The following is a 130598-nucleotide window of genomic DNA, read 5'->3' as shown; positions in this document are numbered from 1 at the left end:
CTCTGTTTTAATGGCATTTTTACATTACAAATATTTCAATTTTGTTTCTCAAAGGGGGCGGGGGGCACGTGCCAGTTGTGCCTCCCCCCCGTTCCGCCAGTGGGGAAAGGTAATGAATGCTGACACAAATCATAAGCACACTTATTTCTTGGAGTGAGGTGGCTTCTTTAAGCCCAGAGCCTGGGTTAACATCTTAATCCTTTATCAGATAGTAGCATTGGATAGCAATATGTATGTGACAGAGGCATCCAATGAACACGTGACCACACATACAATAATAAAACTTTCTTCCACAAATTCAGATATGACAAGTTTCTGTACAAGAAAGTGTTTATTCAATATCAGGAAAAGTACATACAATGTTTTATCTTGTTTATTCTTCATTTTTTTTCTTGCCTATGTTACTTTATTCATATAATAAAGATTGAATAGAAATTATTGTACAACGCCTACTTAGCTAGTTGTACGCGATCAAATGGGAGGCTGAACGTCACACATTCGTACCGTTGCACACACAAGACGTACCATCCAAAATGTACCATTGCACGGCTTTAGGAGGTGACGTCACAATGCGATTTCATTGAATAAGGTGACAATGCGCGTACAGCCCGCTGGCTAAATGCGCAATGCTGTCCAAGATCATGTGCGCTTGTGGGCCCGGCTTGTGGGATTTTGCTTTTTGCTTTCAATATTTTTGCTCCCTTTTCATAGATTACTGGAGGGAAAAACTCTTGTTTTTTTTCATATTTTCGGTAGATTCCGAGGCGTTGTACAACACTAATAGCGAATATTCTTATTCGTGCAATGGTGCGAGATTTCGCATTCGGTGAAAGAAAGAAACGCTCTATTCAACTCGGCTAACGCCTCGTTGAATAGAGCATCTTTCTTTCACCTCATGCGAAATCTCGCACCATCGCACTCATGCCTATTCGCTATTTGTATAATGACAAAAACACAAACTTATATGTACTCTGGTACAAAATATGGATCCACGAATGTGATAACAATCCATTCTGGTTTGAAATACAGTTTTGTAACCTGTGAGAAAAGAGAAATAATGGTTCATGATCTTCCTTTGCCACTCACATTGGCCCGTATGCTGAAGTTGGGTTTATGTCAAACTCTAGTCTAAGGTTGGGTTTTGACTATGGAAAGCCATATGTGGCATAATTCTTTTTTAACAGCTAGAGGCTAAAATTTATCAGCATAATTTACTCCCAAATCAGTCTTTACTGTCTGGGAAGAATAAATAAGATAATCGTATTCACTGTCAAAAAGTTGGGAAAGAGAGCAATAATCATAAGAAACATACAATATACATTGACATTGTTGGCTTCCCATAATTTCAGTACAGAGTTAAACCATGGTTTAAGGTGAACCTGACTTCAGAGTATGAACAGCTGAGTTAAATATTTATTTAATCTACTTGTACATGTAGATAGTCTAATGCCAAATGTGCTAGACCTATTCGGTCTAGTCTCAACTAAGTCTAATTACCATTTGGTCTACACCAATACAGGGATGTGAGTGGTCATAAATGAACAGATCTGAAAAAAAGCTGAACAGTGTAAAAAAGTCTGAAATAGAAAGAGCTCCCAAACTGTGTATACAGTGGAATGCCAAAAAATAAGCTGATATTAAGCTGAAAAAAAAAAAAAAATCTGAACTCTCACACCCCTGACACTAGTAAGTCTTGGACTAATACCCATTTAGTCTAATTATCATTTACTCCGATGCCCAGTTAGTATTAGGGTATTCCAGCAATCATTTCACAGATGCTTTCTATAACACAGAATCTTCTGTCAAAAAGCCCTTCATAACAAAACAGACTTGGTCTATAATAAGTGAATCAAAACAGCAGTGTTGTCCTGGACTCTGGACAAACTGACATATTTGCAATATCGTCCAGTCCCAATCTTAAGACGATGCGCTTTCCTGGTCCACCGACTTTCGACAATTGATTCTAATGCATCCATTGTGATTTGACGGCCATTTTCAATAGATTCTGTATGTTGCAGAAAGTGTCTGCCAAGTGCATGCTAAAATACACTATCATTTCCTCTTTATCTAAAATGTATTTTTTTCACTTTGTCAAATGAAAACTTGGTTCAAATCGTTAGTCTAAGCAGTGTCATACCAATTGGACATCAGAGGAAATGGGTTTAGCCAAACTGAAAATAAAACAGAAGGGTAAATGGGCTAAATGGCAATTAGAGCAGTCGGTAAGAAGATGGCAACTCTTTATGAAATGGGCCCCTGGTTGTTGACGAACTAGGATTAGACTAAATGGAGAGTAGACAAAGTGGCCCGTATTCTGAAGTCAGGTTTAACTTAAACTCAAGTTTCAAGTTGTGGTTTAAGTATGGGAAGCCAAAAGTATCAAATTTTTAAAATAAGTTGAACGTTTCTTATGTTTACTGTGCCCTTTCCTGATTCATCGATGGTGAAGACAATCATCTATTTATACTTCCTAGACAATTATGAATGATTTGAGAGCCAAACTAGCTGAAATATAATATCTCTACCATTAGTGGTTTACGTAACAATTGGCTATCCATACTTAAACCACAACTGTAAACCTGAGTTTAAGTTAAACCTGCTATCAGAATATGGGCCTTGGTGTGTAGACCAAGTGGCAATCTATCATCAAACTGTTCACTACATACACCCAACCTATTTCTGAAAAGAATACTCAAGATAGTACAAGCAAATTATTGGTTGCAGCCATTTTCTCAGGTTCAATAAAATATATAGACTAATTTCTTTTCACATTTGGGGAATTACGACTAATGCGACTGTAATAATTCACATTGAGCACTAATACATTAGGAAAATATTCCCTAGCATAAAGAAATGAAATTGTACAAACATTTTCAAGATATTCATCAGCTGCAGTAGGCAATATCCTCTGCTATATGACAAAAGCAAACCAATTACAACTGGCATTTATTTTAAAGCTTGTGTATAGTTTTGGTAAATCCACCAAAATGCACCTATCACTATTCCAATTCATTGCTAGCTAATATGAATGGATATGCCCTATAACAGTTATGATGTGGAGGATATGAAATGAAAATTTGTTTTACAGGATAAATTTTGCGATTTTACATGGAAATTTAACTTGATCGGGTCACCCAATCAAATTAAAATATCTGTGTGTTTTTGTCCTTCAATTAAATCCTATTCCAAATCATGGAATGGGCTGAAACTTTCAAGATATGTTCTTTGTCTGTAACTTTTGGATATCTAATCACTAAATTTATAAGATAAGTGCTTGAATGCCCATTTTTTAAATTTAAAACAAGCATCGCCGAGAGAGGGCGCTATATATCCAAGATTTGAATATTTGAAATTTTCTCAGAGAAGTGCAGTTGGAAAAATATCTAACGTTCTCTACGCTTCAGTAAGACTGTCATATTAGATGATATTCGATTATCAATCACATTATTGACCCTTTACCAAAGCTATACACAGGCTTTAAAAGATGGCAAAAATTAGTGCAGAATCAAGGAAAGCTTTGGGTTCACTAGACCAAATGTATATGCCAACATGATTATTAATCACTTTAATCAATGCTGGGTGATTTGCGGGTGACGTGAGTTTCCTATTTTCAAGCTCAATGACCAACTCTTATACAGCAGATTTTCGATAGGGTAATTTAGGTTCCATGTAATACGATCATGAAATAAAGGATGCTAAAATGAAGTCAATTTAACCCCACATCTAAGGACAGTGATTTTTCTGTTTAAAAACCAGTAATTCCATTTCAAACTTTATCTAAAACACAAATTCTGTTTTGGCATAAAAAAATGTATGCAGCAAAAACATGAATTCTGTGAATTATCACGCAGTAGTAAAGAACCAAAGCAAATTTTCTGTTTTGGTTTATCAGTAAACAGAAAATCACTGTTCCTACATATTGGATTAAATGTACATCATGAACTCTCAAACAATATGTGATTGTAGTTGAGCATAGCTGAAGCAGTTTAACACATCTAAAGACACACTTTCCCATGAAGATATGTGACTACATCCCCTTTCTGAATTCTCAAATGGCTAAGAAAGCAGCTGCTCAAGGGGGAGAGGAGGGATGGGCATCACAACAAAACTTGTTCTCATTCTAAATATTATACAATCTATCACATGATTATGAATTCTCCTTGTCGAATTAGCCAATACTAGGCAATATCAACAAAATATGTCAACATTCAGGTTCATTTTGTTTGGACACGCACTTCTGATAGCAGTTAGTGCAGCAGCTCCGCTTCAGCGTTAAAATAATAACGTAGTTCTTGTATAGCGCATATCACATTATGTCATAACGTCCCTATGCCCTTCCAAAGGACTTGGATATTATTACCTCGGCTTTAGCCCCGCAGCCTTTTACAGCACAATGGCATTTCAAGGAATAAATTCCTGCCAGGTACCCATTCATCTCACCTGGGATGAGTGCAACACAATGTGGATGAATTTCTTGCTGAAGGAAATTACACCATGGATGGGATTTGAACCCACGACCCTGTTTCGAAGTCAGAATACTAATCCGCTGGGCCGCAATGCTCCACAGCTACCTAGCTCAAGTTGATTGTAAAAAAACAAATTTAATCATTGCTCTGGCTCTACTGAATGAAAATTCAACAACTAGAGGATTTTTAAACAATAAAGATATTCCCAATGCTGGCAAAAGACAATAATAAGTCGCACCAGAAGTACATTTCACAGCACATCTGGATACTTGGAAAGAAATGTTTGCAAATGATAGTTGATATCGCTGAATAGCTGCTATATGCGAAAAGGAGAATTGCAAATTTCTTTCATGTAATTCTTTAATGATTGCCTAAATCAAAAAATAATAGTAATAAAACTATTCTTGACATTGTAATAACATAGGGTTATTATAATAATCGCTGGATTTATAAAGTTCTTTTTGCCTGAGGATACAAAGCGCAATTATTACTCCAGCTGTAACTCCAGCTACCATAACAGGTACTTGGTGTATTCAAGGCTAGGTATAAAGTAGGACATGGAGCAAAGGGCATTTTGCCCTCAAACTGAAAAAAAAGGGAGTTTCTTCACCCTTCACAGGCTGAAAGAGCAACCAACAAGGAATACCACAAAGTCAATATGGAAATTTACATTCCAAGTAGAAATTATCACAAAAAAATAAACCTATTACTCAGTAAAAAAAAAGGAGTAACGTTTTTCAGAATTTAAGGGATGTCGCACCATCTATTATGACTTCATAATTACTTGATTTCAAGTGTCCCAACCTGCGGTAATACATCCAGTACAGATGAATCAATGTTTGTTATCCAGGCAACGTTTCAAGGTCATACCCAAGGATTAATTTGTTTCACGTTGGATAACAATATTCTTGTTATATCCTCTACCAATGAGTCCATGCTTGAATGTAATCATCATGTGCTTGGGAGTATTACAGGACCAGCAATCAGATGGGATGTTGGAATTGAAGCAAATTTATGTCAGACTGTGGATTAAAAAAACAAAAGATGAGGCCATAAATTCAGTGTCATGACATGAGATCATTTCTAATTTTCTGACCAAGTTATCACTGAGCTGCTCGCATGTGACATCACAACATCAAAATTTGATCTCCTTCTATTTTTCATCCATGAAAAATATAGCATGATTCAAAACTCATCACTGGAAGATTGGAACGAACATGGAATGGAGCCAAGGTAGGTATTCTTGGGGGGGGGGGGGGAGTGGCGAAAGATAATCAAAAGGTGACACATCACTTATTTTCCCTTAATTGTATATGGAGTAATACAGAGTTACACAACCCATATATATACAGTATCTCTTTCTCCCCTTTTACTTAATGTTATTCCCCTTCTTTGTTTAAAAATTAGAGAGATGGTAAATGCATCCCTGTCCTCTTCCGCGCTACCCCTGAAGAAGAACAAAATAGAAAAAAAACTCCCTGTTCACTTACCTATCTACAAGTGAATCTCTCATATCCGATGCTATGGTAGCCGTTTGTTCTCCACCAATCTTGAAGACCTTTTCGATGACGGAGAGCTCAGCAGTGGTAGTGTCTAATCCGCAGAACGCACACCAATCGTTGACTACCATACCTCCTCCAAGCACTTCACTACCGCGGTTCACTGTACCGGCCTGATCAATACCATCGAAGAAAATTGAAAAATAAAAATTTCTCTCCTTCATTGATTTTCTTCGTCTTTTTTGTTGTTCCTACCCCACAATAGCAATAGCAAACTTCACTACCGCGGTTCACTGTACCGGCCTGATCAAAACCATCGAAGAAAATGGAAAAATAAAGATTTCTCTCTTTCATTGATTTTCTTCGTCTTTTTTGTTGTTCCTACCCCACAATAGCAAGCCCCTCAAAAGTCAAAAACCTTTTTGAGTTGTACTGAAGCAATATTAATACACTCTCCCACATATGCCTTTTTGTGTTAGTGACCATCAGAATTATTGGTTTTCAGCTAAGATTTCTTGAAAGATAAGTTTATACGTTGATATGTTCAACAACTAGATCCATCATAATATGGTGACTATTAACCTTTATTCAAATGACTTTCTCTTGAAACAATTGTTTGCTGCAACTACTGTCTTTTACCTTTGTAACAAAAATAACTAAAACAGCAAAACAACAATAACATCTCTTTTACCTTTAACTTACAAATTATCTGTTGCTGGAGACCATATTCTCCCAACCCTCCCCTCTTGGTGAATAACAAGAAATACATGAATAATAATAATAAAAAAGATAAGTATTTAGAGGTTTGCGTGATTTGGGGGTAACATAGGGGAAATTTATGATTCATCAAGAAAGCAATTCCTATAGGACTGCTTTATATCTATGATAAGAATGATTGAAATGAAGTAGAGAAAGAAATAGAAAGAGAGATGGAGATAGGAGTATTGGTTTGACATCACACGAGTCGTGGAAGAAGAGTACAGACTGGATACAAGAAAAAGCACGGAGAAGAAAAAATAAAAAGGGCAATGTTCAGTCCAACATCATGATTTGGAAAGCTTCCTAATGATCAATTCATCCCACAACAGCCTCCCTGAGATGACTCAAATAATTCTAATCATGTAGAAAAAACATGAAATCTTACCACTAGGGGAACTTGTAATAAGGATGACAGCTCATTTTGGTCTTGAATTGTGGTCTTTGGATGTACCTATGGAGACAGAGAATATAATTGAAAAAAGATTAATTCATTATTAATGGGTCAATGGTAAAGCATGTACTTGCACGCATCAATTGTTTGCTAACACTGTTCTAAACTCTTCTTCTTCCGTTGTAGTAAGTCCCTCTTGTAGAGTATTGTTGTATTAGAAGGAGAGCAAACAATACTACTTTTATAGGCTGACAGATGAATCACACAAGTGCCTGAATTCATATGTGGAGCGTTGTGGCCAAGTGGATTAGTCTTCTGACTTTGAAACAGAGGGTCGTGGGTTCGAATCCCAGCCATGGCCTAATTTCCTTCAGCAAGAAATTCATCCACATTGTGCTGCACTCGACCCAGGTGAGGTGAATGGGTACCCGGCAGGATTAATTCCTGGAATACATGAGTGCTGAAAGGAAGCTTGAGCTAAAGCCGGGGTAACAATAATAACAACGTGCCTTGGAATAGAATATTTCTAGATAGTGGCGCTATATAGATGCCTATTAATATTATTATTATAAAAGCAGTTATACCCGTCAGGGGTCTTAACTCCCACCAAAGCATTTCAAACAACACGCACACTGAATATGACTGCTGTAATAAGCTTGAGCAATGCGCACTTATATGTGTCTGTGCTTTGAAACTAGGACAAGGAATTTGAATTCCTTCCTAGTTTAAACCTTTTGGGTATGAATTTTCAGGCCAATGGATTTATCTATTTGAAGTAAATTTGAATAAAATACCAAGAAAATGAGATCAGCATCATGTAGTCGCAAAATAAGAATTATATATGGAGCAGTTTCTATTGCCACCTACATGAGGCATAATATTTTACCTATTTTACAGACAAGCAGGCTTCAGAATACGGTTCAAATTCAAATTAACCTTACCTACATGTAAAGCTCAACGGCAATGACTGGACCACTATACCAATATGTGTTAAGGATAATATTTTACTTTCAAATTCTTCTAACTTTGTTAATTCTTACGTAAAATTTTGCAGCCTTACAACTTCATGTGTTTACCTCTTTCATAATGTTTGTACCTTCTTTTCTTCTGACTTTCTGCTCCACTCCTTCCCTTCACTCCCCCTCTCTCTCTCTCTATCTGCCTCTCCTCCTTCCCATCTCTCTCTCTCTCACAACACAAGTAATTTTCAATACCATACTTTATCCATATTATTTATTTTGTAATTATCTGTGTTATTATTTGAATACTTTTTGTGTCTTTTTAATTACCTTGTGAATACATCGCAATTCGGCCTTAGCCGCGATGATGTCTTGATTTTTATCAATAAACTATCTATCTATCAACCGTAACCCTACATCTTTGCCAAAATTAAATCCATAGCAACTGTCAGAGGAGCAAATGTTTTGTCTTCCAGAATACCCACTTACCAATCCTCCCTGATTACTGATGACACTATAGGTACCGACCAATGGATTACCAGCTACTGTTTGCTTAAACACCTCCACTTTGAGAACATCTGCTATGATTTCTTCCGTTTCCTGTGATGGAGAAAAAAAAACGATGATCACAACAAAATGACAATAATTTCACAAAGAAATGTTCTTGTGGTAAGCTCTAAGATGAGCACAATACATGGACAGAAATAATGACAACCAATGATAATGGTGATGAAATTATGACATAAAATAATAGTGAAAATGGAAGAATGACCATACTAACAGTAGTTTGGATTGTTTTGTGAAGCTTATCTAGTAATAAAATTTACACATGAATTGACATGTTTAGCCTATTCATAATGCAGATCAGCATATTTCATTGAAGGGGTTACTTTTATAAATAAAATGATTACTAATATCCCTAATTGGCAATGATACTGAAGCCTCAAATTGCAAAAATTATTTTTAACTAATTAAGTACCCTTAATTAGTTATAAGATATTTACATCTACAATATGTTTATTCATTCGTAGTAAATAAAATTAAGAAGGAAGAATGTAGTGGAATTTACAAAAAATATAAATGCTGCCAATTTGAAGAATAAAACATGATCAGACAAGATTACAAATATCTAATTGTTCTGAAAGGGATAATAGTATTGCTCCATGACTCACCTTATCAAGATCTGGGTGTACCAAGGCTACATAATCATTGCAAGCGATGACATTACCAAGGGCAGACAGCTTTTCCTCTATTCTTTGGATGGCTACACTGTCTGGAAGGGCATTACGAATGTGCTGCAATTCCTGATCTGTTGTGGAGTTGGGTACAAGCAGACCGTGTCTGTTGCCTGTACAATAAAAAAGCAAGCACAAAATCAATATTCAAATAAGATACATTAGTGAAGATATTAGCAAGTACTTCATGGAGGTGGTATCTATGGACTTTTAATATGCCCTGGCATAGCTGAGGAAATTCACAGACAGCAAGTGTGTGTAAGTATACTAAACAATGCACATTTTCTGTGTTAGAAGAGCGCAATGTCGACTTCTGTAAACCACCATCGGTCGTTACACTGAACAGATGGTGACTCATCACAAATAATAAATGATTTCATGCATATGATATTCTAATTGCAGTCCCAATCATCCAGATCCAGGGCCCGGTTTCATAAAGGACATAATGGCAACTACCATGGTAACAGGACTCAGCAGCCAATCATAATCAAGTTTACCATGGTAGCTGCCATAATGGCAAAGCTGCAACAGTTGCAAGACCTTTATGAAAAAGGCCCCAGATATGGCAACAGATCTAACAGACTCAACTTTGGTCAAATGAATTGTACAGGGAGACTATGGAACAGATTATAGATTTTTTTTTAATTACCCCTGTAGAGGGTTTGGACTTGGAGAAACTAATTTTAACTCTTTTTAGAAAAAGAGAGGAAAAAAAACAACAAAAAGGGTCCCATAATAAGAAGGTTAGCAATCATAGTCAATGGAATCAATTGTAGAAAGATGTTTTACGATTATTGCTAAGCTTTTTGTTACGGGGCCCCAGGAGTGAGAGCATACATAAAGCAAAATGATCCTTGAATTAATAATCCATCCTACCTGCAGTAAGCCTTCCAATTATCCTACATCCATCTATTGAAGAATGAACAACAGGAACAGCATCTCCAAGCTCTGCTTCAAATAAACTGCAGAAAGAAAGTGAAACATTATTGGAATATTAGAATTTATAATTACGAGACCAAGCAAAAAAAATTATTTTGGGGGCTACTTTCACAACTTAATTGCCTAAATCTGCAACATTGAATAAGCCTTAACATTGCAATGAATGGGATATCCAAGGCTCCTTTTTTTTATTTCCAGGGATCTTTCAAGAATTTTTGGGCTAAATTACCCCCCAGGCCCAGCCCCCTCACCCCCAAGTAATTTTTTACTACGGATTAGATGATTTAGATCAATGACGTCAAGATCAAAGCCGAATTGACATCGAAAAGTGACTGAGAGACTTGTCATGACATTTGGGAACAAGTTAGTGATGATATGCTAGAGATAAGAGAGTCGTAGAGAGCCGGAGCAAAACTGCACGCCCTGTTTTGATGTGTCTCTTAATATACGGGAGGCAGTTAAAGGCTCCACAATGAAGAAGTATATGTCAAAATATTGAAAATATCACCATGGAGTCCTCAAGGCTAGGCTAGCCGAGGGAACGTACATCTCGTCATTAAAGGGGAAGTTTACCCTGACAAAAAGTTTATTGTAAAAATAGCAGAAAAAATTATGAAAAATATTGCCGAAGGTTTGAGAAAAATTCATCAAATAATTAAAAAGTTATTAGAATTTCAATTATTTGATTTGTGACGTCATATGCGAGCAGCATTCCTACATAGCGAATGGTAAAAAATCAATGAAATGTCATTTTCTCAGAAAATTGAAAATGGTTTTCACTGTAACTTTTGTATATCAATAGACAAATCGCTTCGCACGCGATCATGAAAAGAAAACAAAATTAAGTCATCAGGAACCATACAAAATTTGAAATTTATGCATTTTATATTACATAACACATGGGACAGCTGCTCGTTTATGACGTCACAAATCCAAACCTTTGAACTCTAATAACTTTCTTACTCTTTAACGGATTTTCCTCAAACCTTCACCAATATATTTTATTATTTTTTCTGCTATTTTTACAAGAAAGTTTTCTTCAGGGTGAACTTCCCCTTTAAAGTTTAAACACGTTCCATATTACAGGTACAACACATAAAAGCGAGTACTTTTTTTATGCCTGGGACTACACATTATTTCCTGGTCGTACTTGCCTGTAAAAATTTTCTGAACCACCAACTGCTACGAGACAGTATGCATTTGTAAGTTTGCAATATACACCAATTTCATTATTACTTTCAAACTGCGTTCGAAGAGCCATATTTGACGATTAATAACAGCTTTTCTTCCCAAGATCAATCTGAATTGTGTCCTGTACAGTTCTCAATCAATCGAGCCAAAGCATGCACACCGCGGGTACCGTACCGTTACGTTACACATGAGCGAAACTATTCTTCACAATTCAGTCGTCTTTCGTAATAGTTGCGCAATGGAGTACGGTACTGAAGTGATGACGTCACAAAAAAACTTATTTTTTATTTCTATTTTTTAGCATTTCAGCGTTTCTTATACCATATTTTGGTAAAGCATTATGATGAAAAAAAATGTTAGGAACAATAAGGCAATGATACATTGACTTCAATGGGGCTCATGTTGTATTCATGACGAGGTCATTTATTGAAGCCCCATAATATGGACCGATTCCCACAAATTTGGGTGGGGGGGGGGGGGGGGGTCATCATGCTCTACCAAAAACTGGTATAAAAATGATGACATTTAGTGCACAAAGTGATAAAAAATGAAAATTTATTACGTCACACTTCAGTACTTGACATAGCCTAAGGCCTATAGCCGGGGGGGGGGGATATATAATAATACTCGATCTCCTATATTTCCCTCCGTTAATGATCGACTGCAGTGAAATGCACTTAAATGTGACTCATCTATATGATAGTACTATCAACTATAATATAAATTAAATCATGTTTTTAAAAATCTAGCATTCAATAACATTCTCTAAAATTGTTTTTGCCGATTTAAACATGTTTGATATTGAAAACTGGAACACGTATGTAGCAGAGTAGGCCTACATTTTATATTATTTTGTTTATCCGATGAAAAAAAAATGGAAAAACATTTTTTTTTCATATTTTCTAAGGGTGATAACTTGTCGATGTCTTATTCCAAAAATATTCATAAAAATAGTAATTATTCGGTTATTTTCATCAAAATTTGCACTGATGGTGTTAACTTGTGTTCACAGCATGTCAACGTGTACATTTTTTTGAATGCATGACTTTATGTAAAGTAGTAAAATGTATCGATTTGAATTATCATGGTGGATTTAGCCCCTTGTGGAATAAAACTGTTTATATTACAATTAAGCTCATTTTGGAATAAAACTCAAATTTGCAATCAGTTTTTACCAACCTTCACATTTTTCAAATTTTGATTCCCATGTCAAAGATATTACATTTTAAAGAGAAATCCGATTTTGATCAAAAGTGGACTTACCCCCAAGCTCTTCTATGGGTAAAAATGTATCAGCCAATTAACCTATTCATGACGAAGTCGGCTGTAACTGCTTTCACAAAATAAAACTCTAAAATTCAATATTTTCAGCAAAATTTTGATGAAATTTATTTACTTTAAGAATTTTTCTCCATTTTTTTCTGGTATGTGTTTAGATTAATACCGTCAGCCAGCTGCGGAGTACCCCTTTAATGTATTTATTTTTTTAATCATACATCAGGTGCCGCGGAACGGTTTTCAAAGTGGGGGGGGGGGGCTGACCATGGAAAAAATCACAATCATAAGGTCATTTTTACATTTTCCGGTTTTGGAAAAAAAAGTGGGGGGGGGGCTGAATTAAGTCCCCCAGCTCCCCTCCGCCCCCAGTTGGGAACTATTATATACTGTTGATGCCGTGCTGTTGTTGAATGAGTATTGGCTATCAAGCCTATAAAAATATATCATTATCATTTAAGTAATTTAATTCCATGTCTAAAATAAAATTTTAAGAAAAAAAAATTGAAACTAGAAAATGAAAAATGCTTGGAAAATGCCTTGGAATTTCATGGTTCCAAATCCTCAAGGCATGCTCAAGGCAAAGGCTTGAAATTAAAAATTAAAAAAGTGGGCAGGCGCGGCCGAGCAAGCCCCCCCCCCCCTTTCCTCCAACTCTCCTCCCCAAGTTGTAAGGCATGCAGCAGAGGCGAGAAATGAATTATGCGCGCTTGCGCTTGTACTGGCCGAATTGTCACGAAACTTCCCAATTAAATTTTGCGCGAAATTTGATTCATTCATCAAATTCATAATTTACAGGACCGACCAATCAATCAAGCGAATGAAGCTTGCACCACTATGAATAATGCTGAGAAGAAGGAGTTCAAGAGTAAGTTTCATATGATATCGAATGTACTCTGTACCGTAATTGAATGATATTTGAAAATTGAAAATGAAATCAAACTTGCACTCGTCGGCCGAAGTCGGAGACGCCTGCGGGAGCCATGGGATAGACAGCCCGACCCGCGACCCGCGCGGGCCGGTCGTGCTTCGAGATCTCGTTGAGAGGCCGAGCCCGAGTGCAATGGCGGGGCACTGGCACTTCCGGGGGCAATGAAATTCAATAGATTGTCTAGTTTAGGCTTTGTCTCAATGTATGTGTTTGACTGAGTTTAGTCACTCATTCATTGAACAAGGTTATGATATAATAGTGGGTTATGACTTATGAATTTAGTGTTACATTATGCAGGGCTCCACACTAACCCATTTTTTCTACTGGTCCAACCTATTCATGTCGGACCAGTAGATACCCAGTTTTTCAAATTTTTACTGGTCCGAACCTAAAATCTACTGGTCCCAAAAAGTAAAGAAAACATTTAAAAAAAGGCGCAAGTTTATTTTTCTAGCCTTTCGTGACCCCCCCCCCCCCCGTAAAACGAAGGAATGAAGGACAAAAAGAAAGCAAGACAGAAACGAAGAGAGTAAGACAGAAAGAAAGAAGGAAGGAAGGAAAGTCAGAAAGAAAGAAAGGATGGAAGGAAGGAAAGTAAGAAAGAAAGGATGGAAGGAAGGAAGGAAGGAGGGAGGAAGGAAGGGAGGAAAGAAGGGAGGAAAGAAGGAAGGAAAGAAAGTAAGAAAGGATGGAAGGAAAGAAGGAAGGAAAGGAGGAAGGAAAGGAGGAAGGAAGGAAGGAAAGAAGGAAGGAAAGTAAGAAAGAAAGAAAGGATGGAAGGAAGGAAAGTAAGAAAGAAAGGAAGGAAGGAGGGAGGAAGGAAGGGAGGAAAGAAGGGAGGAAAGAAGGAAGGAAGGAAAGTAAGAAAGGATGGAAGGAAAGAAGGAAGGAAAGGAGGAAGGAAGGAAAGAAGGAAGGAAGGAAGGAAAGAAAGAAAGAAAGAAGGAAGGAAAGTCAGAAAGAAAGGATGGATGGAAGGAAGGAAGGAAGAAAAGAAGGAAGGAAGAAAGGATGGAAGGAAGGAAAGAAGTAAGGAAAGAAGGAAGGAAAGTAAGAAAGAAAGAAAGGATGGAAGGAAGGAAGGAAGGAGGGAGGAAGGGAGGAAAGAAGGAAGGAAAGTAAGAAAGAAAGAAAGGATGGAAGGAAGGAAAGAAGGAAGGAAAGGAGGAAGGAAGGAAGGAAGGAAGGAAGGAAGGAAAGAAGGAAGGAAGGAAAGAAGGAAGGAAGGAAAGAAGGAAGGAAGGAAAGAAGGAAGGAAAGAAGGAAGGAAAGAAGGAAAGAAGGAAGGAAGGAAAGAAGGAAGGAAAGAAGGAAGGAAGGAAAGAAGGAAGGAAAGAAGGAAGGGAAGTAAGAAAGAAAGAAAGGATGGAAGGAAGGAAGGAGGAAGGAAAGAAGGGAGGAAAGAAGGAAGGAAAGTAAGAAAGAAAGAAAGGATGTAAGGAAAGAAGGAATGAAAGAAGGAAGGAAAGAAGGGAGGAAAGGAGGAAGGAAAGAAGGAAGGAAAGAAGGAAGGAAGGAAGGAAGGAAAGAAAGAAAGAAGGAAGGAAGGAAGGAAGGAAAGAAGGAAGGAAAGAAGGAAGGAAAGAAGGAAGGAAGGAAGGAAAGAAATAGAGAAAAAAAAATTAAAAGAAAGATTGAAAAGTAAGAAGGAAAGAAATAATTTATGTTTCTTTTTTGGCTCAATTAAAATAGCTACGAAAGAAAGTCAGAAACCAAGTGTATCAACACACACATAAATGCATATGTGGGGCTAATATGTATTCAGACGATACCACCCGAGACCCGATCTGTTTGAACCAAACAGAAGTGAAAATTTACCCTTTTACTGCTTAATACAGATGACAGAGTTACTCCAATTTTTAGGAAATATGGACATTATAAGAGCCTTTCATGAGTATGAACCGTGAATTTTGACAGTTCTGTGAGAGATTTCTGCCAGAGTTTAGCCAGGCTTCGTTCGTGCGGCCAGTGGAGAATTCACCATGTGGATTGTGTGGCTGACTACATGTACACTGTATGCATGCTGTATAGTACTCTAGTAACACGTGCGATTCATTCTGTGTGTATTCTGTGTGTGAATTGCAGAATTTAACGGGGGGAAATGGTTTGCTGTGAATTTGACCATTTCTGGAAAAGTTATTGGCCCAACAATGGTTTTTATTACTGGTCATGTCGGACCCTTAAATCTTGCTATTTTTGGAAAAATTACTGGCCCGACAATGATATTTTTACTGGTCATGTCGGACCAGTAAATCTTCCAATTTCTGAAAATCTACTGGCCCAACAGCGATTTTTACCGGTCTGGGACCGTCGGACCGCCGCTAGTGTCGAGCCCTGCATTATGTCAAAGTGGTGAAAGTGAAACAATGAAGGCAGTGCATACAGCCACACGCGTGTGTCTTTACCATCCAGCCACACGCGTGTGGTTATATCCAGAACACATATCTGTGGATACCGCCACACGCCGCCAGTAATAACAGTAAAACACGTATGTCTGACCGTCTATATCACGATCAAAATAACCTCATTTCTTCATTAAATTCTTACATTCTAAACCCCTTTGATATCCTTAGATCGTTTCAATTTCATTCTCACCGTCTTCTCTCCTTGCTTTTCTTGTCTTGTTACAAACGGTCGTCTGTTTAACAGCAAATTCTCTTTTTCTACTTGTGTCGATTCTGGCTTCCTTCGCGGTGGCAGACCCATACAGCGTTAGCGCAGCGCAGTAGTTCTAGTAGACATACACAGTTTGGGTTTCGTACGTACGCGCACATAGCCTAGATTCAGTAGAGAATCGACACAAGTAGAAAAAGTGTGGAAATTTGCTATTTAACAGGCGGCCTTTTGTAACAAGACAAGAAAAGCAAGGAAAGAAGACGGTGAGAATGAAATTGAAACGATTTAAAAAAATTAAAGAAATCAAAGGGGTTTAGAATGTAAGAATTTAATGAAGAAATGAGGTTATTTTGATCGTGATATAGACGGTCAGACCTACATACCGCGGTACGTATTTTACTGTTATTACTGGCGGCGTGTGGCGGTATCCACAGATAGGTGTTCTGGATATAACCACACGCGTGTGGCTGGATGGTAAAGACACACGCGTGTGGCTGTATACACTGCCAACAATGAATAACCTTGTAAATTGATGTGAGATGTTATCTTGGCCTGGTAACTCGCATTACATTATCATGAATATTTCCAAACAAATTTGACATTTTCTTACCCTTCCTGCAGCATATTTTTGCATAATTTCTTTTAATTTGATGTAAAATGATGGCCTTCAAATTTATCCAACTGGAATTTTTAAGAAACACGCAACAGTTTGCTGTCAAATTGAGAACAAGTTAAAAGTAGTCCCATAATTTTTTTGTATGGTTCGGATTACATGTATCTAGTAATAGTATAAGGAGATGTAGAAAACATATTCTTGAGGCTATTTATACATGTAGGAACCCCTTCTGTATTCATGAAATTCCATAGAGTTTTAATCCAAAATTTTGATTTAGATTTGAAATGGAGCCGAACAAGATTTTGGAAAATGTCCACTTTTGTGTGGAATGGCCCTAGGGCCTATACTACAGAGCCTGTTGGGAGCATTTGGCTGAATTTCATTCGAAATTTATTTGATTATTACTCATAAACCGATTCATAAATTCTATGAAATTTGGTAGATCAAATTCTATTTTCCACTAATTTCATCAAGATCTGAAAAAGTCAGACAGTTTAATGAAGTGGTTGATGAGATAGAAACATCTTGCGGTCTCCCTAGCCTTAGGTCTAGGTTTAACATTAGATCTCATTTACGATTGATCTCAAATGGAAATCATTCATCACGTCGGTACAGTGACCACAGCACATACATGTTAGTTACCTCAAGTGATGTTCATGCAGGCTCCATTCCACTTCCCTACGTACGTGTACCTCTACTACACCTACTCGAACATATAAAGCCTTTAGTTAAATCTCGCTCTGAATACTCCGAGTGACAGAGTTACTTTTTGTCTTTAACATAGAATTCATGCAACAACATGTCCATCCTCCGATGATTCTCAAAATAAAAAAAAAAATTGTGATATTTCACGATTTAGAGCCAATGACAGTTTGCTCACACATATTCCAAAACATCGCAAAATTGCGCATGCATGCATGGGGATCACAGCTCAAGACCATGAATACTCCCATAGATCAAGATCTGATGAATGAATATAAATGAATACATATACTCATAAATATTCATGATCTTGAGCTGCGATCCCCGCGCGATTTGCGTTTGCGATGTTTTGGAAGCGGAAGTGAATTGATACGCGAAAGGAAACTCGCTGGCTCTAAATCACCAATTTTGAGACGCATTGGAGGATGAACATGGAGTGAAATTAGAATGAAATGTAAGAAGATTAGTTTTTAAATGTTTTTATGCTCATGTTGTTGCATGAGTTTTATGTTTATTACACATAAAGTGACACCTTTGTCACTTTGAGTATCAGAGCGAGTTTTCTACTGAATATATGTCACTATACTTTGTATGTCAGTAATGTGTATGTACTCCTGAAGCCAAAGGCTGAATTGATGTGTGACGTTAGATCAACAAGATATTTTTAACAAATTTAGGCAAGTTAATGGGATTGGAAAGATGTTAACCTCAATTTGCACACATGATGATCACAAGCTCAGTTTAACTGGAATCACTTGGAGACGGAAGAAGAAAATCTACAATACAGTTATCTCTGATTCGTAATTGGGTCATTCTATGTTGGCTGTCATCCCTGCCAAGTCATTTTGCCATTCTACATTAAGAGCAATATGCCTTTTGGTTCTCATTCTACAATGTATGGCACACAAACCTTTTTTCTTCTTGATTTACAGGATTACAGAAATGCAAGTTAAAAGCACAGACAGGAGGAAACTTGAAGGAAGAATCAGAACTGAGTAATCTGATTGGTGAACTGCTTGCAAGATCTGGTTAGTCTCCATTTCTTCCATTCCTCTTTACCTCTATTCAAGTAGATTTGAATTGACTCGTGTGGAATCAATTTCTAGATACTGGAAACTTTTAGTCTTTGTTCAAACACTGGGACCTACAGGTACAACATTCAATAATCATTCAATGGGTCGAGAGGGAAGTAAAGTTCATTAATCTTTCTAATATATTATGCGAATATAATATAAAAATAGCTTTTATTAATTGATATCAGTGATGAAATTAGTGATGAAATTACATGTAGTGATGAAATTACATGTAGGTATTTTTTGTATCAAGCATTGACTAAAATGTGCTGTAACAATGCATCAATTTGTAAGGATATCCGTTTTTAGTATTGGGTTGGATTCCCCTTTAAGAACTATACCTTGCGTGTTCTTATAAAAAAATATTAGAAGATAATATTTATTACTCATAAATTCACTTGTTTCTTTAAAAGGAGATTATCATGAGGCCATCAAAGAGCATCGTAATGAGCTTCAGCTTTCAGAATCTCTTCATGATGTCATCGGAGCAGCGGTGGCTAACAGAAAAATTGGAGAATGCTTCAATGAGCTTTGTGAGTATGAAAAGGCTCTCAAACATCAACGCAAACATCTACAGCTGGCTGAATTGGATGACAATATTCTTGAACAACAGAGGGCACTTGCTACTGTAGGAAGGACATATCTTTGTTGGGCAGACAATCCTGGAACAGAAGCTGCCAAAAAGACAGAGGTCTTACAAGAAGCTCAGAAAGCTTTCTTGAGGTATACTTTGTTTATTGATTTTGTAGCGATATAGCCAATACAGTACTGCGTGAGGTTTGAATAGCAATGGAGAGTACCTATTCATAGTAATAAAGTACTTACTTTGACTGAGCCTTTTGCAGAAATGTATGACTAGATTAAAAAATCAAATAGACCTGTATATGACATGGAATCAAAAATCTATTTCATGTATATTGTTAGAAAGTAAATAATGATTTACTGCTGGATCTTGGATACATTACAACAAGGCTGAATGAAAGACAAATGCTAGTTGTAATGATATCAAAATGTGTGCGTACGAAATCCAATAAAATGACCACCCAAGTGTCTGTTTATATGAATATAAAATATGTGCCAACGTATTCTGGAAGAAATAGCATAGTTGCTGAAAAATAAGCAAAATAAGCATGACATTTCAACAAATTGTTGGGAATTTTTCCCATCAATAATAATAATAATACACTGTCCCTCATATGCTCATCTGTTTTGGTGATCTTCCATGTGATTATTTGTCAGCTACTTATATGTTTCATTATTTCTTCAAGTTCCGTTTATGTAAAAGTAACAGATCCAGATCTACTGTTGGATGCTATGCTGAAAATTCACCTTGATTTTACATACTTTTTCATGAAATCATTGTTTACAGCACCTACTTCATAAATTTAGTTTTAATCATGTTTCTGATTTTCTGTTTTTCATTCACTTATTACATAATAATTCTTACATGTAGAATAGTCCTCGCAACATCTGCCACTTCTAAGAAAGAAGACCGAAGTGTTGTAATCCAAAAATTGATCAACCCACCAACATTGATTGTCAAAAGATAAACATTTTACAGATTTGCTTGTTAAACAATTGCAACACTGGGTATTTCTCATCCAAACTTGAAAAATTCTGTGAGAAAATCATGAGGGTAAAATTTTAAAGAAAACACACGAGGACGTACTAAGAAAGGTTTGGCTACATGATCACTAAAAAGTGTAAACCTGCAAGTGAGTGTGACAAATAACAAGAACAACTCTCCCATGTGTCATGCTACTTATCAGTAATTTGTTGTTTTTTCTCAGGTACCATTTCACTTGGGGCAGTGATTTTGTACATATTGTTATCTATTCTCATTATATGAAATATGCTGAGTAAAACTTTTAAATAAAACATATTTTCGAGCAAAATGTAGGACTTTTCCTTACTGTACATTCAATGTGACATCACTTGCATGTTGTATGTGACAAATTAAAAATACAAATAAAAAAAAAAGTGGTATTGTTTGTCCAAACCTATTCACTCTTAAACATATCAACTTTGTTTTCTTGCAAATAACTTTTCCATTTGGATTGTTTCCCATTGAATATTTGACAAATACAGGAGTCTATCTCTGTGTGATGATGTCGCATTGCGATCAAAAACCACTGAGCGAGAGCTGATGGAAATGAAAGCTCGTCTTCTTCTTAACCTTGGACTAGTCCATGAAAGTCTAGGAAGTGGAAAGAATGCAGCACACTTTATACAGAAAGCCATTTTCATTGCAGAGTGAGTTCAATGGGAAAGATTTGAATCGTATCCAAATTTACCACAGAATATTTTTATCTGTTTATTTGTATAGTGCAACATATAGGGCATTAGATATACATGTGTAGTCTATCATAGGAATTATGATTTAATATGTATGGGTAAGACAACTATTCTACAGGGCACATTTTCATATAACGGCACAAATGGAAAAACTCCCACCAAAAGTTGTTAAGGCAGATGAATGGGACATTGAGGCCAGTCAAATGGGCAGTCATGGCCTGTTATTATCAGCTGATTATCTTGCATTTTTCATTATTTTCTAAAGATGACATTTTCATCAGTTCTTGCAAATTCAAAATACAGTACACTCACTACACGGAAATAGGCAATGTAGAATATAAGCTTCAATGACATTCATTTCCAGCTTTTTAAATGAGTTAAATGTATAGGGCTAGGATAATTACAAAAGCTGTATTGGTGTGTATTGGTGTGTCAGGAGTGTTTGGAATAGTACTGATTGTACATGAATATTGCAACTACCAGTACCTGTCTATTTAAAGGTTACATTCTGGGGAGCGTTTCATCAATATTTACATCCGACAAGTTGTCAGATCTGACAACTTTTCATGATTTTGATTGGCTGAGAGGCACTGTTCCTATGGTAACTGTCGGATAATATGGGACTTGTGGGATAAAACGTCCGACAAGTCCTTTCATGAAACGCCCCTAGATCTTGTTCTTTGACCATAATTGATGTGAATAAGTGATGTGAAACTCGGTTCCTTGATTTGTACACCTATGGTCAGACAAAAACAAATGTAGATTAATGCACATAAATGTTTTTGTTTGTTTTTGTTTTGAATTAAGAAAGCACAAACTACTAGAGGACCTCTTCAGATGCCATCTATCATTAGGTGATGTCTTCCAACGGTCAGGGGTGTACACTAAGGCTGGTCGTTCAATGGAAAATGCTCTAATGGTTGCTAAGAAGATGAAAAGCAAGGAGCTGGAGAGCCAGTGCTTATGTGCATCTGCAAATGTAAGTTGTATAGAACATGGCATGAGATTCCTTCAAAATATAAGAAGTAATTGTTTTTGCTGCTGCCAGTATTTCTTTTATCAAAATATTATTGATTGCAGGAAACTTACATGTATTGGATCTGAGGTGGTAAGACCTTGTATCACAAATTTTGTGGGTAATATAACTTCACTTTTAACCTTAAATTACAGTTTTGGTAATAATCTCAAAATGAGTTTCATAGAATCCAGTGACTAACCAAATGATTGTATACTAAATAAAAATATGTGCCGCATGATTATGGTAAAAACATAATTGCTGAGAAATGGATAAAGTAAGCATTGCATTCCACCTGCATAATGAGTCCAAGCAATGGTGATCTATGTTCCAATACATGCTTATTTGTGTTTGTGATCTTCAGTGTGCTTTATTTTTGGCATTGCTATGATTTCACAAAAATGTATTTACATAAATGTATAAAGATCTAGATATACAATAATATGTGGTGACGATTGGCCTTGATTAGAAAGATTTTCTCATTGTTTGCTTCAATTACTTGGGTTATGCATTTGAAAATAAGGTAAATTATCAGGTGTTTTCTTATCCAAATCCCAACAGCAACTCTTCATTTGAACAAAAATGGAATCTAATGTTTCATGTCAGAAGGAAGGCGTATATGGGTGAACATATTGATTATTTGTTAAAATGATATTCAGCTTTCTTTTTAGTTCTAAATTTACATGATTAAGTTGGTTTTGCATTTTTTAAAGGCACAGTGATCATCTAGAAGTGGAAAAAATTGATTGTTTTAACATGTTGGGAACTGGCTGATACATGTAACAGCCCAATCTCCAATACTCTATTTGGATATTGAACTACTAAAAATATTAACTTAACAAATTTTGCACAATCTTTTTTTTTTTAGTGTAAATTTTGATAATGAAAGAGTCAAGAGTTGGCATTTAAAAATGTTTCTTTTGGAGTTCATTAACACTCCTAGCTATAGAAAAAGTGCCAAAACCTTGATTTGTAAGGCATAGATTTGCTACCCCATTTTTATCCGAAACTTGATCATGTTTTATAAACTTATTTTTGAAACTCATTTTCCAGGTATTTTTTCAGCTCGGTGACTTCACTGCTGCTAAGCGTAGTCTGAAGAAAGCCTACAAGCTAGGTGGTCAACAATCAGACGAGAGGGAGAATATTATTAGAATACTACAAATTGGTAATAAACATAAAATTGTTTAACTAGACATTTATTTCTTCTTCTGTGTTTACCCAGAGACTGCAAAAACTGATTGATGTTTTAATCAAATGAAAATTTGAACCGTGGATCCTTCTACTGCAAAGATACTCGGCAGGATCCATAAGCCAGGATGTAGTGCTAAGGAAATATCTTGGGTGCTCATCTGCAGTGCATACTTGTTGGTGCTATAAAAACATTGCGCTGTTTGTGCAAGTAAAAATCTGGTTCCTTGGTTTAGATGTTGATTGGAAGCGCCCCCCTGAAGGCCTCCAATGAAGGGGCATCAAGGATGGTTTTGGGAAGCGCATTCCACACAGTCACTGTCCTGGGAAAATAGGAGTTCTATCCTACGAGAATTAGAGGATGCAGAAGTAGTTCCTGAGTTGAGATATCATGGATTAAATGACAACCGGTCAAATGAATACTTTGCATGAACATCTTTTTTTTAATAATCCTTTTACTTTACAATCTTGGTCTTGTATTTGTTTCATAGTATTTGGATACAATAATTTGAAAACAAGCAGTTGATTGTAAACAAAAAGATTTCAAAATATTGAATAAAAATGTTCATATTACATGATTTATAGAGATATTGATATGTTTTTTTCAAAAGTTTTAGTAAACCTTATGTTGCAGAATGAACATGAATCAAACATTCTGAAATATGCCTGCATTGCTTGTAACATAATGAAATCATCATTATATAGTTTAGGTAATGGATATTGTTGCCTTCTTAGTTTTCAATATTAGAATATGTGATTTATTTGTATACTGAACTTTTCTTTTTCATCCTGTAGCTATTCGATGTGTGAATTTACAAGTAAAGCTGGAAGGCCTGTCATCCAACGATCAAGAGTCTCAATTTCCAATCCTAGAAGCTCTTGGTGATCTGTGCTGTAAAGTGGATAGCTTTAAAAGAGCTATTGAATTCTATAAGAAACAGGTAAGTTGGATGCCCTTTGTTTGTTATAGGTTTGATAGAGTAGCATCTTTTAAGGATGCACAATATGGTATTTTGAATATTTATGCAATTTAACTGATCAATTCTTACATGAAATATGTTTGATGCATAACTTTTTGTGTATTGGCTGTTATACCTAAAGTTTCTCAAATTTCTAATTTTCAACTCTTTTAGCTACATTGTGCAAAAGAACTGGGAAAGTCATTAAAGGAACAAGCCTCAATCTATGTGTCGCTGGCTGCTACCTATGCAGATAATAGCCAATTTAGAGAAGCAATTGAGATGTACAACGAAGAGCTGAAACTGAGAAGAGGAAATCTGAAAGAGGTGATTCACCATTGTCCATTTCATAAAGCTGTTTGTAAGTTAAGAGTGACTTTAAGAACGACTGGTGATCCTTTCTTATGTGTTAAATCATCGCCAATGAATATACCTTTTTTTACCACAAGAAAGGATAACCGGTCGTCCTTAAAGTCGCTCTTAACTTACGAACAGCGTTATGAAATACCTACCGGTCACTCTTGGTATACAGGGGTCTTTCTACTCATCACAGCCCAGTAAATGGGGCCCTCACATACTGCTGAGTTGTCAGTTTATACCATATAGGGATTAACATATTCTTCTAAAACAAGTAAAAGCACTGTCCAAACTGTAGGATGAGCTTTTTCATCCAGGCATTTTGCTTATATTTTGTAGAATTAAAGATAAATACCAGTTGTGGTAATAATCTCAAAATGAGTTCGAACAGAATCCAATTAAAGTGTTTGTATGTATAAATACAAAAAAATAGGTGCCAAATAGCTCTGGAAGAAAATGCGTAACTGCTGAGAAATGAGCAAAAGAAGCACGGAATTACATCAAACGTCAGGGTTTGTTTTTTAAGCAATATTGATTCACTGTACCACATATGTCCCACTTTTCTGTGTTGGTGATCATGAGAATTATCGATTTTGAGCACTTTTTTAATTTTGTATTTCAAGGAAACTAAGACATGGTTGAATGTAGCTGATATGCAAGAGAAGGCAGGGGAAAGCCTGGAGGTCATACAAGAATCATATAGTAAAGCTTTGGAGCTGGCTAAAAAGGCTGATCATCCTCAATTACAGGTATGTTGAAAATCTATTTTGTCTGATATTGGGTATTATAGATTGTTGAAAGTCGCTATTTTGAGGTTCAGGAAAATTTGTGTAGTGTGAAAAGTATACAAGTGTACATGTATCAATCAATCTCATGGATATGATCTCCTAGATTCAAGCATTGAGGTCTCAGCTGGGTGTTTTACAGAAACACAACATTGAGCATCTTCTGAGACCGACCCAGAAGATGCTAAAAAACCTAAGGGAAGAACACGACATTGCTTCTGATGATGATCAGGAGGTCAGTGATGATGATCAGGGAGATAGTCAAAAGGAAGACTCTGAGCAACTTGGTCAATCGTTGGATATTGTCCTTGATGATCTGTCGGAATCAGGTAGAATACATTTTCAGATATTTTGTATTAAAAGTTTGTCTTCTCGTAAATTATAAACTTAAGCATGCTGTCAAATCAATATTTTCCCTGATTTTGCTCTTTCTTTATGATAATGAATTCAAATTCAAATTTATTTCCACAGTTAAAAATATACATATATGTACAAATCATTGACATTAAAAGAGATATTACACGTGGAGGGGTCAAAGAAAGCACAACTGCTTCTATAAATTGACCCCTAAGTAAGAATAAATCATTGAATATTGAATCATATGAATGAAGTACTATTTAGAATACCAACATGTTACATGTACACAAAGTATTTTTCAGTTCAGCATTATTATTATTGTTATCATTATTATTATCATCATTATTATTGTATTTGTAACTACTACTGCTGCGCCTTCAACTACTAGTAGTACAACTATTATGTGATGCTATTTTAAATCTTTGGAGGTTCCTGGTATTGTATAGTATTGTATTTTAATCCTAGATTCTGGTTCCGATGAGGAATATGATCGTCCTTCTGCCTCAGAGCGGGTCAGGAGAAACAAGGTGAGAAAAATAATCAGTTGTTATTGTTCTCAGGTCTATTTTAGTTCACACATTTGTACACCTTATATTCATCTTGCAACGGAAATGTGTCTTGAAAAAAAAATCAATTAGATTAGAGGAAAAAAGACGATACGAGTATGAACTGAATTTCAGTAAAGATCTTTGTTCATTGTCTTTACCTTAGATATTGAAATTGAAAGATGAGGTGCAGAATTCCATTGAATAATATAGACTGAAATATTTGTTTAGTTTGGAATCAATTCCAGCTAGATTATATCATCCAATGCGGGGTTATTTAATTTTGTTTCAATTTCCATAATGCTGTCATCATAGTTAAAGGATTTAATACTGCATTTGACACACTGAGTCACTGCCACTGGGTTTGAAAATAAAATATGTTTCAAGTGCTTTGTTTCTTTTAGATTCAGTTATGAGCATTTCTGTTCATACTAATATGTAATATTGTACCTTGGATATTGAATGTAAGATGATAGACAGTGATTTGATACGATAAATGCTTGGTCTACATATCGTGTTGGTGCAGGCACGCCCTTAGCATCAAATTTACACGCACCCCATTAGTGCAGAAATACCTTTACGCAATGCCCAATGCGTGCAACTAAGGGCGTTTCTGCGCACAAGGAATGCACGCAAGTGTGGCGCTACAGGCGTTCCTGCATCGACATGACGATATATGTTACCAACTTCCTACATTGCTCTGTTTATCTTGTCTAGTTTTCAAAGTTGAATGAAAAGGGTGAGTCGTTGCTACATAGGGCATGTATTGCAGGAAACTTGAAACAAGTCAAGAAGCTCATTGAACAGGTGAGAGCAAGAGTATATGTTGTGTTGTATACGATATATACTGTTGGGAGATATGTTTCGCTTTCAACAATGATACAAGACATCTTGCATAGATAGTAGGCATTCGAATTGTTCATATACACAACATGATTATAATACATGTATAATAATTGTACTTGCATCTTCCACATTTTACCTCTAACATCACTGTCGCCCATTGGCTGCACTTAATACCTATCACAGCTTAGCTTCCAATATGAGCTGCAAAAGGGATTGATTATTCAAGGTTCATGTGTAATCATTCTGTAGAATATGAGTGTGCGTTAGATTGACTTGAAAATGATGATTGTATTCTAGGTATATTAATGTTTTTTTGTGTAAATACTAAAATACTAAAATTCTTCTAGGCATTAAACCCATCTTGGTTGGGAAGAAAATTTATTTTTCTCTTGTTTCTTTCTAGGGACACCCTCTGAATCCCAGAGATTACTGTGGCTGGACCCCGTTACATGAAGCTTGTAACTATGGTTACTCTGACATTGTTGACATTCTCTTGACGAGTGGTGCTGATATCAATGATCGGGGCGGAGACAGGTGTGAAGGTGTGACTCCACTTCATGATGCAGTGAATTGTGGGAACTGGCCAGTTGCTAGGTTACTCATTGAGAGAGGGGCTAATACTGATGCTAGAGATGATTCTGTGAGTCTATGATATTCTTTATGATCTCTGTATTGAAAAAAAAATTGCCCACACATCCAAGCAAAAAATGGAACCACATCTTGCAGTTGTGTTTTGCTCTTTCAAACAATTTGGCCTTCTAAAAAATGATTACCATATTTGAAATTGTGTGCATCTTCATTCTGAATATTGAATGAATGAAATTATTACCATAGATATAAACTGCTGCATTTATTTTTTTGTTCAGATATGCTAATTTTATTTCACTTTTTATCATAACACTTTTTATCATAACATGATCATAAAGGTTTGCCATTGATTGTGGTCTTGAAGCAATATTCACAAATCCATAACTAGTCATACCTCCCTAATCAACCTTTGCAATATTATCCTAATTATTATCCAATAGATTTGCAATCGGTAATACTACTCAATACTATCGAATGTTATATTTGAGTTGTAACTTGGGCATTGTATTTGAATGTTGATCTTACTGCTATGTAGGGCAAGACACCTCTAGATGCTTTAAAGATATGGCTGGAGACCTACACCAATGAGATTGATACGGATACAAGAGAAGAGTGCTTCCTGGTTGCGAGGATGCTCAGAGAGGGCATCAAAACAGGTAAGTGGAAATGTTATTTGATATCACATTTACTCTGTCTAGATAACTTGATGCAATGGTTGTGTTTCTTTATTGGCAAGACAAGTTACAAGTCGTTATTATAGGCTACTGAAATGATGTCATTCATTAGTTTATGGCATATTTGCACAAGAACTCTCTTTCAGTTTAATCAAACAAGACCCAGATGCAAAATTATCAAGGTGAGTTCAAGTCCTGTTCCATCTTGGTGTAAATAGATAAGGACATCTTTTACACCTGTGCTGTGGTAGGTTCAAATTTCATCAAGAATCCAACTTGAGGTTGCATGGATGTTTGGAGACAAGCCATTGCTTTGATAATTTCCTCCACTTTCAATGTCCTTCAATGTGGCTGATTCAATTTGTTGCAAGCATTATTGCATGGTATCTAATAGTTTTGAAAAATAAATATTTGTGAATGATCAATTTTGACTTTGTATTTAGCATGTCTTCTTATCCATGATTATTTTTGCAGGTAACCGTTCAAACAATGTTCAAACATCAAAGAAAGCATCAGCAGAGTCACTTTTCTTGAATAGCGACGTCTTTGACAGGGAAGAGGGATCAAGCCAGGCATCTCAACAAAAGATGTTTGAAACATCTCGGAAAGTCTCTCCATCTCAGAGGCATGGACGTGACAGTCAGTACATGCTAGGAAAGAAACGGAAGCATGTGCCACATAAGGAAAGAGAGGAAGGGAAGAGGCTTGAAGGTCGATCTGTAGGTGTGGCTTCCAGGAGAAATGCAGCAATGTCTCTGGGTAGTGATAGTGAAGATGGAAGTGATACAACTGATGATGTAGAGTTGATGAGTGAAGGTGAGGATGAGGATATGACGGACAGGAAAGGTCATAGAGACAAATCAGTTAGGCAAAGGAGATATGATGATGAAGATTCCTTGCCAGAGATAGATCTAGGAGCTAACATGGGCAACGTAGGCAGAGTTTCACCATTAACCAAGGAGAATAATGATAAACATGGTAGTTCTGAGAAAGTATCAGTGAAAGACACACGTTTAAGGACAAATACAGTCAGTGATGTCTATGAAAGTGATGAAGATGATATACCAGCTTCCTATTTACATATCGACCGCTCGGTTAACATAGATAGTGCTTCAACTGCTAGAAAGACATACAAGGATGTAATGCAAGGGGTTGGAAGTGCAGCTACAAGAATGACTGAAACACCATTTGAGGTCAGTAAGGGAAGGAGAAGTGATATCAATAGTGCTTTAGTTCCTGAAGAGAGTTACACTGGTGGTGATGATTGGTTGGTAGAAGACGTGCCACCTCAGTCTCGCAAACGCCAACGGGTAGATATCGATGGAACCTTCAGGAACATGTCCTCAGACCGAAGTGAAAGACTGAGCCTGGATTTAACAGTGCCAACCAGTGAGCAGAGACCTTCCAGTTCACAGGCTTCTTCCAAGTCCTCTAGATCACTGAGCAGGAAGTCTAAACCTAAACAAGCTAAATTAACAAATCTAGGGGTATCTGTAGAGAGAACTGCTTCTGCAAGAAGTCTATCGGAAAGCTCCTTGCTTCAGACTGCTTTTGACTCAACTGATGATGACTTTGTAATAGAGGATATTCCAACACAAACACAGAGCAGTAGAACTGTGACACCTACTGGGAGTTACCAGCCATCAAGTACGTCACCTAATATGGCAAATGAACAGCGCCCTCTTTTACCTGGACCCTCATCAATGATGCGTGTACAGGTCAAGATCCAAGACAAACTTCTCCTTATTCCTGTAAATTTGAGGTAAGAGCACGATGCATGTGAACAAAACTCTTTCTAAAAAAAAAGCGGATTAGGAGTAGATGGTTATGATGTATTTTTCTTACAGAATTTAGAAGCTTGATGTACTTTGCATGAAGTTGTGGCTTTTTTTTGGGGGGGGGGGGGTTGTTTGTGTTGATGATTTATAAACTTTCAAGGAGCTCACTTTAAGCATTGATAAGAAGGGCAAAAAACTATGTTGGGGGCTCTTCAAATAAAAGCTCTTTTATGAGTACAATGAAAAATTATAAGCAAGTGAGTTATGTGATTTATTTCTAGTAATCGTAGTCCTCATCAGGCACTGCCTACTGCAAGTTATTGGTTAAGCTCTTAATTTTCCAGTGCTCTTTTGACCATTTTGTTGTATGAGTAAGCCCTTACTCAATGCACTTAAATACGCTAATAAGGGCAATTTGATGTATGAAAGTGTGGTGTTAAGGGCGTTCATGCACTGACACAACATATTGTACTCTGCAGTATAAAGGGCTTTGTGTAGATGTTGGTCTCTTCTGAATCTCTAGGCATATCATTTTGAAATGAACTAGACACTGTGGCCCTTATTCTAAAGTCAGGTTTAAACTAGACCACGGTCTAACTCTATCCTAAAATTATGGGGAGCCAAAATATCAGATATTTTGTTTATATTGTATATTTCTTATGTTTACGATCTTGTTTCCTCTTGCTTTCATATTGAGAAAAAATACTTCAATATCATTCCCAGACAATTATGAACAATTTGGGTGTCATATGAGTTAATAAACTGGATTTATACTGTTAGGGATTTGCACCCCAATTGGCTTTCCATATTTAAACCACAACTTTAAACTAGGGTTTAATTCAAATCCGAGTTCAGAATATGGGCCTGTGTGTGTGCCATAGGTACATGTTAGTTTCATACCTAATCGCTTTCAGATGTTCTGATCATTCTTTAAAATATATTACAATAGTTGCATAAAAAACGTAGTAAAAAAGTAACCTTTCATTTAATAGAAAACCTTGTTTCTATGGTAGTGATCATTGATGACAAAGTTATTTTATTTGAATAATAGTAACTTTTATGCAATGATGTTCAATCGCCCAGAGTAATTAATGCTGTAATAATGTCTTGTATGATAATTAGGGATCGTCCAAGTATGCAATGGTTATCAGAGCAAGCAGCTTCGCGCTACTACTCTCAGTGTGGATTGAGACCAAAGCTATCTCTTTGCACTCCAGAGGGAGCCCTATTTTCTCCTGAAGACTCAGTTGTAGATTTACTCAACAACAATGAAATGGTAAGTTTTCTCTTTAGTGCCACTTTTTATTTCAATTGATGCTTTCCTATTAGCAGTTGTGCAATGTAAGATGTATATGTAGATTTACTGAAATGATATGAAAAGTCATGCTATCATTTTACTTCACTTATTTGCCAATGATATCTATTAACAATTTCAGAGCTACTTACCATTACTTTTTTGCAGTAATCATTACGTTTTTTCATCAAAGTTACCGCATCATGGTTTTCTTGTCAAATTATGTTTTTTCTTGGCAATTTTAGTAATGTATGTACATAATGTGTGGTGTAAATGTATGTCAGCGCGCGACACTAGCGCTGGTACGTTTGACGGTACTAGACCAGTAACAATCTCTGTCGGGCCAGTACTGGTAATTTTTCATGAATAACCAGATTTACAGTTCGACATGATCAGTAAAATCATTGTTAGGCGATCACTTGCCGATCTTCGAACATGCCCCTTAAAGAAAACAATCTGGCTTTGTTTACGATGACAGTCATCTCCTCTACAAGATTGTGGTGATTGCAAAGGACTCTTTTCTTATTTCGTCTCAAAAATGTGTGTTTTCTTCATGTTGCATTCAGTGACTAATCACTGCATACATTTTACATTGGATGTAGTTGACACATTCCTTTTTTGTTGGAATTTTCTTTTTTGCCATTATGATTCCTTTTTTTTTGGGGGGGGGGGGCTTGCACAAGGTTGGCATTTCTGCAATTGAGCAATGCAAAGAACAGCTAACTTGGTGAATTTTCATTTATTTTATGGTAGCTTTATTGGTTACTATTTTTTAGGGATCATATTTGATGGTTTTTAAAATTTCTTTTTGATATTTTAGGTTGTAGGAAGAGTAGATTCATGGGATCTTCCTCCACTGACTGAGCGCTACAGAAAGTCCTGTGAGAGGACAAAAACTGGTATGTTGCATTTTAAATGAATAAATAATCTTAATAATGTAAATTCATCTATTAAAGAACCAAGATATGATAACACCATCATTGATGTTTATTGTCAGAAATACTTGTCAAAATAGGACAAATTTATTTGATGTTCGCTTGTTCCTAAGCAGAAATATATAGTGGAATAGTAAGGAGGTACACAGATTTAACTATTTCGCTGACAGCGTGGTCCTGTTGTATTGCTATCATTTTGGGCCAATCTGATGTGGGTTCGATTCCAAGCCATAGCATGTTTTCCTTCAGCAAGAAATTTAATCACATTGTGCTGCACTCAACCCAGGTGAGGTAAATGGGTACCAGCAGGAAGTAATCCCTCAAAAAGCTGTGAGCACCGGTATTGGTTTCATCAACCAATTTCGCCAAAAATTTACAGTGTTATGCTTTTTGGATTTTTCTCCTTTACCGTAAGTCAAATCAACCTTTTGTTTGGGTGGTCTTATCCTTTAACAGAAGGGACAGATATTGTATGAATGTTACCTCATATTATTATACATTTTCATTTTATTCACATACACATAGAAGAGAACACTACTCTTGTGCAAAGACTTCAGTCCTACCAAAGCCAGCAGTCTCAACACAATGCGACCCTTGATCTGTCCAACCTCTACATCCATCCTACACCCTTACTACCTCTCATGTCCGCTCTCCAATGCCAGTACTCCCTCCGTGTTCTTCTACTCCCTGGGAATCGCCTTGATGATGACTGCTCGTCTCAGCTGGCCGCTGCTCTCAAGACTCTTCCTAATTTGACCCGAGTTGACCTCTCCTGCTGTGGACTGACCTACGAAGGGTTAAGATCCATTGCAGATGTCTTGGATGGGCCAAGGGGCCCTGCAGGGGATGGCTTTGGGGCTATGATGGGAGGAAGTAAACCTCTTCAGGTCAGTGAACAAACCTCTTATGAAATGAAGAAAGAGCGCATATTTTTTCACAATGTACATACCACTTGTCAGCTTTGTTTTTTTTCTTACAATGTTGTCTGCTGTACCTTTAAATTATATGTACATGTTCTTTATATATCTTTTGCAGGAAGTTGTAAAACCCCTGTTTTTAGGTTGAATCCCTGCTTCAATAAACAGGGTTATCTAAGCTATATATATGAAACCCCGTGTATAATGTGCATGGTTTCCAATTGTGGCACGTGACCAACAGCTATTCTTGTTTCTTGTTAAACTTGGTATAAGTGAGCGATTGATGAAATAAAGTATCTCCTAAAGAAAATATCAAGCTTTACAATAAATTTTCATGAATTTGTTTTGTAGGCAAGTGTTGAATATAATTATGTATTTGTAAATTTCATTTCACAGCTATTGGAAGAGCTAGATTTGAGCTACAACTACCTCACAGACTCCAGTGCCTTATCCTTAGCAATGATAGTTAAGCACTGTCCACTGTTGACAACCATGTCCTTGAGGTCTTGTGATCTGACAGCAAAGTTCTTTCAACTCCATCGTCATAAACTTGTTGAGGCTTTCCAAGGTATTGTTCACAGTCTCTTTGTTTATATGAGATCTAAGGCCTGCTTCATGAAGATTAATCATTATGGCAACTTGGTCATTTAATGTTAGTGGTATTTGTACAATAGAATGACAATCCAAAAAACCAGCCTCGAGATTTTGACCATAGCCATCAGTTTCGTAACATTCATGAAGGAGAAACCGTCTAAGTTTCCATTCACAAGACACATTAGTTTTGAATTCAGATATCAATTACACAAATGTCCACACATAACAGGATTTTCAAACCAGAGTTTTATATATTAGATTTTTTTGTACACCACAGTTTGAAACCCTTACACTTAGTAGTATACATGTATACTGGACCTTAATTGTATGGAGGAAAAAACTGAAGAATATTTTTTTCAAGTTGAATATACATGAACAAATGAATATTTGTACTTCTCTTCAAAACTAATTACTTGTTTGTGCGGGGTTATTAATGAAAAGACTTAAAAAAAAACTGTTTGCATATCAGAGTATTGGCATGAACAACTTTTAGACTGTCTTTAACATCTGTAAATGATGCTTGATACTGAAACTTATTTGAATAATGTACGATATTCCAAGTTATTTGATGCTATGGAAGTATTAGTACGGAATGCATGTTGATTATGCTTCAAGAGACCATCTCTGTGGTATTAATATCATTCATCCTTTCTCTTTTCAGGAGCATTATCTTTACACACCCTTCTCATCTCTCATAACATGTTGGGTTCCACCGGGGTTGAGCTACTACTAGGATGTCTCTCAACAAAGGTGCTTCAACATCTAGATCTTTCCAATGTCATCTCGTCTCGGAGCGATGGAATACACATCGCTAGACATCTTGTCAAATACTTCTCAGAGGTATTTTGTCAACAATTAATGATTTTACTCACATATTTGCTATCTGCCATTCATATGCAAATGGTATCTGTATTGCATGCCAGTTGTTAATGAAAAATCTTCAGAAAAAAACCCCAGAGAATACTTCTCAGGAGAGACGTAAATACTTGGGACTTTGTGTATAAAATCATTCATACAGACGTCATTGAATGGCAAATACAGTATCTTAGAACTATTTAACTATGTTTATATCCTTGTGCGTGTGATGCATGAACTATTCTGAAGGCTTGGATTTGTAATTCTCGATAAATAATTGGCGTGTTTCTACAGTGGATCTTTAAGAATGGTTTATCTTTTCTGGAATCGAAAAACTATATCACCCTTAAAGGGTGATATAACGCTGTGGAGCGTTGTGCCCCGTGGATTAGTCTTCGGACTTTGAAACAGAGGGTCGTGGGTTCTAATCCCTGCCATGGCGTAATTTCCTTTAGCAAGAAACAAATCCACAGTGTGCTGCACTCAACCCAGGTGAGGTAAATGGGTACCATTAGGAAGTAATTCCTTAAAAAGCTGTGTGCGCTATGAACGCCTAGCTTTATAGCCGGGTAATATAGGAGCACCTTGAGCACCTAACAAGGTGGATATGTGCGCAATGTAAATACCCTATATTTATTATTATTATTAAACCAATCTGCTTCTACAGAGCAAATAATCCGATTACCGTAAGTAACGGTGTATTAACCACACCTTTTTCTCGAGCGAGAGTTGAGTGAGCTTAGAGATTGAGTTGTAATATGGTTATAGTGCGACTTAAGCTGGCGCTATTCAAAGTTCCGTTTCGCGCCAGCTTGTTTTTTTCCTTCCTGTTTGCTTTTCATAAGATACCATGTAAACCACGCACGAGAGAGACGGCACGAAGCCGTAAAAAACAACTGGAAAAAATGTCAATTTCTTTGTTTCTTGAACCTTCCTGTAATCCTGTATCAAAAATTCACGCTAAGACATCAAATTTCTGAAAGTGATTGTGAGGTTGTGATGCAAGAAATGTGAATGTTTCTTTCTCCTACGCTGGGAAAGACACAGATCATAATTTGATAAGATGTACTGGCATGACTGATACTGTATCGTAGTTTGCAATGTAATGGCAGTGCTGTGTGTGTGTACACTGTGACTGTGAGGTGAGTGAGTGTGTAAGTGGCCAATATTGTCGGGACCGTTCTTTCTTTCTAACATTTGTAGATGAATTGATCAAGAACAGCAGATTTCCTCATACCGGTAATCTCTTTGGATACTTTTAAATCTTAAACTTAGTTTTTGTTTCTTCATACCTCAAATATGCATGTAAATGTGAGATTTTTTTATTTTTTTTTTTTAGTCCAAAGTGGGGGGTGCGGTTAATACACCGTTCCTTACGGGAACTCACATTCCGTATCACAAATATATGGATTAACACGACAATAACCACCTCCCAGGGGTGGTTATGAGAAACAGTATTTTGGGTCTGTTTCTACAGGGAATTTTTTGTTTTGTTTAACCATTCTGTGTAGAAACACGCCGTATGACTTTGACCTTTATTTGCCTCTTTATGTTTCAGGAGCCAGTGCTTGACAACCTTCATCTATCAGGTTGCTATCTTTCAGATGTAGATGTTGATTGCTTAAAACGGTACGTAGGGAACAAACTTTCAATGAATGAATTAAATAAAAGCAGTGTGTTGTACACTGCATCATTACTTTCAGTATACAAGCAAAATCTGCACTTTGGCCACACAAGCGATGGACCTTGTACACATGTGACAGTCAAAGTAATTTACTTACATTATTATATTTTAATAATTGAAATTCTTTGTACTCTATAGACCTTGTAATTACTTTTCGTGTATATTAGTTTTCTTGAAAGAAAGAAATTATATTAACATTTATAAACAGCAATGTAGGAAAAATATATAATTTGTTGCATGAATGCATGTTTGAGAATAGTGAATTTCATGTATTTTAAGATTTTTATTAGATTTATCCGAAGTATCATCTCTCTTATTCCCTTCTCCCTCCTCTACATAGACTCCAGCCCAGCACCAAGCACTGGAAGAATTTAAACCTATCAGCCAACCCTCGACTATCATCCATCGCTGTAAGTGATCTCCTCCTCTCCATGGTCAACGACTCCATCTCAATCTCTAGACTTGACCTCTCTGGTTGCCTCATCCAGTCTCCATTAGATACCCTCCTCCTGGATGCATTCACCAAGCTTCTACCCGACCCCTCCCATGTCAAAGGTCATGAGATGGATGACCCCAGAGCAGGGTTAGCAGAGCTGAGGCTGTGTGGGACAGAACTGAATAAAGTGGATAAAGAGATTTTGATGAACGTATGGAACGTTGCTCATGGGATGCAAGCTGGCCATCATATTGATGCAAAAAGATGCATTTTCTTTCGTACGATATCATGATGAACGAAACAATTTGTGATGCTTAATGAATAATTATCACTTGCACCTATGTCGAATTGCAAGTATGGTGTAAATATCACACACTGAGGATGGTCTTCCAGGTGCTTTAGAGCAAGCTGACACACTATATTTGTCATTATTTCATTTGGCATAGCAAAGAACACCAATACAATATAAAACATTCTTGAATCAATTGAAATCAGTATAAATGTATATCTGAGTGCATTAGATTGAATTTGTCTCATCCACAGAGTTGAATATATACAAAACATGTAAATTTATCAGCTCTATCATTCAAGCCTGGAGTATTACCTTATTCATGGACTTTTTTTTGTCATTGGATATTGCATTGATGGTCAATTGAATTTCCTTACATGTGTTACGGTTATTAAGACTGGTCTATTACTATTTTAACACCTGAGAAGATGTGATCGTAGCTGTCCACTGAGTGATTGCGATGAAACTTGGCATGCTTTCTTATTTGGGTTTATAATGATATTAAAGTGGTCAATTTCTCTATTAGGTATTTTATCATAAGTTTGAAGGTTTGCATGGTGGTATGAACAATCGCAGAAGTGGTTTACGGTACACCATGTGTAACGTCCTGGAAGGACTGAGATAAGAAAAGTGGATAGGAATGGAGATGAAATAGACAGGCAAGAAAGTAAAGTATTCTTTTCAAAATGAGTGTAGTTCTTAAAAGGACTGTAAACCAGGAGTGAAAAGCTGAGGAGGATTGAGTAGGTAAGAGAAGGCTGGCTGTCGGCGAATTGAGTAGTAGCAGGAGCTACATTCAGATCTCCACTTTCACGCCTTTCCATTGGTTCTATCCACTTTTCTCAGTCCCTCTAGGACTTTACATATAGTGTATTGTCAACCTCTTCCGCGAAGGATATTTTATGTTAACCTTATCTTCTTTATTCATAGCATTATACTTCCATACATTGAACTGGTTTACTAAGGTGATTAATAATAGAGGTTTCTTTTCTGAGGATCTTGTGATGAGGAGTCATAAATTGAACCTATTATTATTATATTATTATTATTATTATTACAAATGGACAATACTTTGAATCAATTGATTTGCATACAGTGCCTTCTTCGGCAACCTGAGTCCTGAAGGCAAATCTAGTGTAAGATTTTTTCTTCTAAAGTATACTTTTCAATGTAGCTCTATGAGGCATAGATTCATTAATGTTGCAACGTATTCATTTTCCTTCAGTTAAGTTGTTGAATGATTGTTTATACTTTTGAACTAAACAATAACAATAAGGCACTTAATACTTAGTAAGGAAGCTCTTATATTTCATTAAAGGAAAATTCCACCTGCCCAAAAAAATTGACTTGACTAAACAAAGAAAAATAAAACAAGTATGATAATGTTATCAAAAGTCAGATATAACATGTAAAAGTTATAACATTTTAAAGTGTTGCTTAATTTCACGAAATGTTTAGATTCTTATCCTATCCGTATGCAAGTGATTGAACAGATGATGTCACCCACACAATTTTTTTTTGTATTTTGTTTTTACCCTCATATTGTGAAGCAAAAATTTAAATTGCTTCATGAACATGTTGAATTGCTATAATTGTAACCTCTTGTGATTCAATGAAGGGCTCCCTTATTGTCAAATCTCTTCAACATTTGAAATATTCGGTAATTCATACAATTAGATTTTTAAAAAAATTATGTGACATCATCAGCTCTCTCATTTCACCATGTTTATTGAAAAATAAGTTTTGACAAAATTTGTCAGCATTATGCTTGTTTGATTTTACTCTGTCTCGCCGGCATAGCAGGGCGAGACCAATAGGCCCTTCTTTTTACGACAGCAGCATTGTCAACTTTGACAATATTGAGTACCTCCTCTTCAAAGTTGGTATTCTTCAGGTTTGAAGTATCTGGATGGAGATTGTGATGAATGTCTTGCACAGGTCTTGGGTCCCATGGTCAATGAACAATAGTATTATCATATGAATGGTGTTTTTAGTGAATAATTATTCATCTTAGTTGTTTTAAAGTCAGCTCTGCTGCTATATTGAATTGCGCAATGCAGGCAAGACTGCCAGAGGCATTCCACTTGTTAATCAAGTAAACTTTGTACGAGTTAGACTTATCCTTTAAGTGAAGTGTCAAACATTTAGAATCAGAATTTGAAATGGGGATTTCAATAATAATGACTTTCAATAGATATATAGTGCTATTTTGAATATATTAACACCTTGAAATTACATATTTGTAAATACACAAATTCCAACACACAAATTACCTCTGCAATGTATCATTAAGTATAATAAGGTATAATTTTGTATAGATCACAGAAATCATGCAAGAAATGATGCATGAATTGAAATCGTACCTTCTTTTCACAACATTAATTTTAATGAAGGGTATTTGGCTAATTTAAAAAAAAAATAGGACGGATTATTTGTATGAGAAACTTCAGCTGAATTCAATGACTTGAAAGCTGTAAATAATACCATTAGATGTTTGCTGGGTTTTGTCAGACTTTAGTGGATGCATTGATGCTGGTAAGCAAACAGATGACAGACTGTTGTACTTCCTCTCCAAGGGACTTTTCATTAGGGATTAATACAATACCAGGGAGTGTTTTCACCTCCTGTCATTTGTGACACCCGTACTTCATGCAGTTTTTCTCTAGGGGTTGTTACAAAGTTTCTTTTTCTCACTGGATTCATTAGCTATTTCAGCATTCTATTTTAAGAAAAGAATGTTTGGTCAGAGAAGTCTTACTAGTTTACCAAAGATATATTGTTATGCAAGCTAGGCTATGGTATTTTGTAAAACATTGGATGATTTATTCATATGAATTTAGAATTCATCAATGTAGCATATACATGGAATGGTCAAAGATCATGTCAAGAATTAGAGTAATTTTATCATTATCTCCCTTTCACCAAGGCTTAGATTGAACCGTTTTAAATCAAAACAATGAAAATTGAAAGGAAAAATGTCATATTGCTATATTCATAAGCATCATAATCCACAGAAAATTGTCTATAGAGAAAATATCACCTTCAACGTGACATATTTTCATGAATTGTACAAAATGTTCAATAGCCCTTGATAATTACGAAATCATCTTTGTATTTTGTAATTACTAATTATGCCAATAATTTCCAGTCCATGCCCACTTGGTTTAACCAAAAATTGAATTCTATTACTGTTGATACATTATATAATGTGTATGTATTGTTGTGAACTAAATGTCCAATAAAAACAATTTTATAATTGAAACAATTGATTGAAATTTCATTTCACTTTATTGATTAAATACTGAACTCACAAATGACTGTCATTCATTCAACTCATTAACCATAATAATTTAACAAATAACTTTTTAAAAGTCAATTTTTTTTGATCACACAAATCTGTTGGCTTAAAACAAAATATATAAATAACACAGCAGGTTAGGAAATAAATGAGGGCCATGGGGAGTTTCACCCTCATGACATCCAAAATTACCACTTAAAGGGATGGTCCGGGCTGAAAATATTTATATCTTAATAAATAGCATAGAATTCACATCAAAATCAGATAGATAATAAAGTTATTGAAGTTTAAAGTCTAGCAGTACTTTGTGAAAACAGTCGTCATGAATATTCATTAGGTGGGCTGATGATGTCACATCCCCACTTTCCGTTTTCTTATGTTATTTCATATCATAATTTTTTCATTTTTCATACTTGTGTAAATAATGTCTCCCTTATAATGAAATAAGTTGCAGCACTAAATATCTAATGCACTAAATCAGTTGTCAATCCAATTTTTCTAGTTCTTGGAGGAAAAACATTGAATAAACCTGATTTCATATAATAAAATACAAAGAACAAGTGGGGATGTGACATCATCAGCCAACCTAATGAATATTCATGACTGTTTTCACAAAATGTTTCTAAGCTTTAAAATTCAATAACTTTGTTGTTTGTTATCTGATTTTGATGAAATTTTCGGCATTTTGCTCCGTGAATTCTACTCTATTAAGCTATAAATATTTTCAGCCTGGACCATCCCTTTAAATTCCCAAATGGAATACTAAAGGGGTGACCATCTTTTCTAAAGTTGTCCCAAGATTTGCCAAAAGCAATATCCAACAAGTTTAAAAAATGAATTTTCTACCTTCCTACCTACATCAAGAGGCCGTTCTCATTATGCTTTCTAAAACTAGTTTACTGGAAACCGATTCAGGAAACCACTTTGGAAGATCGCTTTGCTAGCATTCTCACTTGATCACACGAAAGTGGTTTTCAAAATCACTTCACGTAAAGCGCTCTTGTTGCTATGGAAACGCTCTCAGTGGGGTGAGACGTTTCGCGCGAAATTCGAAACCGCAGCATAGGCATTCTACACCTGTTGTGTGGAGTAGCGCGCTCAAAATGTGCGAAGATCGCTTCCCGAAGAACGGTTGTGTCCTCACGCTAAAACCAGTTTAACGAGGCAAAGCGATCTTGAAAACTACATCGCGAGGTGGTTTTCCAAACTGGTTTGGAAGATCGCTTCCAAGACCGCTTTGACCGTTCTCACTACGCGTTAAACTAGTTTCCACTAAACTAGTTTCTAGTAAACTAGTTTTAGGAACGTAGTGAGAACAGCCTCCAAGATATTGGGAAATTCTTTTACAGTCTACCAGTAATTGTTTTTTGCACTAAAAAGAGCCTTCAAAATTAAAGAAATGGCCCACAAAAGTCAGCAATACCTCCAATTTGGAGAAAGTATTTGACATTTGGGATTGCACTTAATTGCACTTTACTGCAATGCACCTTGTATAGCTTTGACAGAGTGTAAAGGCTTATAATGATGTTAAAGGTAAATGCCAATTTTGGTAACGATATCAAAATGAGTTCGTACAGAATCCAATGAAATGACCACCAAAGTGTCTGTATAAATAAAGAATATGTGCCAAAGGATTCTGGAAGAAATTGTGTAATTGCTGAGAAATTACCAAATAAGCACAGGATTTGGGTCAAGCGTTGGGCACGACATTCAAAGCAATAATAATACACTGTCCCACGTGCGCTTATCTGTGTTGGTGATCTTCAGTGTGAATATTTTTCAGCGTAGATTTCAAGATTTCACAAAGTTCAGTTTATGTGACTGTACCAGATCTAGATCCTTGATGATATACTCACAATTAAGCCTGGTTTTACAGACTTTCTCATGAAATCAGTGTTTATTGCAATTACTGGCATTTCTCTTTAAGAGAGTTGGCATCCCTGTGACGAACATTATACAACAAGACACTTATTTCAGAAGTATAACAGAATCATGAGTTAGTTTGTCCTTCATAGCAAGACAGGTACTTACAAAAGGCAATCTAATGGTTGGTAGAAATATTCACATACAGGACAGTGATGTAACAATACAATTGCTGGTCCCTGCTCTTCATATACTTTCATGCTTCATATATTGTCATGATAGGTATAGTCATACAGACAGGAGGCAATTTATATTTACAAATCTCAATATACGAAATTCCACTCCATAAAGTGGTAATGATTTTTTTTAATATATCTAGCAAAATTGCAAAATATTTGCTTTGTGAATCTTGATCATTTTGAAAAGTCTTCTTGCCTTCACTACATAAATTCACTGTAGTAAAAAAAATCCTTGATTTTGATGGTCAATTAGCATTGAAACAGGCACCAGATTTATAAAGAGAAGCAACTAAAAACCAACTAAGAATTTGGAAGTAGGTGAAACACATTTAGCGCAACTCACTTTACTAAATTTAATTGACATCATTACCTGTTTATTGCTTAATTGGACCCTACCAAAACCCTGGTCATTTGTGCTATGTGCATAGCTCACACAGCTGCATATGTGCACATGAGCTGAAATGTATGGTAAAAGCCTTAACAATGCTAGCCTATAATCTAGGCTGAATCTACAGATTTTGTCTTTGCTTTTACGAGTATGATGCTATTATACAAAACGTCAGCAATATGTCTGATGCAAAAGACTAGTTATTGGCTGCGAACTAACAACAGTACCTGCATTTTTAGCAAGCTTTTACCACTGAAAGAGAAAATGAATTTTAATACTCAGCTCTTTATTCATAAATGTAAATGTGTGATGGCTAGGAAAAATGGTTTTAACCAGTAAATATGACTCAAACACTATTTGTGATATGAAAATATATATTAAATGACCCCAGATTGAGGACCGGAGTATAATATTCTGGTGTGTACTATAGGTTGGACTGTGTTTCAGTCAGGAATTGTTCTGCCTCTTTGTTGAACTCATCTGCATATCTGAGGTGAAGGTTGTGCTTTGCCTTGGGCCATCTTATCAATCTGTATAAAGAGGAAATCATTCAAACACATGTTAAAAACAAGACAACAAATGAGATAGGAAAACTTTCATAAATCAACATCTTTATCCTATAGATTAATAAAACAGGTCAACCTGTATGTCAGACTACCAACATAAAAATATCACTATTAAAGACCAAGACCAAACCCAAAAGTGAAATTGACCAATCATATATCAGTCAAAAGCTTATATACTCCTAACACAGAAATGTAAGCATTATGCATTTTCACGCTCACTAGCTGAGTAATATGCTTAAGAATAGCTTCATTTATCGGGCTTCGAAAATAGGATTTCTTGTACGTAGTTTTCACCAACCTTGAAACCATGACCGTGAGTCATGTTGTGTTAGAAGCGTTTTTGTACACACAAAAAAACTGGATGATTTTTCCGCTTTTCAGATTACACATGTCAATATTACATATGTCATTATCTTCACTTCTATCACAAAGAGATGTCATTAATATCCTTCCTGCAAACTTGAATTGATGAAATCTAAAGCTTTTGAATGCTTTTTACCATATTGTATTTTCTGCTTATTTGGCACAACTTTCCAATTCTATCTGCATTCAAATCATGTGTAACAGCTTTTTTCCCCTGACATAGCAATTTAGGCCCAATGAGAGCCAAGTAAAGAAATCATACAAAAAAAGCTAATGAAGAGCTGTAGCTTTCTATCGGCTTCAGCACTGAATAGTTTTCAGTGCCATTTTTTCTGCAAATTGAAAAAAAAAATGAATTCAGAACCTGAAAAGCTGAAAAAATAACATTTACTTCTGTGTACAAACGAATGGAATCACAACACTTCTAACCTAACACATGATCTCAGTCATGAGGCCAGTGAAAGCACATACAAGAAAGCCTTTCCAAGCCCGATAATTGGAGTTATTCTTAAGCAAAATATGCAGCTGGAAAGCCATGAAAACGCATAAGGCTTGCAAAGCTTTCGATTTTGGTATATTATTTTATGATTTCACTGGATCTGGTCAGGGTCATTGAAAGTATATTCAACATTTAAAACTGGTTCAATCACAAGAATTTGAAATATGTGGATCAATAATCTGCTATTCTTGTCATGAAAAATGTATTTCTTGAACCAACTACCTTCATTTAGAGTTAACACAGTCCCACACCCCCTCCCCCCCACCGTGAACTAGTGAAAAATGAAAAAAAGGGGAGGAGAGAAAAAAGAATATGCAATGACTTACTTTGATCCTTTAATTGTATTATGAAGATATTCTGGATGTTCAGGGACTACCATCGCGTCAAGGTCACCATGGATGATCAAGGTCGGACACCGAATATTCTTTGTTTCCTACAATTACAACATTCATGTTAAAATAAGTCTCAAATTATCCCTGCAAACTAATGCATTATACAATTTAATATTGTGAATTCTAAACAAACTATCCTTCTCTCTGTATGGAATCATTAAATCAAACCGTTATGTGGTTGGGATGGGAGTTGCTGCTACCCTGTTTGGTGTTCAGGATTTAAGGGATAGATCTTTCTTTTTTTTTTTTTTAATTATGTGTTTTATTGGTATTCAAAATCACATATAATCACAATATTTACAGGTAATTGGAAATGATTTGAAACAGTTCAAAAGCAGTAAAATCACAAAACAAAGATAAAATAAAAAATAAATGGAAAAAAAAATAAATAAAAAGGGTGACATAAATCAAAATAAAACATTGGACGATACAGGTTACTCTATAGGGAATACACATCGAGATGAATTTACATGTATAATCATTTGTAGCATACTACTCTGTGCATTGTACAAGTCTCATTTTAAGATACAAAAACAAATAGAATGGAAAAGGGGGAACTACCTGTATCTAAAATAAAAATCATATATCAAATTAAGGGATAGATCTGGTGATATACAGTGGCTGTTGGGCCCACAATTAGTTGGGCAAATTAGTATTTCTGTTTTAAATATCTATTTGAGACACCAAAATATGGGCTTCCATTTTTCATTTTATTTTTTTTATCAAAAACAAATAATGATTTTCTTGCTATTTGAAGACATGAAAGTGATTATATGCAAAAATATGAATAATCAATCTTTATATTATACACAGTAAAATGTTGAAAATTGTTAGCTTACCGCTTTGCAGAGATCTCCATTATTGGTAGAGTAAATGTTGGCAACGGCATCGCACCAACCATGCCAAATTTTCTCAAAATTCTCTTTTCCATACACAGCCTCCATTGGGGCTCGCATTCTTTCACTCCAGTTAGTCACATCACGGGTAGCTAGACGGGAATGAAAACAAAATGATTTCACTGGAATCAAAATGAATGCTACTGACAAGGGCTAAAGAGATGCCATTATAAATATGATGTAAATATTGGACTGATAACGTAGTCAGACTTTAAAAAAAAGCAAGTCATGAACTTGGTGAGGTACCTTGGGGTTGGTGTGTTATGGGACTTCACAAAGACAAACTGACGGTTCAGTTACTCAAAGTGCAAACCTCTTAAAGCAATAAACAAAGATGTTGGTATAAAAAAACTATGTTAGAGAGACAAAAAAAATGAATATTTATTCATAGTATCACATACATGTATACACCATATCCCTCCCCCCAAAAAAGTTAATGTCACTTTTGAATACAATTTGACAAATACCAAATCATGTTTTATATAATTTTATAATAAGCTAGCATTGATTTTATACAACTGGCTTAAGCTTTTTGCGATAGAGTCCATAAAACACAGAGATATGAGCCTTATTTCAGCATTCTTTAGAAAACCTCTCCATCCCAGTTTCGTTATTATGTACATTGAATAAAGTACTTAGTCCAATCATGTCTTCATTCACTCTTTTTATTTCCTTTTATAGATTTTCGGCCAACAACTTGCGTGCCGATACTTAAATTCAAAAGGAAATTGGCGGTTTAAGAAATTGGCAAGATATCTTTAATCAAACATAAAAATTTATTGATTGGTTGATTGATTAAATGCCTACTAAATGAAAACTACAAGGAAATGAATTAAAATATATATTTCTGAATCCATAATCTCAACTATTCATTAGAGGGGATGAATATATAGGTCATCCCAAAGTCCTGAATAAAAGAAAATTCTTACAGATTTATGCCGTGGCTGAACATGAATATTTATAATTTGCACCACTTGAAATGATTATGAATCTTGTTATAGCTGAACCTTACTACACATACTTGAAACAAAACTTGGATGGAGAGGTTTCCTGATGTGTAATGAATAAAATGCTCATATCTTTGTGATTATCAAACCACATCACATAAACTTTCATCCTTTTGTAGAAAATAATTTGTAGTATACGGGTAGAAAGTTATAAACAATACAATGTGGTAGGTCTAATATTATACCCATCTAGATTGCCTTTAACAAAATTTGTGGGACATGCTGTACTGCTGGGTTTATTACAAAGCTTACAAAAAGTCCTCAACTCCTCATTTTAATCACACATCTATAAACAATATAGCTAGTCCCAAAGCTTTAACACATTTCAATTTGACCTTTCCAATCTTCCAGTTCCCAGTAACACAAGCTTTACGACTGATCAAGTGATTTTTCTGACACAATAATCAATGCAATCAATCATCCCTATGATCAATTGCTAAGGGTTTTGTTTCAGAACTAGATCCATATTATCCTTACCTTCATACAGCTTTAGATCATCTTCAGTAATGTAAGAGTTAGCTCCCCAGAGGAGAAGTTTCTTGACCTCATCAGTGTATGTTCCAGCAAGTATCAGAGCTGTAATACCACCATCGCTCCAACCCATCAAAGAATATTTCTTGTGTCCTAAGGCCTGGAGAAGTTCCAATGAACAACATATCAGCATTAAATAATAATGGATCAATGGGTAGTTTCAGACCGCCTCGAAGTTCATCAGTTCCAGGTATTTTCTGATTGGGAAATTTATCCCGATCAGAAAATACCAGGTAATATTGGCAATGTGAAAGCAAATTACATGTAATCTTCCCGAAAGAAAATACCCACTAAATAGTAGGTACTTTTCATTTTTCCAAAGTCGCAGGTATTTTGGCAATGTGAAAGCAATTTACGAGAACTTGTAGCCTAACGTGTAGTTGGGTGTGGGCGCCTTGGGTGGCTCCTGAGCTAGTGATTTTGAATCTTGCAGCTTGCTTGCTTTTTAGACCATAATGCTCATGCTCGTAACTTCAATAATTTAACCCGTAGCGTATGTTTCGGGGCGGTGTGAATGCAGGAATAATCAATGGGTATTTCTTAGCCAAAAAAAGTTCTTGTAATTTAATGGGGATTCTCATGATCGAGGCGATTTGAAACCACCTAATTAGTCAGGTTGGAACAAGCACTATTAGAAGAATGACCAGAAGTCTCAACAGGTTTGCCTTCTTCTTCTGTACACTACTACCGATGATGGCGATGATGATGATTGACGATGATAATTGATGATGGTGATGATGATGATTGACGATGATTGGCGATGATGATGATGGGTGATGATGATGATTGATGGTGATGATGGTGATGATGATGATTGACGATGATGATAATTGGCAATGATGATGATGGGTGATGATGATGATGATGGTGATGATGATGGGTGATGATGATGATGGTGATGATGATGATGGGTGATGATGATGATTGATGGTGATGATGATGATGGTGATGATGATGATGGGTGATGATGATGATTGATGATGATGATGGTGATGATGATGATGATGATTGATGGTGATGTTGGTGATGATGATTGACGATGATGATGATTGGCGATGATGATGATGGGTGATGATGATGATTGATGGTGATGATGGTGATGGTGATGATGGTGATGATGATGATTGGTGATGATGATGATGGGTGATGATGATGATTGATGGTGATGATGGTGATGATGATGATTGGCGATGATGATGATGGGTGATGATGATGATGATGATGATGATGATGATGGGTGATGATGGTGATGATGATTGATGGTGATGATGGTGATGGTGATGATGGTAATGATGATGATTGGCGATGATGATGATGGGTGATGATGATGATTGATGGTGATGATGGTGATGATGATGATGGTAATGATGATGATTGGCGATGATGATGGGTGATGATGATGATTGATGGTGATGATGGTGATGATGATGATTGGCGATGATGATGATGGGTGATGATGATGATTGATGATGATGGGTGATGATGATGGTGATGATTGACGATGATGATGATGGGTGATGATGATGATGATGATGATGGTGATGATGGTGATGATGATGATGGTGATGATGATTGGCGATGATGATGATGGGTGATGATGATGATGATGGTGATGATGATGATGGTGATGATAATGATGATGATGATGATGATGATGGTGTGACGATGATGACGATGGGTGATGATGATGATGATTGGCGATGATGATTGATGATGGTGATTGGCGATGATGATGGTGATGATGATGATTGATGATGATGATGGTGGGTGATGATGATGATTGACGATGATGATGATGATGGTGATGATTGATGATGATGATTGTGGGTGATGATGGTGATTGGCGATGATGATGATGATGGTGATGATGATTGACGATGATGATGATGGGTGATGATGATGATTGACGATGATGATGATGGGTGATGATGATGATGATGGTGATGATTGACGATGATGATGATGGGTGATGATGATGATGATGGTGATGATGGTGATGATGATGATGATGATGGTGATGATGGTGATGATGGTGATGATGATGATTGGCGATGATGATGATGGGTGATGATGATGATGATGATGGTGATGATGATGGGTGATGATGATGATGATGATGGTGATGATGATGGGTGATGATGATGATTGACGATGATGATGATGGGTGATGATGATGATGGTGATGATTGACGATGATGATGATGGGTGATGATGATGATGGTGATGATGATGATGATGATGGTGATGATGATGATGATGATGATTGGCGATGATGATGATGGGTGATGATGATGATGATGATGATGATGGTGATGATGATGGGTGATGATGATGATGATGGTGATTGGCAATGATGATGATGATGATGATGGTGTGACGATGATGATGATAGGTGATGATGATGATGATGATGGTGATGATGGTGATGATGATGATGGTGATGATGATGATGATGATGGTGTGACGATGATGATGATGGGTGATGATGATGATGATGATGATGGTGATGATGATGATGGTGATGACAGTGATGATGATGGTGATGATGATGAATACCAGACACATTGCATTTCTGTCAATGACTAGAAACTTTCTTTTTCTCTGGGATCCAGATCCCTATGACAAAGGGGACATTTCATGAATTGTTTCTTTCAGTGGTTTTCACTGGTCCACACGTTTGCTCTCAGCCAATGAAAGGCACCGATTTCAGTGGCTTATAACAGGTCAATGAAAATCACTGATGAATCACTTCATGAAACACTACCCCCAAAGGTTTGTTCTATCTCTTTAGTACCGTACATATATATACATTGTATATTTTTAATTTGACAATTGACCAATAATATCAACAGATCTTAAACCCATGTCATGAATCTAGACACATTTGTGTAAGTACATAGTATGTAAGGGATATCAATAACCTGGAAGCATACATCTGTTCCATTTATTTAGCCAACATTCTGAAAATTTACTATTAACAGTGATAATCAATCAATAGTAGATACCATGACTATCATTGGATTGGGCATGATTCAGAAGATAAATAGTAAATATAGTAAAAGTAAATATATGAATATATATTACATATACATATTTTGGGGAAAGGAGGCTGGTATACTTTTATATCACATAAAGATCTACCGGTACTTCATTATTTTATAAAGCAATGATTCTCATCAGTAAGGGCATAGGTAGGTAAAATACCCCCATATTTGTTGACAGTAGCGGACCGTGACCCGGAGGAGACAAAGCATGGGGGGGCACTGCATTGTTTGTGAACAATGCTGTGCCCCCACCCCCAATGCTTTGTCTCCTCGGGGTCACGGTCCGCCACTGTTTGTTGACACACCAATTAGCATGTTACATCTATATCAAGGGTACCTACCTGCATCAGGTCCCTAGCATCTTTGGCATCTCTGTTGAAGAAGTCCAAGGGGAAATCCCTTTCTGGTGGTTGGGACTTCCCATATCCTCTTGGATCAAAGGCTATCACCGTAAGTAGATCTCGGTTCAGTTTCTCAAGCTGAGGTTTGAAATCTGTCTGGGTTGATCCTGAAAAGGAAAAGAAAAAGAGTTCTCCGTACAGAAATTTACAAAATATAGAAATGTCGAAATTTACCAAGTTCAACTACCCTTACCTCCATCCTAAAAAAATGTCAATTAAACCACCCTTGCAAAAAAAAAAAGGCAAATTCAATACATAATCAAGAAGAAATATGATATTTCTATAATTGCGTGGGTGTTCCAAGAAAATATTTTTGCAATCAATTACAAATTTTAGTCGTAGATTTACAAGAGATAGATCGATTTCAACTATTCAAACAAATTGATTTATACTTAATAAGCAGACCACCAAACTATTCAAATTTGCAATAAATTGCAAGACTTACAAACAATTGAATAGACCTAAAATTTGCAATACTTCAAAATAAAATGAGGAAAGAGAGAAGCAAAAAAGGAGGTACTTCTAAAATGGGACACATGATATGATTTTATAGCTTCAAGGGAGGGAGCATTGCAGAATTAATTATTTATGTTCAAGAAGAAAAATAAATGCAATAAAATACGAAAACACATGTTCAAGAAGAAAAATGTATGCAACAAAATATGAAAAAATATATTCAAGAATATGCAACACCGAAACATATTTATTCAAGACCAAAACTATTCAAGATATCTACACATAAAATATACAGGCATGATACTAGTAATATATGCAAGACAAAAAATATGCTTGGCACAGTGCAAACTGCAAAAATATATGCAAGACACAAAAATACATGCAAGGCACAAAATATTTGCAAGGCTCAAGTTACCGTATATGCCAGGCACAAAATATAGGCTATGCAAGACTCCAAATATATCATGTAAGAAAAAAAAATAGATTTAAAAACCATAGAATATGTATGCAAGACACAATACACAAAACATTTGCAAGACACAAAATAAACTTATACCAGGCTTACCATAACATGCAAGTCGCTTGTTTTATTCAAGACATAAATTATGTTCAAGCCTGACAAAAATATGTTCAAGCTCGACAAAATATCTTCAAGGATTTTCGCCTCTTCTGAAGATTTACACAATTTGGGGAGGTGGGGGGGGGGGGATACCAGGGCGTTGCTTGAACTAAAGGGAACACACCCTTTCGTCCAAAGCCCCCCCCCTCTCGCTTATTTGCCAAAAGGGTGCGTTTTGCAATAATTATTATAATCCACTGCAATATAGTCAATTCGTCTAATGGCCATTTTTTGTTGCATATATATTTTTCTTCTAGAACATATATATTTTCATATTTTATTGCATATATTTTTCTTCTTGAATATAAAGAAACAATATTCTGCAATGATGTGCCATAAGCACAGGCAATGATTTCATGAGCTACACCCCCCCCCCCCCCCCGGCCATGCACATGATATATAAGTCATCATTCTCCGAGAACAAATATGAAAATATAAATTGAAGAACGTACCTATTTACAATTCTTTATAAAACAAGAGTCAAGGTTAATACAGAACTTTGTGAAACCAAACAAATTATAAAAATCTTACCAAGAGCACCAGGCATTAAAAGGACTGGTTCAGGGCCGTTCCCTGCTTGTTCATAATACAGGTTTACTCCGTTCACTCCTACTTTACCTGAAGAAATACCAGATGAGCTGAAAAATAAAATTAAAATAAAGATTACGGTAAGATATCAACGGTTGAAAGAAAAAAGGGCATGACTCAGGTATTGTGGCACCCTCCTACTGACAATTCTTCTCTTAAACCAGGCCTAGAGCATGACATGCAGCAGCCGCAGCCCCTAGCATAGAGAGCGGGTGTTCAATGACGGTCCCTTATTATTAAGGGATGAAGAAAATAGTGGGAAATAACTTTTTTACAACTGCAGAAGGTCCATTCACGAGTGGATACCATGCGTGACCATGGGGTCTCGAAAAGCACCCTAAACACGTAATTTCCATATTCTGAAAATGCACCCCTTAACAAGTATTGGCGTGTGAAATCCTACCCTTAACAAGTATTGGAAACAAAACGATACTCTTGGCAAATATTCCTTGAAATTAACCCCTAAACAAGTACAGGAATGTTTTATTGTTACGGGTCCTTTGGTCGTCGGCTTTACCTTATATGGTTTAGTACGACCCCACTTTCTACACCTCGCGCAAATCGGATTCTAAACACGAAGTGTTGGGGCAAAAAGGACATCCTTTATAAAACATTTTAATTTTGTTTCATCCCCGCAAATTCGACCCTAAACACGTAATTTTCCTAGTGAAATAGATACCCTTTTTTCATTATTTTTGTGTTTTTGACACCCTTATCACGTTACGTACGTAATGTGCCCTATCGTGAAAAAGACATCCTTTTTACATGTTTTTTTGGTCGCGCATGGTATCCACTCATCAATGTAAGTGGCCCCCCCCCCGGGAGAAGGTCCCTACTGGAAGTACTTATTAAATTGAGTAGACCTACTAGACAAAATGATATGGGTGTTTGGAAATAATTTGGTCACACATGTGTACAGCAATACAGTATGACTGGCCCCCTGGGAGGGCCTATAAACACACCCTGAAAGAGTCTTTTTTCTCTGTGTGCAAATAAGTACCCTAAATACATTTGAGCCTGCGATTGACCATTGACCATTCTTTCAAAACCACACTTTTTTTTTTTAATCGGTGTTACCCTTAACGATTGCACGCACGGCCCATGTCCAAATTTGTCATGTCATTTAAACCAAAAAATTTTACAAGCAAAAAAAAGTTTCACCCAAAATGTATTTTCAGGTCATTTAGTCCAAAATACATGTATTATTATTTTTATTGTGAATGATGTATTTTCCACCATCATACAAGACCAAAAAGAGTAGGGGGGACATTACCTCGAGCGAAGTTCGTGCAGGCTCCAGTGGAGCGTAGTGTAGCGTTAGTGAAGTGGAATAGAGCCTGCATGAACTTCGCTCGAGGTAGGGGGACATTTGATATCGTGTTCCCCTGTAGGAGGGACGCAACCCCCTGGGATTTCCGCCCATGATTATGGTAGGGTAGGGGTAGACTAAGAAATAGTGAAAAGACATTTTACAACATCACAATCAACAAATTGGATCAACTTAGAGTCTACTAGATTATACACCCTCTGACAGTATTCTGGGCCAAATCGTGGTTTTGGAAACCACTCATAGATTTGTGTACGCGCATTTGTGTACAAAGTGAATGGAGGTGGAAATAGGGAACCGTGCGTGCGACTGAATAAAGCGCTGCTGTATGAAGTGAATGGTGGTTACCTATATCACGATAATGCCGTATTCTGTATGTTTGGGCTTTCAGTCTAAAATTCTTGTCTATCTCTAGTAGTAACCATGGTAACTATGCAATTACCATGCCTGACCAGTGACCTACCGATTATTTGATGACATCTTTGCACAAATCTGAACAGGGAATGCCGGCGATGGCGATGCGAACAGACGAGATAATTTAGAAAGGGAAGCTCTTCTAATGGTGGTCCCTGAAACTGTTAAAATCATTTTTAATGCCTGGGCCCTGGCCCTGGGCACAAAAGAATAGGCCTAGGTGCACGGTGCCTTGACCAAAAAGCAACGGTCTTCTGGAGTCTCTGACTCTCACTCTGTTGATTTCTTTGCTGAACTGCGTTGGCTGGGGCTGAACTCACCAAAAACGTTAAAATGTTTAAAATACTCCTCGAAACCGTACCAACGTCTGCCTGCTGTCTACACGGCCGGTGCCTAGATCACTGAACCTTAACCTTGCTTGCTTCACTCTAGCTCTTTGCAATGTGATGTGCGATGCCACTGATAGTGCAGTGATACTGGAAATGGTATCAATCTGGTAAAACTCCTCCTGACTTGCGCGCGGCCGGCATGCGCTCAGCCTCATCTTTAGGGGATTCCCCGCATTTAGAGGGGAGGGGTGCAACCTTTGGGTGCAACCAACACACTTATCCCATGGACCCGAGTGAATTATTCAAGGCAAGGCTCCAACCCGGCAAATTTTATTTGAAGATACATCGCGATACATAAATACATGTAGGCCTCGGACGGAGGGGGGGGGGGGGGGGGGGCATAGGAAAAAAAGGAAAAAGGGACTTGTAAGAATCTAAAATGATTTTCATTCAATACGATAGCTCGCTTAAGACTTTTCAAAAGGAAATTTGCCTCTATGATGCCATGTACGTGCCCCTCAAGTTTCTATTAGCCGATACAATACTGATGGGGCCGGCGTCAAAACATCAGTGGATAGACGATAGTGGTACGAGGGGGACCAAAAGATGACCTAGATACTGTTTTTACATCATGCATGATTATTTTCTCACACAGGGGTATTAGTTATAAAGCTATATATAAAACCTCTCCTTGCCCCCCCCCCCCCCACCTCTCCCCATTTCAATTAAACATTAAAGGGTCTCACACCCCATGGGATCTGGCACTGGTCATTGAGTTATATGTTGACTTAGGGGCCTGGCCCCCAAGTTGAGTTCCACCCCCCCCCCACAAAAAAAAATAGATAAGGAAACTATGGTATATTATTATGATGTCAAAATACATCACAAAATTTCGCTGTTTAGAATTTTTAAACAACGCTGTTTACTATCAGAATCGCATAGTATTTTTTTCAGTTTGAATAACCATGCTTAATTTATTGAAATTAAATATTAGAAATTAAACTTTGTTAGTTAAGATTTTAAACACTTGTTTAACTGTTTAAACAACTACTGTATACGGTTCATATAGAAAACAGCGTAGTTCAAAAAGTTTTAAACAGTATAGAGGTAATAGTTGCTCGCAACTTTTTTGAAACTTTGTATAGACACTGTTTGGTTTACACAGTGGTGTACAGATAGGGGCTTTTCATGACCACTGAAAAAAAAGAGAGAAAATGACAAATTAGAAGGGTGAAATATGATACAATTTACGGAATATTATGTAAACATCTATCAGAATATTTGATTTTTTGTAATAATCACGTCGAAAAATGTTTGCCCGGCTCGCTTTGGAAACCTGACTTTGATCGATAATCCCTCCTCGGTTTTAGTGAATATTAAGATTTGATTGATACCAATATAATAGATCATTTAATTTTCTTTAAATTGATATCCTACATGATATGATTACGGTTCATATACGGAGGTGCAGTTAATGCAATGTCAGTTGGGGTCCTCAACCAATAATTGTACCTTCAGTATATTCAGTTTTTACAGGTTTTACACCCACTTCTGAAAGTAAAACAATGATTTAATCATCATAAACGTTTAAAAAAAATGGAATTCATGCATATTTTACGTAACATAATGGGCAGCTGCTTGATTATGACATCACAATTATAAACATAAAATTTTAATAACTTTCTTAATCTTTGATGGATTTTCTCCAACTTTCACCAAGTTTTTTTTTTTATCATTTTCTGGTATTTTTACAACAAACTTTTCGTCAGGGTGATCTCCCCCATGCAGTAGTTCATTGCTCTTGCGGGCTTGCCCCTCTCTTTTTACATTATTATTTGATCTTTGTTTATTTTTTTGTGATAATGTGTTCTATCCTTTTTTTTTTACTGTACTTTTGCTAAGGTCCATAACCAGGGAGGGGGGGGGGGTGGAACCTTTCCTTAAAGGCGAGCCAGGGGGATACAATTGAGGTTTTCATTGTTACCAGGGGCGGATCTAGGATTTTCCAAAAAAAGGGGGACATTTTCCCGAGGAAAATTTGACAAGAAAATTTTCACCCAAAATTTAAGGTCCTTTTTGCCTTGGGAAACTTGATGAGCAAAAAAAAATGTCTTCACTTTCAAAGGGGGGAGGGGCACACTTCTGTTATAACGGCATGTTAATTGTGCCACTCAAAGGGGAGGGGACACGGGTCCGCTTTGGGCTTTGGGGCTCTGCACATGTATACCGCCCCCGATACCGCCCACCCCCCCCCCCCCCCGATCCGCCAGTGATACACACACACTGAATGCCCTCTCGAATTGAAACAGCAAGTTGTTGTTTTAGCTTAAACGGCACATCAGCAGTGAAAATTTGCGCCAAAGTTTATTTGCATGTGCTAGTCTTAGAGTGAAGACCCACTTGTTGATCAGAGTTTCAATCAGGGTCTGTGCACTGTGCCTGCAGAGACTACACCGAGGCTTCCAAAAACGTCGCGTCGTCGTACTACATGCTGCATGCTCACGCCCGCGCCCACGGCCACCACCACGGCCACGTTACGTTATCGTACGCGTATAGAAGAAGCGACAAAGACCGGTACAAACGTGTGCATAATTTTCCTGGAAATGGCGACAAGAAGGAGACCAAATGTGGACAGCCAGCAGACAAGTTCGAGTTTAACTGAAGGCTTGCCGTCTGTGTGGCAGAGAGCATTCAAGGCTAAATCCCAATGGCCTGAAAAGGTTCGTTCTTTTTCAGACACAATGTTTGTAGTCCCATATACTGGAACTGGCGTGTTCTACTGAATGTATGGCAGTGTATCCTAATTACCAGACAACTTTAATTCATAGCTTTAAAAATGACAATTAGAGGAAATATATACAAGAAAAAAATTTCTTCATGAGTAAATTCTTAATTTTCGCTTGCTTTTTTCATATTGAATCTGAGCAGATATTGGTAATAAATGTGTGTTTGCTAACTAATCTTCCTTTTTCTTCATGTTCTACGGCTCTTTCCAAATGAGAGAGTCGATGATGTCACTCACTCACTATTCTTTTGTTTTTTATTGTTTGAATTATACAATATTTCAATTTTTACGAATTTGACGATTAGGACCTCCTTGCCTGAAGCACAAAATGTTAAAATAATGGAATTCCATGTGTTCACGAAGGAATGAAACTTCATTTTCAGGATTAATAATGAACAAATTAAAAAACTGCAAACCATTCAAAATTCAGCTGCGAGATTAGTAACACGAACACGCAAGTATGAAGCAATTACTCCAGTTCTCAGAGAATTACATTGGCTCCCTGTCCATTCCCGGATTGTATTCAAGCTTCTAGTTTTTGCACACAACTGTTTTTATAAAATTGCCCCGTCCTATTTACTCGATTTAGTATCATATTACCAGCCATCCCGAAATCTTAGATCAAGCTCAAAAGCATTATTTGTTGTTCCCTCTGTCTTTACAAAGTCATATGGTGAGCGTGCTTTTACTCATGCCTCTGCTGTCCTCTGGAATGCTTTACCTAATTCAATGAGATATCAAAGTGATTTATGTACATTCAGGAGATCCCTCAAAACATATCTTTTCAATGCATAAAATACCAACTTTGAACTAATGATCCAATCTAAATATCTTGATTACTTTATTCTTACCTTTCACTATTTCTTCTTTAAGCACATAGGGACATGCTATGCTATGTGTGATGCGCTATACAAGAATTGAGCATTATGACGAGAAAATAAAAATATTTCATATTTAAAATTCATATAATAAATTACAAAAGAAATAGTGAGTGAGTGATGTCATCAACTCTCTCATTTGGATGTAACTGGCTCGTTCATATAACTATAAATTGTTAAAAATGAGCGTTTTTTTTAAATGCCATAACTTTCTTATTTTACATCCGATTTTGATGAAATTTTCAGTGTTATGCTTGTTGAATTTTTCTCTTTTTATTCACATCAAGTTTTTGTTGGGGTGGACTTGTCCTTTAAGAACTGGCATTATTCTGAGACCAAAAGCTCCATGCTCTCTACCCTAATAATATCCAAGACCCAAAGATGTTAACTTAAAATGGAGCGCTATAGTACTTTATACAAGACATAGTTCGAAACTGAGCTGCGGCATGTACTTTACCCCTACTGTGGCAGCACGGGGCTAATATTGTTGTTAACATCCATTTTTTGTTTTACTATTTTTGATCCTCTTAACACCATACCAGATATGTTCTGACATTTATTCTTAAGCTCAATAGATCTAATTAGCCAAAGTTACTTTATTGTTCCAAATTCAGACACTGAGAAGGTATATATGAGTCAGAGAATGCCAACCGGTACCATAATTCAGTGAAACTTACACAAATTTAATTTTCATTTAATTTCTTATTTTTCTAATTTCTTATCTTCAGGATGAGTTTTTAGATGTGATCTATTGGATGCGACAGACTATTGCTATTCTTGCTGGCTTGGTCTGGGGCCTTTTACCCTTTCGTGGATTTATTGGAATTGCATTGTAAGTGATCAATTATTTTATTCTTTTTCTCTGAAATCAAATGACACTCGATGTAACCACAAATGTGCAGACATACAAAAAGTTTGCAATGATAAGTGCAGATTCAAATTAAATATGGATATCAACAACCCCAACTTGAGTCTTTGTCATCCGATGACCCTGGTGCGCGGATCCATACGACAGTTTTGAGAGGCTGACTATTGAACAATATTTATTTATTGGCCCCTAAAATGATATTGTGTCTAATCCTCTGGATCAGCGCTTGGATGACCTTTCCCTTTAAGAATAACTAATCCTCATTAATATTAGTTTTCAGTGTACCCTGATGTCAAGTTGGTTTTAATAAAACAGAAAAATTCAAGATATTATGTTTCAATTCAATGTTCCGATGAAAGTTAATCAATGAATGGGGATTTATCAATTTGTATATCAGATACGTGTAGTATAGGTTTGGGCAAAGCAAATTTTCAGAGTATTTCATTTCTTGTCTATTTCAAACAATAAAATATGGATGGATGGAAAGTCTATTTCAAATCCCAGTCAATATGGAATATTATGCACTTCCATGGTATGATTTGGGGTGTTCCTTGTATGTGAGGTCACAAACTTTTATAAACTTCAAAAATTCATCATTAAATTCTTTCTTTTTTTATTTTAACCAAACATGTACTTGTATTTCTCCTATTTTTTTTTTGCTTTATATTGATTTGCTATTAGTAGAAGCTTGCATGTGACATCACAAGTTGCTTAAAATGTAAGGATTTCATGCCTTTGTACCTTTGATAGATTTTCATCTCGATATTTCTCTTATTTACCAGCTTTTATTTGATGTTACAAGCAAACTTCCCTGAAAGGTTCGTTTTCAATATGACATCCCAACAAAAAGAACTACCAATCAGGATTTTTAATACATGTAGAAATCCATTTTTAATTGATTTGTATGAACAATTGAGTGATTTTATGTGTGTTATAAATTAAAAGCATATTTCCTTGTACATGTAGTTTTGTTTCATTTGAAGAAATATATGTAATGATTTAATGATATTCTTTTACCACTAGATTTTGTGCCCTGAATGCTGGTGTCTTATACATATACTTCACATCATTTCAACAAGTCGATGATGATGACTTTGGTGGACCTTGGGAACTTACTAAAGAAGGCTTCATGTCTTCGTTTGCATTATTTCTAGTGAGTACATGGTTTATTACAGAACTTGCTGGCAATGAAAACATGCAATTCTTGTAAATGTTATCATTTTTTCTCATTTCTGATAAATATACAAAGGTTAGAAAATGCACTTCTTCATGCTAAGTGTTAAGTGTAGACAACAATGTTACAATGTCTGGTGAGCCAAGAGAAAAAAAAATATAAAATGTAATATTTTATCACCTGACTTCATCATTAAATATTGAAAAAATGGCAGAATTTGAATGCTTTTGAATAGGTAATTTTCTGGTAGGGTTCACTTTCTCGCACCACTGTATATATATATATGTATATATTTTGTAACAACTTTGTCACCTTAATGAACATTTTAACCCCAGATAAGCACAACCTTACCTTTTTTGTGCCAGCAAGATCTGAAGACATAACTGAAATGGAAGCATAAGTTTATTTCAGACATATCCAGCATTCTTTCATTATAATGCAAAGTGGGACCACATTTCATGATTCATTTAATTATTGTTTTCCCACACATTTCCCAAGCTTGATAGTGATTAACAGAATGAAAATCAAGCTTAAACCATTTCATGCTCCGTGTAAAGCAGATATCATCACATTAGCCTCGGTGTGTGGGGGAGGGTAGGGGGTTGCAATGGCATTTTATGAAGTGTTTTGGGGCAAGGAAACAAGTTAAAAAGGTAAAAGATATCCTCAAATCAATCTTCCTAGCTAAAGTCCGTGTGTTCTTCATGATTAACATCTCTCTAGCTAAAGTCCATGTGTTCTTCATAACGTCTTGTTTTATTCACATAACTTTCTCAAAGTTCTTCGCAAATCTTTTTTTCAGAAACTTTTCAAAAGTTAGTGGTGCTCACTCAAACAAATATTTTTCGTCAGTTATATCATTATTTGCTTAAAGAGATCTGTACCAATGTTTAAATTTGGGAAAAAGATTATTTGTAATCAATTGAATCAGAAAATCACACTACTTGAAATCCTAGTACTCTGATCATCTCACCTTTTATTCTTGCAGGTTGTGTGGATTATAGTCTACTCTGCAGTCTTCTTTGATTGACAAAGTAACAGAGAGCGACACTGTTCTCAACTGGTTCACATTAGACATCAAGAACTTATCAGTTATCAAGGAGTTGTGCTCACATCTGAGAAACGATAGTCGCACCACCTGTCGATTAAATGTGAAGGAACAATCATCTTGTCAGAAATTACAAACTGCTTGTAAGCATTCCATTTGTACATACGAGAGGTATGGCAGTTATTTACATTATCTATTTTTGCTTTTGAGTCATCTGCAACATGCTACTTCTCTCAAAGAGATGTATGGAATGCCAGAAATATCCTTGAAAGTACATTCGTTCGAATGCAGATCTCCCATTATGAGACTTGGAATGAAGTACATTGGACTCGTCGTTATAGATGTCTCAATACAAAACACTGAATGATAGGTCTTCACAACCTGCGAGGGCTACAAATAAGTATTCTAGAGGGCTGTTTCATCATATTGCTATACATAGTTATGCATGACTTTATTTACCCGCATTCTCATTAGAGGTTTCGATTGTACCTTGTACAAAACAGTGAACTATGCAGATTTAGTGTACGTAATTATGCATTCTTTACTTTTGGCAAAAGGCACTACATTCATGCCTGAATGATGCACAAAAGTACAAGAGATCTGCATTTCTAGTCCATTGTTTTGTTCCTACCATCACACTATATTGAAACTTCTTTTGATAATTCCAGCCTATGAGTGAATGGAGTATGGAATGCCTATTAGATAGGTTACCCTTTGTTTTCTCAATATTTAGCTGCGTTTCCAATTGTTTCTCTGACATTGTGTTGGAAAAAAAATACAGTGTATTGAAAGTGTTTTTCACTAGAATGCTATTCATGTAACACATAGGTTCATATTGAAATTACAATGGGAACATGATTAAAGGCCACCGCACACCTTATGACTGTTCGCGATCAGATTTTGGAACAAATCACATTTTGCTAATTTTCTGAGAATATGAATGAAACGTATCTTTTATTAGAGGTTGAAAGTAATTGAAATCGTATGACTGCTATGATGTCATTACGACTAGATATTGAATTTGCTTTTATTCTTAGGATGATATCATAGTCACAGATTTGAACATATGTATTCGTACAATGATTTTGATCATTACACAGTAAGATATTCCATGTCTCAATATTAGCATCAAATTATACTACGTATTATCCCAAAATCGGGTCGTAGACTGATCGTAAGGTGTGGGATCGCCTTAAGAATCACATTTTGCTTGCTTAGGAAACAATCAGGAAAGGAAAGATCTTACCTGCCGCGCAATAAGTCAAAATTTTGAAATATATACATACAAGTAGGTACTGTCAACTGAGGTAAATTTGAAGTTTGGACTCATCTCTTTGAAAATGATGTCAATGTGTACCCACCTCAATCACAAACTGATCCCAAATGATCTGAACCTCCCTACTACATGTAAGTACTGCAGCTTAGTATCAAACAATTTCAGTCCCTGAGTTGTGTCCCAAGTATTGTCAGTGTCCAAAGTCATTGTGCCAAACTCAAATTTATCTCTTTTTTTGCAAAATACATTTACCTGACATTGTTTCATGTTTATATTTTGATTTTGAACATTTAATGTGCTTCTTGATATTTTATTTCCACTTTAAAACTTATTTAGGCCTTTGAAAGACTCCTTAGTATTTCATTTGATTCAGGTGAAGAACAGTCCCAAGTTGCAAAATAATTCAAGATAGGACTTTGCTCTATTTCCTGGGATGAAATTTGAAAATGAAGATACACTGTTAGCATCTAGTTTAAGTCGCATTAGTTTTTATGAAAATCAGTTTGATGATTTATGAAATACCAATCTACAAATCTACAATGTGCTGTTGTGGAAGATAAAACCCAAGTGATTCATTTATCACTTGTTATCGAGTGTGCCCATGTTCCACTTTTCTTTATCCTATCCTAGCATCAGGCTTGTTAACTTTCGACCTGCTTTATTGGTTTAAGGTCAGAGCAGTTCTTGAGCGGTGTTTTCTGCTGTTTTTATTTTAGGAATCTAATACACCCTACTGTATGAACAGACCCTCTCTCTGAATCTGGTGGTGGAATAGACCACAATTATATGTTTGTAATCATATCTCAGCATTTTGCTTTGTAATTGTTAGTGCTGGTGAGCTTTCCTTAGTTATTATCATATTGATTGCTGTTAAAGGCCTGGTCCCACTGGCCTATGGACACAAATCGTATTCATAAAGGATACAGCGGACAAGCAGCATTTCAGGGTGGCTCCGTCCATTTTCATCCGCTCCAGACAATGGACAAAATGGGCGAACAGTGAAATCACATTGGACGGATGCTCGATGGATATAGAGCGTATGTAACACGTATGCAAAGATTACACAACGGATACATGTTATCCATCGGATGGCAAGATTCTTTTTTCATTTTACATGTACATCCTCTCTGCATATGTAAGTGCAGTGGGACCAGGCCTTAAACAGTTTTTGAGTTCAAGGAAGGCTCCCACCAATGCCAACCACTACTAGAGTGACAATAATGTACTCAAGTGTTTAGGAAACATGGACTGCACTGTCAACAGGAAAGTGTGATGATGGCACAGGGTGTTTTTAACCTACCCAAAACTATGAGTACTGCGTTGGCCTCCCAGATGTTTACGGCCCTTCAAAGATGCGTTTACACGGATCTCTCCCCTCGATCTACATGTTACTGAGGCTTGACCACCCATTGATTCATTCTTTACCCTCAAGTTTACAATCAAATGTAACTTCTGAGTTCATAGTTAGCCTGAAATTTAATTCAGAATCCTAGAATTCGTTACTTTTCATTGAACACTTTTTACGATCTCTTGGTAAATAAAGATTTCTCTTAATAACTGGGCAACATGTTTTTGTGTGTTTGTGTTTTCTCACATGATTTGTTCTTAAATGTGCATACATGTATATAAAAATATTTGTGTATGTATTTTTTTCAAATTTCAATATACATCCACATTAAAAAAAACCCCACTTTTTGTTACATAATTAAATCGGTTAGCTGTATTAGTAGTAATTATATCACTTGTTTCATTTCTGTATATTTTTCCTGCACTTGTTCAGAAAGATATTAAAGTATAGTATATGTACCTATTACCCATCATGTGATAAAGATAAAATTTTGTACTATGTTAATTATTTGATGCAATTTTAAATTTTGAAATTCATGAATAAAATACCTGAAAAAAAATCAAGGTGTGATTTGTTTTAACTTTGTACGTCCAAATGATATATTTTTCAATACTAATTTTGACTTTTTCCTTTTCTATTGATTATTAAACTATTTGCCCTTTGCAATATCTCATCACTGATATCACCCTTGGCTTAATTAAGTTTGTCTTTCAATATACACTGATCACTGTTCACCTCTGGGGCCCGTTTCACAAAGACTAACAAACCATTATTGTACGTTTCATGGAAACGTTGATGGCAGTTGGCTAATGAGCCCTAATATGTTGGAAGATGCCATTATGTTTAGCTGGAACTCTTTAAAAGATGAGCCCCAAGGCAATCACATGCAGGCCTATTTGTTTATTTCTATGAGTGCCGATCTGAGTAAAACATACTTTTTATAGTTTGGAAATGATTATGAACGCAGAAAAAGATAAAAGTGAGCATTTCAGACGTAGGAGGTGAGAGAAATGCGGCCCGTTGCAGAAAGAGTTGCAATCAATTGCAACTCTAAATAATCATGCGCCACTTGATTTTCAACCAATCAACAGCGCGCATTTGGGACTTGCGATTGATTGTTTGACTTACGTTTAAACGCAACTCTTTCTGCAACGGACCCCTGGTCGAAACGAGAGAGAGATAAATGGAGGGAAGAAGAGGGAGAGAGAGTGTGTGTGTGTGTGGGGGGGGGGGGGGGGGGTGGTAGGGAGAAGTACATAGAAGAATGGTTATCCATATAGGAGCTGAAAAAGAGTGAAGGAAGGAAGGAATAGATAAATTGGAAGGTAAGGGTGTGAGGGAAATATAAAATAAAGGGCGAAGAGAAACCCAGAGGGGGATGTGGAGGGACATAGAAGGAGGGTTGGGAGGAATAGATGGGTAGAAAGATGAAGAGGGGAGAATGGTGGGGGAGGAGAAAAAATGAGAGGAATATATAGGGGGTCAGGAAGACTGGGACGAAACAGATAGAGAGAGAGATATAAGGGCGATATGGTTTAATTGTTGGTAATCTTCAAAATGTTCCTCCAAGTTTATCTTTTATTATGTTGGGGGAATCAAAACGAAATCTCCACCAATGTTGAGGGGTTTTTTTTGTTATGCCAAAACTTTGAAAGTAGCTGGATCTAGTTCATGAAACTTGTACATAAAGTAACAAAAGTATCACTGAACATCTTATGTGAGCTTCATGTCACATGACCAAGGTCGATAAACATTGGCCGTGTTGGGGATATTTGTTGAATTGCCATCATATCTTTGAAAGTTTATAGATCCATTTCATGAAATGTGGACATAAGGGTAACCAAGTATCACTGATCATGATCAAGGTCTGGGGCCCGTTGCAGAAAGAGTTGCGTTTAAACGCAAGCCCAAAAATCAATCGGAAGTCCAAAATGCGCGCTGTTGATTGGTGGAAAATCCAGTTGCGCGTGATTTTTAGAGTTGCGATTGACTGCAACTCTTTCTGCAACGGGCCCCAGATATCATTTAGGGTCAGTGAACATAGTATTTTATTATCAAATGAATTGTGCTTTTTCTGAATGATTATAATCGTTTTCAAAGTCAGCACTGCTGCTATATTGAATCGCGTATTGCAGGTGAGACTGCCAGAGGCGTTCCACTTGTGCCAAAATGTCCAGTTCTCATTTCGGAATATCATTACAATTTCAGCTCGCGCTTCGCGCTACTATTGTATATATTGTTGTATTACTATTTGGGAGGCATGTATAATCGTAATTAGTTACTCCAAACGGTCCTTAATAAGTCCCTTATTAGGAAAGCAAAATCGAAATTTTCCCACTCGCGTTTCGCGCTCGCATTAATTGCTTAGTTCCATATGCAATCTGTTCCTTGCTTCCAGCAACTGCTCACAATTTGTTCAATTTTCAGGTCTAAATGTTATCAAGTACCCCCGAAATTTGAGCTCGCTCTACGCGCTCGCAATATACAGTGCGTATCAAAAAAAGTTTACACTTTGAAACAGCTCTGGGAATTAAAAAATATACAACATATGGGTAATTTGTTCACATATAATCCTGGGTTTGGGTCTCATCTATCCAATGAAAGTAAAAGTTTTGACAGAATTTTACACTTGACTGAGAACTGTCCATTTTTGTAAAGCTCGCAGAAATCTGTTTGCGCAGAAATGCTCGTTTTCACGCAGTGTCAAGGGGAAAGGGCGAAATCAAACTTACCCTGCGATACATTTTTCCTACATTTCCCTTGCACTTTTAGTCAATTAAGATAAAACAGATACATTCAAGCATTTTTAAACAAATTTGCCACCCAAATTGAAATTTCAACACTTAGTAAGCACACTTTTTGCCCTTTACCCTTTTTGTGCCAGGTGGATCTGATGACATAACTGAATCTGAACAAAAGTTTACATCAGACATCTCCAGCACTTTTTCACTAAGTTTTTATTATTTAAAGTGGGTTAACATTTAATTTTTCATTTAATACTTGTTTCTCCACACTTTTCCCAAGCTTGACAATGATTAACAAAATGAAAATCAAGCCTAATTCATTTTATGTAAATCACAGCTCAGTGTAAATCAGATATCGTCTTGATGGCCTTGGTGTGTGGGGGAGTGGGGCGGGGCGCAATGCACTCTTCGGAGTGTATTGGGCAAGGAAACAAGTTAAAAGAGGTCAAAGATATCTTCAAATCAACTTTACTTGCTAAATTCTACGTGTTCTTCATGATAAAGGTTTACTTTTATTCGCATAGCTAATTCAAAGTTCTGCGCAAATCATTTTTCACTAACTTTTCAAAAGTAAGTGGTGCTCACTCAAGCGGAAATATTTTTCGATAGTTATATTGTCATTTGCTTAAATGGATCTGTACCAATGTTAAAATGTGGAAAAATCTTCAGGATATTACAAATGTATAATTTTACAGGATTTTTTCAAAGTGTAAACTTTTCTTGATACGCAATATATACTTTGCCTTGTAAGATAGATATATCTTATCCTATCGACCCTGTTCTTCAATCTTTACATTGGTTGCCCATGATGAGTGAGAACGTGTCAAATTAAAAATAATTTTGCTGGTATCACTCAGTTGATGGCTCTGCTTTACAGTACATCACTGCTCTCATCAACATCTACATACCATCTGGTCTTCTACGCTCCAGTGACTCCGGTCTTCTATTCGTTCCAGGTGGGTGTTTCATAAGGTTGTTCGTAAAGTTGCGAATGACATTACGCACACGGTGCGTAATGTCATTCGTATCTTACGATCAGCTTTATGAAACACCCACCTGAGTAGGGGAGGGCATTCATCTTTGAGGGTCCCTCGCGATGGAATTCCGTCCTACGAGAGATCCGGGATAACAAGTGTGTCGAAACACTTAAGATTAAGCTAGATGTAAAAACTTACCTCTATGACTCAATTTATCAATGATTGTTGGTTATTTTGTTGCTCCGATTCCCTTCACTTGCGGGCCTTGCGCATCTCAGGATATGACACCTAATAAATTGCACACATTAATATTATTATGATTATTAATTTCATCTGTAATTTTTTTTCAACTAAGATGTATAGGCCTAATGAAACCCTCAAGTCTTTAGTAACGCTTACCCCTCAAAAGCATCAACATTACAAATCAGCATTTAGCAGCCGATCGTGTAAATTAAGGGTGACAGGATTTCCCCATTGGCGAAATTTTGATCCGTCGATGCCCCAGACCGTTTGACTTAAAGGACAGAGAAAAATCGTCCTCTGGGATCAAGACCCAAATTTATTACCCTTATCATAATCGCACATTGAACCTTAACAAAATTGTCATGTGATATTATTACGTCATAATTTTATTACGCGCGTAAGTGCGCCCATATGCGCTGCAAATATGCCTTCATAGCAACTTCAATATTGAGCAATAAACGGCTTTGAACTTTCGAAGGCACATTAATCATGAAAAAATCATTACTTTATAACCAATGTAATCTCATTATGCTTGGTCTAACCTAACAATCATGGATGTGTTTGATCAGTTCTTTATTCGAGGAGTCAAAATTATATTTTGGAAAGGACCAGCTTTGGTTATGGAGGAGCGACAACTTCTTGGAGAAGTAATGTAAGTAACGTTAAGCATATCGTTAGATGGGGGGTCGGGTGTCCGGACACTTTATATTTTTCAAGCCTTCTTTTTTGTCTTTAGATTACACTAAAAATATGAATTCAATAGTTGTAATCATCTCCTATTTTGTTCTCTATAGGCCTAATATTTTTTAACATTTTTTTACTAAAAATTGATGAAACTTCGCTTGTAATTTTTTCCAAATGACTTTCTACAATTGATCGTCCGGACACACAACAGACTGGCTAAACCTGCCTCGACTATTCTTGAACTTTATTTAGTTTTCGAGCTCATTTTTTAAGAAAACGAATAGATTCTATGCCGATATCAATCAATGTTCATTTAAAATTTTAAGGGGGTTTCACCATTTCTCGTGCAAACGTTTAGTTTACGATCATTTTGGTCACAGTCACACAATAACAAATTTCCCAACGTTGGTCCAACGTAACTTGGAGGTCCAACGCTGTATTGTTACCTTAGACTTTAGCAATTTCTATCTTGTTAACTATTTGACTTACATTTTTGCACCCAATGCAGCTAATAGTAATTTAAACTTAGCGGTACAAAGTTTGTTATTAAATTCTTCTTTCAGATCCAAAATCTAGATCTTTTGTTTTTATTTGCTCGATCTCTCTAACGTTAGGTTGAAATATCCGCTTTTGTTCAGTCTTCTACCAGAATCGTCTCGTAAAGATACAATGGAATTCCTCAAAAAGGTAAGCAATACTGTAACTACTGAAGAAAAATGCAGCAAGTTTTCGCAGACTGTATTTTTCAACTTGACCCCCTTGGCTTGAATCTACCATTATTTGATTTAAAGTGATTGGTTAACATTGGTTTAACTTTTAAAAAATATGAGCTAGAAGGTCACACTTGTCACCTGTGTCTGTGATATGTTACAAAAATGAAGCACAGAAAAAATTGCGTTCGAAAATAATTATTACTTGCTTCAAAAATTGAAATATAAAGTGACCGGAAACACCATCTTAATTTCATCCCATACACTTATTTGCACTATTTAGGTGTCTATAAGACGCCTATTTACAAAATCGGGGTTTGCCTTGTAGTTTTAGCTTTTCATTCCCAATAATGGTTGTTTTCAGGATTTATTAGTTCTAATACATGCACTTGTACACATGTTTCATCTTGGTTTGAGATTTTTTTAAATCGGCTGCTCACAAAGTTAAACAATAACTTTAAGGCAATTATCATTTATCAATCTTTGAAAATTCTATTTCAGAACTCAATTATCTTATTGACAGCTTTTTTGCAGCATGCTAAGGGCATTTTAGATATATGTGAACGAGTTTGACAACTGGCTCTCCATGAAAGTGTGATCTCAGTTAACCGAAGATTAACTAAACCATGGCTATCAAATACCACCCCTCGTGTTATTCACGTGACCCGCCCCCCCCCAAAAAAAAACACGTCAAATTTCTATGTCCCCCCCGCCCCACATATCCTGGTACCACCCCTTGGAGAGAGAGAGAGAGAGAGTCATCCTCCGGATCCGTTCCCATATTCTCTCTCTCATCTCCTCTTCTCTCCGTGTCTATTCGATTTCATATCGGGTCTAATCTCTTACTGCATAATATCTATCATTTGGTCTCATTAATTATTTCTCCAAAAGAAAATGTTGGAGCTTGGAGTGCAAAAGATTGATGAACTGAACTGCTTTCGTGTCATGAATGGACAACTCTACTGGGAAATGATTCAATCCAAGCCTCTCACAGCGTTTGAATTGGTGCTTGAAGAGTTTCTCTTCAGAGAGAGATTGGAATCTGCTGTAAGGTCCCTTGAAAACGAAATTGAAAGCTATCAGGAGATATCAAGAAAGGATCTGAAGGTCGAGGAAGTATCTACAGAATCGGAACATTTCATAAATCATAATAACCAAAATATTACGAGAAGCCAATGTCCAAATATTTCCATATGTGGTCATGATCTTTTAAACAGAACCAATCAATGCAACCAAAGCAATATCGATAGAGTAGAGGAAGATAGCGATAATTTGCCAGAGGATCACTTTTTTCGTCTTGACGGATCGAAAGAAGGTTTTCAGGATTTCAAAGTAGAAAAACGAATTGATCATGCTGATGATTATCAGAATGAATATCGAGCAATAACATTTCACAGCATGAGAGGAAAATTAGACTTCAATGAATTGGGTGAAAATATAACACATAAAAATGTAAACTGAAGCAATATCGTGTCATAACTGAATATTTTGACTAACGCGGTAACCTGTAAACTCCATTGCGATGTCCGTACTGATTATATTCCATTTTTTAAAAATAGAGTTACGACACATGTCTTTCAATATTGATCTGAATCAAGTTGTGTTTGATGATATCATAAGAGCTTGCTCTGTAAAACAGAACAAGGAAAACATCACTAGTATTTTGTTTTTGACCTTAAGCTCCCACACACAACATGATCAGCATGATACGATATCATTTCTCAAATCATATTTTGCATTTTCAAATAAGCTCAAGTTCAGCACATGCAATACTTAATACTAACATCAGATTTCTGCCTTGCTGCAAGCCTTGGGTTGGAGTAAAGTTAAATCGGCTCCAGTTTATACAGAGAGACTCTAAATAAACTAGATTATTATTCATACAGACAATTTTAGAGCCCAAATACAAGTGTTATTTTGTTGGTGCACTCGACCCACTTAAAAAGTTTGTTGAACTCGCCTAATATTTTTTCCGAGGTGACACAATATTGAAAATATTGGACGACTAGAAGGGGAATTCCCGAAGTGTACGCACCACTCATCGCGCGCGCATGCAGTTTTCAATGGCAAATGCGCACTGTGTGTGGAACTGTGACTGCAGAGTGCAAGTGATGAACAGTTCCTATTAATTTTTTTTCTACAGAGGCTGCAGTAAATCTCTAAGTGCAGAGAAAACCAACAACTGTTAGGAAGTTTGGAGTTATATTCGCTTTAATTTCATTTTATCCTATAATAATTTGAATATATTTTAGAAATTGAGGCACAGGAAATACTATTTTTTTTGCATGATAAATCGAGTGCATAGCTTTAGGACCCCTTCTACATCGGGCGGCGAAATTAAGAGGTTTTCGAAAAACACGACGGGATTTTCGTATTAGTGAGTTTTGTGATATTTTCTACTTGGTTAATGATCTTTAGAATGTTTGCCACAAATTAGTGAAATATAATTTGTTGAAATATTAAAATTGGGACAGTTTTTATTGTTTGAAAACAAAGTGCGTAGCTTTAGGTCCCCCCATCATACAGCAGAGTCAGAGTCTGAGGGCGGGAGGGAAAGTTAAAAATTATTTGCTAAAATTCTCTGTATGAATAATAATCATAATACTGGATGTCCCATTTTTCGGTCAATACAAGGAAATATAGGACTCGCTTTGCAAAATATTGGACTCGTCTTCGACTCGTCCAATATTTATGCAAAGCTCGTCCAATATTTCCTTGTATTAACCTCAAGGCCATCCAATATTATATAAATATTGATTTTAGTATTTATTCCACTGTTCAGATATTTGATCATTCAAAGTTTTTTTTTAGGTTGGAATGCTGATTATCAAAATGCTAAATATATTTTATTTGTAAATCTGAACGCAACGCATCGTGTAGTGTTCGCCTGACTTTATTGTACATGCGGACTTGACGACAACACATGGGGTTCCCATCTACAATATTATTGCAATTAATTCGATTCCAAATAGAGATCATCAATCTCATTAATCGGTAATGAGCCTGTCTGCATAAATTAGACAAAAGGTGTTCCTTTTTGGGTTGACATCCGTGAACATAATTTTATGCAGAAATAAGAACATGAATATATACGAGGGAGTCATCCCCATGACTTTGGCTTTGACCTTTCCATTTCAGTCCTCACGGCTAACAATAGTCGATCTCTTTTTGTTTCTCGTTCATTGTTGATTGTCGTAATAACATAAAATGTATTATATGTAAATCTGGTGCTAAATGGTAAACGTGAATTTGTAAATGTGAAAACTTTCATCAATAAAGTCGTTTGATAATGAACATGTTATGATAGACAGTGAATTTATAGGGGAGTAATGGGATAGAATCATAGATGGCTTATGCACGTTTGGTTAAACAGAGTGGAAACATCAAAATTTTCTACGAATAATGCTATAATTCAATAAATGAATGATAATTGAGCTCCTTTAGGGCCTTCATACCACTGCTTTCTTCGTTTTGTCTTCTTGTATCTTCTTTGAAGATTTTTTTTGTGGGAATTTTCACTTATTCTTTGGTGGTTGTACAATTTATCCCCATTGTCCGATATCTCCCCTATTGTTAAAAAAGATATCAATTCTCAGTCATTATTTAGATAACCATGACCATGGCATAGCTTGACAAGCTATCCAATAAGTTAAAAGAAAATTTTCCTGATTATTCCAATTTCTCCCCTATAGTTATACAAATTTGCTGAGAGCAGAATTAGCGAGTGTAATTCCATTTTATTTACCTTAAATGTCGTCAATCATGGGCGGAAATCGCAGGGGGGGGGGGGGGGCAGGGGAACGCGTCCCTCCACTTTTTAGAAGGTGGGGGACACAATATCAAATGCCCCTATACTATTTATGGTCTTTTATATGACGGAACAAAAAAAAGGGAAAAGAAAAAAGGGAAAAAGAGGAGACAAAAGAAGAGGAGTAAAGACAAGTGAATAAAATCATTACATCACTGCATGCAAATTTACAGATTCTAGGTATCAAATGAAAATTAAGTGGGGGGGGGGGGGGGGGACCTTGTAGCTTATAATGGTCGATTGGCAGGGGTTTCATATATTATTATGAAGAAAGGAAAGAAAATAATGTGATTGATTGTGTGGAAACGTATCTAGTAAATATGTTTATGCCTCTTTTATAGTCATTGTTATGCACCAATACGGATGATGCTTGAACTTGGAAAATAAGCAATAGTTATGCGGTTTGGGGATTCCAAAGTTACAAAGCCATTAAATCATGAGATTTATATATATATATATATATATATATATATATATATATATATATATATATATATATATATATACATATACACACACATCCTCACAAACAAGACTTAGTAAACACACGACGGGTCAAAATAAACAAAATATCAACACGAGTGCGAATATTTTTCAATATTAAGAGGTTATGACTGAACATTCTATGTTGGTTTATTTTATAATCATAATGATTCGTATCTAGCTAAACAAAAGAATGTGAACGCGAAACGTGAGCTGAATGGGAAAAATCTAAAAATCTTCTTTTTTTGAAATTCAATTCATAGAGATGATAGGTTTCTTTTTAAATAAATCGATCTAATACAAGGTAAGGTAATAGCATAGGACGTTGTCTTAATCATCTTCAGACTTCAGTGGTAGTCCTTTTCCGCGTCTGTATTTCTTTGCCTTTTCTCTTAATTATTTTGTTTTCCTTTGCTTTATTTCACCCCTTTCCCTATTTTGCACCCCCCCCCCCTGATAGCTGCGCCCAGAGCATGTAACCCTTGCCTCCTTGATACACCACTGGAATATACCCATTTTGTCCAACATCCACTTGATCTAACACCACACAGTCTATATGTGAGACTAATAAAAGTAGCCTAAATGGCCCGAATTCACAAAGATGGTTTTGAAAACCCCCGCTTGAATCCATGGTTTATGCAGTTTTCTAGTATTAATTACGCTTAATTTAGCGCGTGTATAAAAAGTCTTGCTGATGCGCGCATTTCACAGAGATACGATCTTGCGTATACGCAAGCTCCCGAAGGGAGCCAGAGAGGGAACTCTTTCCACTGTTTGAAGAGTGGACTCATGAATGAAATAGCGTGGATAATTACGGCAACTGGCGTCAACTTTGGCGCACTGTGACAAAAGCGCATCATCATTGGTCGTTTTCATACATTATGAAATGTGCATATTAACCATGGACTCAACCGTGGGTGTTCAAAACCCCCTTTGTGAATTCGAGCCATTATGAACACGTGTTGTATGAGGGTAACAGAGAACTAGTCTTGAACACAAAATGAAGGTAAACCGATTATCATAGAAATAGCTATTACAATTCTGGTAAAAGTCACTCTAATGTACAAATAATTAACAAACATGATTATGACTAAGCGAAAATAAGTATAATGATGACTTACAGTAAAGGATAACGCATGACGACGCTCATTATTGATAATTTAAAATTCTACAGAAATTTTAGACTAAAATGAGGCCTATGATATATACTATAATTGGAATGTAATGTGATATTAGACGATTTTGTTTTTAATAATCCCATTCCAGAACTTCATATACATACAATCCATCATGTCCATGTTTACCGAAAATGTGAGATTACCGATAATAGATTTAAAAACACTTTCATAAAAACACATATTTTTAGTCATATTTAATCTTTGATCATGATAATATATTAATATCTGATAAATACAATAAATATAGTATATAAGAGAAAGGGAGAGAGAGAAAGCTGATGAAGTAAATACCAACTTTTTTAAAATTTCATACTTATATAATGAAAATAGTACTTTTTACAGCGCGGTGCTTTCTTTTCACAACAAAGAGATGGCGCACACACACACACACACACACGCACACTGTAAAACTGTGGTGTTAAAACTGACACCAATTGGTGTTAATAGAGGACCACACCCTGAGGTGTAAAAATTACACCCTAAAGATTGAACATAACACCAAAGAGTGTAAATGTAACAACCAAAGATGTTGTAATAACACCTATAAGTGTAAAACTAACACCACCAATTTAAAGAGAAATTCCAGTAGTTGCAGAAAACACTGATTTCATGAGAAAGTCTGTAAAACCAGGCTTAATTGTCAGTATATCATCGAGGATGAAGATCTGGTACAGTTACATAAACTGAACTTTGTGAAATCTTGAAATCTACGCTGAAAAACGTTCACGCTGAAGATCACCAACACAGATAGGCACGCGTGGGACAGTGTATTATTATTGCTGGAATAAAGACCCGACGGAAGTGACCGAATCCGCGCTTATTTTGCTTATTTCTCAGCAACTACGCAGTTTCTTCCAGAATCCTTTCGCGCATATTTTTTATTCATAAAAACAGTCACTTGGGTGGTCATTATATTAGATTCTGTAAAAAGTCATTTTGAGATCGTTACCAAGACTGGAATATATCACCACCAATTTAACACCGGTTTAAAATAACTGATGTGGTCCTCTATGTACACCGGTTAACGTCACAGTTTTTGCTGTGCATATTTGGATAGGACTTTAATTTTTTTATTGCAAGAGAACGGAGACATCGAGAAAGAGATTTCGCTATTTTCAAAAGTAAAAATAATGCGCAGTTGTAAGCTCGAACAAGATTTTGGTACTTGTTCAGCAGTGTTCAAAATAAACCCACATTTTGGGTACTTTGCATCATTTTTTTACTGTAGTAAATTATTCACAAAAGCAGGCAGTAGCAGTGTGACAGAATGATTAAAAATATAAATTATTTGGCAAATAGATGTAAATATTGGTTCTCCAATCTTCTATCCCTTCAAAAACTCCATGCTGCATTGGGTTTTACGTTTTCTCATATAATGTAATAGCTGTATTACTTGTAGAAGTTCAAGATCTTCATGTCTACATCACAAGTCTAAGTTGTATGTGAGCTGAGGGAGCTAACAAAGACGAGGGAGAATCAAAATATCAAATTTTATTGCACTTTGCTTTGATTGCATCCAGTTGTAATTATGCATTTTGTATTTAAATCTCCGGGGAAAGATTCCCCAAGAAATATGATCGAGGGTGAGGTCGACGGGGTGTACCCCATGCACATGGCCGTAGATAGGGGGGGGGGGCATTCACTAAAATTGTGGACAAAATCCTTAATTTTACTTTAGAAAATGCACAGGCTTGTTCGCTACGCTCGATCCTCGCTTTTAAGTTTCACGCGTCCCCCCCCCGAAATAAAAATTCTGCGTACGGCTCTGCCCCCCTGGAAAGCCAGTCCAGGGGGGTGTTTCACAAAGATTTAAGTATGAATTAGAGTCGCACTTAAGTGCCTAGTTGCGCGAGGTATAAAAGGCTTGACCGCATTGGTCAGATCATGCAAAGAGGACGCGCACTATTGCGTATTGATCAATAAGATTGCGTGTTGCATTTCATGTACGCGTCGACATTTAAGTGCGACCTAAGTCATACTTAAATCTTTGTGAAACACCCCCCTGATTACCAGAATGTACATGCTGTAATTATCACTAAAGCTACCGACACATAAACGAAACGGATCCCAAACCAAACGACGATATGTCGTTTGAAAATAATATTCGGTTGGTCTTGAGTCGGTCTTACCGGTCTCATAACACGTGTGCACACCCAAAATACTTAACACCCTTCTACGAACTTATCACATGAATGTTAATCATCATAACTGTACATAAAATTATATTGCATTGCGATAGACCTGCTTGGACATTACTCATTAAGTACTGATCAAACAACCAAATTAAGATTGTAAACACAAGACATATTGCATCAAATACAGAGAACAAATACATCAAATTTTAGACTGAATGATCAAAATCGAAGAAAAAAATCGGTATTTAATCACAGCGATGTGTTTTGTATGATAAACAAAGATAATAAGGGCAGTTGATCTACCGTATATTTCGTCAGGCAATTTTCGATTTTTACTTCAAAGGAGGGTTTCATGAAACAAAAAGTGATATTCAATGAGTAATTTCAGCGCTTTGTATCCTCTGGAAAAAGCGCTATATAAATCCAATTATTATTATTAATAGTAGTAGTATTTTATTCTGAGCCACTCAGATGGAATGATAGTAGCTTATATCAGTAGCCAGTGAAAAGTATTGACTATATTTGTTTTATAACATGCTCCCTTCTTCATTATTGCATTATACAAACAAGTTTCATTACAAACATTTAATCATGGCACGTTCCTACTCAGTGATATGCATATTAAGAAATATTTTCAACGACAATCATCATTCATAATGATCTTTATCGACAATTATACGAGTTGGACGAGTTGGCATAAACGCATGGTGCTTGCAGATTACCGACTCATACATGTCATATGCGGTCCTTACAGTTTGCAATAAAAAAAATCAAGTACAAAATTATATTTAGAAATAATGTAAAAAAACTAAGAATTGCCCAGCAATTAATTCAATCACTATAACATTAATATAAAAATACAAATGTTGTAAAAAAAAATACACGAATGTAATAACAACTTTGAACTTTGAAAGAAAACACACCCTTTTTTGGTATCCAAAAACTGACACACCTGCATATTTCCTGTCGAAAGTTATCAATAATATCATATCATGATATATGATATCATAATTATATAAAATAGAGACTAGATTGCGAGATAGACGATGAAAGACAACTAAATTCATACTTCTTGTTAACATAATGCTAGAGAAAATAAGTTATATACGACTTCCTCCGATTGTATTGCAACACAAGTCATGATCTATTTTCACAACTAAGAAATAAATATACATTTTTTTTCCAACAAAATGAATGTGATTGTATTTTTGTACATTATAGCCTCCAGTGTGCAGGCCTAGAAGCCTAGACAGAGAACGTAAGCAAGTAACATATTTAACATGATGAGAGTCTGCGAAAAGACTAGGTGTGTAGCACTGCTTTCCTTCATTGTCTCGATATTAACGCCTAGACTTGATTCAAGACTGGTCTCGTCTTGTCTAATAGCTGCGAGGACGACATCAGCGCTTAATAAGCCACCATCGTCTATATATGAATGAGAGAAAGAGGGAAAGGGATTGACAAACAAATCAGATAATGATATTTGTATGAACGGAACGAGTAAGGATGAGATAGAGGGGAAAAATAATGAAACTTTGAGTATAAGATATCGGGTAAAAATAATAAATGCGCATAAGATTTTGATAAACGTATTTATGAGTTTATCATTGTACGTATATAAGGTACAATATTTACGCGAATGCGTCATAAAAAAATCCCGAGTGTTTTGTGGCGTATGAAGTCTGAGATGTCTGTACTTAATTGGTAGAATCGGAAAAATATAATATTTACATTTTTGACTCGATGGCGACGATGTAGACTAATACCGTGTTTACACTTAATCGGCATTTGCATCGGCTCGCGGTTTTGAACCGCGAGCTGTAACAACGTGTAAACGCAAACCAAAAGCCGATCAAGTGTAAACACGATGATGATCCTGACATACAATTTACTTGGCTCAGAATAACAATAAAAGAGTATACGTTCCCAATGGCTCTTTTACCCAGCTATAAACATCTGATGTACATTTCAATTCATATGGGCAATATTGTTCCTTATAAAATAATGTACGGGCGCCGAGACAGTTAAGCCCTTGTATCTTGTTTCAAACTCATACCCTGCAATTCTTATTTTTGTTACAAAATCAATAATGCTGAATGGTATAGTCATTACTGCAGAAGTTGAAAGTGGGGGTGGGATAGGGGCAAGGAAAAAAGGGCACCTTTTCTTCTTTTTTCTCTTGTTTTTAAAGAAAATCATTCGGCAGTAATTATAACTGCCAATTTCTTTTTTGTTTGCAATAATACCATGGTTTACAAATAGTGCCCATAGATCATAAGTAATATAAAAAAAATAATCCAGTAGATGTACATACTTTGACGACACAGCCCGGGAGCGACAGGAGAGATCCCAGTTACTAGTATCCAGTAAGCTGCTGATGAATAATCTAAAGTAATCTTAGGATATTCGTCATCCAAGGTGACACCGGTAGAAGCAAAATCACTGAAAACACAGACATTATCATTATTATTATTATTACTATATTATTAGAGAACTTTATCAATTAGAAATCTTACAGATGACTTTATCGTCTAGGTAGTTCGTTCGTTTTAACCTTTTTAAAATATATATTTTTTTGATATTCGGTTTTGGTTGAAAAACACAAGGTATATCTATATATATATATATATATATATATATCTATATATCTATATATATATATATAATATATATATATATATATATATATATATATAAGGTAAAAGAGTAACCATAGCCGATCCAGTGAGTGAACTGTCTGATAAAATTTGACATTTATTTCTGAGGGGGGGGGGTGCATATATATGCCTTACTGTGTTAATTTTTATTCATACAAAAGGCAAGTTTATACTATCTAACGGTTTTACTTCACTGTTTTTAATTCATCGCTTATGAAATAACCTACATGTTAGTATTGTTTGCAGCTGGACAGCATGTTGATTGCCTGGTACTGCAATAGTTGATGACGCTTGTTCGAAGAGCTCCCATCACGCTTCCTTGAATGGAATTCCACTGTAAAAATATGGACGAATTAACACTATTGGTTGAAGTTCATTTTCTTATTTGTTTATTGATTGATTTATCTATTTATTGATTGGCGTGTTTATTCTTTTAAGTATTTTATGTCTTTTTTACTTCACTTCATTTCATTTATTATCATTTGGGGGAGTGATCTATAGATTTCGATATACAGATTTTGTAGCATCTTGGAAATGATACAGATTCAAGTAATATAACTCAAGAAAACCAAAACCAAAATATGCAAGAGCGTTTATCAATGGTAAATACTTATAGGCCTACAGTATATATTTCTTAAATATGGATTTTATCGGAGTGCATAGATCTACGTTCAGGAAAACTTACAATCAATGAATGAATGCTAAGTTAATCACGCGATAAAGTGTATTTTCCCCATCAATAATCGTCAGCGTTCATGAACTTCTGTATTTTGCTGATCAATTTTTAAAAGACAAATTACGCGCGAAATGAAAGTACATTGCCCCTCAAATTTCTGGTTCAATTTTTTCCATCTGATACAGTGACAGTAATATCTACTTGTAATGCCACATATATCTTGTTCAAGAAATGTCCATTTAACTCTAATAACGAAGCCACTCTCCCTAAAACCGCACCTGCCTACATATACTACTCCATAATAATCTGTTAAATACTTACGTCTTCGAAGTCTTCAAATAGGAGAATAAGAACTCCATTATTTCTTCGACTAGCTGCATCTGCGTGTTTGAAAATTTTTCAAAATTATTAACCTTTCATTGTCATCGGTTAAATGTTTTAAGTGAAAGCAATGCCATTTTAAACAAAGATGTGTCACATAATGAAAACTATGAATAACATGAAAATACCACAAAAAGAAAACGTGCGGAAAAATCCTACACTCAGAATGCAAAATATCTAATCTGGTCCTTAATCATATTCCAGAGTGAGATGAAGGACCAGTCATTTTTGGAGTGGGATTTTCACCCTTTTGAGAGTGGATTATAACTCCTATACTGGAGTGGAAAAAATGTAAAAAAAAATATGAACAGTTACCTCCAGAAGGAGCTTAATGCACTCTCGAAAGATGCACATTCCACTCCAAAATGACTGGTCCCTTGTCTCACTCTGAGTATGGAGTGTGATAAGGGACCAGATAAGCATTTACAGTATTGTAATAAGGGCCCATTTCAAATAAATTGCTGTAAATTCCATGGATACCTTGATTGTGAATGTCTGCTGAGACCTGTTACCATGGTAGTTGTTCTTATTGCAGTGATAACTCTTTAGGAAATGGGCCCAGAAGCAACATGTCTGGTAAAACGTATTTATGACATCATGCAGCACAAACATTATTCTATGAAATTTACAAAAACAATTGCTCAGACACAACATCAATTATTAAGACAGGGTTGTGGATATTGGCATAATAGGTACAGGAATGGAAATCCGGTTGGGTTATCAAAGACAAGAAAGAGCACAGTTTCCAAGAAAAATCTAACAAGAAAAAACATACATAAGATATAGAAATGGAAAAAAAAGTATTATATTTTATCAAGAAATTTGGAAGCATTATAAACACTAATAGAATTTTACAATGCATCATTTACTGCATGCAGATGAAATCTTATACTTTACTAAAAGCATGAAGCGGTTTTTTTTCCTTTGATGATAAAAATGCAAAAAATAAAAAATAAAACATACGCTGGCAAATGTTCCCATAATAACTTCCGGTACAGTTGCATCTACACATTTCTTCATCAAAAGCCGAATCATGCAGACAGTTAGAAAGAGAGCACGAAGTGACAGCAACATTCGTTGTCGATGTTGTCGTCTCGACTGTATCATAAAATGTTGTAGACAGGAAGTCGGTCATGGATTGGGTTGCGGTCTTTATCTCCCCTTCTGACGTTTGGCTCAACGTTGTAGAATTGTGTCTGGATGTTGCAGGCGTGGAACTTGACGGTTGTGTGGGGGTTGTTTGAGCTAATTTAGCATTTTGTGCGTAATATTACAAAAGACAGTGTGAAAAATCAGTAGGAGCAGCACCAATCTGTTTTGGACAGCCAAATGCTTGAAATGATCACACCAATGGTGCTCTAAATTTGTGTGATGGTCTAATGAAAGTTATATATTGTGTTGTACACAAATTATTTTCCATGTCTAGTGGTATGATAATTTCTAAAGTGTGAAAACATTCGGTGCAAACTTTGTTTAAAGTGCGATAAGATTGGTGACCTGTGCGCTTGAGCCAAATAGTCCGAAGGTGAGATGAGGTCCGTATCACGATTGTGAATATTATTGGGCTAATACCACTGTGAATGAACACATGACGATGACCTGATTACATACGCATACAAGATAACATAAATATTTTCGTGAATAATTTTAATGAACAAAGCATTATACGTTTGATTGCTACTTCTGCGTACATGAACCAAATTACAGCCTTTTTGATTACATACTTGACTAGTGTAAATTTAAAGAAACTATCAAGTTAAAAAAAAACACCACATGCAGATGCAAAGAAATGACAACCCAAAGAACAGGGCTATATGTAATAAATATAGAAATTTCCATAAAAGAAAGAACAAGACTATATAGGAAAGTAAAACCAGAAGAGGACACAATGATGATCATTTTGTGATGAGAATGATGAGTTAGCATATAAGTTCTTGAATGGGATATGGCACATAACAGCCTCTCGCTCTAGAATTTTGCACTAATTTTTAAGCGATGGTAATTTATATATACGATATAACAAGAGTGCAATATATATATATATATATATATATATATATATATATATATATATATATATATATATATATAAATGTAAACAGGCATCCACTCTTTAACATGACGACTGTGTCTTGTACCAACTACTTATAGGCGAAAAATTACAAGACGATTTGACGTTGCTGATAGACCACAATTTTAATACCCGAGCTTTCGGCCTTAGGCCTTCTTCATGGGTTCTATACAAAAATGAACGAAACAAAATCAGCAACGTCAAATCGTCTTGTAATTTTTCGCCTATATATATATATATATATATATATATATATATATATATATATATATATATATACATATATATATATATATATATATATATATATATATATATATATAGCAGGATTCTTATAATAGAATGTACTCGACGGTGCGCCTAGATTTGAATGAATGGATTTACTATCTAATCATCACACAATTAACTGTTGGCGGTGATATCAGTATTATGGAATGTACTCGAAGATGTGTAAAAAATCTGTGTAAGACATGTATGAGTGCAAAATATCTTATCAATCACATTATTTCCTATGTAGAATAATTGAATCTCAAATATTTGGGGCTTTTTCAAACAATATTCTAAACACAGTGAAGCAAAAATATGTTATCAGTCCATATAAAGTGCCCTATAAATTTTATACGTATTGATCAACCAAATCGATCGACAACGTAACCAATAAACCTTAATTTGAGCATAGAGCTGTTAATAGCTCTATGATTTGAGCATAATTATAAAGCCATATCACAGAGATCTCTAAACCACATTCTTTTTTCGATCATTAGTTCACAGCAAAAAAAATCCAATTAAAAACAGGTTTAAGTGCATTAGTCCCGTTTATATAACGTTCAAGTAATAAATGCTATATTATCTCTTTTGGAAAGTGAGAATATTTGAAGGCAATCGCTGAACTTTGGATCCTTAGCAAGATATAATTATGAAGTATATGAATCAGAGTAGGCCTAAGTTGACAAGTTGACTGTAATTATTCTATATAGGGTATGAGATTTCATAGATAGTACATTGCATTCTGTGAAACAAGCCATGAACCATATATATAAGAACAGGGGCGGATCAAGGATTTTCCCAAACTAAAAATTAAGGATATTGCGTCCCCGAAAAATTAACAAGCAAAAAAAGTCTTCATTTTCGAAGGGGGTGGGCATGCTTCAGTTTTAACAGCATTTTTACATTACAACATTTTAAGTTTGCTTCTCATATAAAAGAGGGGGGGGGGGCACGGGCCGGCTATGCCCCCCCCCCTCCCGATCCACCAGTGAGTCGGGAGTCTAACTGTATGCCCTCTGAGATATTGTGACCGGAGCAAATCGCAAGAGCATAATGCTATGTCACAAAATAAAACTAATTATTTCAGTTATTCTTTGAAGATTTTTTTCCAAACCCTGATACTAAGTTTCTCACATTTATCTAATATTATTATTGCCAACCTGGCGTCAGGGTGGACTTCCACTATAAACGTGGAATATTGATGTTGATATACTGAAAACTTTCAATGTAAACAATTAAAAACTCTCTCCTTTATGCTACCACATTATTGATCGTAATCATAGAAGAGAAGATATACTTACTACACACAAAATCTGGGTCTTCAGCATCTATTCACATGATTACAGAGAGAGAGAGAGGGGGGGGGGGGAGGAAGAGAAAGCAATATATTAATATTCTGCATGGTCACAACTATAGAATGCGATATTTTTTTCTTTCCACCCACTAATTATTATATCGTCATTCCGGACCTACCTTACAAGGCTAGTTAACCCTGAGATAAGTCATATCTAGAACATTATTTTTTTATGAAATGCGGGATTATGACTCAGGATTTTAAAAGTATTACAAAATAAAATAATTTGCAAACAGAACTGATGAATCCTAAATTGCAAGGCATTATAATCTTATGAAGAAAAACACGGTTTGAATTGACTGGTCCGTTTTCTTTGTTGTATCAGAAACAGCCAATACGGCTGTCGACAATCCGACATGAAAGAAGTACCATGATGTAAATTTTGATTTAAGTAGAAAATTGACTTTGTTTGGGAGCGATATGTCATACTTACTACATAAAGAACAAAATGCAGGACATCCATCCATGACGTAACTCCTATCACACCAGCTGAGAGGCCAGCCAGGACTAGCTCCACAGTATTCATGTGTATCTTCACAGTAAGCTAAAAATAAATGGACATCCAAATCAACGTGTCAGAATTCATTCTGGTTCAGAGCTGTTATTGAAACACGTGGAATAATGTGAATCGTTAATGAGAAATACGGCTGCTTATTCCTTGACCTTAATACATATTTTTCAAACTCGTATTTATTTATTTTTTTTTTATTTTACTCATTCAAAAGTTTATCGTTTCGAATTCCTATCTATTCAACATGAAACTACAATAAGATAACACATTTATTATTATTATTATTGCAGGTGAAATGAATATGTACATACAAATCGTTTTACTGTATTATTCAATGGCGATGTGTGCAAGATGACCTTTCAATTAGATATAAACACTCAATTAACATGATTAAGTATTAGTTTTAGTTTAATTTAAACTCGAACAAAATGATATACCGTGGACATTATATCATCATCTTTTCATCATCTCTCATGGAGCATGAAGTTAAAACTTGCTTTCTGGATTGGATAATGGCTGAATCGTACACTTACTTGCGCAATCGGAGCCATGCCAGCCATCTGCGCATGTACATGTACAGTCACTGTTTAGTGTTCCGCAGTTATCACAAGTGGCCCTGCATTCTTGAGCATAAATACAACAACAGATACAATAGCATTAATTATAAAATGATAGTAATATTAATGAGGAAGAGTAAGAGGAGGTCAAGAGGAGGCAGGAAGGATGGAGGACAATAGAAAGGAAGAAAGGAGGAGAGAGGGGAAGGAGATAATGTGGGTTTTTTGCCATTTGTTTTTATTCCTGTCTCAAGTCCTGAGTTTTGTCTGTAACCCGAGGGAGTTGGTGCAAGAGGACTCAATTTCATTAAATATTTGGAATCTGAAGAGGGGCATCTTTCGAATCGAGCTTTTTAGTTGATTAATGATGATGAGTTTTATTTGCTCTGTCTACTAGGATGAAGTAGAAAGAAGAAGAGGAGGAGGTGGAAAGGATGAGGATTACGAGGAAATAATCATCCAAGATTCAACCCTTTTAGTTAATTGATCTATGAATGAGATTATATGATGTTGCCATTGATTATGAGGAGGATAACGAATGTGATTTTGACGATGTTGGCAACGACCCGAAGGGTGACAAGGACAGTGATGATAATGATGAGGATAATGTTTTGATTATTGACTTATAATTAATGATTATGATGTTTCTCATGGTGATGATAGTATGATGTTATGACGATTCAAGATTGTGGTAATGATAATGACCATGCTGTTGATATTTCTGATGTTGATAATGAGGATGATGATGTGCTGATGATTGAAGGTGGTAGTGATTAAAATGATGTTGATGATGAGGATGATGTCGTGCTAACGAATGGCTGTTGTCGTGATGATAATGATGTTGATATTTCTGATGTTCATGATGAGGATGATGTTGTGCTAACGAATGGCTATTGGTGACGAATGGCTGTAGTGGTGATGATGATGATCATGCTGATATTTCTTAAGTTTTGTGTGTGTTTATACTTACCACATTCAGCTTCTGAGGGTGAACAGTCACCTTGGAAAAGAAAAAATAAAAACATTGAAATCATCACAAAATTTGAACAAAATAAAAAGGAAGTCTAAACGTCAATTATAATAAAATCAAAGATAAATGATTAAAAACTGATTCGGATGATCGTAATGTACAGCCAGTGATTGCTTTAACATTGGACAGAATCTGATAATGAGTGGATTTAATGTGATTGGCACACTACATGTTGTTTTCCCCTTCTCTTTTTTTCTCTCTTTGTTATCGATGGTTGTCCATGCATGTCATGTCAGAATAACCATAACTAGCTCAAGGAAAAAGGGTCTATGATCATGATGTTTTTAAAATATTATTTTTTATTATTTTTATCATTTCAAAATATTTATTCAGGATAAAAACATGTATCAGCACAATGGCTGTTTTACATCATGGTCCTGAAGGACAAAATACAATCAGTAAAATAAATTCAATAATCATAAGATTCATATACAAGCAACAAAATGGATATAAAACAAACAAAATAGCAAAAACTTAAGAGTACGACAAAAATTTGATTCAAGAGAAATGTGATAAGTCGAGATTTGGAAGAAAAAACAATTTTTTGAATGTCAGAGAAATATGAACGACGGAGGATTGAGCAATAGTCGACTCCAGTGATGGAGCGATAATAGAGGGCATGGGAGTCAGAAAGAAATGAAACAATTAAGAAATGCCAGAATAATGAGAAGAGGAATATTAAGAAGGAGAACATTGAACCAAACTCAAAACATTAATATGACTAACATATCAAATACATGAATAATTAAAAAAGTAAGCATAATTATTCTAGTCATTTTTTTTTAAACCATCTGATTAAAGAGTAATATTAATCTTGTTCAAAAATATTTTTGTTTCTAATTTCTCTTGAAAGAGTTAAGTGTTTGTTGATTTTGTAATTCATTTGGGAGAGAATTCCATGATTTTGCACCTGAGTATTTGAAGGATTGTTTGAAAAGTTCGGTATTTTGTTTTGGCGGGACAACATTTAAAGAATCAGCATTACGAGTATTAAAACCATGTCTGTCATAAAACATTTCTATTTCATTGTAAAGTCTCAGTGGTGCAGAGCCATGTATGCAACGATTGATTGATTGATTGATTTTATTTGTCAGGTAACTGTGAACAAGTACATGAAAAATATGAACAGTAGTGTATACCTTGACAGGATTGCCCATGAAAGCCGAGATGGCTTATTTCCAATGGGGTCCTAACATCAGTAATTGACAACAATGTACATATATATGAAAAACACCTATAGAAATCTACAAACTACATCAATTAAGTCTAGACCATTGAAATTACACGAAGAATTGTAAAACTTAATATATGAAAAGACAAAACAAATAAGTTTGCCATGAAAACCATTTACGCAAAATATGATTAAAATAATTGTAAAACAGGTTGAGTAAACGATCATTACTTCTAGGTTACATATGAAAATTATACTATAATCAGTTTTTAAATAGCGCTAAATGCATCGTAACTAATACAAGATTCATGAATCGTAAAACCTAAGATATGAAAAAGTACAAATAAGTTTGACATCAAACTTTCACGCAAACAACAGAAGATGATGATAAAATGTAAAACAAGTTGATTATTAAAATAAATCATAACTAAATAGTTATATATAAGACTACATGATACACATGAAATTAGAAAGAATATTTAACATTACAGAGTGGGGACATTTTTTAAGTGTTGTTTCAATACTCTTTTAAATTGTGTAAAAGTCTTAACCGATTTAACATGATTAGGGAGGGAATTCCAAAAATGTATACCATTATAATAAAATGTGTTGCCAATTTGACCTTTTCTCATAGGTACAACAAAGTTAAACAGACTATTTCTTGTTTCATGCTCGTGAATATTAGATGACCGTGTAAAGTTTTTTGAGATGTAATGATATTCGTTTGAATAGAAAATTTTATGAACATGGTGAAGTATAAGTTGTTGCGACCTCAAGTCTATGCGAAGAAGGCCAGCTTTTTCGATTTCATTCTTCCCAACATGTGTTCTTGGGTGTAAGCAAGTAATAAATCTAACAATCTTATTTTGAATAATTCTAAACTTTTTTTGATCAACCTTTCCAAGACTGCAGTACCATGCTGCATTAGCATAATCAAATAAACACTGTATTAATGAAAAGCTTAAAATGCGTCTGGATTTCGTATTCATGCAATTTTGATACCGGTATAGAAATTTCAAGCGAGCATTAGCTTTTTTGACAATAGAGTCAACCATAGACGTACATGAGAGATCACTATTTAATATCAGGCCTAAATACTTCACGGAATTCTGTCTCTTAATTAATTGATTGTTATAGTATATATTGAAATCATCTGTATGCTTAGACCTAGCCCGCGAACAAAACAAAATACTTTCGGTCTTACCAACATGTAAGCTAAGCTTATTATCTGTCATCCATTTAACACAATTTGATAATTCTAAGCTAAGTTTTTCACCGATCAGCTTAGGACTTGTATCAGAATAGAGTAAAACACTGTCGTCTGCATATAAAAGTAATTTACTTTCATTAACACAAATACACATATCATTAATATAGCACATAAAAAGAATGGGACCTAATATGCTCCCCTGAGGAACTCCACACTTTATAGGCATAGAATATGAGAGTACATTTTGCATGGATACCACTTGGCGGCGATTTGTCAAGTAAGACCTAAACCACTTTAAACATGCTAAATTCAAACCCATCACTTCTAATTTCTTTAAGAGTATTTCATGATTAACCGTATCGAATGCTTTTTGTAAGTCAAGAAGAACCATTCCAACATAACGGCCTTCGGAAATTTCATTCCTAACAAAATCCAACAAGTGAATTAAACATGTTTCAGTAGAATAACCATTCCTAAAACCAGACTGAAATTCATAAATGATTTTGTATTCTTTAAAGTATTTCTCAATTTGAGAATACACGCATTTCTCCAAAATTTTCGACACTATGCTTAACACACTAATAGGTCTATAATTCCCAACATGAGTTTTGTCTTTCTTTTTGTGTAATGGTGTGACTTTAGCGATTTTCATTTCATCAGGGAAGGTACAAGTTGAAATAGATAGGTTAATAATGTAAGTTAAAGGAATAAAGACGTTTTTTGCACCATCCTTTAAAAATCTAGCAGGAACCAAGTCAAGTCCGGTACTTTTTGATATTTTCAACTTGGATAATTCATTTAATACAAACTTTTCTGTGACAGGAGAAAAATTAAAACAGCCTTTTTGTATACCTTTATTGTCGTAAAGTTTTTTTAAATTAGGACTGTCGGCCCCAAACTCACTTCTGTCCGTAATGGGGAGCTCACAAGCTAATTTATCTGCCACTGTTGTGAAATAATTGTTAAATTCGTTGGCTATCTTTAGATTATCATGACAAAGTTCCCCTTTAATATTAATAACACTTTTCTGAATATTTTTTTGTTTGTTTTTTACACCTAACTCTTTGAGATTTTTCCATAATTTCCTAGAATCATGTTTATTGTCTTCAATTTGATTTTGGAAAAATTCGTCTTTAGCTTTCCTCACTTTCCTTTGTACCACATTTCGCAATAGTTTAAATTTCCTTTCGAGTTCTAAATTACCAATATCTTTTTTCATTTTCCTGAAAGCTATATTTCGTTGTCTTATCAAACTAATAATTTCACTGGTCATCCATCTTTCTGTTCTTTGCTTAATTCTTACTTGTTTTAAAGGTGCACACTTATCAACTACTGACATGAAAATACTTTTGAAGTGTGACCAAGCAATATTCACTTCATTACATTCAAATATAACAGACCAATTGATTTGAGATAAAGCGAAATTAAAATCATTTTCACAATAGTTTTTCATACATCGAATGCTTATAGTTCTATGCTGCCCAAATACAGGCCTGATAAGTTTCCTTGAACAATACGTTAAAAAGTGATCACTTAAGCCAATTTCAAAGACACCACTTTGACAAATATTTTCTTCTTTACTACAAATTACATGGTCTATTAATGAAGAAGTGGTAGGTGTAGTTCGGGTGGGTTTTGTTATAAGTTGGCTAAAACCATATAAATTCAAAATATTCTTGTATCTTTTGGTCAGTGCTGATTGTTGTAATAGACAAATATTCATGTCCCCTAAAAGAATAACCTCATCATCTTTTGTTAATATGTCCAATATATCATGGAGAGAATCAATAAAGTGATTGTCTCTGGGGGGTCTGTAGACTACACCTAAAGTAATAGGCTTTGTATGTGGTAATAGAATGTCGATCCACAATGATTCAATACCATCAGGTGTAAGATCTTCTCTTAGATTAAATGCAATATCATTTTTAATATAAAGGCAGACCCCACCACCATGGTCGCCTGCACGATCTCGTCTTAATATAGAATAACCATCGATATAAATTTCTTCATTATTTATGGACGAATTCAACCATGTTTCTGTAATTGCAATTACTGAAATTCTACTTTCATAGAGAAGGACGCGTAGTTCAGGAATTTTATGTAAAATGGATCTGATATTTAAATGAACGAAATGCAACCCTTTTGCTTTAAATATATCATTAAATGATTTGTATAAAATAGCCTTATCAATTCCAGTAGGTGTGTTAAATTCAGGGATAGGAGGTGCATTAACTGTTGAGGTGGGTTGAACATCAATTAAGGATTGTGTAAAAATTGAGTCACAAAATGGCGGCAATGAACAGGTTAAACATATCCAATTCTCATTTGGGTTTTGATACAGCCTAGTATATTCATTTAAAGAGATCTCGAGACATTTAGTGTGATACCACTTTTGACAAGTGGTACACAACAGTCCATTTTGGTTATTTTTAACGGGTTTCTCGCAATGACCACAAGGGAATTTATAGTTTGGACCGGGATTTGTTTCAACGTCGCCAGACAATAAAACACGAAAAAAGACTTGATTATGTTCCTGATATATTGCTGTTTGAAAGGTGGCCACGGAATTATGATAATATAAAATCCGAGAGCGAAAGTATTTTACGCGCTTAAACGATTTGATAGTAACATATTCAAAACCAAATGAGACATGGAAAGAACATAAAAATGAAATTAACAAATAATAGAAAACAAAATTCATGACATAAATATGAGCCACGCACACACACACACCCCCTTACAACCCTCCCCACTCCCCACTCACACAAACGAGTCTAGGCCTACATCTTATTCATTGACTCAACAAAAGTAGGGTCCATGAAGCACTTGTATAGTATACGCCTGCATCTTCCATGTCCAAAAGTGAGAATTGTAGCTGGTATATATAAATGCATTTTTTTGTATTAGCAAGAAATTTATCCACATTCAGTGTGCTGCACTCAACCCAGGTGAGGTAAATGGGTAACCAAGCTGGCAGGAATTTATTCCTTGGAACGCTGAACACGGAACAGCTGCTCTGCCAAAGCCAGGGTAGTTCTGCTGCATTACTGAAGAGTTTAGAGACTTCTGATATAAAGCGCTATATAAGCAAGTGTATATACAATTCAATCTGATGCTCTTCAAAAACACAAGAAATACGCCTGATGCGGAAGACTACAGCTTCTAGGACACACCATGGACTAGAGTAGTAGGTCCATGAACACACATGTGTAGAGAGACAGAGCGAGAGAAAATAAAACAATATCGACGAGGTCATCAAGATAAAGGAATGTTAATAGTCCTAGTGTAAGCAGGGAAGTGAGAGGAATAATGTGCATAGACAAATGTGTGCAGAAAAGTGTAGACAAAAATAGGAGAGAACATCCAAACGGCAAAAGTAGATGATTGAGTATATGTGGTGCAGAAGTGAAAGTATTTTATATAACTGTAATTGTTAGTGCTAAACACTCCCTTTGTGTAGCAAAAAAAGTTATTAATTACTCAATATCATGGCTGAGTGGGCATCAAAGTTCTGCGCCTTGTAGAGGTAGCTGCATGTACTCAAACAACAGTGAGTAGGTAGCAAGATGAAAGTCATGAAACACAAAATATCCTCATGCGAAAACGGTCACATAATCCATGAAAAAGCACGTTCAAAACACAAAAGTATCTTCAAAAGACTCCCTGAGGGTTATATAAAAAGGTGTAACAGTATTGTCATGACATCTAAGGTGTTAATCAAGTCCACGGAGGTAAACTTGGAGAGCACTGCTACACAGCAGCAGCAGCAGCAGTGCACCCTCCATCTCAATCTAAGTACATTTATGAAATAATCTCATCGCGTTTCAAAGTCTTGCCATTTTAAATCTTTAAATAATTTTGAAACACTAATATCACGTACACCATAATTCTTAGTGACTACACGAGAAGCTCTTTTTGTTAATCCGTTTGATAAAGATTACGATTCTTCGATGAGCAATTTCCCCATACAGAGCTTCCATAAGCAATGACAGGTTGGATGGAGGATTTGGAAAGGGTATTCAGTAAATGGGTATATTTAACGTATATTTAATGTATATTGGCAGTGGCGGATCAACGGGGGGGGGGGGGGGCATGGGTATCACCCCCCATCCCACCACCCCTTGGCTGCCAAGTGAAAAATTAAAGACCATCATTTTGGAGTCAACCCCTTTTTTTCAATTGTAGTGAAACACTCTCTTTTTTTTGCTTGTCACATTTCTTGGTCAAACCCCTCTCTTGGAATAAAAAGCTATATCCGCCTGATTATTACTTACTGCATAGATTATCCTTGCATAGACCACTGCCACTCTCACATTTGGTACACGGTGGCCCACTCACGTAAGGGGATGCGCCTACATAGTTACCACTATAGGTATCAAATTTTTAGGACGAAATTAATAGGCTGTTAAATTCAAGTAGATTAGCCAATGAGGTGTATCTCTATAGAATGAAATAATATGTCACTTCTGTTTAGAAGGAACTTTTGTTATTGCAGACAAATCACTTTTGTTAAAGGTCGGTATTTTAATTTGCATTTGCTTGACAAAAGCCTTTATGATTTAGACTTATTTGGAGTACAGCTAACGAATTAATATACGTCTAAAGTAAATAACATGCGAACGATTTACATTTTTGATAAAAATTATGGCACTTATTTTACGATATTCGATGGCAGATAAGTGTTTACCTTCTATTTTGCTCTGAACCGTGTACATCATTATTTGTGGAATCTCATATGATTATCATTCTTTTTGTATTTCTTGGATAAGTTTCTAAATCGTTTTAATGACCTTTCTATTGTGGGCTTATCGTAAACAACAAACGAACACGTAAACAAACCAACTTACGCGGGTCCGTAGTTACACGTTATGAGCCAAGCACCATTGTAGGCATTGCCAGAGGCATCCGTTGCTGTAGAACAGAATGTCAACCCACAACCAACTGCGTATGTCGATGCCCATACGTTCTAAATCAAAGAAATTATTAAATATTAAGAACTATAAATAAATTTAAGTTTTATATCAATATTTTCTAGTTTCTTTCTATAATTTATGAAAACGTATAAACACTATTAGAAACAAATATTTTAAATAGAAAAGATACACTGAAATCATTCTGTTAATTATTGTAACCCCATTTGTTGCAATTAAACATTATGCTCAATGAATTGAATAGATATTTTCTTAATTTGTAGACCCATTGTGCCCCTTTTCTGTAACTTCACAAGGTGCTTCGTTAATATAAAAATAAAATATATACCGTAAAAAACGGTTTTGATATATATGTCTTTTTACTTCTGAATATTATTGTAACTACAAGCGGTCTTATTTTCAGAAGCTCATTAGATATTTTTTAATCAAACTTCAGTTTTATTTGCTCACTTTACTCGCTCACCCTTTTCAGAATTCATGAAGTGTGTGTGTCATCTTGTGCCCCTCTAAGGTTTAGATCAACATGCCGTTGAACGAATAAAGACACTCATTTACACGAGAATTTTTAAAAAGAATAGTGATTATGCGTTTTGAGCGATTTTGTTCAGCTTGGTCCTAGCAACACTGATTTAGAGAGCAACAGTCGGGACAATCAAAAGTCTTACCAATCCATAAAGTATATAGCCTGCATGGGTGAGATAAATTACACTTCCATTCTCTCATTTACACGTCATGAAACCGCTGCATTATTCGTATAAGAGTCGGGGGAAACCCTGGTGTAGTGGTACATCTGTACCCCCCCCAAAAAAAATCCCTTTTTCCCAAATGAAATTTGCCCTTTTTCAAAATGAATTACACTTAAAGTAAGACATAATACATTTGAATTAGAAAAAAAAATTTTGCTCGCACTTCGCGCTCGCATCAATTATTATCCAGTAAAGTACTTATCCTGTTCATTGTTGCAAAAAAGTTTAGAATGTCAATTTTTTTAGGTTGGAATATTACAAATTTTTGGGCTCGTGTTTCGCGCTCGCATCAATTATTGCTTAGTAAGGTACTCATTCTGTTCCTGGTTACAAAAAGTGCTTAAAAGTTTTCAGGTTGGAATATCACAAATTTTTAGCTCACGCTTCGCGATCGCATTATTCAATTTGTGAGGTAATATCCTATTCATGAGTCAATAAAATGCAGTCCTTTGCATGTTCCTTTTCTAGTCAGTATTACAATTTTCAGTTCGTGTTTCGCGCTCTCGTTAATTCTTTGGTTAGTTACCCATCTTTTTCATGATCACAAAAACTGTTGCGGAATGATTAATTTTCATGTCCTTTTACACCAAATATCCAAAAGTTTGAGCTTACGATTCCCACTCGTAACATCACTCTCGGATACGTTTTCTAACAGTAATTGGCGCCATAATTTACCAAAAAGCGAGTTTTACAACTTAAAATTTAAAAACTTGTCCTAACCCCTCGCTACGTACGCTCTCTCACGGAAAAAATAAAGCCTAAATATACATCGTATCGATCAAAAATCAATTCAAAAAGACCTTGCTCAATTTAATTACTACAAAACACACTTCACAATAATCATGATAATCTCATGCTGGTGGAAATATCCGTTTGCACAAAAATGCCAATTTTGACATAATCAGTGCCATTTTCGGCATTGCCCCCCCAAAAAAATACGTTCCGCCGCCCCTGAATGATTACCCGATTGTCAAATTACAAGAGATTGTCCACCTACCTGGGTATAGTGCCCACACTGCTCACCGGCCTGGCATGTCCCATCATCATAGTTATAAAACTGATATTCATTGTACCAGGCTTGTGTAGCAGCCGTCCCATCGGGAGGGGTCCCCGGTGCGGAAAGGCCCCATTTGATGTAGAGATTCTGGCCCACAGCAGAGAAGCCAGAGTCATTCTCTGGGTTACCGTGCTCGTAGTAACAGCCGTCAGACCATTCCTGTGCCATCGATGCTAACGCTATGTTCCAAACCTAATAGAAAAAAAGTAAAATGTAAATGAAAAACGAAGGAATAATAACTACAATCTTCGGGGCACCATTTGAGATTATGGGACAGTGATGAAGAAAGTACATTTCTAATATTCATGCGAGCGTGAAACACATGCTATTTTTCTCCAGATTGATCGTCGTATAAACAGGAAGATCTTACGGAGCACTTTTTTTTATTCATGAATAGGAGACACATCTGATAAATCAAATATCCCAAGCGCGAAGAGCGGATTGGAAAATTTTAATATTCACACCTAAAAATGGGCGATTGTTTTAGAATTATTCATGGAGACTAAAAACGTGTGTAAGTCACAAAAAAAATTAATAGAAGCTGGAAAAGAAATATTTGATGTATAATTTAAAAACGAAATGTTTAAACTTCATTTAATAATTTTGAAAGGGATTGTGTATGTTCAACATGTTCAATGCGTGCGTCAAGAGGAATGGACAAATATAAATAAATCATATTTCATCAAATTGTGAAAAAAAGTATTCTTAATTTTTCCTGTTTCCTCTATGTTTCTCTTTAATACCCCTCTTCCTCTCCCCCCCCTTCCCCGGTGTTTTTTTTTTGTTTACTAGCCGATGAAGAGGGGGCACGTACCCCCCTCCCGTAGTTACGTCACTGTCTTCATCTATATGCTGTATTAACCTATTTATGCTTCAAATTCTTTCTCATTGTGGGCGTGGCATAACTATTCAATTCAATTCAATTCGGTTTATTATGAAAGACATTGTAAAACAGTCCGAAGACTGACACATACAAAGTTAACAGAAAAAAGGAAAAATACATTGAATTATATACCTACGAATTAACAAAATATAATAAGAACGTAATAGTAAGATTAAATATTGCACTCGAGGTTCAGAAATATAATTAAGGGGATAATGCTATGTAAGGAGAAAATAGAATAATCGGTAAAAACACAAAAAAATATTGGGATATGTATTATGTTGATCGATTTCAATGTAAACTGAGGGGGGGGGGGGACTTGTCAATTATGAAAAAGGAGGTGAAGGGAAGAAGACAATGTCATACTTTTACACACAAATTACATATAGACATTGAGTTCAACGGTAACCACCATAAAAAAGATATATTCCGGAGTCTTGGAGTATAATTAATTCCTTTTTTCTTCGTCCATGCTTATTTCATTCAGTAATGTAAATTGGACTGTCAATATAGGCTGAGCAAAATATGCTATTATGCACATACGATTGATTTTAATGTCACTTTAGAGTCACGTGTTTGCTCACCAAACAATATACAATCTTATGATATTAATGTTTGCAGTTTTCGACATGAAAACCAAACTAAAATCCCCAAAACATGCATCTACAACTCCCTTCTTTAAAGACGTTGAAAATGAAGGAAATTTAGAATAAGGACACTGTGAAATATCCCCTATTTGTGATGACATGTAGAAAATCTACAGAACAGTATTGGTGCGTACTTTTCCAGAAAATCCTGGATTTGCGTTTGAATATCAGGACGACATTTTCATAAAGCTGTTCGTAAGTTAAGAGCGACTTTAAGAACAACTGGTGATCCTTTCTTACGCGCTAAACCATCACCAATGAATATTTACCACAAGAAAGGATCACCAGTCGTTCTTAAAGTCGCTCTTAACTTACGAACAGTTTTATGAAACACCCATCAGGACCACATTTTCTGGCAATTATAAAAATGCTAAACATCACGACTATGTCAATTAGAACATACCAGAATAAGAATAGATGAATGATGTGAGAAAAGTCTGGGTTAAGCCCGGGTTACACCAAAACCGAGTTCTCATGAATAAATTTAGACCGATTCTGCCCCTGATTGGAATTATCATGTGGATTTTAAACCTATTCGTCTCCGATTCGGCGAACTACTCAAATCAAAGACGAATAGGTCCGGAAGAGATCCCGAATCAGAGCAAAATCGCCAAGAATTGATCCGAATCAATAAAGGCCATCCCAAATAAAGTCGAATGCCAACCCCAATAATAGCAAAAGCAAATGATAGTCAAATCTAGCCAAAGGTGGTCAGAATCGAGGCGAATGTGGCCCTTAAGCCTCGGTCACACAGGAATCGAATCAGTTGCTAATCCATCCGATTACACCTATTGACGCATTCGGCCATACTTGTTCCGATTCGGGTCGACATTAACTTTGGGTCGCCATTCGGATATAATTTCGGGTTGGCATACGGCTATTCGGGATGGCCACTGTTGATTCGGGTCTATTCGTTGCCATTCTGCTCTGATTCGGAACCTATTCCGGCCCGATTCGTATCTGATTCGGGGAGATCCCCGAATCAAAGACGAATAGGTTCCGAATCCACCGAATCAATCCGAATCAGGCCATATTCGGCAGGATCGGTCTAAATTTATTCGGGAGATTTCGATTTTGCTGTAACCCTGGCTTTATGAATCATTTCATGCGAAATGATAGTCAGTACTGATGGCTGATCAAAATTGATCAGAAAGGTGAAAGAGGAGACAATAATGAGCTTCTTGGTAATCATTATAAATAAAGACATTTTAAACATGTATGAAAATGATATAGGTACAAATTTGCATGTCATTGTATTCATTTCAATTCAAGCGCATTTATTTTTCATGTGTCAATTACTCTCCCCAGTACTCTCCCATCACAAAATAATCCTGGACTTTTAAAATCCCAACTTAAAACATTTCTCTTTAATGAATCATTCAAATATACCTTTCCCAATACTTATGTCATAATGTAACTGATTAATGTTGATGTTGTTTAAGTGTTATTCTAAGTAATTCCGTATGTTGTATTATTTTTATTTCTATAAAGTGCTCTGAGAGTCCTGTCAGGTCTGAAATGCGCTATAATAGAACTCATTATTCTCCCCGTATCTATAGCTAAATTCTGGTCCTGCTCCAACACCTCCATACCAACGCCAAACCAAAGCTCATCACTTCAATGGATCACTGCTTCAACGCCCGACACCATTCCAGCAATCCCTTGTCCGCCCGTAAAACGCTTAAACAACCGCTCCACCAAAGTTTGTGCAACGTTTAATCACCGCCCGGTCAAAGCTGGCGAAGCAGCGGTGGTCCAGCATTCAAAATTTATGCGTTGGCCTAGCGGACCCAGGCGTCCAGGAACTTGCGTCTAGCGGTGAACTTTGCCAGAGCGGAAAATTGCCCGCTCCTCACCGCTTGCAATATTTTGTGTAGCTCAAAACTTTCGGAGCGGTAGGAGATGCAGGAGGCAGAGGCGTCGATCCTGCGGGGGGGGGGGCATGTCGTTTTGCCGCCCAATAATTCCGCATGTGCAAAACTCAAATAAGATTGTAATGTTACACAGAAATCAGCAAGCGAGATTGAAATACACGACTCGTTCTTTATTTTAAATCGTGCTCAAAATGTCCTCTTTTCAGATTGGAATATGCAAATTTTCAGCTCGCGGTTCGCGCTCGCATCATTTCTGTAGCAAAACCCTTACTTTTCATGATTAAATAAGTGAATAGAAAGTCCCGTTTTCAGTTCTAAACCTCAAAGAAATCCCGCTTCGATTTGCAATAATCTTTTGTTGGAGAATTATATATCGCTGTGTGTGTACTAATCAGATATGATTATTTACGTCTGGGACCGACCTTTAACGTCACCATCCAAAAGACGTGACCAGGGCTCGAATCTCTGCATCGCTTTGTAACTTTCCCACAGCTTGGATTACAGGCCTGTATATATGACTCGCATTATCTGTCTATTGAGATATGTATCCTCCTCACGAGCTACTACAAACAGTTAACATGGTTAACAGATACCTTTTTTTGCTTTCAGGTCAGTATACTAAAAATTGTCAGCTCGCGCTTCGCACTCGCATTAATTTGTTGGTGAGATATGTGTCTCTTTCTCATGAGTCATATATATATATAGGCCTATGTCTGTGTGTGGGGGGGTGAGTTTGTTTGTTTTGTGTGATCAAGCGCCTATAGAACGTTGATTCATAATTTTGCCCCCCCCATCTGAAAAATGGATCGACGCCCCTGGTAGGAGGGACCATCAGCGGTGGTAGAGCATATTTGGCGTTGCCTCAACGAGGGCCAACTTTTGTTAAACGGTGGTGAACTTTTTTTCTTTCACCGCTCCAGGAACGCTCCTGCAAAGTTCTGGCAATGTGACCGGGCCTTAAACGACCTGTCCTTTTTCTTCTGTCAATGTTTGAACCAATGATTTCCGATTGCAAACTACCTGTGTTTTTTAATCAGATTGCACTTTATAGAATGATATAATGATTCTATACCAGCCCTGTAGAGAGAATGGAAAAGAAGAGCCGACATGAGGGAGGGGTTGCATTATGAAAACGTGATTGCCACGATAGGGAGGGGTGGGAGGGAGTGATGGAAGGGGGAAGGGTAAATAAAGGCGCAGAAAATCCATCAATCCATCTAAGTACAGTACACTGTTATAAATGTGATATTGTGTCAAATGCGATCAATCACCAACAGCATAATCATGACATAAAAAGTATCTGCATTAATGTATTCGACATCTGACATGTCAAATATCTTAAAACGACATGGCGAGTATAAGGAGATGAGAGCTTGGAGAAAGACGTTATTATCGACAATGGCCCAGTTAACCATTTCCTTTGGTATGACTTTTTCGGATAAGAGCTTTAGGAAATGTTATTTGAATGAGAGGAAGTTTATCTCACGCTTAGCAAACAAAAAAGGTTGACAGTTCCATCCAGCATTTGACCAAACAAGAACAAATTTAAACTAAGAAATATCAATGAACCAGCAGTAGGAGAGATCATCGAGCTTTAATTGTCATCGACAAAAAAAGTGTAAAGAATTTAAAAAAGAATAGGCCCATAGGATTTTTGCGGATAAAACAAAGACAACTGCTTTGTTTTGTGTACTGGAAAATGCACAATTCTATGAAAATAAAACTGATGTGAGGAAAGAATTCGATATTCATTTACGATTTTCTCGTTTATGGATGACAGGAAAGCAGAAAAGTATAGAACATAATGATAGAATTGCGGTTTAAGTGCCGATAAAATACACCCATCATTAGACGTGGAGTCGTGTATTTGTCGAGACTCCTCATCGCTAAGTCTTATGCATGTGAGAAAAATCCTCTGCCAATAAATAATATGATACAAGTAAGAGCAAATACAAGAACCCTGGGCCGCCGCCGCCGCCTCGGTGGCATCATAACTGAAAGTAAAGAGTCTTTACACTTGACGACGAGTAAATAAAAAATCTGTTTGCTTGTCTACTAACTTAACAACACCTCTGCTCTATGATGTCTATAGTGGGAAGGTAGTCAACATGATTAACACAAGTTTAGAGATGGCCGGGTGATATGTTTGCTAAAGACAAATTTAGACCTCTTGAAATCTCTAAGATATTTAATAGAATAATGAAGAGGGTAAAAGAGGTGATTTAAGGTGTGACGATGGTATTCTAAACCATTTTGCCTGTTGAACGTATATTAATCTTGTATTTTGGTTGGTGGATCTAAGATATCATTGGAAGTCTAATTTGAAGCCAAGTCTACACCTATGATAACTTCCCAGAGTCTATCAAGACATCTTAAAGGAATACCCGACACACAGAGACATGCACAAAAGATAACTGAGATGACATAGAATCCGGAAATTATAAGAAAGGGCTTCCCAAATAGGGGGAAAACGGTTTAACATCTAAACCCTATTATAAGTGATATACATATTTCATGGGAAATTCTTCAGTCACAGTTTATTCTTCCAAAAGGTTACAGACCAATGCAGAACGCTCTCAACATTCTTGGAGTAGTTTTAAACCAATGATGTGTGCTTTGGGTGGAAACTACCCAGAGTTGGATAAATTTTATAACCAATTGTTGTGTGGACAGTATGTTGACAGTATGTTAACATTTTTAAGAGTGTAGGCCGAACTGCCACAATCTCTCATCTTGATCATCTTAAGTCATCAAATTACAGCCATGAACCCATCCCAATACCAGCATAAGTTGGCAAGCTACCGAAGCAGGTCAAGTGAAAATATTCATAATAAACAACACTATTACCTCCATACACAATGCAAATTATATACATCCCGTATAACGTATACTCAATGATTTATGATTATGATTATGCTTATTTGTGTGTATACTTTGTGTTTTACCCTATTAATAAATATTGTCAAGAGTGCTATAATGTTGCCATAGTCATTGATTACTCTAAGAGAGAGCGAGAGTTTTATAATGGTGACAATGACTTTTAAGTTCCTTGTTATACCCTAATTTCCTTTATTCCACTTTCAATCAAATTGTAATCTAAAAAATCACTATATTTGATATACTTGGTCTCTTCTGTTCAATATCAATTGTTATTCATTTAAAACCAGGAATGTATATTATAACTTTTCATGAAGATGATATGACAACGGTGAATTCACCCGGGGGCGTACAGATGGAAGGGATGGGGGGAGGGGCTTGTGGGACTCTTGCCGCCCCGAATTTCCCACGACCGAGAAAAAAAATAGATAAGGACAGAAAAGGAAAGAGAGAACGATGAAATATGATATTTTTTTGTAAATAATTGAAAAAAAAATGAATTTTTGTAATATAAGTATCGAAATTTTTGCACGCTTGCTTCGCTCACTCGCAACGTTATATAAATTTTGCTCAATACGCCACATCTAGCACCCTCAGCATTTTTTTTTACTCATTTTGCCACTGATTTCGTGGTCACCCACTTGTTTTTGCGATTTTATTTATATTTTATCAGTATCTATATTTTGTGGTCACTGACAGCTCTAAATTAAGAATGTGAGTTGAATATATGTATATATATAAATATACAAATATGCTCTGTGTGTTCCTCTCATTAGCTTTAATTACAAAACCAACTACAATGCATCTGGCCTGCACTTTAATATCCTATACGTTTGTGTATATAAAGTCTGCATTTGACCTTTAATACACTCAATCGATACTACTACTGGTATGGAGAAATTGAATTGAGCGAACCATCATGTCTATTATTATGCCTTTACTTGCCGTGAGGGAAGATGAAAAAAATATCATTATGGCTTTTTCAATTTCCCTTACTTATTTCCCTCATTCCATAAAAGCATATATTCTTTTTAAGACCAACATATTTGGCATAATAATGATAATAAAAAAAGTCTTCGAGACGGGTATTCCGCCATGACGATGAAAGAAGTTGTGGGTACAAATATTTTAACAACCATATCATGAACAAACAAAACTGCCAAGAGAGGTTTGAATCCTGACATTGGTATTGAGTGAACGTGACACGAAACTTTACATATGGGTCTATCTAAACGTCTTGGGGGTTCTGTAAGTAAAAGAGGAATAAGTCTATTTGACATGGCCCGAATCGACTAAGCTTGCAATCCAAAAGATAATTAAATTGCTGGCAGTTCTCAAATGATATTCACATTCATTATTCAAATATTTTCAAGGCAACATTGTTATTAATAACGGTATAGCCACATTTTGACAGTGAGCAAATAGACCCACTTTTTTGAGCACGCATCACATACTAGAAATATTGCTGTATGATTGGTTGAATCTGAATCACGTGATGAATAATTGCACATTCGTGCTGCGCGCTTCGCTGATCTCGCAATTTGATTTTAATTACATTTTTTTCGTATTACGTTTGAATGTTAATTAAATTCTGAAACAACCTGACTTGAGGTGGAGAGGGTAGGAAGAATTAAACAGTAATAAATGGGTAGTTAGTCTAAAACCATGCAACAGAAACCCATATACGATTTGATTAATCTCATCTCTATCCTGCGATCCCTTTGACATTTTATTCATAAACAGAGGTGGAATAGATAAGTAAGAAAGCGAGGAAGAATATAACTCATGAGTGGGAGATGGACAGCATGCTCCACTGGGAGACACCGTATAGTGGAATGATGACTCATCAAGGGGCCCACGTCCAGGTGCTGAAAATAAAAACTCCTCAATTCATTTCTGTAAAGCCAAAGAGATGTCCCTGTATATACATTTTCAATGTAATATTAATTTCTAATATTTCATTCCCTTCAAGTATTATATAAATCATGAAGATTGACATCAATGTAAATACAAAGGAAAAATGTATTTCGCTAGGATGTTAGTACATATCCTTTTTAATACCTCAGTATATAGTTATAGACTAACTAAATTTATTACGCCATTTCCCATGACAGGATCATCGGCGGGTCAGGAGTTTGTTTCGTACATAATATGTACATAAATAATCATGTGAACCTTTTCAACATTATCTATATAATTCCATTTACTTGCTGTTCATAATGTTCTTATTTATTCATCTTTTTTTAAAACCTATTTATGCATTTTTTCTTAAATATATTTATCACTTTATTGAAGGCGGGGGGATTCATTGGTAGAACTTTCAGCTTTTTCGTATAATCAGATTCACCAAATTTTGAAATAATCAAGACCGATATATAAAGAGCACAGGTAGAATGGTTTGCACTTGCTGAATGCTTTTAGCATCACCACGATATAAGTTCATGCTCTTTAGCAATGCCATTCACACTTGATTTAACTGCTGTGTATCACAGGGAAAGAGGCTTTTCGAAGGAGCGATATTTTCTTGTCCCGTTTTACCCCACCCCTCTCCGTCCTTTAAAGGACGTCAGTGTTTATAAAGTCTGTCTCCTGTGTCAAATAAAATTTTCTTTAGTAAGGAAAAAAAAGGAATCACTTTATAGAATGTATACTTTACGGGACAATTTCATCGAAATCGAATAACAAATAAGTGAAGTTATTGAAGTTTAATAAAATTTAGCAATACTTTGTGAAAACAGTCCACATGAATATTCATTAGATGGGTTGATGATGTCACATCTCCACTTTCCGTTTTCTTATGTTATTACATAAAATCATATTTTTTCATTATTTCATTCCTGTGTGAATAATATGTCTCCCTTATAATGAAATAAGTTGCAGTAGTAAACATCTAATGCACTAAATCAGTTGTTTACCTAATTTTTCTAGTTCTTGGAGGAAAAAAATGAATAAACCTAATTTCATATAAAATACAAAACAACAAGTGGGGATGTGACATCATCAGCCCACCTAATGAATATTCATGACGACTGTTTTCATAAAAAATAATGCTAAACTTTAAAATTCAATAACTTGTTATCCGATTTTGATGAACTTTTCGGCATTTTGCTTAGTGAATTTTACTTTATTTATTAAGCTATAAATACTTTCAGCCCGTACCATCCCTTTAATGTTGATATAAGTATGTTTGTGTATATAGTTATTATGACCCAGGATTTTGATCACTATCCCAAATTGGGATAGTTTGGGAACCGGATCTCCATTCGGATTTGAGCTGGTGACTCATCTGACAAATTAATCATGTTAATTTCGTTTTGCTTGTGGGTGTTACCTCTAGAGAAGATAGTATTAACATGATTATGATTATTCTCATTCAATTGTACATAATTGTTTTACTACTTTAAACGGTTTCAAAGTATGCGTTTAAAGTTTGCGTCAATAGTTCAATAGTTCTTGCATATACTGTACATGATGTACGTTTTTAAATGTCGCTCCTTTTTAGAAGGGCATAATTGACTGCAAAGTTTGCCTTACTTTTAGCATGGACCTACCTTTTAGCCACCTACATTACTAGAAAAAGCATTTCCTTTTTCCTCTGTCCCTGTTCACAGCATACTCAATAAAAGACTCACATTAAAGATGCTGGCATGATAATAATAATAGCACCCTGTCTGCAACAATATCTTAAAGGTAATTATACATTGATAATCTTCATTGAAAAGAAAAGGCAGATAAAGTACTGCAATAATTCACACATATTTCTAACCAAATCACTAATGAAAGCAAGAGCAAATCATCGGATTGGAAGTACTCACGTCAGACTACTGTTTTTATCGTTTTCCGATTTCCTTCATTTTGGCTCATAGCCATTATTTTGTAACACTCCGGATAAAAATTGTCAGTGTTTGCTCAAGCATGAATGAATATTTGATCTTTTTGGCGTCGTATGGTAGAGGGTAATGTAGCAATGTTTAGAGCATTAATCATGTCTGAAATTATGAGTTTCTTTCTTTTCTTGAAACACAATTTCAGGATAATACGCACGGTTAACATTTTTGGTAGTTTCTGTTAACGTTAAAGCGAAGAATATTTCTGCATTCTATTCAAATTATATTATCAATGTTGATGATTGAAATATGCATTATGACCTTGTCATTGATTGGAAGAGAAATATTTTCGTCTGTCCATGTCCGTGGGGGGTATACATGGGAGGTGTTCCCGTGCGCCATAACCAAATGTGGGGTGCAAAAAGTGGCAAATTACATGAATACGGGAAGGAAAGGAAAGGTAAAAGAAGAAAACATAACGAAGAAATTTTACTGTGAAAGAAGGGATGCAATTCCACACTGTAAAAACTGCGGTGTTAAAACTGACATCAATTGGTGTTAATAGAGGACTACACCCTGAGGTGTTAAAATTACACCCTAGAGATTAAACATAACACCAAAGAGTGTAAATGTAACACCAAAAGGTGTTGTAATAACACCTATAGGTGTAAAAATAACACCACCAATTTAACACCGGTGTAAAATAACCGGTGTGGTCCTCTATGTACACCGGTTAACACCACAGTTTTTGCTGTGCACTGCCTCGTCTTGCTGGGATCCTGTTTGAAGATGAACCCATCTTTGAAGCTGGACCCTGTGATTACCCATGAGCAAGAGCACGCGTTGTAAAGGAAACTTCAAAACTGACACCTTAATAGTTTTTGTTCCTCCATCTTATTTCCACTCCGTTTCTCTTTAGAGTTTGAAACATTTTCCTTTCTCTATCGAACAAAAAGAATAATTATGTACAGGAACGATCTTCCTATCATGGACCTACTCGGTCCACGTTACTATAGATTGTATATAGCTCCCCATTGACACACATTTTTTCTTTCACGAAAGATATTGTATGTTGTGATTTTGCCAGCGCCATAATGTGGCTGACACGAATGCAAGGAATGCTCCCCAGGGAGTGGAAATTGTGCACTTTTCGTACTTGATTGAAATGAATCCTATGACCGGGGTAATAATATGCTGCAACGCGCTTTGGGCCATTCTGAGAAAAGCGCTTTATAAAAATTGGCTATTATTATTATTATTATGTACATTATCTATCTATCTATATATTTATCTATCTATATATTATATATATATTTATATCATATATATATATATATAATATATATATATATATAATATATATATATATATTCTCTATCTTACCATAGTCTTCATATTGGCAGCTTCGGGTGAAACCATACTCCTTCCCTCGTTGTGCTTAGCAACGATAGCATCTTCATCCATTGAGGAGAAATCTGTTGATCGTCTGCTCCTATGACGACCTGCATCATCACTTTCTCTCCTCAACCTCCTCTCCTCACCGCCGACATTTCCAAACGATGCCGAGGATGATGACGATGTTCTCTCGTATACGACGCCAATAATTGTACCTTGTCCGACCCTATGTACCCTATTTTGGGCTGATAAATCACGGGTTTCCCTAAAATAAAGAGCTTTACTGGTATCAACGTTTACCCTTTTCTCTTCCAATTCCGTTCCCCACACACCGGGAGAGAAGACGATGGTAAACAGCAAAATTATGCGACGGCAATCCGTCAAAGGCGACATCTTCTAAGCTTTATTGTGGTATGCTTGAAAGTTGATTGTAGACTGTGCTCTAATGATTTGTTTATGGCTAAAGTATATCATTTCCTTATAAACTATTAGTGTAGTCACCGTAAATTCATTTCCTTATTCAGCTTAGCTAATGACTATGACCAGTCTTTCTGGGTTATTATGCATTGATCCGCCCTTGTGTTTCCTCCTTGTATCCATGGTAGTCACAAAGTGGGAGTGATCAGTCAGTATACCGTGAATGGATTCGCTCTGTGTGTATTGTACTTTCAGGTCATGTTTATTATCTGCGTTATTCGACACAAATCAAGTGTGAATGAAAAAAAATCGTTAAAGTTACGAGACGAGAAATGATTTTGCATAATCGCGATTAAAATACTTTCAAAGGGATATAGAAAGAACTATGGAGATGATGCCTTGCTTATATTGCATTTTACTCATCTGCTTTAATTGAGGTGATTTTACTGTAAATGTATTACAATGAATAGATTCTTATTTCAATACCAAATTTAACCCTGCGAAAGGGAGAGAACGAGAGAAGGAGAGAGAGTGAGAGAGAAGTGGGAGAAGGGGATGGGGAGTGGGTGATAGATATAAGGAGATTTATGAGGCGCCGATTGTTTTATATTATCATTATTTATTAAATAACAACAATTATTTATATATAATTCACATTTTATTTATAATTAATTACTATTATATAAAATAACATTTCTAATTATTCATATATAGTTTCAATGCATACTTCATTATTTGTAAATAAGAATAGTTCGGCATTACATTATTTATAAATAATGATTGTTTGTTTTTCATTATTTATAGATAATGATATATTTATAAATAAATAAATAACAAAATCTGATAACCTTTTAAGGATTACTTTATTTACTTGTCCTGTCCTATTCATGCCGTCAGAATGACTCCACAGGGGACATGGCGACCATTCTCTTTGATTTTCCAAGTAGTGAAATGAAAATGGAAGGGGAAAAGAAGGAGAAAAAGGGAGGAGGCAAGAAGGACGAAACATGGAGAGGTCTTTAATATTTAGTTTTGTATACCTGTCATTCCACTGAGAAAATGTGACATCACAATAAGGACGTCGTGCGCCCCTTCCCCCCCCCCCCCTACTATGGAGATGTGAATAACTCCATGCCCCTACCACCTGCACTCTTCATTGAGAGTTCTGAGCATAGAATTCAACTCATAATCGTAAGGACAGATTTCCCTTTTCTGCGGATATGAATATTTCCCATTATCCTGATCATCAGTATGCACCAATAGACCAAATTATCTAATACGATCTAATAAAAACAAATCAAGAAATGTTACATGAAGTGTTTTAGTGTGATCTTCTTGCTTAAATTCCCGTGTTAATTGTTCCATTATTGCTAAACAATGAAAAGTTAGGGAATAGACGGTAAAAATGAATAATCCATTCTAAATTGATTAATATTAAGTGTATATTTTTGGAATAATTGTATAATTGCTTGTACTGATCGTTTTGCGTCAATATTTATAACAGGTTGATCCTGGTACGCAAATGCAACTAAAAAAAAATGAAAAAAGGGGAGGTGAAATGAATGCGTGGAATAGCGAGTCATTATAATAAAAACCATAGCGTATGCAGGATTTTTGAAGGGGGGGGGGTCAAACTGAATAAAATGTTGACAACCAGAAAAAAGGGCTTCGCCACATATTTTAGGTCGTTTCATACCTGAACAGAATTTGAAAAGCAAAAAAAAAGGTCTTCAACATTGTTAGGGGGGTTGGGTATAAAAATATTGAGGGGGTTTGAACTTTGAACACATGTAACAACCCCCTTCCCCCCGCTGAATACTGAGGAGGAGATTGGAATATCCACTAGTGAAGGCTTTCCGCGTGTATTAAAATAGAAGTATATACACAGACAAATTTATAATTAAATGAGGAATGATAAAAATAAAATTAAATATACGTTACCTCTATTTTTCGCTAAAAGATCATTTTGATTTATCTTTGTTTAAGGCACCATGAGCCATTTAATAATCTTGCCGCTTCTCTTTGCTTCTGCATGTTGAGAAGCCTATAAAAATACAGGTTCTGAAAGTTTTATTCTGATATTTGGGTTCGTTGTGTTAATATTCTATGCATTCTCTGGAGAAGTGCTCCGAGTTGGTCACAATTTACTCATCTCAAATAAATTGAAACGCATTTGTATTTTGTTGAAGCCCGGTGTTGAAGTCATCACACTGTTTCATGCATACTTGCGTCGAACTCCATTGAACAAAGTCTAACATGTCTAATGTATTTTATCAATATTCCGTCTTTGCTGTAAATTTCCAACAGTCAATTTTTATACATTCGCCATCGTGGTTCATGGGCTCAAAGTTCCATTATAAACTAATATTCTTGCTTTTATCAAGATTTTTTTTTTCAACATTTTTAGCTAGCCTAGTTTAGGAGATGCTTTCAGAAAGTCGTTATTTGCACGTCTGCACTAGAACAAACTTATTTTGTTGAAGTGTACCATGCAGAACTAGACCATGTATACATTAAATATAATGTTTGCGAGTTTCGTATCAGTGTCAAGGTAGTCCACTTTGAATTCTTAAAACGACTTTAAAGTACATCGTTTTAAGGAAATAGCCAAATAAGGTGTGAAATTTGAATCCTCCTACGTGTATATAGTTTCCTCGGTTGATGATTAATAAAGGCCAACATGACAGTCACTTCGAACCAACATAGGATTGAATCGGAAATGTAATAGGAATTTCTTTGAAATGATAATACATATGGTCACCGTACGGCATTATGATACATATTTTTTTAATCTCTCAAAATAATATCCCATCTTCGTTTCTATGAACTCGCTTTTATGTAGCCTACTTTTGTATTATTATATTATTTTATACACTCTCTACATATTACGCAAAATTTTCGTCTCAAATTTCTATTGTTTATAAACTACTAAGAGAAAAGAATAAAAATAAGAAAAATTGAATGAAGAAATAAGAAAAATCAAATAATGTTCTTCTTCTTCTTCTTCTAATCCTTCTTCTTCATCATCTAAGTCTTCTCCTCTCATTTCTGTATTTTGGTCGGCCGTAATTCTTACAGCTTTCCTCAGCTAGCTTGCAAAACAGAAGAGGCATTCAGTTTTCTGTTTAATCAGAGCGAAAAAAAAACCCACAAAAAATGAAATCAGGAGAGATAAATTAGTCTTTGAGCTTCTTGATAAGTGTTGAAGTTTCTTGATTTTAACATGAAAAAAAACAAGCATAGGAAGTCTAAAGGCATGGTCACACCACCGGAGCGTTGTTGGAGCGGTCGTGGAGCGGTAGGGAAAGAGGGCCGAATTTCGCTCTTAAAATTGGGGAAAAAATCGAAAACATAAATCGAAAAAAAAAAAATCGAAATCGAAAATGGTGAACGGTAGCGAGCGGTGATGATTTTTTTTTTCTCTCCGCTCCACGACCGCTCCAACAACGCTCGGGCGGTGTGACCACGCCTTAAAAGGCTGTAAAATTTCCATTAAACAAACGACAAAAAATATTTTTAGGAAACAGATTAACGACAAACACGATTTTTTTTCTTCTTCAAATATTTGATTTGATCAAATTTTACGCTATTAAGCGAGCTGTCATGACAAGACCTCTATGTTTTTTTTTACAGCTATACCTAATTTAAATACACTATCTATACCAATATGTACATACTTTGAATTGCATGTTTTTATCCAATGTTTGGATAAATGTTTTTAGAAATTGATTGAAGTTGTTCTTGAACTTGATTTTTAAAAATTCCCATTGATACAAATTATTGATACGAACCCGTTTTCGGTAAAAAAAAAATCACAAAATCAGTATCAGTTTTGGCTCAATAATCCATTTTGCTTTTTTCGTTCCTCGGAAAAAAAAATATCTGCTAATGCATCGATTTTCATGATCATTGTGTTTCAAAGCTTACACCGAAAGACCTTGCTATGTAAGAGGAATAGCGTGATAGCGGAAATGAAACTAAATTGTATCAGATAACATGGTAACTTCGATGGCATCGAAATAAAACAGGTAGGTCTGCATTCAATACATGATAATTGACTAATTAGGAAAAATAATTAAAGATGGGAATCTGTAGCAAAGAACCTATGAAATCTTATTGTTCATATTGTCAAATGAATCAATACCGTTTTCAAGGAATTGGGGAGTTTGTTCCATAAACAGACATTACGGTCATTCATGCGTCGAGTAAGACAAAAGTACGAAATCTATAATCTTTCATACCAATAGCTGTCTAAGCTATAATACGAAATTAATATTTCTCCATTAATACCCTCATTTTCTCATTTTCTGAAGAATCATGCTCAATGAAACATTTACATTAAAGGGTTGCTAATTTAGTCAAAATCCCAATTCATTGTATTCCTTATATGCTAAACAAGATATTTAGGGTAATCCTCAGCTAGACAAACAACAAGCAAAATGTTGAAATCTGGATATCGGGATTATGATTCGATACTAAATTCTATACAGCACGATCACAAATTAAAAGTAAAGAGCAAGCCATTTGATTGTGACTAAAGACTATTGTTTTTATGGTGTCAATCACCTTCGTTTTGGCGCAAAGGCATTTTATGACACTACGGGAAAAAAAAATGTCAGCATTCGCTCAAGCATGACAATATCATGCATCATTATTTTGATATAGAAGACCCAGCGCATCTATATACACTAAACGATCTATTAATATTTTGAAATATAACTTGACGGATTTGTTTAAAAGAGTAGGCCTACCCTTTTTCAAATGCAGATTCGACTTTTACAGTCGACGTTTTGTATCAATATCATTGAAAAAGAAATATTGTTATTGATTTGTTACGTTCATGGCGTTTTATCAATTAGGCTTTCGGGGAAGAACAACAAACGAACCCCAACCCGAACCACCTAACCCCAACCCCTTTCCCGAAAAAAAAACAGAAGAGGAAAAGGAAGAACTAAATTCAAATATTTTGTCATCGTGAATTGAATAGAATTGAGGGAAGCAACCAGCCACCGACACTGCAACCATTGAAGTTGTAAGTGAATGACAAACAGTGGAGCTTTCTTTTTTACTTAATTCTCTGTTTAGGGCCTACAGATGGCAGCATTTAAAAATTGGTTTCTCCAGAGATGGATTGACATGGGCGATATACTGATTATGAGGTCAAACATACAACATATTTTTAGTTTGGCTTCATGTACATCTCCTTCAGCTTCATGCAAAATTATATTAATATAACAGAATGTAACTAAGATTTTACTTATTTCATCAGGAGTTTGATGATTTTTAATAGGATCAAGCTACATAAAAGTTGGAGACAACAAATATTATAGGGATTATCTAATTTATCATCATACAGCTCGAAAAAGAGCATAGAACATACATTTGAGCACGAAAAGTAAATCAACAAATCCAAAGTACAGTGGCGTTATTCAGATTTGCCATATATATTCGAAAGCAGATTTTATTTAAATTTCAGTTTTGACCGCACATCAAGCGTTTAGAATGAAAAGGGGGAAAAACAAATCTTTTAATATCATCACCATCTTCATCCAGTGGCCGCGGAACGGTTTTCAAAGTGGGGGGGGGGGGGCTGACCATGCAAAAAAAATCACAATTCTATCGTTTTTGTACACGGTTTTGGAAAAAAGTGGGGGCAGGGGCTGAAGCCCCCGCCCCATCCCCCCCGCTTCCGCTGCTCCTGCCATCATCACCATCATCATCATCATCAGGTGAATTTTTATCTGATTATATTTTCTAGTGAGATGCAAGGGGGTAATATTAAAATCTCTTTAACATGATTTTTTACCTTGAAGGTAAAAATCCATGTTAAAGAGGTTTGTTACCCTTTAAAAGTGAGAGATTTTTTTTCTGATAGCCTTTACATAGTTGTTTTATATTTTGTATTCTGAAAGAATAATTAGCCAAAATGAAAAAAAAGGTGAAAGTCCCCCAAAATGTGACATTGTCACATAACATCGCTCCCATTTTCGAACCTTGTCATATATTATGTGCTAAAAAGTTCCACTTGATTTGTAATTTATATATATATATCCGCCCCTTTTCGGGACCGTTTAAATATACATGTAGGAGTCCATCGAATCAGCTAGCAACTATACTCTATAGATTCAAGCTTGGTTCGCAGCATAAGCCCAATTGCGCAAATATTTTACAGGTAAATCACAAGAAAACATAAGTACTGCGATACTTATGTTAAATAATATCAATAATACTTTTATTACCAAAAATATTATACAAGGCATGAAAAGTTATAAAATCAATAATGCTTTGGGGCAATGCGAATGCAAACAAAAACATTTTGGGCAAAAGATTTCAAATAATTGTAATGATTATGCTGAATTATAGAAGTTTTAAAGTAATAATAATATAGCGCCATCTATCTAGAAATATATTTCTAGGCGCGTTGTTATTATTATTACCCGGCTTTAGCTCGAGCTGCCTTTTAGCGATCATGCATTGAAGGAATTGATCCTGCCAGGTACCCATTCACCTCACCTGGGTTGAGTGCAGCACAATGTGGATACATTTCTTGCTGAAGGAAATTACGCTGGGATTCGAACCCACGACCACTCTTTTTCAGAGTCGGGAGACTAATCCACTGGGCCACAACTTTAGTCCATTCAATTCATTGTCCTCTTCAGCAAAATAGATTATGTAATGACTATCTTGAATTGCTCAGCAGAGGAGGCTGTCTTCGCAGCAACAGGAAGCTGATTCCACAGCTTTGCAGCAACCACAAGGAAGGACGTTTTCACCTACTCATCTAGAAAGGTGCTGAATGAGCCAGATTGATGAAGATGAACGAGTAGTCAGAACTTGAGAGCGACGAATTCGGATGTCATCAATGTATTCCGGACTTCGGTGATTTACAGATTTGAAAACTAGCAGCAAAATTTTGAAGGCTATCCTCTGTCCCAAGGGCAGCCAATGGAGCTCAAGTCGGAGAGGTTCTGTGCGAGTCCGAATGGGAGCAGAGAAGACAAGTTCTGTAGTTTCTGAAGTCGGTCCAAGTCCTTCTGGCTAAGAACACCGAAGAGACTAAAGTAGTCCAGTCTGGAAAGAACAAGAGCCCTGGCAACAGCATGGCATTTTACTGATCAATAAAACGGCTCTCTCCACAGGTTACGAACATGCTACTTGACCATGTTGACGTACATTATATTCGCAAATTATGTTTTGTGATCTGTTCTCTTTATTTTCTCCTTTTATTTTCTTTTTTTTTAAAAATATTATTATTTGTTGCAGGTCGTTCGCTTCCCTCAGCCTTCCTATTGAAATTAGTTAGCAATTTAGATTTATCCCAATGGTAAGACAAATTGGTTATGGGGATTATGGGCAATGCATAATCATGCATAATCAAAATTGCATTGGTTTTTGGACGTCGTGATTGATTGATAATGAGGCAATTCCTATAATAATAATAATGATGAATATTGTGTTAAAGGTGCAACATATTAATAATGATAACGTGACGTAATGAAAAATGATCTGAAATAAAGCCAAACGTTATGCAGTTGAATAAGTTGTGTCTTTGAAATTTATAGGAAAGTTGGGGTTTGAAAAACTAAATAACTGGTTTAATTTGTTTTCGCCCATTGTCACCAGGTATATAGTGTCATTCTCCTATCTATACATAATCACCGATCATTAACATTACTGTAGGCCTATACCAGAAAGTGAACTGTAAACCCAATCTATAACGTCAGAATTCATTGTTTGCCAGCAGACATGTTTCTTTAGAATAATGAAGATTCATGTTTGTAATAGCTTGACATGGAGAATTCAATTTGGAGATCAATACGAAGGTCTAACAAAGGCAAAGCAACGCGAGCAAATGAGATCGATGAAAATTCATGTTCGTATCAAATACCTGGCGTAAAATGAATTGCATTGGGCACAGATGTAAGTTTAAAGGCCAATTTCACCCCAGGAAAATGATTAACAGAGGAAAATCGAATAAAAAAAACGCTGAAAATATCATCAAAATCAGATGTAAAAAAGAAAGTTATAACATTGCAACGTTTCGCTTGTTTTACACAAAATATTATACCCACAACTCAGTGACATGCAAATGAGACAGTCGATGATGTCCCTCACTATATTCTTTTGTTTTTTGTTGTTTGAATTATTTCACCCTAATGTTTTACAAATTTGACAAGAAGGACCAACTTGACTGAACAATAAACATGAGTATTAAAACAATGATAATTCCGCGTGTTCAGGGAGGAATGAATCGTTGTTTCCCTTGGCAATGACGAGAAAAAAAGAATAATCCATGTTTTATAAAATACAAAAGAAACAGTAAGGGGATGACGTCATCAGCCTCCTCATTTACATACTGACCAGGATGTGTATATATTGTTGTGTAAAATTAAGCGAAAATTTAACATGACATAATTTTCTTATTTTACATCCGATTTTGATGAAATTTTCCGTGTTATGCTTGTTGGATTTTTCTCTTTTTATTCAAATCAAATTTTTGTTAGGATGGACTTGTCCTTTAAGTACGCATTAGAATTGAATGGGTGTGAAATTGAATTGATAAATGGAGCAGACGATATTCGATGAAAAAGAAAAAAAAAACACATTTATGATTAACGATTATTCCCGCTTTGCATGGACAAATTCTCGTTAATATAGACACTGACAAACATCACCCGCTAAAATGAATGATGCGTATCATTATTACTCTTTGTGTTTTGTTTATGAAAAAAGAACAAATCAAATTTGTATTATATATGCTGTATTGTCAAAAAGTATTAATCAAGATAATTGTCAGATGGATGGGTGACTTGCACAGCATAAAACCATTGAAGTAGTAAACAGTAAATAGTAAAACTCATTTCTATCATGTCTATAGTGAATAAAGGCAGTCGTTGTAGGGGAGGGGGGGGCAAAGACAGGAGGGGTGACGGGTAGGATTTAAAGGTCAAGAACACTACAGGAAATTTTTGGTTTGAATAAATATAGAAAAATTGAACTAGCATTATACAGAAAATATTATCAAAATCTGATGTAAAGTAAGGAAGTTGACATTTGAAAGTTTCGATTATTTTTCAAAAAAACCCCCAGTGAAATCACAATTCAGTGACATGCAAATGAGACAGTCGAAGATGTCACTACTTATTTTGTTTTTATTGTCCAATACGTTAACCTACGTTTTTGATGCATTGTTAAAAACACCATATGAAAATAGCAATGTTTTCATATATAGTCGTATATGGGATGTTATTTTAATATCGTTTTTCAGTAGGCCTGTACTGTACGAATATGTTACAGAATAAATAGTAAGCTTATCCAACAAGATACAATTTAAAGTAAAACGGAAAATGTATAATACAAAACATGAAGAAATGTTAAAACATTAGTACATTCCCGAAGTCTTGACTTTTTTTCAATGTAACTGAAAAGCATTTATCATGAGAACAATATTCGAAGCAGCCAAATTTCAACACTTTCTGAATAGACCTAATAAATAGAAAGAGGACCTATATTTCCCTATAACCCATGCACTATTGATTCGAAGTTTAACCAAAGGGGGAATGTAGATAAAATGTGTGACAAGGAACTGTTATGAACATTCATTATATCCCCTTTAAAAAATGCTCTACTAGGTATCGTATCCCATAATTACAATATTAATATTGCAAAGCAAACAGCTTGAGTACCTAGGGAAGCAGAGAGTCGGATCGATCTCATGGCAAACTAGCCTGGTACAACATCTGGCGGATGAAGAAAAACATTGGAATATATGGATTGAAAGTTAATCCTCAGTATGACCTCGTATCAACGAAAACAAGGGAACAGTTTGACTGATTGTTGCAATTATTCTAATGAGTAATGATTATTAAAGCGATTCCATTACCTACGCAAATATCAATGACGGTGAATGTATCGAGACGAATGGTGAATGCTCCCTGCGACAATATTGCTCCAGTTTTGATATCTCATAGGGTGTATGGTTACAGTAATTTTATAGGATTGTAATAGAGTTTTAGGTTCGAATTATGTAAAGATATAGGGATAAGGGTTTATTTAGTTTAAGAGGTTGGGTTTTAGGTTTGCTTATAAAGTGCAGATTTTCCATTGTCGCCAGCGCAAATATCACAAAACAAAGGGAATAAATATGAGGGCACACTCTAAAAACACTGAATAAAATTGTACCCGAAGAAAGCGAACATGTGTGTTTGCTGGGTTTTTTTACCCCATATTGGGCAAAATGCATGTTTAAAGGATAAATTTCAACGCAACATTGCGTAAAATCTATAACATAATTTGGTATCTTTTTACCCAATATGCATGTTTCCATTTTACCCAATATTGGGTAAACCTTTCTTTTTCAGAGTGTATTACCATGGTAATACAGAGTGAGGGCCGGAGAGGGTGGCTGGGAGAGAGAGAGAGAGGGAGGGAGACAGAGAGGGTGGCTGGGAGGGGGAGAGAGGGGGGGGGGGGTGAAAAGAGAGGGAGATATAACATCGAGAGGGTGAAATTAATACGTATCAGCTGACAGTACAACAGGCTAGTAGTATATCTTAGGTTTATGTGGAATTAATTACAAACATTTTTTACCAATTTAATCATAGTTGATTATTGATGGACATAAGTAAAGCATTTGGTCAAAAAGGAAAAATTCGAGTCTGAAGCTAAATGAAAAAAAAAATGCTGCAGGCTAAAAAACAAGGAATACTCCAGCATTTCTAGTTCATACCAAGTACATTGTTTCCTTAAGTGTCATCTTTGCTCTCAAACACTCTTTGCTTAAAATGGTTTCTCTTCAAGCAGCCGAACAGACTGACTACATGAAATCTATTAAAGCAGTTTCATGAAATAACAAAGAATTGAGAACTAAAATGAACAAATAGGCATAAAGTTAGAATGACAGAGCAATATTTTATAATAAATCTTTTGAAACTATCAAGAGTCTTTCCATATTTACATATATATATATATATATATATATATATACATTTAAGTGGAAGAAAAATGTAGTGAGAAACAAAAAGAAAGGAGAAGAGAAGGGTGATACAAGAGATTTATTCCTTGGTATTCATATGATGATAATACATGTCGACGACTTTTGATTATAAACTTATGTATTTGGCTCTCAAATAAAGTTGATTTTCTTGTTTAACCTATCACATTTCTCTTCGATGTTACAGAAATATTTCAATGTTATCCACATGAATGAGTCTTGTATTAACTCTTACATTTGTAAATAAGTTGTTATAATTACCAGTACGAAAATCTTTGTTTTCAGGCAAAAATGTATTTTCTTTTTCAATTTGTGCCCCTAAAGATATATACAATGCAAGTTCAAGTTTATTTCAATTCTACAAAACACTATACATGTCATCATTGAAGTAACAATGAATTAACAATAATTAAAATGAGGTGATATATTAAATGCAAATCTACTAAGACATAGATCACCTGTGAAACATATATACAGTACAAAAATATATGTATAAGAATACACACATATACAACATGTAAGCGAACAGAATAGTATAGAGGGCAGAAGTTTAAGAAACAGAATTAAGAAAAACAGCAGAACTACACTGTTAGAAAATTTTTACTTAAAAAAAAATAAAAAAATCCAGCAGCAGAGTCTCGAGAACACCTGTAATCTTACTGCACTGTGTAATATTACATACATTAGTGTAAAATTATAGAAAATAAATATTTGGTGTATGTAACCTGGCACGACAGAGGGACATATACACAAAACACACAAACACATGCACAGTTCAATTGACAAGTTGTATTAAAGTATTTACAGTATGCTAGCAAGAAGGACTAGTATATACTTCACCTTAAATGCTGATAATCTACCGGTAGATGCAATATCATAATTGATGACATTCCAAATATGTGGGCCACTGTGACGAATATAATTCAAGCTAAGTTGTTTTTTTAATTAAAAAAGGTGGAATTTCTGAGAGGATTGAGCATTATAAGCATGAAAATTTGAGTCAAACTCAAACAGTCCCTGGATATTCATAGGGAGTAAATTATTAACATTATAGGATAGCAGTTTGCAATTTGTGAATATCATACACAGTTTGTGTCTTAAAATGGTTGAGAATTGGAAGAGATGGGGCTTGATAGTAAGAGAATTAGCAAATCCTTAATGCCTTTTTTCAGTAGAACATTAATTGGCTTTAGTTTGGGATGAGAAAAAACAATAACAATTTAGAACGCTTTTTAAAAATAACAATCTTTCTGACATTCAAATCTTTTTATCGTAAAAAAGTGTGAAACTCGTGGCATGAAAATGAATCAGCCTGGGGGTGATTTAATTAAACCCGATTCACAATTATTGAAATGTTATTGAACAATTATGTTGATATCAGTTGTGAGATCAAAATGTCTCGTGGAAGTAAAAGACGGGCGGTGGAAGTTGATTTATCTGTTTTCATATACTACACGTTTGTGAAAAGTTAGTATCAAAATTATCTGTTACACTGAGTTTGGCAGTGAATGTTCCGAAATTCGAATTATGTCCTGTTTCATGATAATGATACGTTAATGTAAAATACACTGATGCATGCAGGATCGCAGACCTGTGTGTATAATATGTTAACGTTTGTGAATGCATTTTCGGGGACTGGGAGAGGAAAAAAGGCTTCCCTTAAAATCTCCACAGCGTGGGTGCATGCTTGCGCGCACAACCAGCGGCAAAAATTGAGCAGTTGCTTCGTCACACACCGAATGCTGTGTACACGCGTTAACAGGTGTGAGCTAGTGGATATTATCTTTGCACGCCACCGTTCAAACAGGGTGCAGCAGACACAATATTTCGCGCCGAAAAGGAGGATTCGTCTCGATACTGGACTCAAGGCTTTACTGTCTGTAGAACTTTTTTCCTCTTGCCCGGATCCTGTTTGTGGTTTGTCTGCATCTGATATCTTAACGGCTTTTTCTCTTTCCTCTCTCTGTGTGCCTATTTCAATTTGAACCTCCCAGTGCGTCCCGTGTCTCCACAAGTGGATTTTAGGGAATTTGACGGATTCAAGTTCAGTTTTAAAGTACAACAATAACAAAATGGCATCCGGAGATTATACTTCTTTGCTGTCCGAAGGTTCGTTAACAACAGCCGAAGATTTCGACAGGGTTTGGAATCACTATGATGAGGATGGTAAGATTAATCTTTATCTTCCGCGCCACTATGCATCTAAATTTTTCACAATGGTTCTCTGAAAAAATGTCTTGTTGCTAAAATGGCATCCAATTTGATCAATTCAAAAGCCGTCTTTGCTATGTATAATTACATTTTACCAATGGATGTGACTACAATATCAGCCATAATAAATCAGTTATAATAAAGCGATTCGTGAAAATAGACTACATTTATTCTAAAAACGGGTATCATTGGACAATTTTATATTGAAGGTTAAAGAGTATCAATCGTAATTCAACTTATGTGTAAATTTTACGTGAATTAACGGTGATTAGACCATAACATCTAATCTACATCGTGAAGAGTACAATTTTGATCTAACCACGATAAATATTTCTATCACAAGCTGGAATGATTATTCCCCAAAAAAGTTTTAGTCTCTAATCACCTTCAGCTTAATTAGATATTTTGAACATTTCCCCCTCTCTTGATCATTCTGTTTAAATCGTTCACACTACATAAACTGGTGCATGGTATACATGGTGTATGTCAAATGTTTTAGATAGCTCCTCAATGCTATAATCAAGTCGTTTGTCGATTATAACATTTTGTAGAGTCAAGCCTCGACCGACTCTCAACTGTGACGCGATCGTTGTTGCAGCGCCGTATTAGCATATTGCCACGCCCATATATTTGGCGTGCCGTAATCTTAATGTGTGCAATACCATCACTCTCTAACAGTACACTTATCCTACCACAGATTGTTATTAAGTCAATATAATCATTTCATTATCATATTTTGTAACGGAATCATTTTCCGTTATTCAGTCAGACTCCACCTTGCCTTCTTTCTTTCTCCAAACCCACCACACCCATCTTAACCATTTCCCACAAAGCTATATTATCAAGTTCTCCTTCACTCTCTATCTACAATTTTGTTCTTGGTGTTTTCCCCAGCTTGTGCCATATTGTTTCAAGCTAATCCGAGTTTCTGTTCACAGCTTTGGCCCATGGTTCGTATGCCCATATAGGTTTATCTATGTCTTGATATTGTATCGCGTTTTGATGCGATCATCCCTCTCAGGCTTCACCTCTGTTTCTCGTGCTACCTCTACAATCTCTCATTCGCGTCACGCCCTCTCAGCTTAAAAAGAATGTATCTCCGCAGAATGGTGAAAATGATGCGATTCTACTACGCACACACACAAGTCCCTTCTCGCACACAACACATACATATACACCCAGCATACGCATCACACACAACACGCCCACACTCTCAGGAAAAAAAAACCCACCAGTAAACGCAACGCACACGCGACTGCGTGTAGTAAAAAAATTTATATCTGCTTAGTGCGAGCATTCATCTCATCCACACCCACATTTTCCCTTTACCTCATCAAATCCAGTCCTTGCGCTTGAAACCAAAATAATGCGCCCATTTTCCCCCATTTACTATCACTTTATATCTGTGTAACCTTGAAGTTCTTAACGAATATAAAAACGGCGAAAACGAGGCTGACTCTATATCAGCTTGTGTGCGCTGCATTCAAGCTAATTGCGAGTGGAGGAAATTCATTGTAGATTACGCTGACATCCTCTCCGGATCTCGTTCTGATCATCAAATTACATAAAATGAATACATTCGTTTTCCCCTTGATATTTCTATTAGACCTGTCTCAAGGTTAATTCATTTTAGAGATTACTCGATTTTCACCCGACTTATGTTCCTCGATCAAGGGTACATATTCGAGAAATACCCGCACTGCTGATTCTATGATGACGTTTGTGAGCGTCTATCCAACAAAATTATAGGAATAATTTTGATCTCGTTAAATTTCTTTCCCCATAGACACGATAGGTGTATTGCATCAATGTCCTCGTTATTAATTGAATTACTGTGCTTTGTGCTATTCATGTTATGGAAAACGAATTTATCCAATTTAAAATCAAAATATAAAAAGAAACTTAGATATGCATCTCATATAAAATAATTCATGAGGTTTTATAATATGAGTCGATTGTTATGGACTGTTGATGCTTTGCTATCTGTCACTATTATAATTCTTTGTTTTATAATATTATGACATAGCAGTGGCGTAATAAACCCCCAAAATTGAGGGGTGTATTGGGCAAAATTCATAAACAGTTGCCAGTGAGTGAAGCGAGCGAGCACAAAATTTCGACATATTTCATTACAAAAATCAAATTTTGTCATAATATTCAGAAAATGATTTATTTCACCCTTCTCTATTTCCTTCCTCTTTCCTATTCTCTATTTTTTTTCTAAGACGTGATTTTTCCCCCAAGCCCCCCCCCCCCTCTGTACGCCACTGTGATTTGGTGAATTAATTTGGGATTATTTAAATTGTTAACAAAACGATACAGAATAATAATGTGGTATATTCAGCTACCTCCCGTCTTCTTGCATCTCTATCAGTATTTTGTTAATTATTTGGTTTATTTCTTACCAAGGAGTCTTTTGCGTTTGAACTGCGATAACAAGTTCCAATCTACATTAGATCTTAAACTCCTTTCAACCCAGTACGTGGTCTTCATTGCGTGGAGATAATTTTTAATGAACTTATCAATGAAATAGACACCAAACACACACACGATCCTTGAGTGACGTTCTTGTCACAGTTTCATCGGTGTTTGCTTTACAGATGGCAGCGCTTTCATTGAAGGTCATGATTATCATGGAACTGACATTCGAGGGGGTGGATAGATATTACGTCCCTGGATGATGAGGCCGTTTGACTTTTCACAACTTTCATTATATTTGATAGACTGTTGCACCAACAGACAGGTTAAAGATTGTAAATAAGATAAAAGGGGATAACGTTATTCCTTCTTATACCCAATCTCCTTTCTCACAAAACACAATCATTGTGAAATGGTGCAATTTCTAGTGAGTTCTATGCCTGAATAAGGGATAGAACATGCCATATTTTGAGGGTGAATGTGTGTAATTTTAGAAAGAACTGGTGATTGAAATCGTAAGATTTGTCAGAGTTTTCAGTGGTATAAATTATATGATACCTCATCCCCCCAAAACAAACATTTTCATATTAGGTTTATACAGTGGCGGACCTACGGGGGGGGATAGGGAGTTTAAACCCTACCACCCCCATTGGGCCTCCAAAAAATATCAAATTCGTAGCTCGCGCTCGCATCGATACCAACTCTGTTCATGATTGCATAACAGTTTTCACGTCTGAAAATCAAGCAATTTCAGCTGGCTCTTCGCGTTCGCGTCAAATATTGAGATATAATCCATCCTGTTAATGGTTACATTGCTTTAGATACTGTTTAATGATTAAATCTAAGTATAAACAAATCACATGAATCAGTTCGCATTTTTCTCTCGCATAAATTGCTTGATTAAATACCCATCCTACTTATGATTGCAAAAAGTGTTAAACCTTGCAGTTTTCAATCAGAATCTCAACCATTTTCAGCTTGCGCTTCTCGCTAGTATTATTTGATTGGTGAGATATATCATGTCCATGAGACACTGCAAATAGTCGTTAATAGAACCCCTTTTCAGGTCTGTATATTGATTGTTTCAGCTCACCTTCGCGCTTGCATATTTTTTTTTGTGAGAAACACATACTAGTCATGATAACAAGCACTGCTAAAAATGTCCAGGTTTCAGGTCGGAAGATCAAAATTTTTAACTAGCTCTTCGCGCTCGCATTATTCCCGGGTTTAAAATGGTTACTTTAATACAAGGATTCATGAAAATGGACAGAAATCTTATTATAATTATTTTGTATTAATAAAATGATAATGGTGCAGTCAACTATGGTGTCCAAAATTCTACCCAATTCGCGTTCTCTTGCAACTACACTTTCTTCACTTTCTCTTATTTTTGCCTGACAGTATGATGCTAAAAGGAAGACAATTGTCAATACCGACTTTGCCCCGGCATGGCTGGCTTCCATCACTGTCGTGTGTGTTTAAGAGTGAAATTACTACCCCACATTGTATCTCGTCATACATAACTTAAGAATGCTATTAAAGTGGCACACACCATCGTACACGCCAGTCTCGACGAACCGCTTCATTTGCTTCATATCACGTGATACATCATGAGACAAGCCATATTATATCATGTGACAGCAATGGTCAACAAAAGAACACATGTTCTCCTCACGTCTGCTATATTATATTTCGTTAAATGTCTTTTGCTATGCCAATATTTGCTACAGAATATTTCCTGGAAAATGCACAGCTAATATTGCAAGATAACCCTCAGGCACTGCCAGATGCAAGTTATATTTGTTCCCATATCGACATCGACTAAAATTTTTAAAGGTAACTTTAGAACAGAACTTCCATTACCACCAAGGAAACTATTGTAAATGCGTAACCCCTTCGTAGATCGGGTCAAAGAAAGGAATAAATATATCTAAAAGTAAAAATATATATCCTAAAAACCAAAGCAGTTGCACAATGATGATAGGCCCTACTCGCTGACCACTTTTTATTTCAAATATTTTACATCCCACCCTTAATGTTCGATAACGACTTAGTTTGAAGATAAAGAGAATAGGGGTAATAAACATTTCTTAAGAAACTGGTCAATTAAACAAAATATTAGGAATTTTGAATGACTGCAATGGTGAAATGGACCATAACACGGTTTTTGATGGTACAAAGAATTATTCAAAGTATTTTGTTCTCTCGCCAATCGTTATCATGTTTATCAGAATTTTGCTTGATATTCAGCCATTATCATGGTCATCAAATCTCATGATCAAATCAAACTTTTTCAACCATACCAAATAAACATTTAAATGCAACTGCGATAGAGATGACAAGATGTATTTAAATGAAGCAGTTTAATTCGCAGCAATCCTGAATACCATCGAAAAATGAATTCGTTAGCTCAGAACGTTTATTTCAATTATTTCCTTAACTTTCGGTAATCTTTAAAGTTCGAAGTTCGGCTTTGTAATGGTGATATCTGCCGTGGAATAGATGTAAAATGGAATGTTCTAATGGAAATGAAGTTTAGTCTAACAAGGAAAATAATAATCAGCTCCCACTGAGATAAAGAATATTAGAATAACATTCTAAAAGCATCGCTGACATATAACACTCTACCATATTAATGTCAAACCACTTTGTATATCAAAGTGTTTCCAGCCTGATAAATAAGATAATATTGCATGAACTGAACCATAGACCTATTAGGTCCATGCCTGAACAAACAATGCTAGAACCAAGCCAGTTACATTATCCTGTATAGGATATGCTATTATTCATCTTCATCTAAAATTTTTATACTTAAAGAACATTGATTTTTTTAAATGATTTTTTCACATATAAAAATACGTGTTATAGAAGATGAAATGTTCTGGTGTTTTGTACAGAAAGAAAGACCCCCTCCCCTATATTAATGTTGTTACACTTCGTAATTCCGAAGGTTCGTAATTCCGAAACACGAAGAATGCCTATACCTCGATGTTCGTTGATCCGAAAACAAAATAAGGTTCGATGTTCCGAAGGTTCGTTAGTCCGAAAACGAAATAAGGTTCGTTGTTCCGAAGGTTCGTTAATCCGAAAACAGAGTAAGGTTCGTTGTTCTGAAGGTTCGTTAGTCCGAATTAAACGAAATAAGGTTCGTTAATCATTACGTTTTCGGACTAACGAACCTTCGGAATTACGAACCTCATTTCGTTTTTGGATTAACGAACCTTCGGAATTACGAACCTCGCTTTGTTTTAGGACTAACGAACCTTCGGAATACCCGAACCTTCGGAATTACGAACCTCATTTCGTTTTCGGAGTCACGAAATATCGGACTAACGAACCTTCGGAATACCCGAACCTTCGGAATAACGAAGCTTCGGAATTACGAATGTATGCGTATTAATGTAATGTTATAAAGACTTCCAAATCAATTCGGTTTTATTTAAACAATAATGCTCATCAAAAAGTCCGAAGACTAACAAAAAGCTATTTTTTAGTTTTAAGTATTCAAACTCTCCCAATCTTCTACTTCTGCGAATTCCGAATAACGATTGACTAACGACAGAATGATAGTGTTTTGATTTTGACGTGATTTTTTTGGGATAAACATGATAGTGAAGTGTCAATTATTTCTAGCCAGTAAAAATAGTCAAACATCTGAGAGGTCAATAATTTATCCTAACATGTCAACTGAATCATTAATGATGTTATGATGAATATAAACAGATGTAATAATACTATTTCTACCACGAAGCTTTGATCCATGATTATTAAGATATTGACATGAATATTTTGATGCTGTATAAAACGGTTGAACACATGCCAGCGACAGAGAAATATTGAGTGGGGAAGAAAGCAAACGATACGAGAAGAAATTGCGAATTCTTGATCTAGTAGACGGTAGACCCAATTCAATAATAATGTACACGTTTAATTTGTCAAAACAAATTTTTTAAACTAGTTAACACTTTGAGGACGCTATGACGTCTACAGTGTTCCATATAATTATTTTGTTTGTACCGTGTTTAATGAGTGTAACAGGACATGTGGACTTTAGATTATGGTTTACATTTTGACGTTTCGTAACGCGAAGCCTGCGGTTGATAATCATTACGCTTTTTGAAGCAGCCATGTTTCGGCAGTTTTCTTTAAACATGAACTTCCAAGGAATCTGCTTATTGTGAGACACGAAAGAGTTTTCAACTCAATATTTTTGTCAAAAACGATACATAACACCCCCTCTCTCACTCTCTTTCTCTCATCTTCACCAGGGATGGATCCACGATTTTACAAGGGGGGGGGGCAAAATTTGAAAAGCAAAAAATCATGGGGGTCACCAAAAAATGAATGTCATTCCGTCGACGTCAAATTTGAACAAAAAAAAGGTGAAATCTAAGAGGGAATTACATCTTTATTTAGTTTACTGTATGAACACAATGAATACAATGTGAAATCATGTACACACTGTCGAAATGCTCATGTGAAATCATGTTCACACTGTTGAAATGCTCAAATATAACAGAGGGAACCACAATAGTCAACTGTGTGAACACACTGAGACACAGTGTTCTTTCTACCAGGGAGAAACTAACGTGTTATTCAATGTTTTTCCTACCTGTCTACGAGACCTGAATCGTTATTTTATCCAAATAATGAATTTTGAGATGCCACACTGTACGATATTTAATTTTTGTAAATGGTACACAGCAAAAACTGTGGTGTTAACCGGTGTACATGGAGGACCACACCAGTTATTTTACACCGGTGTTGAATTGTTAAATTGGTGGTATTAGTTTTACACCTATAGGTGTTATAACATTTACACTCTTTGGTGTTACGTTTAATCTCTAGGTGTAATTTTAACACCTCAGGGTGTGGTCCTCTATTAACACCAATTGGTGTCAGTTTTAACACCGCAGTTTTTACAGTGTATAATATGCTTATTTATCAAATTGGTGCAATTAAATTCCGTATCTTAATCAAAAAACCGATTTGGGACGATTTCATAGTAATATTAAAGGTATTATGTCTATAGTGTGACGGGTCATAGTCTATGAATACAGCCACTGGATATCTCATTCTAATATGAGAGACTTAAAACTATTCAGTAATCTAAAGCAAATAATTATTTATCTGTTTGCAATGCATATTACTTTTTTAATATGGCCTACAAAAAATGCACTTTCCCCTTGATATCAGCATTTTATCAGTTTTCTTTCAGATAACTTTTCTACATCTTCAATTTTCATAAATGCTTTTCATAGTTTAATAGGAATCTTGCTGACATAAGAAGATTTAATGACAATCAAAGTACGTAAAATTAAAACATTGAACTGAAAATACCCAACCACCTGCGGCTAAATCTTATATTTAGCTGCTGTAATTACACGATTCCAATAAATAGCCTTTTAAAAACGCAAATCACTCAAAACGATATATCCGGATGAAAATGGAGATTAACTCTCAATTGTGCACTTGTTTTTGAAAATAGTGTCATCTTTCACAAAGAAGAAGAACATGAGAAACTGAAGAGATTGAGGTCTCTATCCTGTAACAAATTTCACTTATGAGCTGGAACTGAACACACAATCGTGGAGAAAAAAAATCGAAATGTGAAAAAGACATGGGGAAAAAGTCTGATAACTACGTCATTGCATTCTGCCACTCCGAATAGACAAGGCACTACACGATATTTCATAAAAAAAACATATATCCTATATCATGAATTGCCTATCTGATCCTAGACAAAATATACTACTGAAGTAATATTTACTCTTATTTGGTCATCATTAGGCAGGGGCCGCGGAAACCGGCAGGGGGGGGGTGGCTGCGTTAGCGTCAGCCCCCTCCCCGTTTTCAAAACCGTGTATAGAAACGTGAAAAAAATTGTATGGTACCCCCCCCTGTTATGAGTCTCTTTACCTACGTTACAGAAAAACTGCTCTTGGGTCGGAACCGATTATTCAGGTATGGAGAGGATAACATGTCCGATCTCTATCAAAATAATATTCATTTAATGTAAAATCGCCCGAAATATTACCACAACATAATTTTAAAATGAATTAATATGATCAATCCTCTCTAAGCAAATGAGCACTATTGGTATTGCAACTGAAAGTTAAAAATTGGCGTTTATCAGTGATAAATTCATAGTTGACAACGTTAAAAAAAGATATAGTGTCAACACGACAAAACCCATGCAGACAACCTCAGGTTTTCACTATTGCATTCATACTCGTTTTGATATCCACATATTTTTGCTGAAACTCCTTGTACACCAGAAAAAAGGTCGAAGAGAGAGAAAAAAGCGTCTTCACTTGGCGATGGAGATACCGTGAGGCAAAGCATATAAACAGCTTCTTGTTTTGTCTAGATCAGCTATTTTAAACTCAGTTTCTAAATTCGGGACGCTATATTAGGGATCGATTCTAAATTTAGTAGTGGAAGTGACGTTCATTTTTTTTCTCCAAGAGATGCATTTGGTGGATTCTGCAGTTTTATTTTGAGGAAAAGAATTTTGTTTACTTGATAATTTACAATGCGCACCTGTTTTCATGGGATGATTTTAAAAACGTGATGTATTTCACTGCTAAATGGTGGTTTCACATGGAAACTATTTTCTCGTTTTTTTATAAATTTGACAAGGATGTTAAATTAAACGATAAAAGTGCAAAATGACTTTGAGTAAGGATCCTTATTGTATACAAGTAACCGAGATCAAAATCTAGCTTAAAAAAAATCCTCTGTATATAATTTTTTTTTGCGAAAAGGATCAAATTAACAACCAAATAAATAAAGAATCATTAAGTGACAGCGGCATAAAAAAGCGTGAATATACCAATTTTTGTAATGATTTATTTAAAAGTTCATAGCAGTCAGAATTGTCACATTATGATTATTTCAAACAATCCATATAATGCTTGCACTGATTTGTAAAACTAAAAATAAACTGAACCACGTCAACTATGGAGATATTTTACTTTCTGCCAGGCCTATACGAGTGTTATACTATGATTTCGGAATGTAGCGTTAAGCTGGCGTGCTCAGATCTAGGTGTATATCATTATCGTGTAGTTTTGCAAGGGGACTGAGTAAGAAGATCTTAATATCACAAATGTATGTCTTATTATTTTATTATTTATTGAAACAGAAGGATTTATGAATAAAGGCGGTCGTTTCATGAAAACATCCCACATCATATTGGTGAATGTCCTGACCTCGTGTATGTAATTACTAAAGGGCTCTGTTGTGACAAGGACTTTACGTGATTATGCGATCACCTATAATTTGATATGAATTATTGCCATTCAGGTCTTTATTACATCATGCGATCTGTGTTGTATAGGGAAATATTCTTCCCAAGGGAAGATCTGGAATGGATTCCGGCCAATGGACAGCAAAAGAGGTGATTGTCAGAGACCGGCTCTCAGCCCTATACTGTTTCACAGTACAGGCAATTAGTACTAATTAAGATTCAGTAGAAAGCATGCCTTCAGAGCTAATAGCATTAAATATTTATTGCTCATCTTGATTCTTGTACAATAAATCGATATTACGAGGCCGATGGCATTAGGGATTACATGTTCTGCTATACAGGAGATTGACTGATAAGGGCTAAGTGGTTTGGCACTGTTCATATTCGACGCGTGGCGTAGCTTGCCCATTAGGAATAGAGTAGGGGCAAGCGCCTTGGTTGTCCATGTGTTCTTTGAGTTAACAGGGGAAATAGAAACAACAGTATAAAACTCCTTTTAAAATAATATAAGAATCATTATGCCAAAAAGTGAAAAAAAGAAACGTTTCTGTCAATGAAATAAAAAGGATTTTCAGCGTCA

The 130598-nt window shown here is 35.8% G+C and overlaps 5 protein-coding genes across 7 annotated transcripts; 2 read left to right on the top strand and 3 right to left on the bottom strand.

The window, feature by feature from the left end:
* Window positions 1-5073: 5073 nt before the first annotated feature.
* Window positions 5074-11610, bottom strand: LOC121407041 (eukaryotic translation initiation factor 6-like). The gene is made up of 7 exons (XM_041597948.1): window positions 11403-11610; window positions 10186-10271; window positions 9247-9422; window positions 8564-8674; window positions 7110-7175; window positions 5957-6138; window positions 5074-5488 (listed from the first exon to the last, which is right to left on the bottom strand). Exons 1-7 carry the CDS (start codon window positions 11507-11509, stop codon window positions 5479-5481), a joined length of 738 nt encoding a protein of 245 aa, XP_041453882.1. The 5' UTR covers window positions 11510-11610; the 3' UTR covers window positions 5074-5478.
* A 1835-nt stretch (window positions 11611-13445) lies between these two features.
* LOC121407040 (tonsoku-like protein) lies at window positions 13446-37764 on the top strand. Of its 2 annotated transcripts, none has more exons than XM_041597946.1 (22): window positions 13446-13582; window positions 18512-18607; window positions 19066-19375; window positions 20741-20905; window positions 21755-21926; window positions 23016-23130; window positions 23949-24094; window positions 24287-24439; window positions 25093-25218; window positions 25361-25583; window positions 26077-26138; window positions 26874-26963; window positions 27406-27642; window positions 28126-28246; window positions 28739-30026; window positions 31165-31318; window positions 32157-32235; window positions 32797-33158; window positions 33585-33756; window positions 34444-34622; window positions 36196-36266; window positions 36662-37764. In XM_041597946.1, exons 1-22 carry the CDS (start codon window positions 13552-13554, stop codon window positions 37047-37049), a joined length of 4740 nt encoding a protein of 1579 aa, XP_041453880.1. In that variant the 5' UTR covers window positions 13446-13551; the 3' UTR covers window positions 37050-37764. The 2 variants fall into 2 exon arrangements, with proteins under 2 accessions (XP_041453880.1, XP_041453881.1); XM_041597947.1 differs by having other exon boundaries at window positions 28126-28250; window positions 28749-30026.
* Window positions 37765-42197: 4433 nt separating this feature from the next.
* LOC121407039 (valacyclovir hydrolase-like) lies at window positions 42198-54131 on the bottom strand. Its single transcript, XM_041597945.1, has 7 exons — window positions 53987-54131; window positions 52140-52246; window positions 50474-50640; window positions 47035-47188; window positions 45494-45642; window positions 44589-44695; window positions 42198-43364 (listed from the first exon to the last, which is right to left on the bottom strand). The coding sequence occupies exons 1-7, from the start codon at window positions 54109-54111 to the stop codon at window positions 43259-43261; spliced, it is 915 nt and encodes a 304-aa protein (XP_041453879.1). The 5' UTR covers window positions 54112-54131; the 3' UTR covers window positions 42198-43258.
* A 2649-nt stretch (window positions 54132-56780) lies between these two features.
* Window positions 56781-63857, top strand: LOC121407038 (respirasome Complex Assembly Factor 1-like). The gene is made up of 4 exons (XM_041597944.1): window positions 56781-56986; window positions 58658-58761; window positions 59821-59950; window positions 60960-63857. Exons 1-4 carry the CDS (start codon window positions 56870-56872, stop codon window positions 60999-61001), a joined length of 393 nt encoding a protein of 130 aa, XP_041453878.1. The 5' UTR covers window positions 56781-56869; the 3' UTR covers window positions 61002-63857.
* Window positions 63858-77050: 13193 nt separating this feature from the next.
* On the bottom strand, window positions 77051-107288 carry LOC121407037. Of its 2 annotated transcripts, XM_041597942.1 has the most exons (13): window positions 106716-107288; window positions 95165-95416; window positions 93338-93456; window positions 92765-92856; window positions 86050-86079; window positions 85056-85145; window positions 84445-84555; window positions 83959-83985; window positions 81283-81417; window positions 80260-80318; window positions 79490-79596; window positions 78920-79047; window positions 77051-78030 (listed from the first exon to the last, which is right to left on the bottom strand). In XM_041597942.1, exons 1-13 carry the CDS (start codon window positions 107118-107120, stop codon window positions 77843-77845), a joined length of 1743 nt encoding a protein of 580 aa, XP_041453876.1. In that variant the 5' UTR covers window positions 107121-107288; the 3' UTR covers window positions 77051-77842. The 2 variants fall into 2 exon arrangements, with proteins under 2 accessions (XP_041453876.1, XP_041453877.1); XM_041597943.1 differs by lacking the exon at window positions 81283-81417 and having other exon boundaries at window positions 106716-107287.
* Window positions 107289-130598: the final 23310 nt, after the last annotated feature.

Source organism: Lytechinus variegatus, chromosome 2 (assembly GCF_018143015.1).
Source record: "Lytechinus variegatus isolate NC3 chromosome 2, Lvar_3.0, whole genome shotgun sequence".
NCBI classification, from domain to species: domain Eukaryota; kingdom Metazoa; phylum Echinodermata; class Echinoidea; order Temnopleuroida; family Toxopneustidae; genus Lytechinus; species Lytechinus variegatus.
Note: the sequence above shows the minus strand (reverse complement) of the source record. Positions and strands in the feature narration are given on the sequence as shown.

What these genes read in the sequence shown, in the direction of transcription:
- LOC121407041 (XM_041597948.1), bottom strand. Translation starts at nt 11,509, where the DNA reads ATGGCTCTTCGAACGCAGTTTGAAAGTAATAATGAAATTGGTGTATAT. An exon ending in GGTTCAGAAAATTTTTACAG is followed by an intron (nt 10,272 to 11,402) that starts GCAAGTACGACC and finishes TTCTTTCTGCAG; the next exon opens with TTTATTTGAAGCAGAGCTTG. An exon ending in AATTGGAAGGCTTACTGCAG is followed by an intron (nt 9,423 to 10,185) that starts GTAGGATGGATT and finishes TTTATTGTACAG; the next exon opens with GCAACAGACACGGTCTGCTT.
- LOC121407040 (XM_041597946.1), top strand. Translation starts at nt 13,552, where the DNA reads ATGAATAATGCTGAGAAGAAGGAGTTCAAGA. An exon ending in TGATGATCTGTCGGAATCAG is followed by an intron (nt 25,584 to 26,076) that starts GTAGAATACATT and finishes TTTTAATCCTAG; the next exon opens with ATTCTGGTTCCGATGAGGAA. An exon ending in AGCGGGTCAGGAGAAACAAG is followed by an intron (nt 26,139 to 26,873) that starts GTGAGAAAAATA and finishes TATCTTGTCTAG; the next exon opens with TTTTCAAAGTTGAATGAAAA.
- LOC121407039 (XM_041597945.1), bottom strand. Translation starts at nt 54,111, where the DNA reads ATGATTTTAACAGTTTCAGGGACCACCATTAGAAGAGCTTCCCTTTCT. An exon ending in TTTAATGCCTGGTGCTCTTG is followed by an intron (nt 50,641 to 52,139) that starts GTAAGATTTTTA and finishes TTTCCTTTTCAG; the next exon opens with GATCAACCCAGACAGATTTC. An exon ending in ATGGAGATCTCTGCAAAGCG is followed by an intron (nt 44,696 to 45,493) that starts GTAAGCTAACAA and finishes TTGTAATTGTAG; the next exon opens with GAAACAAAGAATATTCGGTG.
- LOC121407038 (XM_041597944.1), top strand. Translation starts at nt 56,870, where the DNA reads ATGGCGACAAGAAGGAGACCAAATGTGGACAGCCAGCAGACAAGTTCG. An exon ending in AATCCCAATGGCCTGAAAAG is followed by an intron (nt 56,987 to 58,657) that starts GTTCGTTCTTTT and finishes TCTTATCTTCAG; the next exon opens with GATGAGTTTTTAGATGTGAT. An exon ending in GGATTTATTGGAATTGCATT is followed by an intron (nt 58,762 to 59,820) that starts GTAAGTGATCAA and finishes TTTTACCACTAG; the next exon opens with ATTTTGTGCCCTGAATGCTG.
- LOC121407037 (XM_041597942.1), bottom strand. Translation starts at nt 107,120, where the DNA reads ATGTCGCCTTTGACGGATTGCCGTCGCATAATTTTGCTGTTTACCATC. An exon ending in GCATGGCTCCGATTGCGCAA is followed by an intron (nt 84,556 to 85,055) that starts GTAAGTGTACGA and finishes ATTTATTTTTAG; the next exon opens with CTTACTGTGAAGATACACAT. An exon ending in TCCCGGGCTGTGTCGTCAAA is followed by an intron (nt 78,031 to 78,919) that starts GTATGTACATCT and finishes ATTCATATATAG; the next exon opens with ACGATGGTGGCTTATTAAGC.